The 144,179-nt window shown below is 44.2% G+C and overlaps 1 protein-coding gene and 1 pseudogene across 1 annotated transcript; one reads left to right on the top strand and one right to left on the bottom strand.

The window, feature by feature from the left end:
• Positions 1-34,223: 34,223 nt before the first annotated feature.
• LOC141074022 (uncharacterized) lies at positions 34,224-95,949 on the bottom strand (annotated as a pseudogene).
• Positions 74,022-78,133, top strand: LOC141074021 (uncharacterized). Its single transcript, XM_073561535.1, has one exon. It carries the CDS (start codon positions 74,244-74,246, stop codon positions 76,164-76,166), a length of 1,923 nt encoding a protein of 640 aa, XP_073417636.1. The 5' UTR covers positions 74,022-74,243; the 3' UTR covers positions 76,167-78,133.
• Positions 95,950-144,179: the final 48,230 nt, after the last annotated feature.

Raw genomic sequence — 144,179 nt, 5'->3', positions numbered from 1 at the left:
TTATTAGGTAAAGTATGAAAGAATTGCACCATTTTCCGATACCTGTCGCGTGTCCATTTTTCATGATTTTGGGCTGGGTTTGGGATTATTTTTTGTGTGCCAAGCTGATGATTTTAATGGAGACCATTTTGGTGCAGATACGATCTTTTGATCGCCCGTTATTGCATTTTAATGCAATGTTGCGGCGACCAAAAAAACATAATTCTGGTGTTTTGGCTTTTTCTCGTTACGCCATTTAGCGATCGGTTTAAATGTTTTTTTTATATTGATAGATCGGGCGATTCTGAACGCGGTGATACCAAATATGTATATGTTTTAGTTTCTTTCTATTGTTTTATTTTGAATGGGGCGAAAGGGCAGTGATTTAAACTTTTATATATTTTTTATATATTTTTAAAAACTTTTTTTACTTTTGGCATTGTGAAGACATACAGCATTGTATCTTAATTAACCAGATGACTATTTTTTAGCAAACGAAGAATAATAGAATGTTATCTGTATGTTGGCTTTAAAGTTAAGTGTAGATTTCTAGTTGGTCAAGAAAACAGACTTTTGTTTGTGTAAGTCGGTAATAAATGACTATTATTGTGCTTATCCTTGATCACTAGTGATGATTGCTGATTTGCTAATTATACATTGTGTTATGGAGCCAGTTTGTTGACTTCTAAAGCAGAGAGGGAAAAACTATGCAAATAGTTTAAATATTCAAGTAATGCTATAATAATCTCATCTCCATTCTTAAGGCCCTTTTACATTTAGCGATGCACCAGCGATCCAACCAGCGATCCGACCCGGTCAGGATCGCTGGTGCATCGCTAAATGATCGCTAGTGAGCTTTCATACAGAAAGATCTCACAGCGATGCAGCAGCGACGCAGCGCACGATACTTACCTTTCACACACAGCGATCCTGCGTCCTCCCGCCCGCCTCCACGCGTCGCTGGACGTCACAGCAGGAAGTCTCCGCAGGAAGCGCCCGACGAGAAATGGAGCCGGACATTCTCGCGCGATCAGCGATGGACAGCGGGGGAGCCGGTCGCTGGTAAGTATCACACATAGCGATATCGCTAGCAATATCGCTATAACGTCACAAAACCAGTGACGATTTAGCGATATTGCTAGCGATATTGCTTAGTGTAAAACCCCCTTTAGGGTCCCGTTACACTAAACAATGCACCAGCGATCCCGACAACGATACGACCTGCTCAGGATCCCTGGTGAGCTGTCAAACAGGCAGATCTCACCAGCGGTCAGGACAAACGAGGACGCTGGTATTCAAGGTAAACAGCGGGTAACTAAGCGCCGCGACACTAATGTGCGCCATCTTGGGTGCTGTGCGGGGACTGTTCTATGTGTTATCTGCCTGTTCTGTGGTAGAATAAAGCATTGCCCACACTGTGTTACCCTCACCCTGTGTTGCCTGAGTAGCGTTTTGCCCATATTAAAAGGAGAGCGGGAGTTCGGCGGGACGATCCCTGGTCCATGCGTTTTCAGCTAGTGGGCAGCGCTCATAGCATTCCAGCAGTGACAACCATAGACTTCTGCTGGAGGCCTCTCGTTGTCATGCCAACCCATTGGTGACCCGCGATCATGTGACAGGGTCACTGATGGGCGGGATTTCCGGCGCACTTGCTGACATGTGCCAGAAAAGATGTGGGCTCAGCGCTGGAGCCGACATCAAATGGGACAGTCCAACATCGGCATACATTTACCCCTGATGTCAGAAAGGGGTTAAAGGGGATTGTTTTCACAGAGACAGAAGTGGTGATCAATCATGTATACATACAGATAATTACAGAAATACACAGCTTCTAATGGTAAATAGTATAGAGTTACCACAAGAAATATAATTTGTGTAAACCAGGTGTAGATATAAAAATTCAGGCAAATGTCAAATGTAGCGCCATCTAGTGGCCATGTGCAAAAGTGCCATCATAGAGTAAAATGTATCCTAAGAGAGCGTCACTATCAAGGTGGAGATGAGATTAAAGGGAAGGTGCCGTGATTTTTGATAATTTATTATAAAAATGAAAATTATGTAAAAAGATGTTTTCATCTAAGCTTGACGCTGTTATGTTTATTTTTTTACTCTTTTAGTGCAGCCACTGGGTGCTGCCATTTTACCTTGCAGGTCTGTAATGGCTGCTGAACGACACTTTCCGTCATCAAATACGGCAGTCCCTGGGCATAGGAGACAGCGGTCGGACACCGAACCTATCTCTCACTCAATTCACAGCTGTAGTTATGGCCAGGCGCCATTTTATTAGACACCAGCGCTTATCCGCTGAGCTCCATTTACACTATCGCTAGCCCTATTATGCCGGATGCTGTACTGTTCACTTCCAGCATAACAGGTCTCGGATGGTCACACCACACCTACCGGAGGAGGTGCAGGAGATCAGGACAGGATACCGGAGAAGCTCCTGGAGACCTGATGAGCTGCTGCCTGATGGAGAACCGATGAACTGCTGCCTGATGGAGACCCAACGAACTGCTGCCTGCTGGAGACCCAACGAACTGCTGTCTGCTGTAGACTCGATGAGCTGCTGTCTGCTGTAGACCCGACGAACTGCTGTCTGCTGGAGACCCGACGCGCTGCTGCCTGCTGGAGACCCGACGAGCTGCTGTCTGCTGGAGACCCGACGCGCTGCTGCCTGATGGAGACCCGACGAGCTGCTGTCTTCTGGAAACCCAATGAACTGCTGTCTGCTGTAGACCCAATGAACTGCTGCCTGCTGGAGACCCGACGAACTGCTGCCTGCTGGAGACCCGACGCGCTGCTGCCTGCTGGAGACCCGACGCGCTGCTGCCTGCTGGAGACCCGACGAACTGCTGCCTGCTGGAGACCCGACGAGCTGCTGTCTGCTGGAGACCCAATGAACTGCTGTCTGCTGTAGACCCGATGAGCTGCTGTCTGCTGGAGACCCGACGCGCTGCTGCCTGCTGGAGACCCGACGAGCTGCTGTGTGCTGTAGACCCAATGAGCTGCTGAAGACAAGATGACCTGCCACATGCCATCCTGGATAACTTCGCCTCTGGACACCTCTGATTGGATGGCGTCACCGAAATGACACTGGATGGACTCGTTGCCATGGAGACCGGATGGGTCCACACCACGCGAGCGTTCAGCATCCCAGTGAAGCAGGATGTTCAGGATGAAAACCTGTTGGTAAGACCAAGATGAATAATGCTGCATAGAGCCATCTGGTAGCGATCAATCAGGTAAAGTGATAGTGAGGGGGGTCCGGAAACAGAACAATGCAGGTGAAAAGAGCCAAATGTGACCCCACCAAGTGACCAGTGAGAGTGCAACTGTGCAACGGGTAAGAAAAGAGAATAAACAGTGATATGGTAAAGATATAAAGAGAAAAGCAGCTTAATAACAGTGATGATAATAAAATATATGGGAAAGTATTTGTGGTGAAGTGTATACACTCATAAAAATATTTTCTTTAACCCCTTAGTGACAGAGCCATTTTGCAGCTTAATGACCAGGCCAATTTTTACAATTCTGGATCGCTTTAACGGATCCTGGTGATTCGGACATTGTTTTTTCGTGACATATTGTACTTTATCTTAGTGGTAAAATTTCTTCGATATGACTTGCGTTTATTTATAAAAAGAATGAAAATATGGCAAAAATTTTGAAAATTTTGCAATTTTCAAAATTTAAATTTTTATGCCCTTAAATCAGAGAGATATGTCACACAAATTTCTTATTAAATTACATTTCCCACATGTCTACTTTACATCAGCACAATTTTGGAAACAATTTTTTTTATTAGGAAGTTCTAAGGGTTAAAAGTTGACCAGCGATTTCTCATTTTTACAACAAAATTTGCAAAACCCTTTTTTTAAGGACCACCTCACATTTAAAGTCATTTTGAGGGGTGTATATGATAGAAAATACCCAAAAGTGACACCACTCTAAATACTGGACCCCTCAAGATGCTCAAAACCACATTCAAGAAGTTTATTAACCCTTTACGTGCTTCACAGGAACTGAAGCAATGTGGAAGGAAAAAAATAATTTAACTTTTTTTTACAAAAAATTTACTTCAGAACCAATTTTTTTTATTTTCACAAGTGTTAAAAGAGAAAATGAACCACAACGTTTGTTTTGTAATTTCTCATAAATGCGCCGATACCCCATATGTGGGGGTAAACCACTTTTTGGGCAGACGGCAGAGCTCGCAAGGGAATGAGCGCCGTTAGACTTTTTCAAAGCAGAATTTGCTGGAATTGAGATCGGACGCTATGTTGCGTTCGGAGAGCCCCTGATGTGCCTAAACAGTGGAAACCCCCAACAAGTGACCTCATTTTGGAAACTAGACCCCTTAAGGAACTTATCTAGATGTGTGATGAGCACTTTGAACCTCTAAGTGCTTCACAGAAGTTTATAACGTAGAGCCATGAAAATAAAAAATAATTTTTTTTCCACAAAAATTATATTTTCGCCCCCAAATTTTTATTTTTAAAAAGGTAACAGGAGAAATTAGACTCCCAAAGTTGTTGTCCAATTTGTTCTGAGTATGCCCATATCCCATATGTGGGGGTAAACCACTGTTTGGGCACACAGCAGAGCTCATAAGGGAAGGAGCATCGTTTGCCTTTTTCAGTGCAGAATTGGCTGGAATTGAGATTGGACGCTATGTCGCATTTGGAGAGCCTCTGATGTGCCTGAACAGTGGAAACCCCCCACAAGTGACACCATTTTGGAAACTAGACCCCTTAAGGAACTTATCCAGATGTGTGGTGAGCACTTTGAACCCGCATGTACCTCACAGAAGCTTATAACGCAGAGCAGTAAAAATAAAAAATCATTTTTTCCTCAAAAATGTTTTTTTAGCCCAATATTTTTTATTTTCCCAAGGGTAACAAGAGAAATTGGACCCCCAAAGTTTTTGTTCAATTTGTCCTGAGTACACCGATACCCCATATGTGAGGGGACCACTGTTTGGGCGCATGGGAGAGCACGGAAGGGAAGGAGCGCCATTTTGGAATGCAGACTTTGATGGAATGTTCTGCGAGCGTCATATTGCGTTGCAGAGCCCCTGATGTGCCTAAACAGTAGAAACCCCCACATGTGACCCCATTTTGGAAGCTAGATCCCCGAAGGAGCTTATCTAGATATGTGGTGAGCACTTTGAACCCCCAAGTGCTTCACAGAAGTTTATAATGTAGAGTGTTATGATGAGTCACCGAAGGAGGAAAAAACAAAATACCAGCTAAGTCCAGAAAAACCAGAGAGGTTGGCAGCTATCGGATAGCAGACCCCTGACCCTATCAACAACAACTAGCAGTAGCCGTGGGGGGTTCCTACGGTGCCCTAGACCCCTCGATCACAGCCGGAGAACTATATAGCCTAAAGAGAGAAAGGGGAAAAACTAAACTGCCCCAGAGCAGACCCCAAAGCAATAGGCAGCCCCCAACATATAATGACGGTGAAGCAAGATGAAAACACTAACACAGATAGAAAGATAGGTTGAGCAAATGATGGGGCCCAAGCTAACTACATAGGACAGGATAGGAAAGCTGCTGTCTGCTATCCGCAAAAACCCTATCAAAATGAGCCAACCGACTGATAGGAAAAACAGGACCTGAAGTCGCTAGGCTTCAAAAGACTATATCAGCACTCAGGTATATTCTGAAGACAGAGCAAAATATCAACAGATCAGAGACAAAAATGGAATTCAGCTCACCCCCGGCCAGGGATGGCAGAACTCCCAAAAAACAAGGCAAAACAAAAACAAAACTGAAGAGTACAAAGCAGAGCAGAAAAACTTAGCTTTGAGATGCAGGAATCAGACTGGTCTCCAAGAATCCAGCAGGAAAATCACCAGCCAGGAAGAAGGGCGTCGGCAGCCCTATATCCAGTCCTCAATTCCAGCCACCCAGTCATCATCTAGCTGCCCAGGTGTTTGGTAATCAGTCTTACTACCTTCCTTCACTAGAGGAGGGAGTTCATCAGACCTCAATGGTGAAGGGAAAAATGAACTCACAACAGTACCTCCCCCTTGAGGAGGGGTCACCGAACCCTCATCCATGCCACCAGGGCGATCCGGGTGAGCCCGATGAAAGGCACGCACCAATCTTTCGGCATGAATATCAGAGGCAGAGACCCAGGAATTATCCTCCTGACCATAACCCTTCCACTTAACCAAATACTGGAGTCTCCGTCTAGCCAGACGGGAATCCAGTATCTTCTCTACCTCATATTCCATGTTACCTTCAACCAATATAGGGTCAGGAGGTGCCACCACAGGAACTACTGGTTCAACAAATCTCTAAAACAAGGACTTATGAAACACATTATGAATTTTAAATGTGACAGGAAGAGCCAACCGAAAAGAGTCCGGATTAATAATCTCCAAAATCTTGTAAGGTCCAATAAATCTAGACTTAAACTTAGGAGAAGCCACCTTCATAGCGATAATTTTTGATGACAACCAAACCATATCACCCACCTTAAACCGGGGACCAACGGTCCTACGCCGGTTGGAAAACCGCTGGGCCTTTTCCTGGGAGAGAGACAACTTATCCACTACTTGGTCCCAGATCTGGTGCATTCTCTCCACTACAGTTTCAACACCTGGGCAGGCAGAAGGCTCCACCTGCCCTGAAGAAAATCGAGGGTGAAAACCAAAGTTACAAAAAAAAGGTGACATCAAAGTGGCAGAACTAGCTCTATTATTTAAAGCAAATTCGGCCAAGGGCAAAAATGAAACCCAATCATCCTGATCGGCAGAAATAAAACATCTCAAATACGACTCCAAAGTCTGGTTTGTTCTCTCCGTCTGCCCATTGGTCTGAGGGTGAAACGCAGAGGAGAAGGACAACTGAATTCCCAGCTTGGAACAGAAAGTCCTCCAAAATCTAGACACAAACTGAACTCCTCTGTCAGATACAATGTTCTCAGGAATCCCGTGCAAGCGAACCACCTGTTGCAAAAACAAGGGCACCAACTCAGAGGAAGATGGCAACTTAGGGAGTGGTACAAGATGGACCATCTTAGAGAATCTATCACAAATCACCCAAATAACAGTCATTCTCTGAGAGACAGGCATATCAGAGATAAAATCCATTGAAATATGGGTCCATGGCCTCCTGGGCACCGGCAAAGGCATCAACAAGCCACTAGAGCGAGAACAAGGTTTAGACTGGGAGCAAGTCCCACAGGACTGCACAAAATTCCTGACATCACGAGACAAGGCGGGCCACCAAAAAGATCGACTCACCAGATCTCTAGTACCAAAAATACCTGGATGACCAGCCAATGTAGAGCAATGAACTTCAGACATCACTCTCTTCCTCCACTGGTCAGGAACATACAACTTTCCACTGGGACAACGCTCAGGTTTTTCCTCCTGAAACTCTTCCAGAGCACGTCTCAAATCGGGCAAGATGGCAGAAAGAACTACCCCCTCGCCTAAGATGGTAGCAGGCTTAGTCACAACAGGAGAATCAGCAAGGAAACTCCTAGAGAGGGCGTCTGCCTTGACATTCTTAGTGCCCGGAAGAAAAGAGACCACAAAATCAAAACGTGTGAAAAACAAGGCCCACCTAGCCTGTCTAGGATTCAAGCGCTTGGCCGACTCCAGGTAAATCAAATTCTTGTGGTCAGTAAGGACCACGACTTGGTGTTTGGCTCCCTCCAACCAATGTCTCCACTCCTCAAATGCCTATTTCATGGCCAACAGTTCCCGATTCCCCACATCATAGTTACGTTCGGATGGGGAGAACTTTCGGGAAAAGAAAGCACAAGGATTCATTTTAGATGTCACAGGATCTTTTTGGGACAAAACAGCTCCTGCACCAATCTCAGAAGCGTCCACCTCCACCAGAAACAGGAGTGAGACATCAGGTTGCCGCAAAACCGGAGCAGAAGTGAATCTTCGCTTCAGCTCCTGAAAGGAAGAAACAGCCTCCAGAGACCAATTCAGCACATCAGCACCCTTCCTAGTCAAATCCGTCAATGGCTTGGCAATACCAGAAAAATTAGCTATAAATTTCCGATAAAAATTAGCAAAACCCAAAAACTTCTGGAGGGCCTTCAAAGAAGTGGGCTGAACCCAATCATAAATGGCCTGTACCTTGGCTGGGTCCATTTCAATAGTTGACGGAGACAAAATAAATCCCAAAAATGAAATCCTCCGTACCCCAAAAAGGCATTTCGATCCCTTGACATACAGGGAATTCTCCCTCAAAATCCGGAACACAGTCCGAACATGTTCCACATGAGAGTCCCAATTCTTGGAGAAGATCAAAATATCATCCAGTTAGATAATCAAAAATTTATCCAAAATGTCTCGGAATATATTGTTCATCAAGCACTGGAAGACAGAAGGGGCATTAGTGAGCCCAAAAGGCATCACCAGGTACTCAAAATGTCCCTCCGGAGTATTAAACGCCGTCTTCCATTCATCCTCATGCTTAATGCGAATAAGATTATATGCCCCCCTGAGGTCAAGCTTGGTAAACCAGCAAGCACCTTTAACTTTGGAGAATAGATCAGAAATCAGGGGCAACGGATACTGATATTTAACAGTAATTTTGTTGAGGGCACGATAGTCAATACAAGGCCTTAATGAACCATCCTTTTTAGCCACAAAAAAAAACCCCAGCACCTAAGGGTGAAGAGGATGGTCTAATATGACCCTTCTCCAATGCCTCCTTAATATAGGATCGCATAGCCTCGTGCTCGGGTACAGATAAATTGAAAAGTCGACCCTTGGGGAATTTACACCCCGGGTTCAGCTCAATAGCACAGTCATAACTCCTATGAGGAGGCAAAGACGCAGACTCACTCTCACTAAATACATCATAAAAGTCAGCCAAATAGTCAGGAACATCATGTGACTGGGGAGAGGTGGAGAAAACAGGAGCATCACTAAGGGCACACCGACAACCCCAACTCACCACAGACAAAGATTTCCAATCCAGAACTGGATTATGGATTTGCAACCAGGGAAACCCCAGAACAATGGTATCATGCAAATTATGCAACACCAAAAATCTGCAATTTTCTTGATGGTCTGGGGCGACCCGCATTACCACCTGGGTCCAAAACTGAGGTTTATTCTTCGCCAAAGGAGTAGCATCAATACCCCTCAAAGGGATAGGCGTCCGCAGAGGTGTCATAGGAAATCCACAACGTTTAGCAAAATCCAAGTCCATCAGGTTCAGAGCTGCTCTTGAATCCACAAAAGCCTTAGCGGAAAATGTGGATAAGGAGCAGATCAGAGTAATTGCCAGAAGAAACTTAGGTTGTACACCACCCACAGAAAACGTGTGTGCACGTTTCTCTCGTTTAGGGCAGACAGAAATAATATGCGAGGCATCTCCACAAAAAAAAACACAGCTTATTACACCTTCTGAACTCCTGACGTTGCGCCCTAGACAAAACTCTATCACATTGCATAGGTTCAGACATTTGTTCAACAGGGGGTAACATCTCTCGTGTAGTTTTGCGTTCACGTAAACGCCGATCCACCTGAATGGCTAATGACATAGAATCGTCAAGACCAGAGGGAACAGGAAATCCCACCATAGTATCTTTTACAGTTTCTGACAAACCCTTCCAAAAGAGGGCTGCCAAGGCACCATTATTCCAGGTAGTAAGGACCGCCCACTTTCGGAATTTTTGACAGTACAACTCTGCCGAATCCCGACCCTGGCTTAATGCCAACAGGGTCCTTTCAGCCTGATCAATAGCATTAGGTTCATCATACAACAACCCCAAGGCTTGAAAAAATGCGTTCACATTATTCAGAATAGGATCATCAGGTTTCAAAGAAAACGCCCAATCCTGGGGATCACCGCGCAGCAAACAGATGACAATTTTAACCTGCTGCGTGGAGTTCCCTGATGAGTTAGGCTTCAAGGCAAAAAATAATTTACAATTATTCTTGAAATTCAAGAATTTAGACCGATCCCCCAAAAATACATCAGGAGAAGGAATCTTTGGTTCAGCAGCATGTGAATGAGCAAGATAGGCGGAAATTCCCCGCACTTCAGCAGCGAGCTGCTCCACACGATCAGACAATTGCTTCATCTCCATTGAGAGAAAAATTCCCCCTATGGCCTCAGAGATATAGAGGAAAAAATATGCACACAAAAAAAATAAATTCTGACACTTTTTTTTTTTTTTTTTTACAATTCTCTCCTGCTATTGAGTACCCTAGGATCTGCGGTATGGCTGGTGATTCTGTTATGATGAGTCACCGAAGGAGGAAAAAACAAAATACCAGCTAAGTCCAGAAAAACCAGAGAGGTTGGCAGCTATCGGATAGCAGACCCCTGAACCTATCAACAACAACTAGCAGTAGCCGTGGGGGGTTCCTACGGTGCCCTAGACCCCTCGATCACAGCCGGAGAACTATATAGCCTAAAGACAGAATGGGGAAAAACTAAACTGCCCCAGAGCAGACCCCAAAGCAATAGGCAGCCCCCAACATATAATGACGGTGAAGCAAGATGAAAACACTAACACAGATAGAAAGATAGGTTGAGCAAATAATGGGGCCCAAGCTAACTACATAGGACAGGATAGGAAAGCTGCTGTCTGCCATCCGCAAAAACCCTATCAAAATGAGCCAACCGACTGATAGGAAAAACAGGACCTGAAGTCGCTAGGCTTCAAAAGACTATATCAGCACTCAGGTATATTCTGAAGACAGAGCAAAATATCAACAGATCAGAGACAAAAATGGAATTCAGCTCACCCCCGGCCAGGGATGGCAGAACTCCCAAAAAACAAGGCAAAACAAAAACAAAACTGAAGAGTACAAAGCAGAGCAGAAAAACTTAGCTTTGAGATGCAGGAATCAGACTGGTCTCCAAGAATCCAGCAGGAAAATCACCAGCCAGGAAGAAGGGCATCGGCAGCCTTATATCCAGTCCTCAATTCCAGCCACCCAGTCATCATCTAGCTGCCCAGGTGTTTGGTAATCAGTCTCACTACCTTCCTTCACTAGAGGAGGGAGTTCATCAGACCTCAATGGTGAAGGGAAAAATGAACTCACAACAGTAGAGCCATAAAAATAAAAAATCATATTTCTTTTCACAAAAATGATCTTTTCGCCCCCAATTTTTTATTTTCACAAGGGTAACAGGAGAAATTGGATGCCTGAAGTTGTTGTGCAGTTTGTCCTGAGTACACCGATACCCTATAGGTGGGGGTAAATCACTGTTTGGGCACACAGCAGAGCTCGGAAGTGAAGGAGCACTGTTTGACTTTTTAAATGCAGAATTGATTGGTATTGAGATCGGACGCCATGTCGCATTTGGAGAGCCCTGATGTGCTTAAACAGTGGAAACCCCCCCAATTCTAACTCCAACCCTAACCTCAACACACCCCTAACCCTAATCTCAATCCTAACCCTAACTTTAACCCTAATGGGAAAATGGAAATAAATAATTTTTTTTATTTTATTATTTTTCTCTAACTAAGGGGGTGATAACGGGGGGTTTGATTTACTATTTATACTGGGTTTTTATGTTTGGCAGCTGTCGCACGCTAAAAGACGATTTTAGTTTCAAAAGATAGTTTTTGCATCACCACATTGTGAGAGCGATAATTTTTCCATACTTTGGCCCACAGAGTCATGTGAGGTTTTGTTTTTTGCGGGACGAGTTGACGTTTTTATTGGTACCATTTTTGGGCAAATGACTTTTTTTATCACTTTTTATTTCGATTTTTATGAGGCAGAATAAACAAAAACCAGCAATTCATGAATTTCTTTGGGGGGAGCGTTTATACCATTCCGCGTGCGGCAAAATTGATAACGCAGCTTTATTCTTCGGGTCAGTATGATTACAGCGATACCTCATTCATATTTTCTTTATGTTTTGGCACTTTCTACAATAAAAACAATTTTATATAAAAATTATTATTTTTGCATTGCTTTATTTTGAGAGCTGTTATGAATCGGTCTGAGGAGGAAATAAAAAACAACACAAGCTAAGTCTCAGAAAACCAAAGAGGTTGGTAACTATACAGACTGCAGACCCCTGATCCTAACACGCAACTAGCAGCAGTCGTGGAGCGTTCCTACGGTGGTCCTAGACGCCTCGTCACAACCGGAGAGCTAAATAAGCCTAAAGCAGGAAAAGAGGAAAACTAACTGCCCCAGAGCAGACCCCAAAGGAAAGACAGCCCCCCACATGTATTGACGGTGAAACAAGATGAAAACACAAACAAAGGCAGGAAAATAGGCTGAGCAAACGATGGGGCCAAACTAACTAGAAAGGACAGGAAAGGAAAGCCACTGTCTGCAATCTGCCAAAAACCCTACCAAAAATAATGTCCAACACAACTGATAGCAAAATTAACCCTGAAGTCACTAGACTTCTCCCACTATATCAGCACTCAGAAATATTCTGAGACAGAGCAAAAAGAGGCCAATCTAATAAGGGACAAAAAAAAGGCAAATTGGCAAATACAGATAAATAAGAGTGGAAATTCAGCATAGCCCAGCCGGACTGGCTGACCACACAAAAAACTGAATTGACCAACAAGAGCAAGTGTGAACATTAGCAAAAACAAACTTAACTTGAGAAGACTGGAACAGAGCTGAGTCCAAGACCTGAGAAGCAGACTGAATCACCAGCACCAGGATAGGGCGTCGGCTGTCTTATATCCAGTCTGATACTCCAGAGATCCAATCGTTATCTTCCTCACCAGGTGGCAGATCACTACCAATTAAACCAACCTCACTACCTCCTGTCACCACCAGAGGGAGAACGGAAGGAGAACTCTCAACTGGTGGAGCAGAAAATGAGCTCATAGCAGAGAGCTATAACTTATATTTTTTCGCTGATGATGCTGTGTGGCGGCTCGTATTTTGGCGGGGAAAGATGATCTTTTCAGTGGTACTATGTTTATTTATATCCATCTTTTTGATCACGCGTTATTCCACCTTTTGTTCGGCGGTATGATAAAGCATTGTTTTTTTAGCCTTTTTTTAACTTTTTTATGGTGTTCACTAAAGGGGTTAACAAGTGGGATAGTGTTATAGGGCGGGTCGTTACGTACGCGGTGTACTTTTATTGTGTAGATTTTTTATTTAAATATTTATTGATTGATTGAATAAATATTGATTTTTTTATTATCTTTAATTATTTTTTAAAATATTTTTACAATTATTTAAAAAAAAATTTAAGTTAATTCTTACTTTTACACTTTTACGCACTATGGGACACTCATTTTGTGCAGGCTGATCACTTCTATAGCATGCAGATCTGCATATTCTAGAAGCGGTCAGCGCTACACAAAGTTGCACATTGACCTGAGAGACTTCTTGGTCATCACTGCGCATGACAGGAAGTCTCTCAATAGTGGAGACCCAGATGTCATTGTCACGACATCGGGTCTCCATGGCAGCGTTCGGGACCCAGCGTCATGCTGCCAGGTCTCCAATCCATAGGCAGAGGGGCTGTCACAGCTGACAGCTCTTCTGCCTGCTCCTGGAATGCTGTGATCATGTTTGATCGCAGTGTGCAGGGGGTTAAAGTGCCATGAGCGTCCATGACCGCTCCTGGCACTTAGTGCCGGGTGTTGGCTGTGATAATCAGCTGACACCCGGCCGCGATCAGCCCCCCCCGTGAGCGCGGCTGATCGCGTATGACGTACTATTCCGTCCATGGGAATTAAGTCCCAGGGCACATGGACAGAATAGTACGTCATATGGCAGAAAGGGGTTAAGATTAAATGTAATAGTTAGTGTTGAGCATTCCAATACCGCAAGTATCGGGTATCGGCCGATACTTGCTGTATCGGAATTCCGATACAGACTTCCGATATTTTTTCAATATCGGAAGTCGGCATCGGAATCGGAAGTTCAAAGTTGATTGACAGCCTGACGTCATCATGATGCGCGGTGTGTGCGCATCATGATGTGCCGTCATTTCGGGCCTTCCGGGGGTCTCTGCCAGCCTGCCGGGGGGCTGTGTGGACTGCCCGGGGTCTGTACCGGCCTGCCGGGGGGCTGTGCCGGCCTGACGGTGGTCTGTGCACCCTGTGGGGGTCTGTACCGGCCTGCCGGGGGGCTGTGCCGGCCTGCCGGGGGGCTGTGCTAATGTCCGGGGGTCTGTGCAAGCATCGTCCGATGGGACTATAAGTCCCATCTGGCGATGCCTGCTACCATGACAGTGATTGACACATTAGCCAATGATGGGACAGTAGTAGTCCCATCATCCGGCTAATGTGTTAAATGTTAAAAAAAAAAAAAAAAAAATACTACATACATACTACATACATACTACATGCATGCTACATACATACTACATGCTACATACATACTACATATATACTACATGCATGCTACATACATACTGCATGCTACATACATACTACATACATACCACATATATACTACATACATACTACATGCATGCTACATACATACTACATACATACTACATGCATGCTACATACATAACATATATACTACATGCATGCTACATACATACTACATGCTACATACATACTACATACATGCTACATACATACTACATACATGCTACATACATACTACATACATACTACATACATACTACATATATACTACATGCTACATACATACTACATACATACTACATGCTACATACATACTACATATATACTACATACATACTACATGCATGCTACATACATACTACATGCATGCTACATACATACTACATGCATGCTACATACATACTACATACATACTACATATATACTACATGCATGCTACATACATACTGCATGCTACATACATACTACATACATACCACATATATACTACATACATACTACATGCATACTACATACATACTACATGCATGCTACATACATAACACATATACTACATGCATGCTACATACATACTACATGCTACATACATACCACATACATACTACATACATACTACATGCATGCTACATACATACTACATGCTACATACATACTACATATATACTACATACATACTACATACATACTACATGCATGCTACATACATACTACATGCATGCTACATACATACTACATACATACTACATACATACTACATGCATGTTACATACATACTACATGCTACATACATACTACATATATACTACATGCATGCTACATACATACTACATGCTACATATATACTACATGCTACATACATACTACATGCATGCTACATACATACTACATACATACTACATGCTACATACATACCACATACATACTACATATATACTACATGCATGCTACATACATACTGCATGCTACATGCATGCTACATACATACTACATACATACTACATGCTACATACATACCACATATATACTACATACATACTACATACAATACATTCATACAATACATACATAGACATACAGTACATATAACATAGAGTAACATACTTACCAATACTTGTCACATTGTTCCCCGAAGCCATTGTCTTTTAAAGGAATAAATATTAACATAACAAACCACAAAAATACTCACCCACGATCCGAAGCAGTCCACGAGTGTGTCCCACGATGATCTTGGGTAGAGAACTGCAGCATTAGCTGATGCCGCCGTTCTCTACGGGCTGCAGGAATCCAATGACGGAAGGTAGGTATCCTTCCGCACTGTATTCCTCCGCCACTTAAAAAAAAAAAGTCCCTAGTCTCACTTTATGCCATTGCTGTGTGGGAATTTCCCACGCAGCAATGGCATAAAGTGAGACTAGGGACTTTTTTTTTTTTTAAGTGGCGGAGGAATACAGTGCGGAAGGATACCTACCTTCCGTCATTGGATTCCTGCAGCCCGTAGAGAACGGCGGCATCAGCTGATGCTGCAGTTCTCTACCCAAGATCGTCGTGGGACACACTCGTGGACTGCTTCGGATCGTGGGTGAGTATTTTTGTGGTTTGTTATGTTAATATTTATTCCTTTAAAAGACAATGGCTTCGGGGAACAATGTGACAAGTATTGGTAAGTATGTTACTCTATGTTATATGTACTGTATGTCTATGTATGTATTGTATGAATGTATTGTATGTAGTATGTATGTAGTATATATGTGGTATGTATGTAGCATGTAGTATGTATGTAGTATGTATGTAGCATGCATGTAGCATGCAGTATGTATGTAGCATGCATGTAGTATATATGTAGTATGTATGTGGTATGTATGTAGCATGTAGTATGTATGTAGCATGCATGTAGTATATATGTAGTATGTATGTGGTATGTATGTAGCATGTAGTATGTATGTAGCATGCATGTAGTATATATGTAGTATGTATGTAGCATGTAGTATGTATGTAGCATGCAGTATGTATGTAGCATGCATGTAGTATATATGTAGCATATATGTAGTATGTATGTAGCATGTAGTATATATGTAGTATGCATGTTGCATGCATGTAGTATATATGTAGTATGCATGTTGCATGCATGTAGTATATATGTAGTATGTATGTTGCATGTAGTATATATGTAGTATGAATGTAGCATGTATGTAGTATGAATGTAGCATGTATGTAGCATGTAATTTTTTTTTTTTTTTTTTTTTTTACATTCAACACATTAGCCGGATGATGGGACTACTACTGTCCCATCATTGGCTAATGTGTCAATCACTGTCATGGTAGCAGGCATCGCCCGATGGGACTTGTAGTCCCATCGGACGATGCCTGCACAGACCCCCGAAGCCTGCACAGCCCCCCGGCAGGCCGGCACAGCCCCCCGGCAGGCCGGCACAGCCCACCGGAGCCTGCACAGACCACCGGCAGGCCGGCACAGCCCCCCGGCAGGCCGGCACAGCCCACCGGAGCCTGCACAGCCCCCCGGCAGGCCGGAACAGCCCACCGGAGCCTGCACAGCCCCCCCGGCAGGCCGGCACAGCCCCCCGAAAGGCCCGTACAGACCCCAGAGAGGCTGTACAAGGGAAAAACAGGGTTTTTCTTATTCCGATACCGGAAGTCCCATAGACTTGAATGGGACTTCCGGTATCGGAATCGGCGATACCGATACTTTTTTTTAAGATCGGCCGATCCATTCCGATCCGATACTTTGAAGTATCGGACGGTATCGCTCAACTCTAGTAATAGTTTACAATATACATTGATAATTAGGATTAGAGATGAGCGAATATTTCAATGTTCGGATTACTATCGCCTATTTATTCAGTCTATGGGAGGCAAAAGCAAACGCATGCACAACACCTTCTAATGGCCTCAAAATCTGCCAAACAGGAACAGATATCAGGAAAGTGGCCTCAATTCACCCACAGTACACACTGTAGCATGGCACTGCAGCAATCAGCCCTGCATGAGGTATCGTCGTCTGGGCCAGCATTTACAAAAGATTTCCGAGGTCACCAAGGTGTTTGGCTATTCGGTTGGAACATATCTGATTGTATCTGATGGCTTGGCTACAGGCAATAGTTTTTCTTTGTTTTTGAAAACTTGCTGAAATTAATAATCAGGCCTAATACCTTATCTTCTCCCCTTGTAGGCTGTAGAACGACCTCATAGAGTGCCGACATGTCCTCTTCCTCCTGGGATTCCACCAAGACCTGCGCTGGCTAAAATTTTACACTACTGGGACAGAGGTATGATACTGCGACAGGCAACAGATCACTCAGATCTAACGATTAAGGGATCCAAAGTCTCCATCTTTCCAGATTATTCTATAGAAGTTTAGAAATAAAGAGCCACATTCTTTGATATCAAAAACATCTGAGAGATGAAATATGATGTTGAGTTAAGGGTGGTAGCTGGAGCTACTGTGCACGTTTTTCAAGATTCAAAAGAAGCCCTTCACTGCATGGATATTAATGAGTGTTATGACTTGGGTTGGAGTAGTGGTATTGCAACCACTAGGGGCACCACTGGCAGGTTGCGTAGTCAGGAATCACCCAGAGGACGGTACACGGGAGCAGCAGTATAGTTTGGGTGAGGCTCAATAATCACGCAAGGAAGGAAGTGCAATGCCAGATTTAAGTAGGGAGTTCAATTTAAGGGATTACAAAGTGGAAACAATCAGGAACAACACAGGTTCTAGTACCTTGGTTAGCAAGGAACTGTCCAACGAGCTGAATAGCTCAAAAGGAAAAGCTGCCACGTAATGCACAAGAGCTGTTGGGTTCGGATTCTGACAGTAGTCCACCTCCTTCCAAGATGTAGCTGGCTTCTTCAGATGTCTCCAATGAAAGGCTTTTGTAAGCATGGGTGCATAAACATTGTATCCTGGCTCCCATGAATTATCTTATGGTCTGTAACCCCTCCAGTACACCAAATATTGTAATCTTTCTCTAAGTCTTCTAGAGCTCAGAATTGTATCCACAAAGTATTCTTCACCATAAACCTTTTTGTGGTGGAGGAGGTGGTTGAGTTCTTCCAGGAAACAGGTTCTCACTGAATGGTTTGAGCAAAGACACATGGCTAGGAAGTCTAGGAAGACCTCTGGTGGTCGCAAACTTCTTCCATGTAAGGATTATGGAGGCCACTGTGCTCTTAGGAACCTTGAGTACTGAAAAAATTATTTTGTAACCTTGGCCAGATCTGTGCCTTTCCACAATTCTGTCTCTGAGCTCCTTGGATAGTTCATATGACCTCATGATTCTCATTTGGTCTGACATGCACTGTAAGTTGTGAGGTCTTATATAGACAGGTGTGCGCCTTTACAAATCAAGTCCTATCAGTTTAATTACACACAGCTGGACTCTAATGAAGGAGTAGAAACATCTGAAGGAGGATCACAAGGAAATGGACAGCATGGGACTTACATATGAGTGTCTGAGCAAAGGGTCTGAATACTTATTACCATGTGATATTTTGTTTTTTCTTTTTTAATAAATTTGCAAAAATGTCTACTTTTTTTTCAGTCAAGATGGGGTGCAGAGTGCACATTAATGAGAAAAAAATGAACAGATCCACAATACACCATTTCCCTACCTGGCAGCGGAGTTTGGAACCCGAGGGGAAAGCGTTCTGGTGCCTCCGCTCAATGTCCACTGACCCTGTCTGACCCTATAAGGAAATCCCTCACCAAGCCATCACTGTCACCTAAAAAGTGCTTAAGTGCTTTATCCAAGTGTTGAACCTACTGTAGATGTAATGTATTGATAACAAATATGTCTCCAGTGCTTGGGTATAGTATTTTACTCAAATGACCATATATTAATATATATTGTGTATATATTGTATCTTCAATACCTCTAGGGTGAGCACAAAACTATATGTATAGACCACCTCCCAAGAAAATACACTACAAATGAAATGTTAGAGTAGATCATGTCTCAATGACATATAATAGATTTGAATATATCCGGGGTATAATATCCCTTAATAAATCACCTCACAAGAGGATACACTCCCAATCACATGTTAAAGGTAGAGATGTCACAATGACACATAAGAAGTATTTTACATGTATAAGGTTCAGGATGTCTTAACCCTTAATAAATAATGTCTAAAAAAAGGTGCACCCCACATCCAATATTAGGGTGCTTTATGTCTCAATGACACATCAGAGATATTTCTTAGTTCTACCATTGAGTAGCTCTCACTGAGCCTTCAGGCAAGTTCAACAGCATGTATCAACATAGAGGTTATAACTTAGCTTCTAGATGCATGCATCCCATCCAGACGCGTTTCCTCCCTCTCTTGGATGGATACAGGGGTTCATCAGGGGATTTCAAAGGGTGATGGGCTCGAATCAGCTACCAATTACACTGACCTTTTAGAAGAATTTGTGCCAATGTGTGGACTCTATTATAATGGTGGCTCTCATTTTATAGACCCAAGTCTCCGCGAGACCGGATACCATGCACCGGTCACACCTTCTGGACCAGAAATACTGGTTCTTCCACGACCTGGAAGTAATGCACCAGTACATGCGTACTATGAGCCAGATGCGCTCGTACAATGAAACGCACTGAACTCCACTCGGGACCGGAAGGAGCCGCACACCAAATATAGACCCACATATACTTCAGCCTGGACCACTAGTGGTAATATGGTGGAGTGTATAATGCGTTCCACATCTAATGATATGGTGGAACGCATGTCACAAACTGGTCTCGGCCACACAGTATACTCAAATACCACAGCATTCTTGTATTATCACTTACACTACCGTTCAAAATTTTAGGATCACCCAGACAATTTTCTGTTTTCCATGAAAACTCATACTTTTATTAATTAAATGAATTGCCAAATGAATTTAAAATCTAGTCCAGACATTGACAAGGCACAAAAAAAAAGATTTTTATTTGAAATAATATTTTTCTCCTTCAAATTTTGCTTTCGTCAAAGAATGCCCCCTTTGCAGCAATTCCAGCATTGCAGACCTTTGGCATTCTAGCAGTTAATTTGCTGAGGTAATCTGGAGAAATTTCACCCCATGCTTCCAGAAGCCCCTCCCACAAGTTGGTTTGGCTTGATGGACACGTTTTGCGTACCATACGGTCAAGCTGCTCCCACAACAGCTCAATGGGGTTGAGATCTGGTGACTGTGCTGGCCGCTCCATTACAGATAGAATACCAGCTGCCTGCTTCTTCCTTAAATAATTCTTGCATAATTTGGAGGTGTGCTTTGGGACATTGTCCTGTTGTAGGATGAAATTAGCTGTTGTGGGAGCAGCTTGACCGTATGGTACGCAAAACGTGCCCATCAAGCCAAACCAACTTGTGGGAGGGGCTTCTGGAAGCATGGGGTGAAATTTCTCCAGATTACCTCAGCAAATTAACTGCTAGAATGCCAAAGGTCTGCAATGCTGGAATTGCTGCAAAGGGAGCATTCTTTGACGAAAGCAAAATTTGAAAGAGAAAATTATTATTTCATATAAAAATCTTTTTTTTTGTGCCTTGTCAATGTCTGGACTAGATTTTAAATTCATTTGGCAACTCATTTAATTAATAAAAGTATGAGTTTTCATGGAAAACAGAAAATTGTCTGGGTGACCCGAAAATTTTGGTGTGACATGCACTGTGAGCTGTGAGGTCTTATATAGACAGGTATGCGCCTTTACAAATCAAGTCCTATCAGTTTAATTACAAACCAGACGTTTGCAGCTAGAATAGTCAATTATCACATTAATAATGTATAGAGTGTATTTCTGAATCATTTAATGATGGCTTCATTGGAAAAAAACTGTGCTTTTCTTTCAAAAATTAGGACATTTCTACGTGATCCTAAACTTTTGAATAGTAGTATATGTGTTACCATTCTTTAGAGAGCTGAATTATATTGTGTTGTGTTCCTTTAGCATAATATTCTATATAACTTTTGTGATGTGTACTAATGTTCATGTACAGTTTAGGGAGAGGAAGGTCTGTTTCACACTTCCGTTTTTGGCCATCAGTCAAAATCCGCCGGTTTTGCAAAAAAATGGATCCGCCATTTTTTTGGGCGGATCCGTTTTTTTCCCCATTGACTTGCATTACTGGCAGATCTTGATGGATGGCCATCCGTTGGATCCGTTTTTTTGCAGATCCGTCAATTTTTTTGCATCCGCTGAGATGCCTGGACGGACCTTGCAATGTTTTTTTAACTGAAGGATCCGCATTTTTATACAGCGCATGCCTGGAGGAATGAAGTCAGGAGGAAATTTAACCCTGAGATCATTTCTCTCTCTCTCTCTTCTCTCCCCCCCCCCCCCGGGCAGCGGTTCCTTTACACTGTGTTCCAAATTATTATGCAAATTATATTTTTCTATGATTTTCTAAATAGTCGGTACAAATGACAGTCATTCTAATAAAAGTCATCACCGGTTAGAGTATACATCAAGTTTTATTGCAGAAACCTCCCAATGATAACAGTATAATCTCCAAAATGAATAAAAACTCAAATTGCAGTGTTCCAAATTATTAGGCACAGTAGAATTTCTAAACATTTGATATGTTTTAAAGAACTGAAAATGTTCATTTGTGGAATTTGCAGCATTAGGAGGTCACATTCACTGAACAAAATGGATATTTAACTCCAAAACATCCTAACAGGCCAAGTTACATGGTAACAGAGGAACCCTTCTGTGACATCACCTTCACAATTCTCCATCCATTGAACTTGGGAGTTTTTGGAGAGTTTCTGCTTGTATTTCTTTGCATGAAGTCAGAATAGCCTCCCAGAGCTGCTGTCTTGATGTGACCGGCCTCCCACCCTCATAGATCTTTTGCTTGATGATACTCCAAAGGTTCTCTACAGGGTTGAGGTCAGGGGAAGATGGTGGCCACACCATGAGTTTATCTCCTTTTATGCCTATAGCAGCCAATGACTCAGAGGTCTTCTTTGCAGCATGACATGGTGCAGGGTCATGCATGAAGAGGATTTTGCTCCTGAAGGCACATTTCTGCTTCTTATACCATGGAAGACAGCTGTCAGTCAGAAACTCTATATACTTTGCAGAGGTCATTTTCACACCTTCAGGAACCTTAAAGAGCCCTACCAGCTGTTTCCCCATGATTCCGGCCCAAAACATGACTCCTCCTCCTCCTTGCAGAAGTCGCAGCCTTGTTGGGACATAGTGGCCATCCACCAACAATCCATCTGGACCATCCAGGGTTGCTCGACACTCATCAGTAAACAAGACTGTATGAAAAATAGTCTTCATGTATGTCTGGACCCACTGCTACAATATCTGCTTGTGAACACTTTTTAGGGGTGGCCGAATAGTAGGTTTATGCACCACAGCAAGCCTTTGAAGGATCCTACACCATGAGGATCGAGGGACTCCAGAGGCACCAGCAGCTTTAAATATCTGTTTGCTGGTTTGTAATGGCTTTTTAGCAGCTGCTCTCTTAATCCAATAAACTTGCCTGGCAGAAACCTTCCTCATTCTGCCTTTATCAGCACAAACATGTCTGTGCTCAGAATCAACCACAAATCTCTTAACAGTACGATGGTCACGTTTAAATTTTTGGGAAATATCTAATGTTTTCATCTCTTGACCAAGGCATTGCACTATTTGATGCTTTTCAGCAGCAGAGAGATCCTTTTTCTTTCCTAAATTCCTTGAAACCTGTGCCCTGCTTAATAATGTGGAACATCATTCTTAAGTAGTTTTCCTTTAATTGGGCTCACCTGGTAAACTAATTATCACAGGAATTTGAGATTGATTTCAGTGATCCAAAGAGCCCTGATACACAATACCATCTATGAGTTTATTTGAAAAACAAAAAATTACATCTTTATGACACTTAAATTCAATTTGCATAATAATTTGGAACGCAGTGCAAAATTGGTCATTCGACGGATCCGTCAAAAAAATGGATCCGGTAGCATACGTTCACATCAGTTAGGAACGGATCTGCTTTTCCGCCTTTTTGGCGGATTTTAACTGACACAGAAAACTGAAGTGTGAAACAGGCCTAAGGTGCTTTCTTTTGGGGACATTAGAGAGGACACCTTAGTATACAGTTCTTATATACAAGGGTAAACTAAGGGAAAGGGACAAAGAACCAGCTGAGATTGTAGCAAGGGGACCTCTTGTTTCATGTAGAAGCACCAGATTAAGGGACATCTTGGTAAAAAATCGCATTGGGATGCATAGTGTGAATTGGTTACACACCGGCATAACGAAAGGAAACCATAAGTGTGGCCATTGCCCTTATTGCAAATTCCATTTAACGGATCAAATTATTCGCATGGGAGCTGTAAGCCATTCTGTTGCAGAGTTTATCTCATGTAAAACGAATGATGTCGTTTATGTAGTGCTCTGCCCGTGCAAATACTTTTATATAGGGAAGACCACACGGTCACTATATGTCCGTTTTAGGGAACATTATAAATCTATCATGTCGAATAAGGGTGTACCGAGATTGATTCATCATGTCAGAGAGGCACATGCAGGGGACCCGAATGTTCTGGCATTTGCGGGTTTGGAGAAAGTGGATTTGCCCCACAGGGGGGAGACCTACACTAACTTCTACTAAGACGTGAGGCTAGGTGGATTATGCAGACTAATGCAATGGGCCCCACAGGATTTAATGATAGGGTGGACATGTCCATTTTTCTGTAGCAAATTTTCCCTGATAATAGTCACTTATCGTTTGCGGTATCCTTAGTAATATTTTGCTTGTATAGATGGTAGATAATATTATAATCATGTGAAGATTATTTACAGGGAAGATTAAATATAATAATTAATATTAGGGCATGTATCCATAACTAAGAACATATATGATATATCATTGAGTATATTTTAGTCATCACATGTCTGTTCTTTAATTATTATCGCTATATTTAGATCGCATAATTTTTGTATAATTAGGTTACATGTTATTAATGTTTAATTTAATATCTAATTTGATTATCCATTCAGTGTGCAAGACAGTGATAAAGATTTATAGTAAAATAGTTTTGCAGATAAATGTATATATATGGAATCTGATGAACTACATTATAGTGTAAAAGATTTTTCCCTACACATTTATGTGAATTTCTGTGTGTTTTCACGTTCGTGACTTGGTTTTAATTGTTTTTAAATGTCTATGTATTTCATGTCATTATGGCAGCAGCTGCAGAAGGAGGAGCAATAAGGTGGCAAGGTATAATTTCCCACGTCACATTCTTCTACTCACTGACCCGTTGAAGTGCTAGTAGGCACGTCGTCAGATTTTGCTCACTCCTCCCTCCAGCCTCCTGGCCATGAAGTTTTCATGTAGATTGCTAAATAAAGCAGACTTTTTCACCTGGATCGGTGAGTGCTATGGTCTTCTTTTATTCCATGTGGATTTATATACTGTGTCTTCTGTTCCAGCACCCGAGATCACGGGGTTCAGCCTCTATCAGCAATATGGATATGACAGCTTTATATCGGCAGTAGTTTTGGCAGTGTTGTCTGGCTTTTTCCTTACATGTTGATGATATACAAGGGCAAGTGTAGTTCATTTGTGGACCACTAGATGGAGGCATACTAGTGTGCTCTGTTAGGTATAGTTGATAGGATGGTTATAGAGGGTGAAGTGTAGGAGGGGCTGCCGGGTGGTAAGACAGGAGTTTCTAGAAAGTTAGGTCAGACCCGGCCAGGGTGCCCAAGTGTCCACATGGGCTATAGACCCGGACAGCTCAGCAGCCACGTAATGTTAAAGCGCTGCAACCCACGTTATCCACAGCCACTGTGCATCATAGCAGTGGGCCAAAACAGGGAAGAAAAGATGTGGCGACTCATCACCTGGGCAGATGCCTTTTAGGGCAGGAATCGGTGGGTGGAGATAAGGGGAGGGGGAAAAATAGTAAATTAGTGATAGGGGTTTGTTATAAGTCTCCAAAAATGATGGAAGCAACAGAGAATATCCTCATAAAGCAAATAGATGAAGCAGCGACTCAAGGAGAAGTCATTATTATGGGGGACTTCAACTACCCTGAAATACAATGGGGAACAGAAACCTGCAGTTCCAGCAAAGGTGATAGGTGTCTGACAACTATGAGAGACAATTACCTTTCACAACTGGTTCAGGACCCAACAAGAGGGGGGGCACTGCTAGACCTAATATTAACCAACAGGCCAGACCGCAGATCAAATGTAAGGGTTGGGGGTCACTGGGGTAATAGTGATCACAAAATAATAAGTTTTCATGTTTCCTTTAGGCTGTGGGCACACGTAGCGTTTTAAAACGCTCACTAAAAACCGGACTCCTTCCCAGAAATCGCGTTTTTTTCCGCGCGATTTCACCGCGATTATGATCGCGATTTTGCCGCGATTTTCGTGTGCGATATTCAAGCACTTTCCAAGCGATTTGAAGCATCGCTTGGAAAGTGATTGACAGGTTGGTCACACTCGTCAAACATAGTGTTTGACAAGTGTGACCAGGTTTTTACTATTGAGGCCGCCTATTCGGCATCAATAGTAAAAGATAGGATGTTAAAATGCTAAAAAAAAATAAAAAAATCGGGGTATATTTACTTTCCGGCGTCCCGCGCTGCATTCCCGGGCCTCAGCGTTCCCAGTAATGCCTTGCGAGACCTGTGATGACGTAGTCTCGCATTGCTATAGCGATCTCACGAGACCGCTAGAGTCACGCGAGACTACATCAGTACAGGGCCTTGCCGCAAGGCATTACTGGGAACGCTGAGGTCGGGAATGCAGCGCGGGACATCGGAAGGTAAATATACCCCGATTTTTTTATTCTTTTTTTTACAGGGGTATGGTACCCAGGGCCTGGAGGACAGTTTCCTCTCCTCCACACCATGGGTACCAACCGCACATGAGATGCTTAACTTCCCGCATGGTGGGTATAGCCACATGCGGGAAGTAAGCGGTTCTCATGCATACCTATGGGTGCGGAATCGTGGCAATTCTTTGCGCTTCCGCACAAAAGAATGAGCATGCTGCGATTTTTTCCGCGATGCGATTCCGCCGCGGAAAAAAGCGCAGCATTAGCACAGCATGTGCGGAATGCCATAGGAATGCATGGGGGGCGTTCTTTACACGATTTTTAAACGTTTTCGCGCCGAAAATCACGGCAAAAACGCTTAAAAATCGCTACGTGGGCACATAGCCTTAATAAGATGTGTAGTAGAGGGGTTACAAGGACACTAAACTTCAGGAAGGCAAATTTCCAACGTATGAGAGATGATCTAAGTGCAATTAACTGGGACGATATCCTGAGACATAAAAATACACAAAGAAAATGGGAGACATTTATTAGCATCCTGAATAGGACCTGTGCACAATATATACCATATTATTATTATTATGCATTTATTCCATGGTGCTTTACATGTAAAAAGAGGAAATATAGACAAGTATAGCAAACATGTGCAAGACAAGGGACACACAAGTACATAAGGAGAGGGGACCCGCGAGGGCTCACAGTCTACAGGGATGGATGAGGATACAGTAGGAGAGGGTAGAGCAGGTCGTGCTGTGGTTCAGTAGACCGAGGATCATTGCAGGCTGTAGGCTTGTTGGAACAGGTAGGTCTTCAGGTTCTTCTTGAAGGTTTCTGTTGATGGTCAGAGTCTGATGTGTTGCGGCAGGGAGTTCCAGAGTATGGGGGAAGCACGGGAGAAGTCTTGTATGCGGTTGTGGGAAGAAGAGATAAGGGGTTAGTAGAGAAGGAGATCTTGAGATGATCGAAGGTTGCGTGCGGGTAGGTACCTAGAGACCATGTCACAGATGTATGGAGGAGACAGGTTGTGGATGGCTTTGTATGTCACGGTTAGGGTTTTGAATTGGAGCCTCTGGGCGATAGGAAGCCAGTGAAGGGCCTGGCATAGGGGGGAGGCTGGGGAATAGCGGGGAGACAGGTGGATTAGTCAGGCAGCAGAGTGTAGGATGGACAGGAGCGGAGACAGAGTGCTAGAGGGGAGGCCAGAGAGTAGGAGGTTGCAGTAGTTGAGGCAGGAGATGATAAGAGCATGCACTAGTGTTTTTGTGGTTGAGGAATGAGCGGATCTGGGAAATATTTTTGAGTTTGAGGCGGCAGGAGGAGGCGAGGGCTGGGATATGTGGCTTGAAAGAGAGTGCAGAGTCGAGGATCACCCCAAGGCACCGAGCGTACGGGACTGGGGAAAGAGAGCAGTCTTTGACATTGATGGATAGGTCTGGTGGAGGGGTTGAGCGAGATGGGGGAAAGATGATGAATTCTGTTTTGTCCATGTTCAGTTTGAGAAAGCGAGCAGAGAAGGCTGAGAGAGCAGACAGACATTGTGGGATTTCATTCAATAAGGAGGCGACGTTGGGTCCAGATAGGTAGATCTGCGTGTCATCGGCATAGAGGTGATACTGCAAACCGTGGGATTCTATGATCTGTCCCAAGCCGAAGGTATACCATATGGGAATAAACATGCAAGAAATAGGAGGAGACCACTATGGCTAAATAGAGCTGTAGGGGGCGCAATAAGAGACAAAAATAAAGCATTTAGAGAATTAAAGCAAGTAGGTAATGATGAGGCATTAACTAAATACAGAAGATTAAATAAATTCTGTAATAAGCAAATCAAGACAGCAAAGATTGAGACAGAGCAACTCATTGCCAGAGAAAGTAAAAATAATCCCAAAATATTCCTTAACTACATAAATAGTAAGAAGCTAAAAAATGATAGTGTTGGTCCCCTTTAAAATAGTCTGGGTGAAATAGTGGATGAGGATGAGGAAAAAGTCAATATGCTAAATAACTTTTTCAACAGTATTTACTCAAGAAAATCCCATGACTGATAGCATGATCAAGGATAAAAATTCTCCATTAAATGTCACCTGCTTAACCCAGCAGGAAGTACGGCGGCGTCTAAAAATCAGTAAAATTGACAAATCCCCGTGCACGGATGGGATACACCCCCGAGTACTGCAGGAATTAAGCACAGTCATAGATAGACCATTATTTTTAATCTTTAAGGATTCCATAATAACAGGGTCTGTATCACAGGACTGGCGTATAGCAAATGTGGTGCCAATATTCAAAAAGGGGACAAAAACTGAACTTGGAAATTATAGGCCAGTGAGTTTAACCTCAACTGTGGGTAAAATCCTGGAGGGTTTTCTAAGAGATACTATACTGGAGTATCTGGAGAAGAATAACCTCATGACCCAATATCAACTTGGCTTTACAAGGGACCGTTCCTGTCAGACTAATCTGATAAGCTTTTATGAAGAGGTAAGTTCCGGACTGGACCAAGGGAATGCAGTGGACGTGGTGTACATGGACTTTTCAAAAGCTTTTGATACGGTGCCATACAAAAGGTTGATACATAAAATGAAAATATGTGTAGGTGGGTTAAGAGCTGGCTCAGGGATAGGAAACAAAGGGTGGTTATTAATGGAGCACACTCGGATTGGGTCACGGTTAGCAGTGGGGTACCACAGGGGTCAGTTTTGGGCCTGCTTCTTTTTAACTTATTTATTAATGACCTTGTAGGGGGCTTAGAGAGTAGAATTTCAATATTTGCAGATGACACTAAACTCTGCAGGGTAATCAATACAGAGGAGGATAATTTTATAGTACAGGAAGATTTATGTAAACTAGAAGCTTGGGCTGATAAATGGCAAATGAGCTTTAATGGGGATAAATGTAAGGTCATGCACTTGGGTAGAACGAATAAGATGTATAATTATGTGCTTAATTGTAAAACACTGGGCAAAACTGTCACTGAAAACGACCTGGGTGTATGGGTGGATGACAAACTCACATTTAGAGGCCAGTGTCAGGCAGCTACTGCAAAGGCTAATAAAATAATGGGATGCATTAAAAGAGGCATAGATGCTCATGAGGAGAACATAATTTTACCTCTATATAAGTCACTAGTGCGACCACACTTAGAATACTGTGTACAGCTCTGGTCTCCGGTGTATAAGAAAGACATAGCTGAACTGGAGCGGGTGCAGAGAAGAACGACCAAGGTTATTAGGGAACTAGGGGGTCTGCAATACCAAGACAGGTTATTACACTTGGGGTTATTTAGTTTGGAGAATCGAAGGCTTAGGGGTGATCTTACTACAATGTATAAATATATGCGGGGACAGTACAAAGACTTTTCTAATGATCTTTTTACTCTTAGACCTGTGACGGGGACAAGGGGGCATCCTGTGCGTCTGGAGGAAAGGTTTAAGCATACTCACAGACGCGGATTCTTTACTGTAAGAGCAGTGAGACTATGGAACTCTCTGCCATATGATGCTGTAATGAGTGATTCCCTACTAAAATTTAAGAAGGGACTGGATGCCTTTCTTGAAAAGTATAATATTACAGGGTATATACACTAATTTCCTTAATATTGTGTTGATCCAGGGATCTAGTCTGATTGCTGTATGTGGAGTCGGGAAGGAATTTTTTTCCCCAATGTGAAGCTTACTGTTTGCCACATGGGTTTTTTTTGCCTTCCTCTGGATCAACATGTTAGGGCAAGTTAGGATAGGATATGGGTTGAACTAGATGGACTTAAAGTCTTCCTTCAACCTTAATAACTATGTTACTATGTTACATGACTCGGTCGGTCAAAATATGGAAAAATTATAGCTCTCAAAATGTGGTGATGCAAAAACTATTTTTACAATAAAAAGCGTCTTTTAGCGTGCGACAGCTGCCAAACATAAAAACCCGGCATATATAGTAAATCAAACCCCCTTTTATCACCCCCTTAGTTAGGGAAAAATAATAAAATTAAAAATTTATTTATTTCTGTAATGTTATGTGAGATATTACTGTAAGATATGATGTTCTGGAACACTAGAATCTTCCCTTGCTCCACACAGATGAAAATCGGCCTGTCACAGCTAAGTGAAAGGAGTGTTAATTAAGCTGGAGTGGAGAGCATTTCTTTGTTTGAGACATGTGGCTGAATAAAATTATGAGAGATATTAAACTAAGCTAGCACGGGCTCCGGTCGCGGCAGAAAAATTATACAGACATTTCTGTGATCTGCGCAGACCCGGCTTCGCTACGGTGGATCTTGCAAAGTTCTAAAACCTCCCGAAACTGAGATATGGATTATTCCCAAATGGAGTATCCATATCATGGCATGCTTGGTGTTGTTTTACTGGATTCGATAAACTGAGAAAAATGAGACCATCAGTGAGTTTATACGAGCTTCCCTCATTAAGATATAGTTATTATAAGTTTTACAGCTGAATTGCAACTTGCAGAAAGGGGGGCTGAACTTCTCCAGACTGCCCCTTTTGTGATGTAACCGACCATAGGCTATAAGATATCCCTCCCTTAAAATTCTTCAGTTAAGCTGGAGTTTTCATGCTGCAAAGACCTGCAGATGTCTGGGGATGTGTGGCTGGCTGGCTGCCCCTCCCCCTAGCACATTGTTTGCCTAATACCAACTAAGCACATGTAAGTGTACTTTCTGCTATCATCCCTGTTATTTTATATTTGCCTTGTACATATTTAATGTCTCACCTTTGTAACAACTTTTTATCTATGTAATCACTGCCCTCTTTGGGGAATAAATCATAAAATTATCAGTCTGCCTTCATGCTTTAAGAAACGAACTATGTGCTTTTTTAGATCATCGCTACTAATTTGGGGTTTTGCTACAGACCCTCTTAATTAACTCTTTGATAATTCCCTTACTGCAGTAGTCTAATTGACTGTGCACACCAAGCAGCCCATCCGACGACTAATTATCCTAGGTGCAGTTCCCTGACTGACCTGAGGGTAAGGGGGCGCTGAAGAGCTGCGAGTTCCAAAGTGGAACTGAGAAAGTGGGATATCCATAAATCCCCACAGTTCTTGGAAGGTTGTTAGCGGTGGTGGGGCATCCAAAATAACCCCCCTGCGATAAATTGCTAGGGCAAGATTAGCTTGCTGTATATTTTTGTCACATGGTGCCAGTGGCGGGATAACTAAGATAAGCCCCCACTGTGCCTGTGATAGCCGTGTGCTGGTAGTGCGTCACATCCCTCCGCCTGCTGACATATTGGTGTCAGCGGTGGGATTGTCACATGTTGGTGGCAGCGGTGGGATCGTGACAATTTCCATTTTCCCGTTAGGGTTAAGGCTGAGATTAGGGTTAGGGGTGTGTTGGGGTTAGGGTTGGAGTTAGAATTGGGGGTTTCAACTGTTTAGGCACATCAGGTGCTCTCCAAACACAACATGGCGTCTGATCTCAATTCCAGCCAAAAAAGTCAAATGGCGCCGCTTACCCCCACATATGGGGTATCAGCGTACTCACGACAAATTGCACAATAACTTTTGGGGTCCTGTTACTTTTGGGAAAATAACAATTGGGGGTGAAAAGATCATTTTTGTGGAAAAAATATTATTTTTTAACTGCACGGCTGTACGTTATAAACTTATGTGAAGCCCTTGGGGGTTCAAAGTGCTCACCACATATCTAGATAAGTTCCTTGGGGGTGTCTAGTTTCCAAAATAGGGTCACTTGTGGGGAGTTTCCACTGTTTAGGCACATAAGGGGCTTTCCAAACTTGATATGGCATCCGATCTGAATTCCAGCCAATTTTGCAAAAAAAAAGTCAAACGGCGCTCCTTCCCTTCCGAGCTCTGCCATGAGCCAAAAGAGTGGTTCCCCCCACATATCAGGTATCGGCGTACTCAGGACAAATTTCAAAATAACTTTTCCAGTTGAATTTCTCCTGTTACCCTTGCTAAAATAAAAAAATTGAACCTGAAGTAATTTTTTTTGTGAAAAAAGTTAAATGTTCATTTTTTTTTAAATATTTAAAAAATTCCTGTGAAGCACCTGAAGGGTTAATAAATTTCTTGAATCTGGTTTTGAGCACCTTGAGGGGTGCAGTTTTTAGAATGGTGTCACTTTTAGGTATTTTCTATCATATAGACCCCTCAAAGTGACTTAAAATGTGATGTGGTCCGTAAAAATAAAATGGTGTTGCAAAAATGAGAAATCGCTGGTCATCTTTTAACCCTTATAACTTCCTAACAAAAAAAAATTTGGTTCCCAAATTGTGTTGATGTAAAGTAGACATGTGGGAAATATTACTTAAGTTTGTTGAGTGCTGTATCTCTGTGATTTAAGAGCATAAAAATTCAAAGTTGGAAAATTGCGAAATTTTCAAAATTTTCGCCAAATTTCTGTTTTTTTCACAAATAAACGCAAGTTATATGAATTAAATTTTACCACTAACATGAAGTACAATATGTCACGAGAAAACATTGTCAGAATCACTGGGATCAATGGAAGCTCCAGAATTATTACCTCATAAAGGGACAGTGGTCAGAATTGTAAAAATTGGCCCGGGCATTAACATGCAAACCACCCTTGGGAGTAAAGGGGTTAAAGCAAAAAATGTGGTCAATTCTGTACTTAGTATCCCTTATCCTGGTATATATGGTTGTCTCACCCCCATCCTGATACACAAGGCCCCCTCATCCCTATCCTGGTATGCATGGATCACTCATCCTTATCCTGGCAGGAATGATCGCCCTCATCCCTATATTAATATGCAGGGCCCCCATCTCGTCCTGGTATGCATGGCCCCATCCCATTTGCCCCCACCCCCATCCTGGTATGCATGGCACCATCAGAAAACTTTAAAAAAAAAAAAAAATTAAACTTACCTACCCGGCGCTCACACGCTGCGTCCTGCTCCAGTGTCAGCAACTGCTTTATGCTTGTAAGCAGCACATGGCAGGGACGCCATGCGTTGCTCACAAGCAGAGCACAACTGCTGGAGTACTTACCGGGACTGTTCATTGGAGACCGGGGTGACTATTCATTGCTCTTCAGTAGCGCGCAGTGTCAGCCATTGGCTTCCTGCTGCTGCTGGCGGTCACGTGTGCCGCTACTTAAGAGAAATATATATTCATTGGATTCATCATTCATTCATTCATTCATCAGGAGACTATTTAATACTGAAGTATATTCAAGCGGGACTAGACGAAGAAAACCCTAAAATCATGTTAACCAAAACAGTCAGAAAACTAGCCACATATTGGGCGACCCCAAACCTCAAACTATATACTGTGTAAGTTTATAAGCCCCTCCAGTGTCAGGAATAGATAGTATGTGACAATACAGTATATACCACTCAGGGAACACTTACCTTTCAGAGATAATTTCCATATTCATACTAAATAATGGCACAGATCTCCCAGACATTATGACTGCACATATCCCTAGTCTTTATACTGATATTGCACTCATTCCCTGACAGACCGCAGCATGGCCATTAGTTAGAAGCTGCTAATGATCTTTGGAGCAGGTAAGTTTTCCCTGAGTGGTACATATTGGGCCGTCTGAAGACTGAGTTTAGTCTAGGACAATTTGTCTGCACTACTAATTATCAGCTGTTACATTACCAAACTAGGGCAGTCCCTATAGGAGAAAACCCAAGAATTATACTGTATTGTCACATACTATCTATTCCTGACACTGGAGGGGCTTATAAACTTACACAGTATATAGTTTGAGGTCTGGGATCTGCCAATATGGGGCTAGTTTTCTGACTGTTTCGGATAACATGATACATTATTTTAATTTTTTTGTCTAGTCTCGCTTGAATATACTGTAGGTCAATATTAAATAGTCTTCTGATGAGTCGCCTTTGGTGAGGACGATGAAACCAGTAGAAATGAGAGGCTTGGACAGTGAGTCACCTCACTCTATGTATTCAACTGTGGGGTGCATGTTTTTTCTATTAGTCCCCTATTAACTAATCTTCAGGGGGTGAATTATGGGTATAGTTTTACATTTGGAATTAATAAAGTTAAGTTTTATCCTTTTGTCAGCAAACATGAAAAATGACAAGAGACAACCCATTTAAGAAGATTCAATTTTGGTTAAAACTATTCCAACACTATGAACATAAAAAAGGCTTCTCCCCTATGTGACGTCTCTGATGTTTATTAACAGCTGATTTCCAAGTAAAATATTTCCCACATTAAGAAAATGAAAATGGCTTCTCCTTTGTGTGACTGCTCTGATGTCTAACAAGAATCGCTTTCCGGTTAAAACATTTCTCACATTCTGAACAGGAAAAAAGGCTTCTGCCCTGTGTGCGTTCTTTGATGGCGATCAAGATCTATTTTCCATTTAAAACATTTCCCACATTCTTAAGATGAATATGGCTTCTCTGCTGTGTGAATTCTCTCATGTGTAACAAGACTTGAATTCTGAGTAAAATATTTCCCACATTCTGAACATCAAACAGGCTTCTCTCCTGTGTGAGTTCTTTGGTGCCTAACAAGATTCCCTTTATGGTTAAAACATTTCCCACATTCTGAACAGGAAAAAGGCTTCTCCCCTGTGTGAGTTCTTTGGTGCTTAACAAGATTGACTTTCAGTCTAAAATATTTTCCACATTCTGAACAGGAAAAAGGCTTCTCTCCTGTGTGAGTTCTTTGGTGCTGAACAAGATTGACTTTCAGTCTAAAATATTTTCCACATTCTGAACAGGAAAAAGGCTTCTCCCCTGTGTGAGTTCTCTGATGAGTAACAAGCAGTGATTTATGTGCAAAACATTTCCCACATTCTGAACATGAAAAAGGCTTCTCCCCTGTGTGAGTTCTCTGGTGATCAAGCAAATGTGATTTCTGGTTAAAACATTTCCCACAATCTGAACACGAAAAAGGCTTCTCCCCTGTGTGAGTTCTATGGTGATCAACCAAATATGATTTCCGGTTAAAACATTTCCCACATTCTGAACAGGAAAAAGGCTTCTCCCCTGTGTGAGTTCTCTGGTGACTAAAAAGATGACATTTCTGGTTAAAAGTTTTCCCACATTCTGAACACGAAAAAGGCTTCTCCCCTGTATGAGTTCTCTGGTGATTAACAAATTGTGATTTCCAGTTAAAACATTTCCCACATTCTGAACAGGAAAAAGGCTTCTCTCCTGTGTGGAATCTCTGGTGCTTAACACAATCTGATTTATTGTTAAAACATTTCCCACATTCTGAACAGGAAAAAGGCTTCTCCCCCGTGTGAATGCTCTGATGTCTAACAAGAATCGCTTTCTGGTTAAAACATTTCCCACATTCAGAGCATGAAAAAGGTTTCTCCCCTGTGTGAATTCTCTGGTGATTAACCAAATCTGATTTCCAGTTAAAACATTTCCCACATTCTGAACAGGAAAAAGGCTTCTCCCCCGTGTGAATGCTCTGATGTCTAACAAGAATCGCTTTCCGGCTAAAACATTTCCCACATTCCGAACATGAAAAAGGCTTCTCCCCTGTGTGAATTCTCTGGTGAGTAACAAAAAGAGATTTCTTGTTAAAACATTTCCCACATTCTGAACATGAAAATGACTTCTTTGCTTTAGGAGCAGTTTGTTTTTTAATGCCTCTTTTGTGACTTTGATTTTCCTTAGTAGTTGGTAATGAATCAAAAGATGGGACCTGTTTCATAGGACCAGATGACAGATCTTTGCTGTGAATGGATGATAATATATCTGGAGTAATATCAATCACTTCAGTTGAATCTTGTAGGATCTCAAGATTATCAGATTTAAAAATTGAAGATGTCAGCTGTCCCTCTGATCTCCTGGTACAGTCATCTGCTAAGGTAAAAAACAATTTTTTTAATAAAATATCCTTGAGTTTTATATTTTTGAACATTGCTACTTAAACTGTCCATAAAAATGGCAAGCTATGTAAAAAACCTTAATTATTTACCAAGACTATGACAGTCCACAGTCTAATAGAAAACCTTGTTGGATGAAACAGTAGTGTGTGGTATTCAACTGTTCATTCTGCCTCCCAAATATTGAATATAAAGAAGCCAATCAATGTTATGTAGGCGAAAGTAATACCAGTTCTCACTTCACAAAAACAAGTCCCCACTCAGGTCCATCATTTGTCAATGGAAAAACAGATAAGGCAGGTTAGGGTTAGTGCTATAGTTAGGGTTCATTTTAAAGATAGGGTTAGGTTTTTCTCAATTGTCTCCCCAATAATTTGGTCACGTCAGTTTTCTATTTCCAGAAAAAAAATAAAAATGAATAAAATGGCCGGTCAGTATTATAGAGCAGAGGAGGCTTATGCACTTTTATGCTCTGACAGTGAAGAAAGTGCAGTGTCAGATGGCGATGTGGATTTTGAGGGCTTTAGTAGCAGTGACAGTGATAGCTCAGAAATGAGCAGTGATTCTGGTCCATCCTCACACACAAGGACCAGTACAACAAGAAGGACAAATAGCGCTTCTGGAGAAATGTCTCCAACTCAGGGAACAATGCCCAGTACTAGCGCTGTCCCTAGTGCTCGTGAATTGGCGCACACCAATGTCCAAGGGGCTTCGCCTCTTGATGTAGCATTTCCCAGATGGGAGGCTTCGGATTCGGCTACTCCATTCATCCCTAATTTTAATGCCATTCCTGGTATAAATATGGAGGTGGAAAATTTTGCACCAATTAATTTTTTTTTTAATTTATGACAGATAGCTTGCTAGAGCATACTGTCCTACAAATTTATATGCATCCCAATTCATCAGCCAGAATCCACGATCCTATTATGCTAGGTCAAATTTATGGGACCAACTAATATCCTAGAAATGAAAACATTTTCAGGACTTACAGTACATTAGCTATGGGGCTTGTTAAAAAATGAGCATTCAGTCCTATTGGTCCAACCGCCCTGTTCAAGCCACCCCTATGTTTTCTGCCGTTCTTCCTAGGACCCATTATGAAAGCTTTTCGCATGTATGAGAGGAAAGATGGCCAACTAAACCCACGAAGACGCCCTACTTATCTGGGGACATCTGGAAAAATCGTTTGGGAGCTGATAACTCCATTTTTACAAAAAGGCTACAATGTATATGTTGACAACTACTACACCAGCATACCTCTATTTAAAAGTCTGGTTGAACATAACATAGGGGCTTGTGAGAGCATTCGCAAAAACCATCAGGGGTCTCCACAATCATTGGTCAGCAAAAAGTACCGAAAGGGGCAGTCAGGGGCTTTACACAATGGAGAGCTGCTTGTCCTTAAGTATAAGGATAAAAAAGATATTTTTATCCTGAGCTCGATCCACACAGATGCCACAAGGGCCACTGCAGACCAACAGGGATCCACTACTCCAAAACCTGTTTTTAGTCATTGACTACAACAAATATATGGGGTGTGGACGACCTTGCAGATCAGGTTCTACAGCCATACCAGGTATCAAGAGAATCATAGATCTGGTATAAAAAGTTAGTCATGTATTTGTTTCAGGTGGCCACATATAATTCTTTTGTGTTATACAAAAAAGCCGGAAATGCAGATACTTTCCTTGATTATTAAGAAAAGGTCACTGAAAATCTTGTTTTTGAAAATTTTGTCCCCGCCAATCCTTTAGAATGTGAAGATGTCAGAAGACTCACTGAGCGACATTTTATTGCACTCATCCCAGTAACTGAAACAAGAAAGAACCCCCAGAGAAGATGTCGTGTATGTTCCTAGAGAGGAATGAGGCATGATCCCCGCTATTATTACCCACAATGCCCATCACTGCCAGCCTTATGCCTCCATGACGGCTTTACAATCTTCCACACAGAACCACGTTTTTGAACTGTTTTGACATTCAAGCATTTGGTTTATTTAGTGATAGACACATTTGAGTAGAGCTGACTTAACAATTTCCGGGGGTAGGTGGGGGAAGGTCTCCAGAGACACAAGCTGGGCACAATATATTGGGCACTACAATGACATTTTTGCAATTTTTCTGTTGTTCTGGCACTTAGCGGCTCTCCAAAGTGCCACAACAGCAGAATCCCCCCTGAAGTGACTCCATTTTGGAAATGACACCCCTCTGCGAATTCATCTATGGGTGTAGTGACCATTTATCTATCTACCTATTTTCCAATGTAAAATCTGGGGTTAAAACAACATTTTAGTGGTAAAAATATAATTATTTTTTCTTCACTGCCCAATGGTATAATTTTTTATGGAACAGCTGTGATGTCAGTATGCTCACTGCACCATTAGAAGAATTCATTCAGGGAAGTATTTGGTAAAATGCAGTCACTTTTGGGGGCTTATGATGTTCTGGCACCTCAGGAGCTCTGACGATGTGACATGTCACCCACAAACAATTCCAGCAAAATATGCTCTCTAATATGGCGCTCCTTCCCTTGCGAGCTCTGCCATGCACCCAAACAGTGGTTTACCCCCACATATGGGGTGTCAGCATAGTCAGTACAAACTAAAATATATATTGAGCTAAAAAGATTTGGATAATTTTTTTTTTTTATTTCCACGGCTCTACGCTATAAACGTCTGTGAAGCACCTGTGGGTTCAAGGTGCTCAATACACATCTGGATAAGTTCCCTAAAGGGTCTAGTTTCGAAAATGGGGTCACTTGTTGGGGGTTTCCACTGTCTAGGTACATCAGGGGCTCTCCAAACACAAAATAGCAACCACTAATTATTCCAGCAAATTTTACATTCAAAAAGTCAAATGGCGCGCCTTCCCTTTCGAGCCCTGCCGTGTGCCCAAACAGTAGATTTCCCCAAATATGGGGTATTGGCATGCTCAGGAGAAGTTGCAAAACAAAATGTATCGTCCATTTTCTCCTGTTACACTTGCAAATGTAAAAAAAAAAACAGGTCTTAAGGAAAAATTTTGTGAAAGAAAAGTAAATGGTTATTTTTTCCTTCCACATTCCATTAATTCCTGTGAAGCACCGGAAGGGTTAATAAACTTCTTGAATGTGGTTTTGAGCCCCTTGAGGGGTGCAGTTTTTAGAATGGTGTCACTTTTGGGTATTTTCTGTCATATTGACCCCCAACCTCACTTCAAATGTGAGGTGGTCCCTAAAAAAAAGTGGTTTTGTAAATTTTGTTGTAAAAATGAGAAATCGCTGGTCAACTTTTAACCCTTATAACTTCCTAATGAAAAAAAAATTTGATATAGTTGATATAGAGGCTACTGCGCAGGCGCCGCCATCGCCGGTGACATTTTACTGGATGCAATTTTTCTTTTCTAAGCCTCACAATAGCCACAATATTATAGGCATTATCACCAATAATATCAATGCTATTATATGCATTATGTAATAATGGGGGGCAGGTCAGTGAGGGGTCAGCGACCTGTCATAAGCCAATACAGATGACTATGTAATCAGAGCACCACATAAAGCCCCGCCCACAGCCCCGCCCCAGAGCACGAGAATCTCATTAACTGGAAACTACAAATACAAATTACACAACAGTAAACCAGAGTTGCCCTCATTTATGGTGGACCATTGGAGCTACTATGGATCTTGAGCAGAAGATTAGAGAAAATAATATTGCTCCCCATTTCAGGAGAGATTGTGCAGTAATCTGAATTCCTTAGGACCAAAAACAATGTAATTGGTTGTAAGTTCTATAGAAAAGGGCTTTCACTGCCCAACGTCATTTGAACAGTTTTGGGTGGAGCAGAATGTTGTGGTCTAGAGGCAAAATGGTGATCATGGTAATACGGCCGGACTACACCACCGATAAAGCAGCCACAGCCGGTGACTGAGAGGAATCTGTGACTTCTCTGCATTCAGTGGTTACTACTCACCTGGGTAGTCATATGTGGGAATCTCCTCTTTACACCACTCATCACCCCTCACATATGTCTCTGTAGTATTAATATGGGTCAGATCTTCACCCTGAAACAAATATTGTAAAAGTCACCGACAGATGGAGAAGTCCCATCTATGATCAGCTCTAATCCTGCCATCTCCACCGCTCTCATTACACAAGTATAAAACATATAATACTGGAGGATAAAACAAGACTGAGCACAAGACCTTCACAGCCGTCTACACATCATAGGGGAGATCTCCTGACACCTTCTCTCCATCTACCTGATGATCCTGAGGAGCACTGGGATCTTCTTGGTTACAGTCCTGTGGAAGAAGAGGACGGGGACATCTCTCTGGTGTTGTCCTCTTACTGGATAGATCTGGAGGAAACACATACAGGGACTGAAATCATTCTCTACATACAGATAATTATAGGCCGTGTGTATTTAGTCCTGTCTATTACCTGGTGATGTGAGGGGCTGGGGAACCTCCATTATGACGTTCTTGTACAAATCTCTGTGTCCTTCTAAATACTCCCACTCCTCCATGGAGAAATAGACAGCGACATCCTGACACCTTATAGGAACCTGACACATACAATGATACCGTCATCCCCCCGATCCCTTCATAGTGTTACTGTATAATGTCCCAGCATTCCCAGCAGTGTCACCTCTCCAGTCAGCAGCTCAATCATCTTGTAGATGAGGTCTAGGATCTTCTGGTCATTGATGTCCTCATGGATCAGGGGGTGAGGTGGGGGCCCCGTGATTGGGCTCAGGGGTCTTCCCCATCCCTCAGACACAGGGTCCTGACAGCGATCACTAGAGGTCTTCTTCACCACTGTGTAATCCTGGTTATGGAGAGACACATTAATAAATCTCACTACAGACATTTCCAGAGTCCTCACCTCTCCAGTTCTGTCCATCTGTTATTCCCATAGATAAGAATGATGTAATGTGACGACATCAGAATCTCTCACCTCTCCAGTGAGATGGAAGAGGATCTCTTGGGTGAGGTGTAACATCCTCTCCGCCATCTTGTCTCTGTCCATATCCATCCTTGATGGGTAAATCAGGAAAATTCTCTTCTGTAGAAGATCTTCACTGAGAGGATCCGATATTGTAGAGACCTGAATGAGAAGAAGATGATCCGCTGTAACATCATAAGAATCCTGTGTAATAATACAATTACTGGAGATAATAAGGGAAACATATGAGGAGATTTATTATCTTACAGGGTTTAGTTTTCTTCCCTGACATCTACTAATAAAACCTATATATTTAGGCCACAGACAACAAGCAGTTTCCTCCTCGGAGTCGGCAGCTGAACACGTTCCTCATAGACTCATCTTCCATAACGCTAATTCTCGTCTCATTACCGACACTGGAATCGGCATTAGCAATACTGCAGGAGATATTCATTACACGCGACATGAGAAATAACTCCTTCATGATGGGGACGACATCTTCATCTTCTACTGCGGCTCTAGAGACAGGTTTGACCAGAGTCGGTCACTGCCTCCATCCCCACCGGCCGTCTATATGAAGGTTTCGCGTCTTCCCCGCACTGGAATCTTCTCTCACGTTAGATCTCAGCTCTGAGTCACACACAGAAGTTTGAGGCTTTTAGAAAAGATTTTTTGTTTCCACAAACACAACGGACAAAAATGATCTGATCCCAAAGTCTCCATGTACAGTGATTTATGGGGATTATTTCTGGACTTAGGCTTTCCTATATTACATGAAAAACTCCAGAAAAAGCCGATATTAAAATGTTTCTAAAGAAAATTGGCTCCAACAATTCTTGTAAGAAGAAAAAAAGAGCAAAAAGCAGAAGACACATTGTATAATTTTTAACATGTTAAACATTTATTAAAAAGAAATGATTCTTTTTGGGCCCCAGAACATAGATGTACACCGCAGGGACGGCACAGATGAGGCTTCAACAAAAACCCTGAAAAGCAAACATGACATCTAAGAAGGTGTGACAGAGTTTGGCTGAATGCCCCCCGCCTTCAAGTACTCGATAGTATGGGGCGGCCTAGTTACTGCGATACTTACATGCCTAATAATGGGGTCTGGGCTGCAATGTATGAAGGTCTATTAGGCCGGGCCAGAGGCAGCATCCAATAAGTTACCTTATAACGCCCCCATACACAGTAGACTAAAGTTCCATGAAAGCTCTGATTTCGGGGGGTTTGGCCGACCATATAATGTATTTGGGGGCCTCCCGACAGATGATGTCAGGGCAGAGAAGGATCCGGCATCCTGAATTTCAGAGGATAATCCGTTTGCTCTTCCTGTAGATAATCCTCCTCTAGAGGAGTCTGGAGGCGACTCTCTCATACAGACCAGAGGAAAGCTGGAATATTTGTGTGTATGGGGGAGTCGGGAGAGATCGCCGTCTGCCAAATGACCGTTCAGCCAACTCTGATCTCATGTGTATGGGGCCGTTAGTATTACACTGACAGGCAGTGATGATACACGGCACTACAGTAGTACAGGGCATCACCGGAGCCATCAGAGGCTTGTATGTTGTATGATCGCACTGATCAGAGGGGTTTAAAAAAGGTTTAAAGTGAAAAAAAATATCACAGTTTCAGCAACAAGAAATATCCATCACTATATGGAAAGCAGAGTCACTGCACAATGTTAGTTACGTCACGTCCATAACTACTTTATTATACTCTATTATCCTGTACACAGTGGAGTAGATAGAAATCACAGATCCCACAGCAATAGCTGGAATTGGACCCTCCAATGTAAAGAAAAAAAAATCTCTCTATCTATATACACTGTTCAAAAAAATAAAGGGAACACTTAAACAACAGAATATAACTCCAAGTAAATCAAACTTCTGTGAAATCAAACTGTCCACTTAGGAAGCAACACTGATTGACAATCAATTTCACATGCTATTGTGTAAATGGAATAGACAACAGATGGAAATTATTGGCAATTATCAAGACACCCTCAATAAAGGAGTGGTTCTGCAGGTGGGGACCACAGACCACATCTCAGTACCAATGCTTTCTGGCTGATGTTTTGGTCACTTTTGAATGTTGGTTGTGCTTTCATACTCGTAGTAAAATGAGACGGACTCTAAAACCGACACAAGTGGCTGAGGTAGTGCAGCTCATCCAGGATGGCACATCAATGCGAGCTGTGGCAAGAAGGTTTGCTGTGTCTGTCAGCGCAGTGTCCAGAGGCTGGAGGCGCTACCAGGAGACAGGCCAGTACACCAGGAGATGTGGAGAGGGCCGTATGAGGGCAACAACCCAGCAGCAGGACCACTACCTCCACCTTTGTGCAAGGAGGAACAGGAGGAGCACTGCCAGAGCCCTGCAAAATGATCTTCAGCAGGCCACAAATGTTCATGTGTCTGACTCTGCACAAACGGTTAGAAACTGACTCCATTAGGATGGTGTGAGTGCCCAACATCCACAGATGGGGGTTGTGCTCACAGCCCAACACCGTACAGGGCACTTGGCATTTGCCAGAGAACACCAGGATTGGCAAATTTGCCACTGGTGCCCTGTGCTCTTCACAGATAAAAGCAGGTTCACACTGAGCACATGTGACAGATGTGACAGAGTCTGGAGACGCCGTGGAGAGCGATCTGCTGCTTGCAACATCCTTTAGCATGACCGGTTTGGCAGTGGTCAGTAATGGTGTGGGGTGGCATTTCTTTGGAGGATCACACGATGTTGGGCTTTGAGCACAACCCCCATGCAGACAAAATTGTGCCTGTTATGATTGGGTAACCAAGGAGGAAAACAAAACCAAGCTAAGTCACAGAAAACCAGAGAGGTTGGTATCTAAGTGGATTGCAGACCCCTGATCCTAACCACACAACTAGAAGTAGCCGCGGAACGTACCTACGATGATTCTAGATGCCTCGTCACAGCCGGAGGACTAATTAAGCCTAAAGCAAGACAAGGGGAAATCTAAACTGCCCCAGAGCAGACCCCAAAGGAATAGACAGCCCCCACACATGTATTGATGGTGAGACAAGATGAAAGCACAAACACAGGTAGGAAAATAGACTGAGCAAACGATGGGGCCAAAACTAACTAGACAGGACAGGAAAGGAAAGATACTGTCTGCAATCACGCCAAAAAAAACATGCAAAAATGTCCAACACTTCTGATAGCAAAAAACCTTGAAGTCATTAGACTTCTCCCACTATATCAGCATATTCTGAGAACAGAGCAAAAAAAAGGCCAATCTAATAAGGTACAAAAAGCAAACTGGCACATGCAGTGACATAGGAATGGAAATTCAGCACAGCCCCAGCCGGGGCTGGCTAACCACACAAAAACTGAATAGATCAAACCAAATCAAGTGTGAACAATAGCAGAGAACACTTAGCTTGAGAAAGCAGGAACTGAACTGGAAACCAGAACCTCAGGAGGCAGGAAAAAATCACCAGCATGGGAAGAGGGAATCGGCTGTCTTAAATCCAGTCTGAGACTCCAGATGTCCAATCCTCATCCTCATTATCAGGTGGCAGGTCTCTGTTAATTAGATCAGCTTCATTACCTCCTGCCACTAGCAGAGGGAGCCCAGAAAGAGAACTCACGACTCCTCTGTCAACACAACCAGCTCCTTCACCAGAAACCAGAGGCAGACCAGAAAATAAGTTCACAACATGTGCCTTTACCAGTAGATAAATTCCCAGTGGGGTGCAATTTCCAAAATGCAATAATTTAAGTGGGGAATTCAGCTCTTTTTGCACTTAAGGGATCTGTACATGGAGTCTACAAACTACAGTGGGGAAAATAAGGATTTGTTACGCTGCCAATTTTGGGGTAAAGTCACATTTTTGTGAGGAAAAAAGTAAAATTGTCATTTTTTCCTTCCACATTGCTTAAATTCCTCTCACACTGTCCGAATTCAGATATTGTCCTGTCAGAAAGGAGAATACAGGGAGAGAAAGGGTTAATAGGACTCACAGGAGGAACCGGCCCAGAAAGCAGAAGGTCCAGGAGTGTCTGCCACATATATGACTGCTCTATGCGCACAGGACCTGTGATGAGGTCACAGGAGGGGAGGAGTCAGGGGTCACATGATCAGGGGCCTCAGTGTGTGCAGGACTCAGTGTGCTGGAGCGCTCCCGATAATCAGCTGCATGTGTCGCGCTGTGTGATAGTCACAGCACCTGCATGGAGGGCGACACATGCAGCTGATTATCGGGAGCGCTCCAGGGATCCGGGGTCCCGATGCAGCTATTCGGTAAGTGATATTAGCCAATAACAACTTCTCCGACGATATTCGCTCATCTCTAGTAATAACAGCTCAAAGGAATTCACCAAACTTTTCATTAAGTTTAATAGAAAGACCCTATTAAATATTGAGCACCAGCGGGATGAAGCATTGACAGCGGCATGTAAAAGTGTGAGCGCCCCTGGTCAAAATGACTGTTATTGTGAGCAGTAGTAAGATGAAGATGAAATGATCTCTAAAAGGCCGAACCTCTAAGATGACACATGGCCTTTGCATTTTAGGCAAAAATACTAATAAAAAATACATATATAGACTATTTTACACTTTCATAATTGCTAAAAAGGAAAAAGGGGCGATGCAAAACTTTGGGCACCCTTGGAGATTTGTGTACTGAGATAATTTTGACCAAGATTTCACACCTTAATTAGCTTGTTAGGGTTATGGTGAGATCACATGGTGACCAGGAGCTACAGTCTGAGGAAAGGGCTAAAAAGCCTTCACTAGACCCCTATACAGCTGTATAATGAGGCCCAGGCTTTATAGTGGAGGGACAGGAGTGAGGGCCTGTTCCCAGGAGCTACAGACTGAGGAAAGGGCTAAAAAGCCTTCACTAGACCCCTGTACAGCTGTATAATGAGGCCCAGGCTTTATAGTGAAGGGACAGAAGTGAGGGTCTGTGCCCAGGAGCTACAGTCTGAGGAAAGGGCTAAAAAGCCTTCACTAGACTCCTGTACAGCTGTATAATGAGGCCCAGGCTGTATAGTGAAGGGACAGGAGTGAGGGCCTGTTCCCAGGAGCTACAGTCTGAGGAAAGGGCTAAAAAGCCTTCACTAGACTCCTGTACAGCTGTATAATGAGGCCCAGGCTTTATAGTGAAGGGACAGGAGTGAGGTCCTGTGCCCAGGAGCTACAGTCTGAGGAAAGGGCTAAAAAGCCTTCACTAGACCCCTGTACAGCTGTATAATGAGGCCCAGGCTTTATAGTGAAGGGACAGGAGTGAGGGTCTGTTCCCAGGAGCTACAGTCTGAGGAAAGGGCTAAAAAGCCTTCACTAGACCCCTGTACAGCTGTATAATGAGGGCCAGGCTTTATAGTGAAGGGACAGGAGTGAGGGCCTGTTCCCAGGAGCTACAGTCTGAGGAAAGGGCTAAAAAGTCTTCACTAGACCCCTGTACAGCTGTGTAATGAGGCCCAGGCTTTATAGTGAAGGGACAGGAGTGAGGGTCTGTTCCCAGGAGCTACAGTCTGAGGAAAGGGCTAAAAAGCCTTCACTAGACTCCTGTACAGCTGTATAATGAGGCCCAGGCTTTATAGTGAAGGGACAGGAGTGAGGGCCTGTTCCCAGGAGCTACAGTCTGAGGAAAGGGCTAAAAAGTCTTCACTAGACCCCTGTACAGCTATATAATGAGGCCCAGGCGTTATAGTGGAGGGACAGGAGTGAGGGCCTGATCTCAGGAGCTACAGTCTGAGGAAAGGGCTAAAAAGCCTTCACTAGACCCATGTACAGCTGTATAATGAGGCCCAGGCTTTATAGTGAAGGGACAGGAGTGAGGGCCTGTTCCCAGGAGCTACAGTCTGAGGAAAGGGCTAAAAAGCCTTCACTAGACCCCTGTACAGCTGTATAATGAGGCCCAGGCTTTATAGTGAAGGGACAGGAGTGAGGGCCTGTTCCCAGGAGCTACAGACTGAGGAAAGGGCTAAAAAGTCTTCACTAGACCCCTGTACAGCTGTATAATGAGGCCCAGGCGTTATAGTGGAGGGACAGGAGTGAGGGCCTGATCCCAGGAGCTACAGTCTGAGGAAAGGGCTAAAAAGCCTTCACTAGACCCCTGTACAGCTGTATAATGAGGCCCAGGCTTTATAGTGAAGGGACAGGAGTGAGGGCCTGTTCCCAGGAGCTACAGTCTGAGGAAAGGGCTAAAAAGCCTTCACTAGACCCCTGTACAGCTGTATAATGAGGCCCAGGCTTTATAGTGAAGGGACAGGAGTGAGGGCCTGTTCCCAGGAGCTACAGTCTGAGGAAAGGGCTAAAAAGCCTTCACTAGACCCCTGTACAGCTGTATAATGAGGCCCATGCTTTATAGTGAAGGGACAGAAGTGAGGGCCTGTTCTCAGGAGCTACAGTCTGAGGATAGGGCTAAAAAGCCTTCACTAGACCCCTGTACAGCTGTATAATGATGCCCAGGCTTTATAGTGAAGGGACAGGAGTGAGGGCCTGTTCCCAGGAGCTACAGTCTGAGGAAAGGGCTAAAAAGCCTTCACTAGACCCCTGCACAGCTGTATAATGAGGCCCAGGCTTTATAGTGAAGGGACAGGAGTGAGGGCCTGTTCCCAGGAGCTACAGTCTGAGGAAAGGGCTAAAAAGCCTTCACTAGACCCCTGTACAGCTGTATAATGAGGCCCAGGCTTTATAGTGAAGGGACAGGAGTGAGGGCCTGTTCCCAGGAGCTACAGTCTGAGGAAAGGGCTAAAAAGCCTTCACTAGACCCCTGTACAGCTGTATAATGAGGCCCAGGCTTTATAGTGAAGGGACAGGAGTGAGGGCCTGTTCCCAGGAGCTACAGTCTGAGGAAAGGGCTAAAAAGCCTTCACTAGACCCCTGTACAGCTGTATAATGAGGCCCAGGCTTTATAGTGAAGGGACAGGAGTGAGGGTCTGTTCCCAGGAGCTACAGTCTGAGGAAAGGGCTAAAAAGCCTTCACTAGACCCCTGTACAGCTGTATAATGAGGCCCAGGCTTTATAGTGAAGGGACAGGAGTGAGGGTCTGTTCCCAGGAGCTACAGTCTGAGGAAAGGGCGAAAAAGCCTTCACTAGACCCCTGTACAGCTGTATAATGAGGCCCAGGCTTTATAGTGAAGGGACAGGAGGGAGAAAAGTGGGGAAAGGAGCCAGAAGAGCCGGACTGCCCATCACTAACCTGCAGAGCCGCACTCCACATATATGGCTGCTCTGTGCACAGGACCTGTGATGAGGTCACAGGAGGGGAGGAGTCAGGGGTCACATGATCTCCGGAGTGAAGAGGCTCCATGGAGGCTTCTCCTCAGTCAGTGACATTCCCGCCATTATTCGCCCCTCACTACTGGCACAATTACCCCGCGCCGCCTTCTCTACACAGTGTTATGTGTGGAATATAACGTGTGATTTCTCTGGAGGGAAATAGACCCCACACATGAGGGAATTCTCACCGGTTACCGGCCGTCTACTATATGGCGGCATATGATTGTGCTATCGACTCCACACCAGGAGCTAAAATGCCCAAATCTCGGTTATTTCCCCCCTTCCAGAGTCCGGCTGAGGCCGGGGTCACACTTGGGAGAAACTCGCCCGAGTCTCGCTCCTCAGTGCCCTTGTGGATTAGCCTCTGTAGGGGAAACGACACCGGCTGTCAGGGACAGGGGGCCCCAACATAAATCCAATATTCGCTGTAAGAAAACCCAACCTGATGCCGCCATTCGGGGTAACCAATGCTCCGGCAGTCTGTGACAATGTCAGTAATTATATTTTTCTCACTGATTGGTAGATTTGTGGTAATTTTCCTGGATGATATAGTGAGTTACTCCCGTCCTCTGGAGGAGCATGCTGAGCACGTCAGACAGGGTCTCCAGGTTCTACGTGACAACTATTTATTTGGTAACCTGGAGAAATGACAATTTGTGGTCCAGCAGGTCCAATTCTCAGGACATTTGTCTTCTGCATTGGGGTCTCAGATGGACCCCGTTACGGTCCCAGCAGTCCCTTCATTGGTTTTTCCAAGTAACCTGAAAGTGTTACAGAGATTTCTTGTAGTCGAGATACTGAGGAACAAACAAGTGAAAAATAGGGTCTTACCTGATAACCAGATCTAATGAGAGTAGGGGAGTATTACACTCACCTGATGGAGTGGCGCCTTTACACCATGCTCAATGCATAAATCAGCTGCTGCAGGACCCGGGGCCAAAGACCGAGCAGAAGAGCTGATCCGGGTATAATGTGTCTGTACCTGCGCTGCTGATGGAGACGATCGGAGATGGAGATTTTCACTAAAAACGTTTATTTAAACAAGTTTTCAAAGTCAACGCGTTTCACAGTCACGCAGGACGTCTTCCTCAGGACGAAACCTGAGAGCGGATAAACATGTCAAGCCTGGAACGTTTTATATGCAGTCTTTATAATAATAATAATAATCTTTTTATTTATATAGCGCCAACATATTCCGCAGCGCTTTACAGTTTGCACACATTATCATCGCTGTCCCCGATGGGGCTCACAATCTAAATTCCCTATCAGTATGTCTTTGGAATAAAAAACGCCAACAAAGCACAAAATGTCAAAGTTCATGAGAAAGTCCGTCACACACAGATAAATTATAGATCATGAGAAAACAGAACACACTTACATACAATAATTACATTATAAAGTGCCTATGAATGAAGTGAGGTCACCTAAAAGAATGAATAAAGATATACTGTATCTTCTGACTATAAGCCGCACCGGACCATAAGACGCACCCCAAATATTCAGAAGGAAAATAGGGAAAAAGGTAATGTGTGAAATGGGGGTCTGTCCCACAGTCTGAATTCAGTAAACCCGGGGGGGATCGGCAGCGCTGGTGGAGCCGGGTCACAGGAGGTGTTCGGGGATCCGGCGATGATCTGACCTATCCCAGGCTGGTGCAGCAGGAGCCTCTGTAACATCTGTAATCTCACTGAGGCCATTTGGAGTAATGGGGTTTAGTTTATAAATCCAGAAGATTTCTTTCCGATGTAGTTGTCCAATGCGATTCTGACCCTGTGGGGGAATCTCCTCTGTGGGGAATATTCTCAGTTGTGTGGAATCTTTCTTGTGTTTGATGGTGCAGTGACGTGAAAGCCCATGTTGGAGAAAACCCTATGGAGTATTGGGACGGTGTGAGTTCAGCCTTTTGTGGAGGGGTTGGGTCGTCCTTCCCACATATAATTTCTGGTATGAGCATATAATCACGTGTGTAACATAACTGGTGGAACATGACATGGGAGTTTTGATCGGGAAAACTTCACCAGTAGAAATAAAGGTGAATTCAGAGAGACCATGGCAGATCGAGTCACAACAGAGGCAAGTTTTCAGATTGCATGTAATGAGTTTATTCGGGAGACAGGCGATTTTTTAGCAAATCTTCCGTCTTCTCTTTTATGTTTCTTGGTGCTAGGACATTTTTCAATGATGGAGGTCTTCAAAATGTCAAAAAGGGATTGCTGGGTAATGTTTTTCCCACTCCAGCTGTCTGACATGCTCATGATGCTCCTGCAGAGGACGTGAGTAACTCAATATATCATCAGGTAAACTACCGCAAATCTACCCATCGGGGAGAAAAAAAATGAGATTTTCAAAGACTGCCGGAGCATTGTTTAATCTGAATGGCATCACCAAATTTTCATTATGCCCCTCCGGTGTATTGAATGCGGCCTTCCATTCATCACCATTGTGTATACGTATAAGAGTAATCATAAGGAATTGAAAGAATTGTCACCCAGATCCTTCTTACAATTTTATTCCATGGTGAAACGAGACATCAAACCATATTAGAGTGCGGCGTGCAGGTAGCAGGGAGCTATACAGATGGGAGAGCCTGACGGACTACGGCCGTTTCGCACTTGCTTAGCGCTTCTACCGGTCCATGCTTGTCAGGGGGTTACACCACTTCCTCTTAACAAGGGTTAGGGAATGGTTAACTGAGAATTGCAAAACATTTACAGTGAGTACAGTGAAATGATTAATATAAAAAATGTAAAGAAATATATCATAGATCACAGCCACACAGACATATTCAATGTATCACTGAGGCCAAGGGGAACTTGTGCACCGCAATCCACAATCCATGCTGCTTCTCTTGTTAGTAGTAATCTATTCTGGTCACCGCCTTGTACAGGATAATCAGCGGGCTCAATTCCTGCAGATCTCAGCACATTGGGGTCCGCATTATGGACCTCTCTTATATCATTAATGTCACAGATGCTTTTCCTGTGTAACTGAATGGAAATGTTCTCTGAGCCTGATGTGCCGCGGTCTAATAGTCTGGGCAATATAATAATTGTCCTGGGCAGTATATGACATAAAGCACTTGCTCTGTGCGGCCCGTGATTAGTTTATCTACCGTCATCGCCCCGATCCTCAGATTTCTCCTGTAAGATGGAGATGACAGAAGGAGCGATCCCCACAATGGAAATGGCCTCTTGGACGTCTTCCATTTGATCAGGTGACTTTATTGTTCTTCTCCTGGAATCTTTCCTGTAGCGATAAGTCATCTAAGTCACCGCTTCTTCTAGAAGCAATCGAGGGTTGTTCTTTGCTGCTACGGCTAAATCTTTATCTCCTCACAAATGCCAATTCCTGTTTATCGCTGATTTTATTACATTCATATTGGGATTAGGTGTAAAAGTAACAATAAACCTTTTATTATCTCGTCCTTCTTTCTGCTCTTCCTCCTGGATCCTGTAACTAGACCCACATGGGTTCCTCCATCGCTCTAGCACAGTGTAATAATGTTGGCGGATAACCTCTGTGTAATAAGTCGTCTGTCAGGTCATTCGCTTGTTGTAGGAAACCTTCTTCTCTACTATTCATTGTTCTCAGCCTCAGATACCGGCTGTATGGTCGGCCTCTGTTAGTATGTTCCAGGTGCGCATTATTAGAATGGAGGGACATATTGGTGGCTGCAGGTTTTTATAGGTGCTGGTTATTATTCTACCATCCTCTATTTTATTATTCACATCTAAGAAATCTAAGTTATTCTGTCCAAATTGTGAATAAATCTCATATTAACCTTATTCTCCTCGATCAAAGGGAAGAGTTTCTCTGCTACTTTTAAACAATCGTCTCTTTTCTATCTGAAATCTCAAAAAAGTTCTTAGTTGTTCTGGAACACCCTCTCAGGGCTGTGCGGTTACTCGGTGCCGGGCCAGCGTCTACCCGGTCAATGGCCCTGAGTGTCCATGTAAGGCCCTGTGCACACAGTGCAGATTCGGTGCAGTTCTGCAGCAGATTTGGCCCTGCAGAACTGCACGTGATGTACAGTACCATTTAAGGCTATGTAAAGCCAAAAACGCTCTGCACATGCTGCAGGTTTTTCCGTGCAGATTTGGTGCGGAATAAGGCTAAGTGCAATGAGTGTAACAAGCTGCCACGAGAGGTGGTGAGTTCTCCTTCAATGGAAGTCTTCAGAGGCTGGACAGACATCTGACTGGGATGATTTAGTGAATCCTGCTTTGAGCAGGGGGTTGGACCAGATGGCCCAGGAGGTCCCTTCCAACTCTACGATTCTATGATTCTATGCACACGTACTTTTTTGCCCTGCAGATTTTTCCGCGCAGAATTGAAGAAATCCGCAGGTCAAATGACCTGCACTTTTCCTGCGGATTTCTTCCTTTTTTATTGTGGTTTTTGTGCGGTTTTCCTCTGCGGATTTGGAGAATGGAGCAGGTGGAAAACCGCACAAAAGAAGTGACATGCTGCATATTTTGAACCACAAGAAAACCGCGCGGAAAAATCCACAGCGTCTGCACAGTGTTTTTTTCAATTGATTTACATTGTACTGTACATCACACTGCGGATCCGCTGGATATCTGCATCGTGTGCACAGGGCCTAAAAGAAGCAGCATGTCGCTTCTTTTGTGCGGTTTTACTGCAGTTTTTCACCTGCTCCATTATAGAAATCTGCACTAAAGCTGCAGGTAAAACGCAGGTCATTTTACCTGCAGATTTAGCAAAATCTGCGCAGAAAATTCTACAGCAGAATCTGCACCGTGTGCACATAGCCTAAAAATAAGAAGTGACAACCAGCACAGCAGAGTCCTGCACACACTGAGGCCCCTGATCATGTGACTCCTGACTCCTCCCCTCCTGTGACCTCATCACAGGTCCTGTGCGCACAGAGCAGCTGTAGAAATCTCCGGCCTCGGGGGTCTCACCAGACTTCGCTCTTTTCTTGCAGGGGCCGCAGTGGATTTCATCCTGGATCCATAGAGCTGAATAGAGGAGCGATGTTCCTTCACTCTGATGGGAATTGATGGTGACGTTTGTCCAACGTCCACGTTACCGAGTAAATCCCCCCAGTACTGCAGCCGGTAAAGACCCCGATATCCACAGGTGTCCCCTCTAATTGGGGGAAAGGGATAGAAAAGCCTCTTATCCCGAGGGGAAACCCTATACATGGAGACATCGGCCTCAGATCTCTCCTGTCCTGTTCTTCCAGAGAAGCCTCAAACTTCTGTGTGTGACTCGGAGCTGAGATCTAACGGGAGAGAAGATTCCAGTGCGGGGAAGACGGGAAACCTTCATATAGACGGCCGGCGGGGATGGAGGCAGTGACCGACTCTGGCCAAATCTGTCTCTAGAGCCGCAGTAGAAGATGAAGATGTCGTCCTCATCATGAAGGAGTTATTTCTCATGTCGCGTGTAATGAATATCTCCTGCAGTATTGCTAATGCCGATTCCAGTGTCGGTAATGAGACGAGAATTAGCGTTATGGAAGATGAGTCTATGAGGAACGTGTTCAGCTGCCGACTCCGAGGAGGAAACTGCTTGTTGTCTGTGGCCTAAATATATAGGTTTTATTAGTAGATGTCAGGGAAGAAAACTAAACCCTGTAAGATAATAAATCTCCTCCTATGTTTCCCTTATTATCTCCAGTAATTGTATTATTACACAGGATTCTTATGATGTTACATCGGATCATCTTCTCATTCAGGTCTCTACAATATCGGATCCTCTCAGTGAAGATCTTCTGCAAAAGAGAATTTTCCTGATTTACCCATCAAGGATGGATATGGACAGAGACAAGATGGCGGAGAGGATGTTACACCTCACCCTAGAGATCCTCTTCCGTCTCACTGGAGAGGTGAGAGATTCTGATGACGTCACATTACATCATTCTTATCTATGGGAATAACAGATGGACAGAACTGGAGAGGTGAGGACTCTGGAAATGTCTGTAGTGAGATTTATTAATGTGTCTCTCCATAACCAGGATTACACAGTGGTGAAGAAGACCTCTAGTGATCACTGTCAGGACCCTGTGTCTGAGGGATGGGGAAGACCCCTGAGCCCAATCACGGGGCCTCCACCTCACCCCCTGATCCATGAGGACATCAATGACCAGAAGATCCTAGAACTCATCTACAAGATGATTGAGCTGCTGACTGGAGAGGTGACACTGCTGGGAATGCTGGGACATTATACATTAACACTATGAAGGGATCGGGGGATGACGGTATCATTGTATGTGTCAGGTTCCTATAAGGTGTCAGGGTGTCGCTGTTTATCTCTCTATGGAGGAGTGGGAGTATTTAGAAGCACACAAAGATCTGTACAAGAACGTCATAATGGAGGTTCCCGAGCCCCTCACATCACCAGGTAATAGACAGGACTAAATACACACGGCCTATAATTATCTGTATGTAGAGAATGAATTCAGTCCCTGTATGTGTTTCCTCCAGATCTATCCAGTAAGAGGACAACACCAGAGAGATGTCCCCGTCCTCTTCTTCCACAGGACTGTAACCAAGAAGATCCCAATGTTCCTCAGGATCATCAGGTAGATGGAGAGAAGGTGTCAGGAGATCTCCCCTATGATGTGTAGACGGCTGTGAAGGTCTTGTGCTCAGTCTTTTATCCACCAGTATTACTGTATATACTCATGGCTATCTGCCACGTCCTCTGTCTGTGACGTTCAGGCAGAAGAGGGCACGACGCACACTAACCACGTCACCGCGCCCTCTGCTATCTGAATGTCACTGACAGAGGACACATCAGACAGCAGCGATGGAGTGAGGGGACAGTTGAATATAGCCTATACTTTACCCGTCCTGGCGCCGTCTCTGCAGCTCTGTTCTCCCACTGTCTCCCTTCCTGCCTTCAGCGGTCACATGGTACCGCTCATTACACTCATGAATATGCGCATATTCATGAGTTTAATGAGCGGTACTATGTGACCGCCGAAGGAAGGAAGGGAGTCTGTGGGACAAGCAGGGGGCTGCAGAGACGGCGCCAGGACGGGTAAGTATGACCTGGCACCCCTCCGACCCCCTGGCGTATATGACTCGAATATAAGCCGAGAGGGGACTTTCAGTCCCAAAAAATGGGCTGAAAATCTCGGCTTATATTCGAGTATATACGGTATATGTTTTATACTTGTGTGATGAGAACGGTGGAGATGGCAGGATTAGAGCTGATCATAGATGGGACTTCTCCATCTGTCGGTGACTTTTACAATATTTGTTTCAGGGTGAAGATCTGACCCATATTAATACTACAGAGACATATGTGAGAGATGATGAGTGGTGTAAAGAGGAGATTCCCACATATGACTACCCAGGTGAGTAGTAACCACTGAATGCAGAGAAGTCACAGATTCCTCTCAGTCACCGGCTGTGGCTGCTTTATCGGTGGTGTAGTCCGGCCGTATTACCATGATCACCATTTTGCCTCTAGACCACAACATTCTCCTCCACCCAAAACTGTTCAAATGACTTTGGGCATTGAAAGCCCTTTTCTATAGAACTTATAACCTGGAGGATCCACCTACCCCCTGGGATCAGGAGACGCTGACCGTTACCTGCCCAGATCTGTAGTCTACAAAGCCAAATGACAGCGTATGTAGAATGTGCTGACAAGATAGAAAATCACTTGGAGAAAAATCTTATGCTGGGCCTGTAAGAGAAAGCAGAGGGTAATGATGCTGTTGGCTTCCTAGATCCCTGAGATCTTATCGGATGAATCTTCTCTCCCTTCTGTGCTGCTGAATGTCTCATGGTCCCTAAAAGACCAGGTCCTTACAAGTCTTTCTGGTCAAACTTTGCTTTTATGAGCGACAACTCCAAGGGTATGTGCACACGTTGCAGATTTACCTGCAGAATTTTTTGCACAGAATCTGCATCTGTTGCCAGAAAACGCAGGTAAAAATCCGCACGTTTTTTATGTGGATTTGTATGCGTTTTTGTAAGCTAAATAAAGATATGTTAATTAACAAAAAAAAAAAAAAAGATTTGTGATGTCATTTCTGGTCCAACCTCCTCTTTTACATTTGTCCAACCCACACTCCATTACACACACAGATAAATATGGGATAGATGGATATATCTATAGATAGACTGATATATCCATATCTATGGATGGATCCAACTATGGATGGATCCATCTATGGATCCATGGATGGATTTATGATGGATAGATGGATGTATCTATGATGGATAGATGGATGGATCCATCCATGGATGGATATATGATGGATAGATGGATCCATCCAATAAGACGCCTATCCATTATAGATAGATCCATCCATCCAATAAAATGCCTAACCATTATTGATCTTATAGTAAGAAAGGGTTAAAAAACACACATAAGATTAAAGTATTTTAATGAAATAAAACATGACAGTTTTTCATAATTTTTATTGTACGCCTAAATCCATTCAAAGCCATCGATCACCTGCAAAAAAATAAAAAAACAAACCAACAATATACTCCCTGTCCCATGTAATCCCATTAATAACGAATATCCCACGACGATCTCCCCTATAGAGCTGTCACATCAGCAGATATGACCGCTCTATAGGCCTCCGATGACACACTGACAGGCGAAAGCCCTCCAGCAGTGTGTCATTGGAGATAAGCCTCGCATTTTACGGCACTACAGCGTGAGAAAATTCTCACGCTGTAGTGCCGCAAATTGACAGGTGAACTCCAGTGACCTGTCGGCGGCGAAGTGATACAATACAGAGGATTATCTCTGTCATTGTATCACTGGATCCCCTGGAGAGCAGTCGCATCAGCTGATGTGGCAGCTCTCCATGGGAGATCGTCGTGGGATAATCATATTAATTGGATTACGTTGCACACAGGGAGTATAGTGTTTATTATTTTAATATTTTTTCAGGTGAGCGAGGGCTTCGGGGATTAGGTGTAGATGGGGAGTATGAACTGTATATGTGTGTTTTTTTTATTTTTTTTTTTACATTCAACACATTAGCCGGATGATGGGACTACTACTGTCCCATCATTGGCTAATGTTTCACTCACTGTCACTGTTGCAGGCATCGACCGATGGGACTTGTAGTCCCATCGGACGATGCCTGCATGCACACACACATGCAGACCCCCCGCACACCCCCGGCAGACACGCACACAGTCACCGCCCACACACTTCCCTGTTCCCGATCAGCAGCGTTTCATCCGCAGCAATACTGCAGATCTTTTTTAGACCTGCGGTTTTGCTGCGGAAATGCCTGACTCAATGCAAGTCAATGGGTGCAGAAACACTGCAGATCTGCATAAAGAATTGACATGCTGCAGAAAATAAAACGCTGCAAATCCGTGCGTTTTTTTCGCAGCATGTGCACAGTGTTTTTGGATTTGATGCAATTCTGCGCGTTCAAAAACGCTGCAGAAATGCATCAAAAACTGCAACGTCTGCACGTACCCTAAATGTGCAGTGAGGCCAAGTGTGAATTTCTGTACAATAACAGCAGAGTTTCCCTTTATCCTGACTTTTCAGTTTGTATTAAAACTACTGTATTTTTTTGGACTATAAGACGCACTGTTTTCCTTCAAAAATATGGAGTAAAATGGGGGGGTGTCTTATAGTCCGGATGTACCGGCTCCGGTTGTAGAGGGGAGGTGGGCGAACGGCATCGGCGGAGCAGCGGGTCACATGAGGCTGGAGCCGGTGGCTGCGGCTAACTCCTGTTCCCGTTGCTAAAGAGAAATTAATATTCACTGCATTCTACGCCTATGGGTTTGGAGGGCAATGAATATTCATTTCTCTTTAATAATAGTATCTTGATATGATTAGCCCCCAACTCCGGTCCTGGTATGCAGGGCCCCATCCTTATAATTGGCCCACACCCCCATCCACATCCCTATCCTGGTATGCATGGCCCCTTCAGAAAACATTAAAAAAACAAACCATTACACTTACTTACCCCGTGCTCCCTCGCAGCGTCCTGCTCCGGTGCCAGCAACTGCTATATGCTTGTAAGCAGCACATGGCAGGGACATCATGTGCTGCTCACAAGCAGAGCACAGCTGCCAGGCCTGTGCACGCAAAAGGCACTGAGTATTCTTTGCTCTTCAGTAGCGCACAGTGTCAGCCACCGGCTTCCTGCTGCTACCGGTGGTCATGTGTGCCGCTACTTAAGAGAAATGAATATTCATGAATACTCACTGTTCTCAGCGATGCTTACAAGCATAAAGCATATAGCTATTGTTTTCTGATGGAGTCATGTATACCAGGATAGGAATGGGGGTGGGGGCCACTTATAAGGATGAGTCCCTGTATACCATAATGAGTTGGGGCCCTGCGTACCAGGACGAGATGGGGCCCTGCATACCAGGACGAGATGGGGGCCCTACATACCAGGATGAGATGGTGCCCTGCATACCAGGATGAGACGGTGCCCTGCATACCAGGATGAAATGGGGACCCTGCATACCCGGATAGGGATGGGGCCATACATAAGAGGATAGGAATGAGGTGCCATGCATACTAGGATAGGGATGGGACCATGCTTACTAGGTGCCATGTGTATCAGGTTGGGGATGAGGGGGCCATATATACCAGGATAGGGGATATTAAATACAGAATTGGCCACATTTTTTGCTTCAATTTTTTTTCCTAATTTCCAATAAAACCTTAGGTGTGTGTTATAGTCCACAAAATATAGTAATTTCAAGGAGGATTGTAATAAACTACAGGAAAAACATAATAATGATAATATTAAAATAATTGTTATTGAATTATAATAACTGGATTAATGTGCAGCTGGATCAAACTGGAGCACGTGTGGAAAATATATGAAAAATGTATTACAGTAAATAAAGCCACAATATTCACAATAGAATAGAAAAACCCTAATACACACTGTCAGCATAAAAGCAGATTATATAAACGGCCCCTAGTTCGGTTTTTGTCCCCTTTTTGAATATTGGCCCCACATTTGCTATACGCCAGTCCTGTGGTACAGGCCCTGTCATTATGGAATCTTTAAAGATTAGGAATAGTGGTCTATCTATGACTGTGCTTAATTCCTGCTGTCCTCGGGGGTGTATCCCATCCGGGCCCGGGGACTTGTACATTTTAGTGATGTTTAGACGCCGCCGTACTTCCTGCTGGGTTAAGCAGGTGACATTTAATGGAGAATCTGTATCACCTAGATAACCAGCCAGGGTCCCATGTACCGGACACTTATTACAGGTCCATTGTAGTCAGCGTCGGACTGGCCCACCGGGGAGCCGGAGGATTCTCCGGTGGGCCCTGGCATCTGGTGGGCCCTGGCACCTGCTGGCATACAGGGCCAGCAGTTGCCTAGGGCCCCCGCTGCTCCAGGGGCCCCCAGCCAGTGGTGTGTCGCACACCATGCAGCTGCTATGGGGGCCCCTGCCAGCGGAGCAGCAGCGGGTGTCAGGAGGCAGGAGCCCCTGTCCCCGCTGCTAAAGAGAAATGAATATTCACTGCGGAGCATATCATTTCAGGTCTCCACCCCCAGAGGCCCCGCCCCCAGCCCAGTAAGCCGCTCTGCATCAGGGCCGGCGCCGCCCTCAGTCCTCTCTGCTCCTGGCTCACAGCCAGTGGGCGATGACGTCACTACATCGCGCACCCGCTGTGTGTCTGGCAGAGGGGGCAGCTCCTGACACTGAAGCCGGGATCAGCGTGGGAGCAGGAGGAGAGGTGAGTATTGTGGTTTGTTTGTTTTTTATATCTCTCTCACTCTCTCTATCTGTCTCTCTCTATCTATCTATCTATCTATCTATATATCTCTCTCTCTATCTCTCTTATATCTATCTTTCTATCTCTATCTATTATCTATATCTATCTATCTCTATCTATTATCTATATCTATCTATCTCTATCTATTATCTATATCTATCTCTATCTATTATCTATATCTATCTCTATCTTTCGCTCTATCTTTATATCTATCTTTCTATCTCTACATCTATCTCTATATCTATCTATCTATCTTACTCTATCTATCTCTATATCTATTATCTCTATATTTATTATCTATCTAGCTACCATCTATATCTATCTATCTTTATCTATATATATCTCTATCTAATATCTATATCTATCTATCTATCTCTATACCTATCTATCTATTTATTTATCCGTTATCTATCTCTATATCTTTTCTCTGTATCTATCTATCTCTATATCTATATCTCTCGCTCTATCTCTATATCTCTCTATAGCTATCTATCTATATATCTATCTATCTCTATATCTATCTCTCTGTATATCTATCTATCGCTCTATCTCTATACCTTTCTATCTCTATATCTATATATCTATCTATCTTTATCTATTTATCTCTATATCTTTTCTCTGTATCTATCTCTCTCTATATCTATATCTATCTATCTCTGTATATATCTATTATCTCTATATCTATATCTATTTCTCTCTATATCTCTCTCTATATCTATCTATCTATTTATCTCTATCTCTATATCTATCTCTCTGTATATCTATCTTTCTATCTCTATATCTATCTCTATCTATCTATCTTTCTCTATCTATCTATCTATTTATCTCTATCTATTATCTCTATCTATCTATCGCTCTATCTCTATATCTATCTCTATCTATCTATCTATCTCTATCTATATCTATCTATCGCTCTATCTCTATATCTATCTTTCTATCTCTACATCTATCTCTATATCTATCTTGCTATCTATCTCTATATCTATCTATATTTATCTATTATGTCTATCTATCTAGCTATCTCTATTATCTATATCTACCTATCTCTATATCTTTCTATCTTACTCTATCTCTATATCTATCTGTTATCTCTATATTTATTATCTATCTTTATCTATCTCTATCTATTATTATCTGTATCTATATCTATCTCTCTATCTATTTATCGATCTCTGTATCTATCTCTCTCTATATCTATCTCTCTGTCTATCTACCGCTCTCTCTATCTCTATCTATCTTTATATCTATATTTATCTATCTCTATATCTATCTATTATCTCTATATCTATCTACCTATCTATCTCTATATCTATCTCTATATCTCTCTCTCTATAGCTATCTATATATTATCTCTATATCTATCTATCTATCTATCTATATAGTATCTCTATATCTATCTATCTCTATATCTATCTATCTCTATATCTGTCTATCTATCTATCTCTATATCCATATCTATCTCTATATCTATCTCTATATCTATCTTTCTATCTAACACTATATCTCTGTATCTATCTCTATATCTCATTATCTATCTATCTCTATCTCTCTCTCTTTATCTATCTATCTATTGATCTATCCATCTATCTCTATATCTATCTCTATATCTATCTATTATCTCTATTATCTATATCTATCTATCCATCTATCTATCTAGCTATCTCTATCTATCTCTATATCTCTCTCTATATCTGTCTATCTTTCTAACTCTATATCTATCTGTCTCTATACATATCTCTATATCTAGCTATTATCTCTATATCTATCTCTATATCTATCTCTATATCTATCTATCTATCTATCTATCTATCTCTTATCTCTATATCTATCTATCTCTATATATATCTCTATATCTATTTTTATTTATAGCCATCTATCTATATATATTTATCTCTATATCTATCTATATATGTCTATATTATTATTATTATTATTATTATTATTATTATATCTGTATATCTCTATCTATTATCTATCTCTATCTATTATGTATCTCTATCTATATATCTATCTCTATATCTATCTATCTATCCATTATCTATTTTCTATCTATCTCTATATCTATCTACCTATCGATCTATCTATCTATATTTCTTTCTATATCTATCTTTATATCTATCTCTATCTATCTCTATGAATCTTTCTATCTATATCTATCCATTATCTACTTTCTATCCATTATCTACTATCTATCTCTATATCTATCTATTTCTACATCTATCTTTCTATCTATATCTATCTAACTCTATATCTATATATCTATATAGCATTATACCCTATGAGGGGCAGCGTTATACCCTATGAGGAGGCAGCATTATACCCTATGAGGAGGCAGCATTATACCCTATGAGGAGGGCAGCATTATACCCTATGAGGGGGTGCATTATACCCTATGAGGGGGTGCATTATTCCCTATGAGGGGGGCAGTATTATACCCTATGAGGAGGGCAGCATTATACCCTATGAGGAGGCAGTATTATACCCTATGAGGGGGGCAGTATTATACCCTATGAGGAGGGCAGTATTATACCCTATGAGGAGGCAGTATTATACCCTATGAGGAGGCAGTATTATACCCTATGAGGGGGGCAGTATTATACCCTATGAGGGGGCAGCATTATACCCTATGAGGAGGCAGCATTATACCCTATGAGGGGGGCAGTATTATACCCTATGAGGGGGCAGCATTATACCCTATGAGGGGGTGCATTATACCCTATGAGGGGGTGCATTATTCCCTATGAGGGGGGCAGTATTATACCCTATGAGGGGGGCAGTATTATATTCTATGAGGGGGTGCATTATACCCTATGAGGGGGTGCATTATACCCTATCATTATACCCTATGAGGGGGGCAGTATTATATTCTATGAGATGGCTGCATTATATTCTATTAGATGGCTTCATTATACTATGTGAGGGGGCTGCTTTATATTCTATGAGGGGGCTACCCCAACTCCTGCTACATAATTAAGACATGTACAACCTTATATTATACCCGGATATTAGCGTGTTTTACCGCATAATTGGTGGTCTGGTATTTAACTCTATGCAGCTACATAGTGGGCCCCAAGAATGATTTTCTCTGGTGGGCCCAAGGTGTTCCAGTCCGACGCTGATTGTAGTTAAGGCCTTGTCTCACATAACAAGATCGTTAGCGAGATCGCTGGAACATCACAGATTTTGTGACGCCACAGCGATCTCCCTACGTGTGACACATAGCGGCGACCGCCCCCCCGCCTGATATTGCTGATCGTGCTCAAACATCCTGGACCATTTTTCGTTGTCGGCGTCCCACTGGCCAGCATACATCGCTGTGTTTGACGCCGACGAGCGACCTTGTTGGCGACGCAGAACTCGGACGCAGGCTGGAATCGTTTAGAATAGTTGGTGTGTGACAAGGGCCCAACGACCGCCAAGGTCGCTATACGGATCGCCGGATCGTTGCTGCGTCGCTGAATAGATCTGCCTCTTTGACAGCTTACTAACGACCATGTAGCGACGCACCAGTGATCCTTACCAGGTCGTATCGTTCTCGGGATCGCTGGAGCGTCGCTAACTGTAACAGTACCCTTACAGTGCCTTGCGAAAGTATTTGGCCCCCTGGAACTTTTCAAGCTTTCCCCACATACTGTACACGCACAATATAATATAATATATATACATATATTATATACATACACACACATATGTATACATATATACATACATATATATACTTATATCTACATGCACGCACAATATATACACACACACTTTTGGTCTGTACTGTATCATGCTTCAAACATAAAGATACCAAATGTAAATTTCTGGTGAAGAATCAACAAGTGGGACACAATTGTGAAGTTGAACGAAATTTATTGGTTTATTTTTAATTCCTACTGAATAGACTGTCAGCTGCTTTTTTCTTGCCATAATACAAATTCTAACAGTCTATTCAGTAGGACTATCAGCTGTGCATCCACCAGACTTCTGCACAACACAACTGATGGTCCCAACCCCATTTATAAGGCAAGAAATCCCACTTATTAAACCTGACAGGGCACACCTGTGAAGTGAAAACCATTTCCGGTGACTACCTCTTGAAGCTCATCAAGAGAATGTCAAGAGTGTGCAAAGCAGAAATCAAAGCAAAAGGTGGCTACTGGGAAGAACCTAGAACATAAGACATACAGTATTTTCAGTTGTTTCACACTTTTTTGTTACTTATAAAATTCCACATGTTAATTCATAGTTTTGATAGTTTTGATGCCTTCAGAGTGAATCTACAATTTTCATAGTCATGAAAATAAAGAAAACTCTTTGAATGAGAAGGTGTGTCCAAACTTTTGGTCTGTACTGTGTGTGTATGTATATATATATATTATGCATAATCTGAGTGTATAGCCCTGCCCACTCCTCATAGCCACATTCACTATAATATCCCACATCGTCCCATCAGTCAGAGCCACCGGACTACTACCCCTAATATCCCATATCATCCCGTCAGCCAGAGCCACCGGACTACTACCACTAATATCCCACATCATCCCATAATCCCGAGCCACCGGACTACTACCCCTAATATCCCATATCATCCCGTCAGCCAGAACCACCGGACTACTACCCCTAATATCCCACATCATCTCGTCAGCCAGAGCCACCGGACTACTACCCCTAATATCCCACATCATCCCGTCAGCCAGAGCCACCGGACTACTACCACTAATATCCCACATCATCCCATCAGCCAGAGCCACTGGACTACTACCCCTAATTTCCCACATCATCCCATCAGCCAGAGCCACCGGACTACTACCCCTAATATCCCACATCATCCCGTCAGCCAGAGCCACCGGACTACTACCCCTAATATCTCACATCATCCCGTCACCCAGAGCCACCGGACTACTACCCCTAATATCCCACATCATCCCGTCAGCCAGAGCCACCGGACTACTACCCCTAATATCCCACATCATCCCGTCAGCCAGAGCCACCGGACTACTACCCCTAATATCCCACATCATCCCGTCAGCCAGAGCCACCGGACTACTACCCCTAATATCCCACATCATCCCGTCAGCCAGAGCCACCGGACTACTACCCCTAATATCCCACATCATCCCATCAGCCAGAGCCACCGGACTACTACCCCTAATATCCCACATCATCCCGTCAGCCAGAGCCACCGGACAACTACCCCTAATATCCCACATCATCCCGTCAGCCAGAGCCACCGGACTACTACCCCTAATATCCCACATCATCCCATCAGCCAGAGCCACCGGACTACTACCCCTAATATCCCACATTATCCCATCAGCCAGAGCCACCGGACTACTACCACTAATATCCCACATCATCCCATCAGCCAGAGCCACCGGACTACTACCACTAATATCCCACATCATCCCGTCAGCCAGAGCCACCGGACTACTACCCCTAATATCCCACATCATCCCGTCAGCCAGAGCCACCGGACTACTACCCCTAATATCCCACATCATCCCATCAGCCAGAGCCACCGGACTACTACCACTAATATCCCACATCATCCCGTCAGCCAGAGCCACCGGACTACTACCCCTAATATCCCACATCATCCCGTCACAGCCACCGGACTACTACCCCTAATATCCCACATCATCCCGTCAGCCAGAGCCACCGGACTACTACCCCTAATATCCCACATCATCCCATAATCCCGAGCCACCGGACTACTACCACTAATATCCCACATCATCCTGTCAGCCAGAGCCACCGGACTACTACCCCTAATATCCCACATCATCCCATCAGCCAGAGCCACCGCACTACTACCCCTAATATCCCACATCATCCCGTCAGCCAGAGCCACCGGACTACTCCCCCTAATATCCCACATCATCCCATCAGCCAGAGCCACCGGACTACTCCCCCTAATATCCCACATCATCCCATCAGCCAGAGCCACCGGACTACTACCCCTAATATCCCACATCATCCCATCAGTCAGAGCCACCGGACTACTACCCCTAATATCCCACATCATCCCATAATCCCGAGCCACCGGACTACTACCACTAATATCCCACATCATCCCGTCAGCCAGAGCCACCGGACTACTACCCCTAATATCCCACATCATCCCATCAGCCAGAGCCACCGCACTACTACCCCTAATATCCCACATCATCCCGTCAGCCAGAGCCACCGGACTACTCCCCCTAATATCCCACATCATCCCATCAGCCAGAGCCACCGGACTACTACCCCTAATATCCCACATCATCCCATCAGTCAGAGCCACCAGACTACTACCCCTGATATCCCACATCATCCAGTCAGCCAGAGCCACCGGACTACTACCCCTAATATCCCACATCATCCCATCAGCCAGAGCCACCGGACTACTACCCCTAATATCCCACATCATCCCATCAGTCAGAGCCACCAGACTACTACCCCTGATATCCCACATCATCCAGTCAGCCAGAGCCACCGGACTACTACCCCTAATATCCCATATCATCCAGTCAGCCAGAGCCACCGGACTACTACCCCTAATTTTACCCTTCGCCATGACAGCACCCACTGGAGAGAGGGATCCACCCCATAGGAACAGGAAACCTACAGAAAATAAAAGGGGAGGTCTGCCTCTCCTCCTCAGTTGGTTTCCTGTTCCTACGGCATCCACAGGAAGAATCTCCTACAAGAACACATACCTGGGCCAATGCATGCCGCCTGTGCGAGGTCTGTGGGAAAGGCAGGGGCTGTGGTCCAGATGCAGTGTTGGAGGAGTTTCCATTTGACGGCTCCCTCCTCATCTAGTGGATGGCACGATGGCTGGGTCTGGGGAGGGCCGCCCGGTCTCACTCGGGAGACGCGCCGTCGGCTGCATGAAGCCGGGGATGGAGCTGGGCTTCACGGGCCCCGACCAGCATAGCAGTTGCGTGGGGGGCAGCATTCCGGTAAGGCCTGCATCCTGGATGCAGCCCGGTGCATGAAGCCGAGCTGGCACATACGCCGACTGACACAGATTCTTCTGCCCCGGAAGTGAAAGTTGGACTTCCGGGGCACACAGGCTGAGGTACAGGTGGTAGGGGAAGTGCTGGTGGCGCATGCGCGATACACCGCAGCCGCTGACCCGGAACTGGATGGGGGGACTTCTGGGTCATGGAAAAGAAAGGAAAAAATAAAAGGGATGTGTATTATGTTCTATAAAAGCCCCCATGCCGACTACCCCCGCCACCGCATTGAACTATACCGGCATCATAGATGCCGGTACAGTTCATAGCAATGATGGATGATCATTCCCTGCTGTGCCTCTGACACTTCATTGCGCACTCACTGTGTGCCAGGCAGAGCAGGATACCGGAGCAGTGCGGGCACGAGGAGTTGAGTGTTTTGGTTTTTTTAAATGTAACAGTGACTGTGGGGCCATTCTCGGGGGGGAGGGAGAGCTGGTGCATACCATGGGGCAGTGCTGTATACCATTTGATGCTGTGTACCATTTGGTGCTGTATACCATGGTGTTGTGCTGTATACCATATGGGACTGTGCTGTATACCAGTGGGGGGCTGTGCTGTATACCAATGTGGGGCTGTGCTATATACCATGGTGCTGTGCTGTATACCATCTGGGGCTGTGCTGTATACCATGTGGTGCAGTGCTGTATACCATGTGGGGCTGTACTATATACCATGTGGGGTTGTGCCATATACCATGTGGTGCTGTGCTATATACCACTTGGGGCTGTGTTATATACTTTGTGGGGCTGTGTTATATACTTTGTGGCTGTGCTATATATTATGTGACTGTGTTATATACCATGATGGGTACATTATACATTATATCCTATGGGGGAGGCTGTGTTATATAATATAGGGGGATACATTATATTCTATGGGGAGGTGGGCTGTATTCTATTCTATTCGGGGATACATTATATTCTATGGGGGGCTGTATTATATTATATTCTATTGGGGTGATCGCATCATACTCTGAGTGGGCTACATTATACTATATGAGGAGGCTACATTGTATTCTATGGGGGGCTGCATTATAGTCTATGTGGGGCTAGATTATATTGTATGGGGGCTCTATTATATTTTTTGAGGGGCTACATTATATTCTATTGGGGCTGTATTATACTATATGAGGAGGGCTACATTGTATTCTATGGAGGGGCTACATTATACTATATTAGGGGCTGCCATATATTCTATGGAGCGGCTGCATTATACTATATTAGGGGGCTATATTATATTCTATGGGGAGTTACATTATATTCTTTGGGGTGGCTACATTATGCTCTAAGGGGTGGCTGCATTAAACTGTAAGAGTGGGGCTGCATTTTATTCTATGGGGGTTACATTATATTGTATGGCGGGGCTGCATTATACTCTTTGGGGTGGCTGCATTATGCTCTATGGGGTGGCTGCATTATGCTCTATGGTGTGGCTGCATTATACTGTATCAAGGACTATGGGGAATACATTATACTATATGAAGAACTATGGGGTGCATTATACTATGGGAAGTGAATTGTACTACATGGATGACTATGGCGGTGTATTATACTATATGGAGGACTATGGGGAGTATATTATACTATATGGAGGACTGTAGGGGGTGTATTATACTATATGGAGGACTATGGGGTACATTATATTATATGGAGGACTATGGGGTGTAAACTGTAGATGTGCTGCTGATAACATGATACTGTATGGGGACAGATTGATCCATTAGGGATTGTTCTGTCCCCATCATTCTTTCTCAGACGGTGGAAAGAGGCCGGGAAACAAGTGTTGAACAACTTCAATATTGTCGATCACACTCATTTAGCAGCCTTAACTCAGCACATGTAAATACAATCGAACTACTTCTGTGTGATGTGCAATATGTTAGCATTTGGGGCCCCATTTTAAACTTTGCCTAGGGTCCCACTTTGCCTAAAACCGGCCCTGCTCAAACACATGACATGATGCAGCATTACCGATCACAATCTCTGCCAGTGCCTCCAATATAAGATACACACACACCGCGCTCTTATATGGCCTAATATGTCGTATGAGGCCTGTATACCGACCGTACAGACCACACTATCATCCTCCTGTATGCCGTATATAGGCAGAGAGTGCAGTCTGTACAATATCTAAGATGGCGACAGTCTGTATGTCTTATAGGGGGCCTAATAGGAGACGACAGTCTGTATGTCTCATAGGAGGCCGATAGTCTGTATGTCTTATAAGGGGCCTAATAGGAGGCCGACAGTCTCTATGTCTTATAGGAGTCCGACAGTCTGTATGTCTCCTAGGAGGCCTAATAAGAGGCCAACAGCCTGTATGTCATATACGAGGTCAATATTCCGTACATACCGCAATATCGGCATCCTATTTACTGTACATACCACACTTATGGAAAGTATCTATTATAGGAGACTGAGTCTGTATGTGATATAGGATGCCAAGAGTACAGTCTGTATGATATATAGGAGGCTGAGAGTGCGTTCTGTATGATATATAGGAGGCTGAGAGTGCGGTCTGTACAATAGAAAGGAGGCTGAGTGCGGTCTGTACGATATATAGGAGGCTGAGAGTGCAGTCTGTTCGATATATAGGAGGCTGAGAGTGCGGTCTGTTCGATATATAGGAGGCTGAGAGTGCAGTCTGTATGATATATTGGAGGCTGAGAGTGCGGTCTGTATGATATATTGGAGGCTGAGAGTGCGGTCTGTTCGATATATAGGAAGCTGAGAGTGCGGTCTGTACGATATATAGGAGGCTGAGAGTGCGGTCTGTACGATAGAAAGGAGGCTGAGTGCGGTCTGTACGATATATAGGAGGCTGAGAGTGCGGTCTGTACGATATATAGGAGGCTGAGAGTGCGGTCTGTACGATATATAGGAGGCTGAGAGTGCGGTCTGTACGATATATAGGAGGCTGAGAGTGCGGTCTGTACGATATATAGGAGGCTGAGAGTGCGGTCTGTACGATATATAGGAGGCTGAGAGTGCGGTCTGTACGATATATGGGAGGCTGAGAGTGCGGTCTGTACGATATATGGGAGGCTGAGAGTGCGGTCTGTATGATATATAGGAGGCTGAGAGTGCGGTCTGTACAATAGAAAGGAGGCTGAGTGCGGTCTGTACGATATATTGGAGGCTGAGAGTGCGGTCTGTACGATATATAGGAGGCTGAGAGTGCGGTCTGTACGATATATTGGAGGCTGAGAGTGCGGTCTGTACAATATATAGGAGGCTGAGAGTGCGGCCTGTACGATATATTGGAGGCTGAGAGTGCGGTCTGTACGATATATTGGAGGCTGAGAGTGCGGTCTTTACGATATATTGGAGGCTGAGAGTGCGGTCTGTACGATATATTGGAGGCTGAGAGTGCGGTCTGTACGATATATTGGAGGCTGAGAGTGCGGTCTGTACGATATATTGGAGGCTGAGAGTGCGGTCTGTACGATATATTGGAGGCTGAGAGTGCGGTCTGTATGATATATTGGAGGCTGAGAGTGCGGTCTGTATGATATATTGGAGGCTGAGGGTGCGGTCTTTACGATATATAGGAGGCTGAGAGTGCGGTCTGTATGATATATTGGAGGCTGAGAGTGCGGTCTGTACGATATATTGGAGGCTGAGAGTGTGGTCTGTACGATATATTGGAGGCTGAGAGTGCGGTCTGTACGATATATTGGAGGCTGAGAGTGCGGTCTGTACGATATATTGGAGGCTGAGAGTGCGGTCTGTACGATATATTGGAGGCTGAGAGTGCGGTCTGTATGATATATTGGAGGCTGAGAGTGCGGTCTGTACGATATATTGGAGGCTGAGAGTGCGGTCTGTACGATATATTGGAGGCTGAGAGTGCGGTCTGTACGATATATTGGAGGCTGAGAGTGCGGTCTGTACGATATATAGGAGGCTGAGAGTGCGGTCTGTACGATATATTGGAGGCTGAGAGTGCGGTCTGTATGATATATTGGAGGCTGAGGGTGCGGTCTTTACGATATATAGGAGGCTGAGAGTGCGGTCTGTATGATATATTGGAGGCTGAGAGTGCGGTCTGTACGATATATTGGAGGCTGAGAATGCGGTCTGTACGATATATTGGAGGCTGAGAGTGCGGTCTGTACGATATATTGGAGGCTGAGAGTGCGGTCTGTATGATATATTGGAGGCTGAGAGTGCGGTCTGTATGATATATTGGAGGCTGAGGGTGCGGTCTTTACGATATATAGGAGGCTGAGAGTGCGGTCTGTATGATATATTGGAGGCTGAGAGTGCGGTCTGTACGATATATTGGAGGCTGAGAGTGCGGTCTGTACGATATATTGGAGGCTGAGAGTGCGGTCTGTACGATATATTGGAGGCTGAGAGTGCGGTCTGTATGATATATTGGAGGCTGAGAGTGCGGTCTGTACGATATATAGGAGGCTGAGAGTGCGGTCTGTATGATATATTGGAGGCTGAGGGTGCGGTCTTTACGATATATAGGAGGCTGAGAGTGCGGTCTGTATGATATATTGGAGGCTGAGAGAGCGGTCTGTTCGATATATAGGAGGCTGAGAGTGCGGTCTGTATGATATATAGGAGGCTGAGAGTGCGGTCTGTACGATATATTGGAGGCTGAGGGTGCGGTCTTTACGATATATAGGAGGCTGAGAGTGCGGTCTGTATGATATATTGGAGGCTGAGAGTGCGGTCTGTTCGATATATAGGAGGCTGAGAGTGCGGTCTGTACGATATATAGGAGGCTGAGAGTGCGGTCTGTATGATATATTGGAGGCTGAGAGTGCGGTCTGTACGATATATAGGAGGCTGAGAGTGCGGTCTGTACGATATATTGGAGGCTGAGAGTGCGGTCTGTACGATATATTGGAGGCTGAGAGTGCGGTCTGTACGATATATTGGAGGCTGAGAGTGCGGTCTGTATGATATATTGGAGGCTGAGAGTGCGGTCTGTATGATATATTGGAGGCTGAGGGTGCGGTCTTTACGATATATAGGAGGCTGAGAGTGCGGTCTGTATGATATATTGGAGGCTGAGAGTGCGGTCTGTACGATATATTGGAGGCTGAGAGTGCGGTCTGTACGATATATTGGAGGCTGAGAGTGCGGTCTGTACGATATATTGGAGGCTGAGAGTGCGGTCTGTACGATATATTGGAGGCTGAGAGTGCGGTCTGTACGATATATAGGAGGCTGAGAGTGCGGTCTGTATGATATATTGGAGGCTGAGGGTGCGGTCTTTACGATATATAGGAGGCTGAGAGTGCGGTCTGTATGATATATTGGAGGCTGAGAGTGCGGTCTGTTCGATATATAGGAGGCTGAGAGTGTGGTCTGTATGATATATTGGAGGCTGAGGGTGCGGTCTTTACGATATATAGGAGGCTGAGAGTGTGGTCTGTACGATATATAGGAGGCTGAGAGTGTGGTCTGTATGATATATTGGAGGCTGAGGGTGCGGTCTTTACGATATATAGGAGGCTGAGAGTGCGGTCTGTACGATATATTGGAGGCTGAGAGTGCGGTCTGTACGATATATTGGAGGCTGAGAGTGCGGTCTGTACGATATATAGGAGGCTGAGAGTGCGGTCTGTATGATATATTGGAGGCTGAGGGTGCGGTCTTTACGATATATAGGAGGCTGAGAGTTCGGTCTGTACGATATATTGGAGGCTGAGGGTGCGGTCTTTACGATATATAGGAGGCTGAGAGTGCGGTCTGTATGATATATTGGAGGCTGAGAGTGCGGTCTGTACGATATATTGGAGGCTGAGAGTGCGGTCTGTACGATATATTGGAGGCTGAGAGTGCGGTCTGTACGATATATTGGAGGCTGAGAGTGCGGTCTGTATGATATATTGGAGGCTGAGAGTGCGGTCTGTATGATATATTGGAGGCTGAGGGTGCGGTCTTTACGATATATAGGAGGCTGAGAGTGCGGTCTGTATGATATATTGGAGGCTGAGAGTGCGGTCTGTACGATATATTGGAGGCTGAGAGTGCGGTCTGTACGATATATTGGAGGCTGAGAGTGCGGTCTGTACGATATATTGGAGGCTGAGAGTGCGGTCTGTACGATATATTGGAGGCTGAGAGTGCGGTCTGTACGATATATAGGAGGCTGAGAGTGCGGTCTGTATGATATATTGGAGGCTGAGGGTGCGGTCTTTACGATATATAGGAGGCTGAGAGTGCGGTCTGTATGATATATTGGAGGCTGAGAGTGCGGTCTGTTCGATATATAGGAGGCTGAGAGTGTGGTCTGTATGATATATTGGAGGCTGAGGGTGCGGTCTTTACGATATATAGGAGGCTGAGAGTGCGGTCTGTACGATATATAGGAGGCTGAGAGTGTGGTCTGTATGATATATTGGAGGCTGAGGGTGCGGTCTTTACGATATATTGGAGGCTGAGAGTGCGGTCTGTATGATATATTGGAGGCTGAGAGTGCGGTCTGTACGATATATTGGAGGCTGAGAGTGCGGTCTGTACGATATATAGGAGGCTGAGAGTGCGGTCTGTATGATATATTGGAGGCTGAGGGTGCGGTCTTTACGATATATAGGAGGCTGAGAGTGCGGTCTGTATGATATATAGGAGGCTGAGAGTGCGGTCTGTTCGATATATAGGAGGCTGAGAGTGTGGTCTGTATGATATATTGGAGGCTGAGGGTGCGGTCTTTACGATATATAGGAGGCTGAGAGTGCGGTCTGTACGATATATAGGAGGCTGAGAGTGTGGTCTGTATGATATATTGGAGGCTGAGAGTGTGGTCTGTATGATATATTGGAGGCTGAGGGTGCGGTCTGTACGATATATAGGAGGCTGAGAGTGCGGTCTGTACGATATATTGGAGGCTGAGAGTGCGGTCTGTACGATATATTGGAGGCTGAGAGTGCGGTCTGTACGATATATAGGAGGCTGAGAGTGCGGTCTGTATGATATATTGGAGGCTGAGGGTGCGGTCTTTACGATATATAGGAGGCTGAGAGTGCGGTCTGTACGATATATAGGAGGCTGAGAGTGCGGTCTGTATGATATATTGGAGGCTGAGAGTGTGGTCTGTATGATATATTGGAGGCTGAGGGTGCGGTCTTTATGATATATAGGAGGCTGAGAGTGCGGTCTGTATGATATATAGGAGGCTGAGAGTGTGGTCTGTATGATATATTGGAGGCTGAGAGTGCGGTCTGTACGATATATTGGAGGCTGAGAGCGTTCTCTTTTGCACACTGTACAGCTTGCAAAAAGGCACACGTTTTAGTGGGAGAGGCCAAAAAATGAACACGTAATAAAACTGTTTATGGTAGCCATAGGGTGGGCCCTAGGCATCCCAGTCCGACCCTGTTCATCCAACAAGATTTTCTATTAGACTGTGAACTGTCCTTGTCTTGGTAAATAAAGTTTATTACAAAGCTTGCCATTTTTATGGACAGTTTAAGTAGAAATGTTCAAATATATAAAACTCAAGGATATTTTATTAAAAAATAATTGTTTTTTTATCTTAGCAGATGACTATAACAGGAGATCAGAGGGACAGCTGACATCTTCAACTTTTAAATCTGATGATCTTGAGATCATACGAGATAGAACTGAAGTGATTGCTGTTACTCCAGATATATCATTATCCATTCACAGCAAAGATTTCTCATCTGATCCTTTGAAACAGGTCCCATCTTCTGATTCATTAATGACTACTAAGGAAAATCAAAGTCACAAAAGAGGCAATAAAAAGCCAACTGCTCCTAAAGCAAAGAAGTCATATTCATGTTCAGAATGTGGGAAGTATTTTACATGGAAATCACATTTTGTTACTCACCAGAGAACTCACGCAGGAGCGAAACCTTTTTCCTGTTCAGAAGCTGGGAAATATTTTGCACAGAAATCAAATTTAATTAACTACCAGAGAGCTCGTCCAGGGGAGAAGCCTTTTTCATGTTCAGAATGTGGGAAATGTTTTACAAAGAAATCAACATTTGTTACCTACCAGAGAACTCACACAGGGGAGAAGCCTTTTTCCTGTTCAGAATGTGGGAAATGTTTTGCAAAGAAATCAACTTTTGTTACCCACCAGAGAACTCATACAGGGGAGAAGCCTTTTCCCTGTTCAGAATGTGGGAAATATTTTGCACAGAAATCAACTTTTGTTACCCACCAGAGAACTCACACAGGGGAGAAACCTTTTTCATGTTCAGAATGTGGAAAATGTTTTGCACATAAATCACAGTTTGTTACCCACCAAAGAAATCACACAGGGGAGAAGCCTTTTTCCTGTTCAGAATGTGGGAAATGTTTTGCACAGAAATCACAATTTGTTACCCACAGGAGAACTCACACAGGGGAGAAGCCTTTTTCATGTTCAGAATGTGGGAAATGTTTTAACAATAAATCAGATTGTGTTAATCACCAGAGAATCCACACAGGGGAGAAGCCTTTTTCTTGTTCAGAATGTGGGAAATGTTTTGCACGTAAATCACATTTTGTTATCCACCAAAGAACTCACACAGGGGAGAAGCCTTTTTCATGTTCAGAATGTGGGAAATGTTTTAACAATAAATCAGGCTGTGTTAAGCACCAGAGAACTCACACAGGGGAGAAGCCTTTTTTATGTTCAGAATGTGGGAAATGTTTTAAATGGAAAATAGATTTTGATCGCCATCAGAGAACTCACACAGAGGAGAAGCCTTTTTCCTGTTCAGAATGTGGGAAATATTTTAACCGGAAATCAGATTTGGTTAATCACCAAAGAACTCACACAGGGGAGAAGCCTTTTTCCTGTTCAGAATGTGGCAAATCTTTTAACTACAAAGGGAATCTTGATGAACACCAAAGAACCCACACAGGAGAGAAGCCTTTTTCATGTTCAGAATGTGGGAAACGTTTTACTCAGAAACCAAATCTTGTTAAACATCAGAGAATTCACACAGCAGAGAAGCCATATTCATGTTCAGAATGTGGGAAATATTATAAATGGAAAATAAGTCTTGATAGCCATCAAAGAACCCACACGGGGGAGGAGCCTTTTTCCTGTTCAGAATGTGGGAAATGTTTTACTCATAATTCAAGTCTTGTTAAACATCAGATAATTCACACAGCAGAGAAGCCATATTCATGTTCAGTATGTGGGAAAGACTTTAAATGGAAAATAAGTCTTGATCGCCATCAGAGAATTCACACAGGGGAGAAGCCTTTTTCCTGTTCAGAATGTGGGAAATATTTTAACAATAAATCAGATTGTGTTAAGCACCAGAGAATTCACACAGGGGAGAAGCCTTTTTCATGTTCAGAATGTGGCAAATGTTTTAACAATAAATCAAATTGTGTTAAGCACCAGAGAACTCACACAGAGGAGAAGCCTTTTTCCTGTTAATGTGGGAAATATTTTAACCACAAAGCGCTCCTTGATCGCCATCAGAGCAGGCACACAGAAGTGAAGCCTTTTTCATTTTCTTAATGTTGGAAATATTTTACTTGGAAATCATCTGTTAATAAACATCAGAGTCGTCACATAGGGGAGAAGACTTTTTTATATTCATAGTGTCGGAGTAGTTTTAACCCAAACTGAATCTTCTTAAATGGGTTGTCTCTTGTCATTCCTCATGTTTGCTGACATAAAACTAAACTTTATTAATTCCAAATGTAAAACTATACCCATAATTCACCCTCTGAAGGTTAGTCAGAAGGTGACTAATAGAAAAAAACATATACCCCACAGTTCAATATATCGGGTGAGGTGACGTATAAACACTCACTCTCCAAGCCTCTCATTTCTATGGGCTTCATCGTCCTCACCAAAGGCGACTCATCAGGAGACTATTTAATATTGACCTATATTCAAGCGAGACTAGACAAAAAAAACTAAAATCATGTATCATGTTATCCGAAACAGTCAGAAAACTAGCCCCATATTGGCAGATCCCAGACCTCAAACTATTTACTTCGGAAGCTTATAAGCCACTCCAGTGTCAGGAATAGATAGTATGATTTTGAATTTACCAAATGGCGGCAATGAAACAAAGAGTGAAAAATTTAAAGGGGTCTGAATACTTTCCATAGCCACTGTAAAAATAACTCCTCTTTATTAGGTAAAGTATAAAAGAATTGCAACATTTTCCGATACCCGTCGCGTCTCCATTTTTTATGATCTCGCATTGGGTGAGGGCTTATTTTTTACTTGCCGAGCTGATGTTTTTAATGGAGACCATTTTGATGCAGATACGATCTTGTGATCGGCCGTTATTGCATTTTAATGCAACGTTGCGGCAACCAAAAAAAGTAATTCTGGCGTTTTGACCTTTTTTCTCGTTACGCCATTTAGCGATCGGGTTAATTCTTTTTTATAGTGATAGATCGGGCGATTCTGAACGCGGCTATAACAAGTATGTGTATGTTTGATTTTTTTATTGCTGTATTTTGAAAGAGGGGTGATTTGAACTTTTATATTTTTTTAACATTTTTAAAAACTTTTTTTTACTTTTGGCATTGTGAAGACTTACAGCATTGTATCTTAATTAACCAGATGAATATTTTTTAGCAAACGAAGAATAATAGAATGTTATCTGTATGTTGGCTTTAAATGTAAGTGTTGATTTCTGGTTGGTCAAGAAAACAGATTTTTGTTTGTGTCAGCCGGTAATATTGACATCTATACATCCAAAGGACAAGAGACAGGACAGCAGCCACAACATCATCACAAGGGACACGGATCTATCATTCTATAGGAAACAACCTAGGGGTTTTCAGCCTCGGTTGGAAGAATACAGATCTGCTCCATTGACCATCGCTGAACCATGGATACGTTTGGAGACAGGTTGTGATCCTCGGATCAACTGGCCTTGTACCTTGTATGGACTGTCAATTTCCTATGCTTGTCATTACCCCCTGTGTGTGTGTGCCACAGGTGGAGTTGCGACCCTGGAAGATCTGTAGTCACAGCTGCTATTATCCTGGCGGGTCAGTGGAGGGTGAGACTCTGTTGTGTTCCCCATCTTGGGTATTTTTCTGGGACTGTTCTATGTGTTAGCATACAAAGAGATAAACTGCACGGCAGGGAAATCACGGCCGCCACATGTGCTCGGTGCGATACTGCTCAGTGAGCCATGATGAGCTCATGTAACTGGACACTTCGGGTGCACACCAAGTAAAGAAAGTGTGGACCCGCAGAAGCGCAAAATGGCCGTCGTCACTCGCATACTCCATCTCCCTGAGGACACGCTGTGAACTGCTTGATCAATAAAGAACAGACTTTTTACACTGGTGAGTGCCACCTCATCTTTTCTTCGTGTTCTATGTGTTATCTGCCTGTTCTGTGGTACAATAAAGCATGGCCACACTGTGTTACCCTCACCCTGTGTTGTCTGAGTAGCGTTTTGCCCATGTTAAAAGGAGAGCGGGAGATCGGCGGGATGATCCCTGGTCCGTGCGGTTTTGGCTAGTGAGTGGAGTTCATAGCATTCCGGCAGTGACAAGCATAGAGGTCTGCTGGAGACTTCTGGTTCTCATGCCAACCCATCGGTGACCCATGATCCTGTGACGGGGTCACCGATGGGCGGGATTTCCGGTGCACTTGCTGGAAGTGCGCATTAAATGCCGCTGTCAGAGGTTGTTCGGGGCAAATGGCAGCTGTTCAAAATAGCTGACGTGCCGGAAAAGATGTCGGCTCACCGCCGGAGCCCACATCAAAGGGAGGAAGTATATTTACACCCGGTGTCGGAAAGGGGTTAAAGGGGATTGTTTTTACAGAGCCAGAAGTGGTAATCAATCATGTATACATACAAATAATTACAGAAATACACAGCTTCTAATGATAAATAGTATAGAGTTACCACAAGAAAATATAATTTGTGTAAACCATGTGTAGATATAAAAATTCAGGCAAATGTCAAATGTTGTAGCTCCATCTAGTGGCCATGTGCAAAAGTGCCATCAGAGTAAAATGTTGGCGTGACACCTAATAGTGGTTGGGACATACCCCTGATGGCTTATTGGTGCAAACCGAGCGACCTGGGGCAAATGCCAATCAGAGGTCACAGGGAGCGAGTATACCCCACGTGGGTACATGCATCTGTGACGCCCCCGGGTGGTGTGTCACGTGCGGGATCCAGGAAACAGCGTCACACGCCATCCCGGGTAACTCCGCCTCCAGGCACCTCTGATTGGATGGTGTCACACCGAAGAGGAGTGACCGGAATGACACTGGATGGACTCGTCGCCATGGAGACCGGACTAGGCCACACCACGCGAGAGTTCAGCATCCCCAGTGAAGCAGGAGGTTCAGGATGAAAACCTGTTGGTAAGACCAAGATGAATAATGCTGCATAGAGCCATCTGGTAGTGATCAATCAGGTAAAGTGATAGTGAGGGGGGTCTGGAAACAAAACTGCATGTGAAAAGTGCCAAATGTGACCCCACCAAGTGACCAGTGAGAGTGCAACTGTGCAACGGGTAAGAAAAGAGAATAAACAGTGATATGGTAAAGATATAAAGAGAAAAGCAGCTTAATAACAGTGATGATAATAAAATCTATGGGAAGTGTTTGTGGTGAAGTGTATACACTCCTAGAAATGTTTCCTCTACAATATAGAGATATAAATGATCAGTATTAGGACGTGTAACAAAGAGGAATCTGTTATTATATAGAGAGAATGTAACGAGCAATAAATGACGGGAATAATCGGGAATGAAATTGTTATTAATAATATAATGAGATCCCAGCACCTGACACTTCCCGGGATATATGGGCTTATATTAGAATCCCAATTACCAACTGGAAAGATAACAACAAAGGGAAAAGGGCGGAACAAAAAACAAGCCCCAAACACCTCATAACCCACAATGTAAGGGCAGAAAAATACCGGAAAATATAAGTTTCTATTCACACTGCAATATTAGTCACATGTGATCTGTGTCTCTTCCAGAAGAAAAGTCATCACAGTGTCATTCCCCATAATAACCGTATAGAGGAGGAAATGATCGCGGAGAGAGAGTCCATTGTTAGAATAGTGGGGAGACACAGATGGGATCCTGTTGTGAGTTCATTTTTCCCTTCACCAGTGAGGTCTGATGAACTCCCTCTTCTGGCGAAGGAAGATAGTGAGGCTGATTACCAAACAGCTGAGCAGGTAGATGATGACTGGGTCACAGGAACTGATGACTGGATATAAGGCAGCCGACGCCCTGCTGCCTTGCCGGTGATTTTCCTGCTGGATTCTTGGAGACCAGTCTGATTTCTGCTTCTCAAAGTGAAGTTTTGCTCTGCCTTTTGTACACTTTAGTTCTGGTTTTGTTTGCCTTGTTTTTTTTTGGAGTTCAGCCATCCCCGGCCGGGGGTGAGCTGAATTCCATTTTTTCTCTGATCTGTTGATCTCTGGCTCTGTCTTCAGAATATACCTGAGTGCTGATATAGTCTTTTGAAGCCTAGCGACTTCAGGGCCTGTTTCTCCTATCAGACGGTTGGGACATTTTTTGGATAGGGTTTTTTGCGGATTGCAGACAGCAGCTTTTCTATCCTGTCCTATTTAGTTAGCTTGGGCCCCATCATTTGCTCATCCTATCTTTCTATCTGTGTTAGTGTTTTTCATCTTGCTTCACCGTCATTATATGTTGGGGGCTGCCTATTGCTTTGGGGTCTGCTCTGGGGCAGTTTAGATTTCCCCTTTCTTTCTTTAGGCCTATTTAGTTCTCCGGCTGTGATCGAGGGGTCTAGGGCACCGTAGGAACCCCCCACGGCTACTGCTAGTTGTTGTGGATAGGATCAGGGGTCTGCAATCTGATAACTGCCAACTTCTCTGGTTTTCTGGACTTAGCTATTATTTTTGTTTTTTCCTCCTTCGGTGACTCATCCATAACAGAATCACCGGCCATACCGCAGATCCTAGGGTACTCAATAGCAGGAAAGAATTGTAAAAAAAAAAAAAAAAGAAGGTGTCAGAATTTCTTTGTGTATATTTTTTCCTCTATATCTCTGAGGCCGTAGGGGGAATTTTTTTTCTCTCAATGGAGAGGAAGCAATTGTCTGATCATGTGGAGCAGCTTGCTGCGGAAGTGCGGGGAATTTCCGCCTATCTTACTCATTCACATGCTGCTGAACCAAAGATCCCTACTCCTGATGTGTTTTTTGGGGATCGGTCTACATTTTTGAATTTCAAGAATAATTGCAAATTATTTTTTTGCCTTGAAGCCTAACTCGTCGGGGAGCTCCGCGCAGCGGGTTAAAATTGTCATCTCTTTGCTGTGCGGCAATCCCCAGGATTGGGCGTTTTCTTTGAAACCTGATGATCCTATTCTAAATAATGTGGATGCATTTTTTCAAGCCTTGGGGTTGTTGTATGATGAACCTAATGCTATTGATCAAGCTGAGAAAGCCCTGTTGGCAGTGAGCCAGGGTCAGGATTCTGCAGAGTTATACTGTCAAAAATTCCGAAAGTGGGCAGTCCTTACTACCTGGAATGATGGTGCCTTGGCAGCTCTCTTTCGGAAGGGTTTGTCAGAAACCGTAAAAGATACTATGGTGGGATTTCCTGTTCCCTCTGGTCTTGACGATTCTATGTCATTAGCCATTCAGGTTGATCGGCGTTTGCGTGAACGCAAGACCGCACGAGAGGTTTTGCCACATGTTGAACAAATGTCTGAACCTATGCAATGTGATAGAGTTTTGTCCAGGGCGCAACGTCAGGAGTTCAGAAGGCATAATAAGCTGTGTTTTTTTTGTGGAGATGCCTCGCATATTATGTCTGTCTGCCCTAAATGAGAGAAACGTTGTGCTCACACGTTTTCTGTGGGTGGTGTTCAACCTAAGTTTCTTCTAGCAATTACTCTGATCTGCTCCCTGTCCACATTTTCCGCCAAGGCTTTTGTGGATTCGGGAGCAGCTCTGAACCTGATGGACTTGGATTTTACTAAACGTTGTGGATTTCCTATGATGCCTTTGCGGACGCCTATCCCTTTGAGGGGTATTGATGCGACTCCTTTGGCAAAAAATAAACCTCAGTTTTGGACCCAGGTGGTAATGCGGGTCGCCCCAGACCATCAAGAAAATTGCAGATTTTTGGTGTTGCATAATTTGCATGATACCATTGTTCTGGGGTTTCCCTGGTTGCAAATCCATAATCCAGTTTTGGATTGGAAATCTGTGTCTGTGGTGAGTTGGGGTTGTCGGTGTGCCCTTAGCGATGCTCCTGTTTTCTCCACCTCTCCCCAGTCGCATGATGTTCCTGACTATTTGGCTGACTTTTATGATGAATTTAGTGAGAATGAGTCTGCGTCTTTGCCTCCTCATAGGAGTTATGACTGTGCAATTGAGCTGAGCCCGGGGTGTAAATTTCCCAAGGGTCGTCTTTTCAATTTATCTGTACCCGAGCACGAGGCTATGCGATCCTATATTAAGGAGTCGTTGGAGAAGGGTCATATTAGACTATCCTCTTCACCTTTAGGTGCTGATTTTTTTTTCGTGGCTAAAAAAGATGGTTCATTAAGGCCTTGTATTGACTATCGTGCCCTCAACAAAATTTGTTAAATATCAGTATCCGTTACCCCTGATTTCTGATCTATTCTCCAGAGGTAAAGGTGCTTGCTGGTTTACCAAGCTTGACCTCTGGGGGGCGTATAATCTTATTCGCATTAAGCATGGGGATGAATGGAAGACGGCGTGTAATACTCCGGAGGGACATTTTGAGTACCTGGTGATGCCTTTTGGGCTCACTAATGCCCCTTCTGTCTTCCAATCCTTCATGAACGATATTTTCCGAGACTTTGTGGATAAATTTTTGATTATCTATTTGGATGATATTTTGATCTTTTCCAAGGATTGGGACTCCCATGTGGAACATGTTCGGACTGTGTTCCGGATTTTGAGGGAGAATTCCCTGTACTTCAAGGGATCGAAATGCCTTTTTGGGGTACAGAGGATTTCATTTTTGGGATTCATTTTGTCTCCGTCAACTATTGAAATGGACCCGGCCAAGGTACAGGCCATTTATGATTGGGTTCAGCCCACTTCTTTGAAGGCCCTTCAGAAGTTTTTGGGTTTTGCTAATTTTTATCGGAAATTTATAGCTAATTTTTCTAGTATTGCCAGGCCATTGACTGATTTGACTAAGAAGGGAGCTGATGTGCTGAATTGGTCTCCGGAGGCTGTTTCTTCCTTTCAGGAGCTGAAGCGAAGATTCACTTCTGCTCCGGTTCTGCGGCAACCTGATGTCTCACTCCCGTTTCAGGTAGAGGTGGGCGCCTCTGAGATTGGTTCAGGAGCTGTTTTGTCCCAAAAAGATCCTGTGACATCTAAAATGAATCCCTGTGCTTTCTTTTCCCGAAAGTTCTCCCCATCCGAACGTAACTATGATGTGGGGAATCGGGAACTGTTGGCCATGAAATGGGCATTTGAGGAGTGGAGACATTGGTTGGAGGGAGCTAAACACCAGGTCGTGGTCCTTACTGACCACAAGAATTTGATTTACCTAGAGTCGGCCAAACGCTTGAATCCTAGACAGGCTAGGTGGGCCTTGTTTTTCACACGTTTTGATTTTGTGGTCTCTTTTCTTCCTGGCACTAAGAATGTCAAGGCAGACGCCCTCTCTAGGAGTTTCTTTGCTGATTCTCCTGTTGTGACCAAGCCTGCTACCATCTTAGGTGAGGGGGTAGTTCTTTCTGCCATCTCGCCCGATTTGAGACGTGCTCTGGAAGAGTTTCAGGAGGACAAACCTGAGCATTGTCCCAGTGGAAAGCTGTATGTTCCTGACCAGTGGAGGAAGAGAGTGATGTCTGAAGTTCATTGCTCTGCATTGGCTGGTCATCCAGGTATTTTTGGTACTAGAGATCTGGTGAGTCGGTCTTTTTGGTGGCCCGCCTTGTCTCGTGATGTCAGGAATTTTGTGCAGTCCTGTGGGACTTGCTCCCGGTCTAAACCTTGTTCTCGCTCTAGTGGGTTGTTGATGCCTTTGCCGGTGCCCAAGAGGCCATGGACCCATATTTCAATGGATTTTATCTCTGATATGCCTGTCTCTCAGAGAATGACCGTTATTTGGGTGATTTGTGATAGATTCTCTAAGATGGTCCATCTTGTACCACTCCCTAAGTTGCCATCTTCCTCTGAGTTGGTGCCCTTGTTTTTGCAACAGGTAGTTCGCTTGCACGGGATTCCTGAGAACATTGTGTCTGACAGAGGAGTTCAGTTTGTGTCTAGATTTTGGAGGACTTTCTGTTCCAAGCTGGGAATTCAGTTGTCCTTCTCCTCTACGTTTCACCCTCAGACCAACGGGCAGACGGAGAGAACAAACCAGACTTTGGAGTCGTATTTGAGATGTTTTATTTCCGCTGATCAGGATGATTGGGTTTCATTTTTGCCCTTGGCCAAATTTGCTTTAAATAATAGAGCTAGTTCTGCCACTTTGTTGTCACCTTTTTTTTGTAACTTTGGGTTTCATCCTCGATTTTCTTCAGGGCAGGTGGAGCCTTCTGCCTGCCCAGGTGTTGAGACTGTGGTGGAGAGAATGCACCAGATCTAGGACCAAGTGGTAGATAAATTGTCTCTCTCCCAGGAAAAGGCCCAGCGGTTTTCCAACCGACATAGGACCATTGGTCCCCAGTTTAAGGTGGGTGATATGGTTTGGTTGTCATCAAAAAATATCGCTATGAAGGTGGCTTCTCCTAAGTTTAAGCTTAGATTTATTGGACCTTACAAGATTTTGGAGATTATTAATCCGGTCTCTTTTCGGTTGGCTCTTCCTGTTACGTTTAAGATTCATAATGTGTTCCATAAGTCCTTGTTGAAGAGGTTTGTTGGTTTGGGGTGGCACCTCCTGACCCTGTATTGGTTGAAGGTAACATGGAGTATGAGGTAGAGAAGATACTGGATTCCTGTCTGGCTAGACGGAGACTCCAGTATTTGGTTAAGTGGAAGGGTTATGGTCAGGAGGATAATTACTGGGTCTCTGGCTCTGATATTCATGCCGAAAGATTGGTGCGTGCCTTTCATCGGGCTCACCCGGATCACCCTGGTGGCATGGATGAGGGTTCGGTGACCCTTCCACAAGGGGGAGGTACTTTTGTGAGTTCATTTTTCCCTTCACCATTGAGGTCTGATGAACTCCCTCCTCTGGTGAAGGAAGGTAGTGAGACTGATTACCAAACACCTGGGCAGCTAGATGATAACTGGGTGGCTGGAATTGAGGACTGGATATAAGGCTGCCGACGCCCTTCTTCCTGGCTGGTGATTTTCCTGCTGGATTCTTGGAGACCAGTCTGATTTCTGCGTCTTAAAGCTAAGTTTTTCTGCTCTGCTTTGTACTCTTCAGTTTTGTTTTTGTTTTGCCTTGTTTTTTGGGAGTTCTGCCATCCCCGGCTGGGGGTGAGGTGAATTCCATTTTTGTCTCTGATCTTTTGATCTTTTGCTTTGTCTTCAGAATATACCTGAGTACTGGTAGAGTCTTTTGAAGCCTAGCGACTTCATGGCCTGTTTTTCCTATCAGTCGGTTGGCTCATTTTGATAGGGTTTTTGCGGATGGCAGACAGCAGCTTTCCTATCCTGTCCTATGTAGTTAGCTTGGGCCCCATCATTTGCTCAACCTATCTTTCTATCTGTGTTAGTGTTTTCATCTTGCTTCACCGTCATATGTTGGGGGCTGCCTATTGCTTTGGGGGCTGCTCTGGGGCAGTTTAGTTTTTCCCCTTTCTGTCTTTAGGCTATGTAGCTCTCCGGCTGTGATCGAGGGGTCTAGGGCACCGTAGGAACCCCCCACGGCTACTGCTAGTTGTTGTGGATAGGTTCAGGGGTCTGCAATCCGATAGCTGCCAACCTCTCTGGTTTTTCTGGACTTAGCTGGTATTTTGTTTTTTCCTCCTTCGGTGACTCATCATAACACCCACCTCCACCTTGCTGGCGTCTGAGTCGGAGAGGAGCTCTCTGGCTTTACTGATCCAGCCTCGGGCCCATCCATCTGGCCCATCAAGATTCACTCTCATTTTATCAGTCCATAAAACCTTAGAAAAATCAGTCTTTACATATTCCTTGGCCTAGTCTTGACGTTTTATCTTATGTTTCTTGTTCAAAGGCTGGTTGTTTTTCAGCCTTCCTTACCTTGGCCATGTCCCTGAGTATGGCACACCTTGAGCTTTTTGATACTCCAGCAACGTTGCAGCTCTGAAATATGGCAAAACTGGTGGCAAATGGCAACTTGGCAGCTTTACGCTTGATTTTCCTCAATTCATGGGCAGTTATTTTGAGCCTTTTTTTATCAACACGTTTCTTGCGACCCTGTTGGCTATTTGCCATGAAACGCTTGATTGTTCGGTGATCACGCTTCAAAAGTTTGGCAATTTCAAGACTGCTGCATCCCTCTGCAAGACATCTTACAATTTTTGACTTTCATAGTCCGTCAAATCTCTCTTCTGACCCATTTTGCCAAAGGAAAGGAAGTTGCCTAATAATTAAGCACACCTTATCTAGGGTGTTGATGTCATTAGATCACACCCCTCATTACAGAGATGCAATCACCTGATTTACATAATTGACAGTTGGCTTTCAAGCCTATACAGCTTGGTGTAGGACAACATGTATAAAAAGGATGATGTAATCAAAATACTCATTTGCCTAATAATTCTGCACACAGTGTATATGGGGCCCATCATATACTAGAGCATCATATGGGGTTCATTATTTATGGGGAATCACATGGAGCCCATTATATGAAGCATTACATATGGGGACCAGTATATTTGGAGCATTATATGGGGCTCATCATACACTGGAGCATTATAAATGGGGCCCAATATACACTGGAGCATCATATGGGGCCCATTATATATGGAGCATTATATAGGCCCATCATACACTGGAGCATCATCCATGGGGACCATCATACACTGGAGCATTATAAATGGGGCCTATCATACACTGGAGCATCATATAGGGGGCCCATTATACACGGGAGCATTGTAAATGGGGCCCATCATACACTGGAGCATCATATACGGGGCCCATTATACACTGGAGCATCATATGGGGCCCATTTTATATGGAGCATTATACAGTATAGGCCCATCATACACTGGAGCATCATCCATGGGGGTCCAGCATATACTGAAGCATTATGTGGAGCTCATCATATACTGTATGGAACATTATATGGGATAAATTATTTATGGAGCAATATATGGGGATCATTATTCTGTATAGTGCACTATGTGGTGGCAATAATACTGTATGGTGGAATATACTGTCCAGTTTTTGAGATATTGTAGAATTTAAAATAGATACCACTCATGTAATGTAAGAAGTGAACTATTTGTCATTGTACTATACCTATATTTCTCTGCCGTATCGGAGCATCATGAATTGTGGTATGTGTTAAAGGGGCCCACTGGGACTTTTTGGCCTGGGGCCCACGAAAACCTGGAGCCAGCCCTGCCCCCCCACAACTTTAGCCAAATAACCCCCAGTTTTTTTTTAAACACAAACTTTATTTCAAATTTTCATAAACAATGCACCGTTTCATATATTAAAACGTATTTCCAATAAACAGACAATAACTTAGCCTATCCTCCTCCCATCCAACCCTCCCTTAAGCTAACCCTAGTCATCATACATTTTCGGTAACCCCCCCTCGCAACTTCGCACACACTATATGCCTAGACCACTTGGAAAACACAGATTACAATCACCACCTCTGTGATATAGCACCACGTGTTTTATCCCCCCGTCCCAACCCGGACCTTACACCTCACCTTCATTAATCACCTTCAATTTCCCCAAAGTGCCATGGATATCTTCCAATATATACCATTCTGTATACTTAAAGGGAGTTACTATTTTCCTTATTTCCTCTTCACCGCACTGTTGTACTATGAAATTCCTCCATTTTTTGAAAAATTTACCCGTCAGGCCCTCCTTATTCCTTTCCGCCTCCAGCTGTTCGATTCTGAGTAATGATTTAATCTGCCTCAACGCCTCTTCCTCTGACGGCACACTTCCTTCAAGCCATTTGGACAATAAAGCCCTTTTGCCTATGATAGCCACTCCATGGAACAATTTTGGTAATTTGGGCCTCTGGTCCCCCCCTCCTGCTATTATTTGCCCCTTGTTCCTATAATGGAAGATCCACAGCAATGGATCCAGTTCGACTTCCACACTCCCCACTTTTTGTATAAATGTTTGCAATCTTTTCCAGAATTTCTGGCTCTCTGGGCATTGCCAGATCCCATGAAACAGGTCCGTTTTTGACCATTTACATTTGGGACATTGGATCACTCTGTTTATCTGTTGTGTATTTGGGATGTTAAAACCATAGATTGCTCTATGCATCAACCGAAATTGTGTATCCCTCCACCCTTCATTAATCACCTCCTTCCTCATCGTCATCCACCCCTGCAATATCTTGTCCCCTACTTCGACGTCCTCTAATTGTCTTGCCCATGCTCTCCAGATTTGTTCTGGGCATATTGGAATCAAAACCTCCCTCATAGCTTTATATAAAGCTGAAATAGTGTTCTCATGTCGATCTTTCATAATAATTCGGTCCATGTCATTCGTCACCTGTTCCATACTAACATCCCTCAATTGTAACATTAACCCTTTTTCTATCTGTTTGTATTGAAGGATTTGGAATGTGGATAGCCCATATTTTGTCACGATTTCCTGGTATGTCAGCCATCTATTTTCCGTTTCATGTAATAGATCCGTCACCCCTTCTATCCCCTTATTCCTCCATTCTGAAAATAATTTATTGTCCCTTCCCGCTGGGAAATCTGGGAATTTCCATATATTGAGATGTTTGGAGATTCTCCAGGACAAACCGAATTTTTTCCTCACTGCTTTCCAAGCCATCACCGTATCTCTACATACCAGTGAGTGTTTGATTTTCTTCGGTATGTTAGCCAATGACGTGTGAAGTAATGCCCCTAAATTCCAGGGTTTACAAAACTCACTCTCTAAACGTATGTCTGAGTGCCCGTTTGTCTTCCTTAACCAGTCTATGGCGTGTCTCATCAGGCATGCCAAGTTATACCCTCTAATATTTGGCATTTTGATGCCTCCTTTTTCCAAAGATTGCATTAATTTTTCCGTTTTGATTCTTGGTCTTTTCCCCCTCCACAAGAATGTCGAGAATGCTTTATTCAGTCTATTTATGTCTGTATGCTTCAATAACATGGGGATTGTCTGCATTGGGTAGAGTAACTTTGGAAAACTCATCATCTTCAAAAGATGATTTCTACCTAGCAATGATAGCTGTAGCCCTTCCCACATCCTTAGTTCCCGTTCTATTTTCTTTATCAAAGGTTTGTAGTTCAATTCGTATATCGACGCTGTTGTACGTCCCATCTGTATTCCCAAATATTTAAGGTGAGACCGTGCTATCGGTATCCCAGAGATGCCATCTCTTGTTCCATCGGCAACCATCAATTGCATCTTTTGCTCACACAGAAACAAAATTTCACACTTTGCTCTGTTCAATTTAAAGCCTGATAAGCCCCCAAACTCCTCTATCTGTTTTATCACTTTTGGGAGATCCCTCTGAGGGTTGTTCATAAATAGTATGATATCATCCGCAAATAGGGCTGAACACAATTGTTCCTTCCCGACCCTAATACCTTCGAAACAATCTCCTTCATTTAACAGTCTAGACAATGTCTCAATGGCCAGATTAAACAGGAGGGGTGACAGTGGACATCCCTGTCTAGTCCCCTTGCTCAATGGGAAAGATCTTGACAGGAACCCGGGCGTCGCCACCCTCGCCTGAGGATTCGCATACAATACCCCTATGAATGTACGAAAGGCTCCCCTTATCCCCATGTTATCTAGTACCGTCTCCAGCCATGTCCACCCCACGCTATCAAACGCTTTTTCAGCATCAAGTGTGACCATGGCTGGACACTCCTCCTTTCAAAGATCCCTATGTCTAATGGCATCCATTACCAGCATAGCCCTCCGCACATTCGTCACCGCTGCCCTCCCCTTAACGAACCCCGATTGTGCCGGTGATATTAAATTTGGTAGTATCTCCGCCAATCTATTGGCCATCAATTTGGCCAAGATTTTGAGATCTTGGTTTATTAATGAGATTGGCCTATAGTTTGCTGGGTTGTCTAGATTTCTGTCCCCCTTGGGTATCAATTTTATGTACGCAGTGTTAAGGTGTCCCGAAATTCCACCTCCTCTCATTATTTTGTTATACATTCTAGTCAGGATCGGTGCTACCTGCTCTCTCATTACTTTATAAAATTCCCCATTAAACCCGTCAGGTCCCGGTGCCTTGTGTACGTTCAGATCTCCTATTGCCGTCTGTACTTCTTCTAATGTTATTTCTGCATTCAATCTAGACAGCTCTTCCGTATTAATTTGCGTGAGTTTTATGTTTTTCAACCAGTCATTTTCCCTGCCAACCGTCTCTTCCCCCTTACTATATAATTTTGCATAGTAATCCCCCAGAATCTCAGTAATCTCTTGTGGGCTTGTCGATTTGCTCCAGTCAGGTCTAGTCATGTTAGTTATCAAAGTCATTGGTCGTCGACCTTTTGCCAGATTGGCCAATAGTCTCCCTGCCTTATTGCCAAATTTGTGTAAATCAACTTCCTGTTGTGATCGTATCAGATCCTCCCTTTTCCCCGCCCAAGATTGAAATTCCTGTCTTGCTGCTTTCCACTCCTCTTTTGCCTCTTGTGTCTTGTTTTCTAGATACCATGTGTACTTCTCTCTGAGGGCCTCACTTGCAGCCTGGTATTGTTTGTGGGTATGTTTCCTAAGTTTAGCTACATGTCCCATCAATCTTCCCCTTAATACTGTTTTTGCTGCTTCCCAAAACAACATTATATCCGCCTCATGTTCACTATTGGTTCTGCTATAGTCTTCCCACCATTCGTTCAGTGTTTTGGCAAATTCCTTGTCTCTAAGTAGAAACGACGGAAACCTCCACAAGTAGTCCGTCCCCCTCAGTGTTGTATCAGTGATTTCTAGAAGCACAGGGCTGTGTCCGATATCACCATATCTCCAATAGCCACATCCCTTACCTTATGCATCAGAAATTGGTCTACCAAAATGTAATCAATCCTGGACCACGCTTCGTGTGGATGCGAGTAGTGAGAATATTCCCGGTCATTTGGGTGAAGCATTCTCCAACTATCTTTTAAATTTGTGTCCTCCAAAAGCTTGACCATTAATCCTTTTACCTCCCTGATTGGTCTGCCGTCGTCTCTACTATATCTCTTATCTTCCCCCCTTGAAACCACTGCATTTAAGTCCCCTCCGACTATCCGTTTGAGTTCTGTGTCTTTTCCCAATTCAGTAGTGATAAAGTTAAAAAATGAAGTTTGTTCATTGTTAGGGGCGTATATGTTATATATATATCAAACTCTCCCTGTGGACTGGTAAGCTTAATGTGAATATACCTCCCTTCTTCATCATTGATCTGAGACACTATCGTGTGATTAAAATTTTTGTTAATTAGAATCATCACCCCTGCCTTTCGTCCCAGGGAGCCTGACCCAACTACTTTTCCCACCCATAGTTTCTGCATACGGAAGAAATCCCCCTGGGGTAGGTGTGTCTCCTGTAGTAATGCTATATCGACTTTCAGTCTTTTGAGTTGCCTCAATATCATCATGCGTTTATGTGGTGACTTCAGTCCTTTCACATTCCATGTCACTATTCTAACCATTGTCCCAATTTCTCAAGTATTTCACGTCGACATGTGGTCTTTCATATGTGTGGTGTTGTGACCCCTCCAAGCGTTCGGTGCGCCTATAACGTTGCTTTCCCTGAACCCATCTGCTCATCCTAAATCTATTATCAACTAACAACCCCTCAACTGTCCCCCCCTTTACAGTCAATCGTCTCTTCACTTCCATTTTTTCTGTGATGCTCCTGGCTCCGCAACTCCCTCTCAGCTCACTGATTAGTAATTACCCATAGCCTATCCCCCATTCTTCTGCTCCCCACTATATCAAGGCAAGGCCTTCTTGGTCAATAATCTTGTCAACATACAATACCCCTTCCCTCCTTTCCCATACACCTTGTTTGGTGCCTCTGAACCCAATCTCCCTCTCCTTCCTAACGATATGGTCCTCCCAGCACCCAATAGAGAGATTTGGAAGAGAATCCCGGACCCCCATGAACGCCAAAGCTCCTCTACCCCCCAGAGTATGCAGGATCCCAGGATCCATAGAGACCAAAGAGGAGGGGAGAATCAAAGAGAAGATGTAAGAAAAGGAAAAAAAAAATGTCCACCTCTACTTTCCGTCATTCCCCCCCCCATAGGTCCCCCAGTTCGGTCCAAAATGATATATCTTCTCCTTAGAGTCTCTCTCAAGGCGCTCCCCTGCCCCGGTCTCCAGATTTGCGTGGCGGCGATCTTCTTTCCTTGGGATTCCTCATATGGAGCTCCTTCCCCTCCTCTCTCCTCTCCCTCCATTCGTTCCGGCCCTCTTCTCGAACCTCCTCCTCACTTTCCCCGCATCGACCACCCCTCCTCCCCGAAGATTCTCTTGTCTGGTCACTTTCCTCCGCCTCCTCCATCCATCTCCCCGCCTCTTTCAAGTCCTTTGTCACAAAAAAGGATCCATCTTGTCTTGTCACTCTCAGTAGGGCAGGGTAGAGCAACTGGAACTTTATACTTTTGCGGTACAGTGTAGTGCAGATCTTGCTGAAGGTCTTCCTTTTCCGGGTGACCTCTGCCGAATAGTCTCCAAATATCAATACTTTATGTCCTTGTAAAAACAATGGGATCCTCCTTCCTCTAAATGCTGGCAGCAACTCTTCTTTGTCCTTATATTCCAGGTATTTTATTATGACTTGGTGCGGTCTGGCTGTTCCAGTCGCCCCCGCATTGTCTTCCTTCCCGCTCGTTCTCCACATGCCTGGATTCTCTCTTACAGGTCCCACTCTGTGCACTCTTTCCACTCTGCAATTATGTGTCAGACCCAGCACCTTGGGGAGCTCTATTTCACAAATGTTATCCAATTGTCGCATGCTTATAGATTCCGGCAGCCCCACCAGCCTTAAATTGCTTCTCCTGGATCGGTTTTCCAAATCCTCCAGTTTGTCTTTTATAGCCTGGGAGCCCTCCGACATCTCCTTCAACTGCTCCTTTAATGTTATCACCTCGTCCTCTGCAGCTGATATTCTTTGTTCCGCCTCTGCCATCCTGGTTCCCTGCTGTGTGACCTGTTCTTTAATGGAGGATAGCGCAGCCCCCACCATAGCCTCCAGGGACTCTTTTATCCTGTCTGCCAGGTGCGTTGCCACTGCCCCAGCCAAACGGTCATAGTCTATCTGCATGTGTTATCTGGCTGCGCTGCTGGGCTGCCGACTTTTCGTTCTGCCTCTCCCCTTCCTCCTCCACCAGGCTCTGCTCACCTTCCTGCAGACCGCTGTATCCCGCGTCTGCCGCCATTTTATGGTCCCATGCTGTGTGGTCTCCCTCTGCAGCTCCTTGCTTTAAGTGCTTGCCGCCACTCCGGAGAAGGTACCGCTCCATATACCGATATCTCCTGCTCCCTGCCTCTCGCTTTCCACTGTCTCTCGCGGCCGTGGGGTGTTCTGTGTCGGTCTTTGTAGCTGAGGATTGCACGGAGCTCTGTCTCCTGCGTCCTCACATCAGAGCGCCGGAACCGGAAGTCCAACCCCCAGTTTTTAATGGGTAACTATTATTATAAAGTAAATTAAAGTTGACAAGCTTAAGTAATAAGAATTGATGGCGTTGGTATTGCAATGGGCATTTTAGTTGTGTTTACAGTCCTCCACTCCCAGCCGACTTTTCTTCCCCATTGACTTGCACTGGGTTTCGTGTTTCAGTCGGACCTTCGACTTTTCCCGATATTCGGCCGATTTCGTTCGACTCGACTTTTGAGAAAGTCGGGTGACCCGAAAAAAGGTTATGTCGCTCATCTCTACTCCCAAGACCTCCTTCTCTCCTCCACACTTATTCGCTCCTCACCCAACCGCCTCCAAAACTTCTCCCGAATTGTCCCCATCCTCTGGAATTCTTTGCCCCAACACGTCCAGCTATCAACCACACTCGGATCCTTCAGACGGAACCTGAAAACCCATCTCTTCAGGAAAGCCTACAGCCTGCAATGATCCCCGCTGCCCCCTCACCACTACTGAAGCTACCACCTCACCATCACTGGAGCTGCTGCAACCCCCCCAACCTACTGTCGCCTTCCCCATCCTGTAGAATGTAAGCCCGAAAGGGCAGGGTCCTCTCCCCTCTATATCAGTCTGTGATTGTTTGTTTACTGTAAGTGATATCTGTAATTTGTATGTAACCTCTTCTCATGTACAGCACCATGGAATCAATGGTGCTATATAAATAAATACTAATAATAAAAATAATAATATTGCACTCATTTCTTGACAGACCGCAGCACGGCCATTAGTTAGAAGCTGCTAATGATCTTTGGAGCAGGTAAGTTTTCCCTGAGTGGTACATATTGGGCCGTCTGAAGACTGAGTTTAGTCTAGGACAATTTGTCTGCACTACTAATTAACAGCAGTTCCAATACCAAACTAAGGCAGTCCCTATAGGAGAAAACACAAGAATTATACTGTATTGTCACATACTATCTATTCCTGACACTGGAGGGGCTTATAAACTTACCAAGTATATAGTTTGAGGTCTGGGATCTGCCAATATGTGGCTAGTTTTCTGGCTGTTTCGGATAACATGATACGTGATTTTAGGGTTTTCTTCATCTAGTCCCGCTTGAATATAAGTCAATATTAAATAGTCTCCTGATGAGTCGCCTTTGGTGAGGATGAAACCCGTAGAAAAGAGAGGCTTGGAGAGTGAGTGTGCATATGTCACCTCACCCTATATACTGAGATGTGGGATATTTGTTTTTTCTATTAGTAACCTTCTGACTAACCTTCAGGGGGTGAATTATGGGTATAGATTTACATTTGGAAGTAATAAAGTTTAATTTTATCCTTTTGTCAGCAAACATGAGGAATAACAAGAGATAATCCCTTTAAGAAGATCCAGGTTTGGTTAAAGCGATTCCAACATTCTGAACAAAAAAGGGTTCTCCCATATGTGACATCGCTGATGTTTATTAACAGTTGATTTCCAAGTAAAATATTTACCACATTAAGAAAATAAAAAAGGCTTCTCCCCTGTGTGACTGCTCTGATGGCGATCAAGAAGCGCTTTCTGGCTAAAACATTTCCCACATTCTGAACATGAAAAAGGCTTCTCCCCTGTGTGAGTTCTCTGGTGTCTAACAAGATTCCCTTTATGGATAAAACATTTCCCACATTCTGAACATGAAAAAGGCTTCTCCCCTGTGTGAGTCCTCTGGTGCCTAACCAATGTTGAGTTACGATTAAAACATTTCAAACATTCTAAACATGAAAAAGGCTTCTCCCCTGTGTGAATTCTCTGGTGAACAACAAGGTCTGATTTCTGTTTAAAACATTTCCTACATTCTGAACATGAAAAAGGCTTCTCCCCTGTGTGAATTCTCTGGTGACTATCAAGCTCTGATTTCTGTTTAAAACATTTCCTACATTCTGAACATGAAAAAGGCTTTTCCCCTGTGTGAATTCTCTGGTGAACAACAAGGTCTGATTTCTGATTAAAATATTTCTCACACTCTGAACAGGAAAAAGGCTTCTCCCCTGTGTGAGTCCCCTGGTGCCTAACCAATTTTGAGTTACGATTAAAACATTTCCCACATTCTGAACAGGAAAAAGGCTTCTCCCCTGTGTGAATTCTCTGGTGGTATACAAAATGTGATTTAGATGTAAAATATTTCCCACATTCTGAACAGGAAAATGACTGATTTGCGTTAGGAGCAGTTTGTTTTTTAATGCCTCTTTTGTGACTTTGGTTTTCCTTAGTAGTCAGTAATGAATCAGAAGATGGGACCTGTTTCATAGGATCAGATGACAGATCTTTGCTGTGAATGGATGATGATATATCTGGAGTAATAGCAATCACTTCATTTGTATCTTGTAGGATATTAAGATCATCAGATTTAAAAACTGAAGATGTCAGCTGTCCCTCTGATCTCCTGGTACAGTCATCTGCTAACATAATAAAATAGTACTTTTTAATAAAATATCCTTGAGTTTTATATTTTTGAACATTTCTACTTCACTTGATATTTTTATGGACAGTTTATGTAACAAAAACTTAAATTTACAAAACAATGACAGTTCACAGTCTAATAGAAAACCTTGTTGGATGAGCCAGTAGTGTGTGGTGTTCAACTGTTGGTTCATTCTGCCTCCCAAATATCGAATAAAAAGAAACCAATCAATGTTATGTAGGCGAAAATAATACCAATTCTCATCTCACAAAAAACAAGTCCCCACTCAGGTCCATCATCTGTCAATGGAAAAACAGAGGTTCCCACACTATTAGTGGCTCAAAGGCTGTTGAAAAGCAACAAGGTTTCCATAAACCAATCCAGCAAAATCCGCTCTCACTTCGGAGTCTTGCAGTGTGCGCAAACAACATTTAGGATCCCTGTATTTAGCAATATTATAGTGAGGAGAATCCACTTAATTTGCGGTGTCTCCTGGAGCACAATCTGGGCACTATGTGCTGGGTAATAAAATGGCAAATGTGTAATTTTCACTCTCCAACATCCACTGCGTGTTAATTTCCGGAAAGTGGCTGTGGAGTCACAATATTCACTCCTCCTAAGGATTATAACCCTCAGTGAATTAATTTATAAAATGGAATCACTTTATGGGGATTTCTACTATTCTGGTTTCTGTCATTTAGTTATATTAGGGCTTCTGCATATGGTGTGTCCAATCTCATCTGGGATCTGTTCCTGCTGTCCAGCTGGAGTAATCTGCTCCCTACTTCAGCCAATTGGAAAGTACCACACCCTACTAAAGTGCAAGGCACATGGCCGGAATCTGCCAGATACAGCGCTGTTCTCCTCTGGTTCAGTCCTCTGTGCTCAGCTTGCGGCTTGTGTATTTGTTTCCTGTTGTGACAGTGGCCCGTTTACTGACTACTCTTGTGTCTTCTGATTCTGTATTCTGTCCTTCTGGTTCTGACCCAGCTACCTGACTATTCTTACCATCTAACACCACAGAATAGCAGGTAACACCATGGTCCAAGCCTAGGGGTCCCAGTGTAAGTCCAGATCCTTGTAATTGTGTTAAAGGGCGATGAGCAAGGCAATCCTTGGGATATGGAGAGTAGAGAAGATAGAGCCAAGCATGTTCATGGGGGACATCTTTTGAGCTGCCAGGTGACCATGAACAGAGCTCCCAATACATTGTGTCTGTAAACTATTCCAGCTAGATCTGCATTCAAATAGCTAAATATATATAACAAAAATGGGGCGCACCAACTGTACCAATCACAAATATATAAATGAAGGTTTAGGTGCAGCAACAGTGGAATAATAAACATGAGAAGAGAAGAAAAAGAACCACTGCAAATAGCGCACACTGAACCAGTACAAAAACAATGTTTTATTGATGCAGCAATACAATTAAAAACATAATAAAAACATATGAAGCATCCCACAATATATAACAGTGAAGTATGGCATATCACACTTATAGATTATGCTGTAATAACCTGTATATCAACCATGTGGTCCAACCTCACTGCAATAAATCACAACAACCACCCCATAAACCTGCTCATGGAGACCAAGGGCCCTAATATTGCACAATCACTGCATGAAATAATTCCATTCATGTGTCCCTAAATATTCACTGGTTAGGGCACACAGGCCATAATAAGCCAACAGCAATATGGCCAATGCCCACAATCCAATATTCAATTGTACCACACAAAAATTACTCCAGAGCAACCAATGATAAGGTCGCAGTGAAAATACAGCTATAACCGAGTGGGTGCTACACCCAGGATCATACCCCACGCGTATCGCCGCAACCCATGCGGCTTCATCAGGGGAGCTAAATAGCTAAATGGCGCTCCTTCCCTTCTGAAGACTTCCATGTGCCCAGACATTAGTGTACAATTGTATGTAGGGTATAGTGCGAAGCTGGAAAATAATTTGTAAGATTCATTTGTTTTCTATTATCCTTTGTGAAGAATTCCAAACTTATCACCACATAAAGTGACACACGTCAGATATTAATAATGGGGCCTGATTAGGAACTACTGAAATGATCAACCTCAACAGTCTTCATCAGTAATAAATGAGCAGCTAGTGGTGAAACCTCTCTGGGGTAATTATATGGGGCTCGGTGACGTCACAATCTATACTATCGTAAGGTCCAATATTTCTGTCAGATGAGTTTCAAGAAGAAATATTCGGCATTTAAAGAGAACTGTGTATAAGGCCGGGTTCACACGTCCTGATATTTCCGGTACCGGAGATGTCCATGTGTGTAATACTTGTGGTACATGTGTGACAACTGTGTGCAGCATCAGTACCACATGGACGGCCGGCAGGGAAGAAGCGCTACAGTAAGCGCTGTTCACCGGCGGCAGGTGCTGAAGACGCTCTCATCATTCTCCTCTGCTCTGTCGGCAGGGAGAATGATGAGAGTTATATTAAAGTCAGAATGATGACAGCAGGTGGCGGCTTTTGGGACTATTACTCCCATCAACCTACACCTGCTGCTAAGAACAGTGACAGCAGGAGCGGATGATGGGAGTATTCCTCACATTTAAAAAACTGCATGGGGTCCCCCCATTTTTGACAACAAACCTTGCTAAAGCTGACAACTGGGGGATGGTATTCTCAGGCTTGTTAGGGGCCAGCCTAAAAATAACAGCCCGCAGCTGCCCAGAAAAGGCACATCTATTGGAAGAATGTCTCAAGTGGGGTACCACAGGGCTCTGTCCTGGGCCCTGTATTGTTCAACATCTTTATCAACGATTTAGATGAAGGAATTGAGGGTAAACTGATTAAATTTGCTGATGACACAAAGCTAGGAGGGATAGCTAATACTAGAGAAGAGAGAGAGAGGATTCAAAAAGATTTAAATAAACTGGAGAAGTGGGCAGTAACTAACAGAATGGTTTTTAACAGGGAGAAATGCAAAGTACTACATCTGGGCAATAAAAATGAAAAAAGCATATATAGAATGGGAGGAATAGGGCTAAGTGACAGCACATGTGAAAAAGACTTGGGTATACTAATAGATCACAGACTGAATATGAGTCAACAGTGTGATGCAGCAGCAAAAAAGGCAAATGCAGTTCTAGGATGTATTAACAGAAGTATACAGTCTAGATCACGTGAAGTCATTATTTCCCTCTACTCCTCTTTGGTCAGACCTCATCTGGAATATTGTGTCCAGTTTTGGGCACCACATTTTAAAAAAGACATCAACAAACTGGAGCAAGTTCAGAAAAGAGCGACCAGAATGGTGACCGGTCTGCAAACCCTGTCTTATGAGGAAAGGTTGCAGGATTTGGGAATGTTTAGTTTGCAAAAGAGAAGACTGAGAGGAGACTTAATAGCTGTCTACAAATATCTAAAGGGCTGTCACATTGTAGAAGGATCAACTTTATTCTCATTTGCACAAGGAAAGACTAGAAGCAATGGGATGAAACTGAATGGGAGGAGACACAGATTAGATATTAGAAAAAACTTTTTGACAGTTAGAGTGATCAATGAGTGGAACAGGCTGCCACGAGAAGTGGTGAGTTCTCCTTCAATGGAAGTCTTCAAACAGAGGCTGGACAGACATCTGACTGGGATGATTTAGCGAATCCTGCTTTGAGCAGGGGGTTGGACCAGATGGCCCAGGAGGTCCCTTCCAACTCTACGATTCTATGATTCTATGATTAGATGCGCCAAATCTGGTGCTTTGCTCGGCTCTTCCCACTTTCCCTGTAGTGGTGGCAAGTGGAGTTCATATTTGTGGGGTTGATGTCACCCTTGTATTGTCTGGTGACATCAAGTCCACGGCTTAGTAATGGAGAGGTGTCTATAAGACACCTATCCATTATTAATACTATAGTTATATGGTAAAGACACAGCCAGAATAAAGTCTTATATTAGAAATAAAACAAAACACAGTTTTCATTTTTTATTTAACAATAACACAGAGAATTAGCTTGAACTGTGCTGACCTCATCACTGGCTAATTCCCACAGTCCTGAGGTCACTGCTGTTCAGCCTGGCTGGAAACCTCGATGATGTCACTGCTGGTCAATGATGTTGCGCTTGCAGCAGCTCATTCACCAGTGGTTCTCTGCCTGCATGGTCGCATCGTGGCACCGTCCAGGTTGAAAACGAATTATCCCCCAGACATGGATTACGGCGTGGGACAGAGCGACAGACAGATATGGTATAGTGTTGTTTTATTTTATTATTATTACAGGAGTACGAGGTCTTCGGTGGAAATAGGCGTTAGGTGAGTGTAACTGTGTTTGTTATTTTTAAATAAAAAGGAAAACTGTTTAGTTTTATTTCTAATAAAAGGCTTTATTCTGGCTGAGTCTTTATTTTCCGTGTAACCAGGGCCGGACTGGGAGTGAAATTCAGCCCTGGCATTTGTAAGACCACAGGCCCACGTCTTGTACCCTCTGTAATCCTCCTCTCTAGATCGTCTAATACAGGTCAGCGGCCTACAATCACAACGTTTAGTGTTGTGACCTGCAGAGCTGACAGCCACTGAATTATGGCCACTTTAGATGAGCCGATAATCATGAAATGTGGGATTGTAAGAGCCCGGCTTCCTGATTATCGGCTCATTTCAATAGGTCAGTAATCACCTGATGGAAGGAAAAATGATTATTAGTCACGGCTTAACAATCCAGGTTCTTGGTGGCACATTGCTCGGGGTAAACAGGACATGCGCTCCTGAGAACAGGACAGTCTACGTGCACAGAACATATTACCAGTCGCTGTGTGCACAGAGAAGTGCGTCCTCCTGTGTGAACAGGCCGTAGAGGACACTGACTGACGTGTATATGGCTGGTCGGTGGTCGTGGACATGCTGGAGCACAGGAATGACAGGAAAGTCTCAGTCAGACAGCCGTTTCTCACGTCCATGTTCTCTCTGTGGTTTTCATTAGTTCTCTTCCATTATAGTCTATGGTGCTGCTCACAGGCTCATGTTTTTGCAGACTGTGTCTCCCCAATAAAAATCAGAGACATTTTCGTTTTTTATTGTTGTCACAGACACAATCCCCTCCACAAGTCTCTGAACCTGCGCCGATCACAGGCCCCACATAGATCGCCCCAGTGCACTCTGCGCGGATTAACACTGTAATGTATAGGAGAAGATTTTCATTCATTTAGTTTTTCATACGTGAAAATCACTAAAGTTCCCGTCTGGGGGCCGCACCCATCACCGGCCCATGTGTAGTGACTCATTAACCAGTTTATCGCTGCCTTGCCTTCCTTATAGAAGCGGCAGAGACTGGACAGATGGTTTTCATGCTGGGATGCCTGTATTTTGTGGCTGCAGAACCAAGGTAAGGGGATGTGCACACATCTTTGTCAGGCGGATTGAAGAAGCGCCACAAACCTGCCGCTAAACATGAACTTAGTGCACGGCAATGGAAAACCACATTGCTGTACCCGCTCCGTCTGTTACGTCTTTTATCTGCTTCAGTGCTTGGAAACTGAGGCCATTAATACAAGTAGCACATTCTGTCACCTGCAACTATAATAGAAACTATCGAGAAAAGACGCCGGTGGCACAAAAGACATGGCGCCTTCAGGTAAAAGACCGGAGACACTTTCCTGAAGCAGCTCTGCCCCCTGAAACAAAGCTGTGTGCACATACCCTAGATACAAACACTAGGCTACAGCACCCTGCAAACACTGAGTACAAGAATCATTCTAAGGCCGGGGTCACACTAGGGTGTGTGATGTGAGAAACAACACCCAGCACTGCCACCGGCACTCGGACCGGAGCGTGCGGCTACATGGATTTCTAAGGGCCAATGCAGACGGCCATATATATCCTCTGATCTGAGAGAATCGGCCAATTATACTGTACAGCTGACACTTGGATCAGGATCTGACCCGAGTGTCAGCACAGTGTGGTCCGATTGTCTAGGATGAGAGATTCAGAGAACACTGAGGAAAAGATGGAGAACAAACTCTTCTCCATTGTGTCATCGGAGTGCAGTCCAATGTTTTCCACGCACTCATTGTATTGCATTACTGAGCGTGATCGGAATATCATACGTTAACAATATATAACATATAACGTATGTTCCAACCCCATGGATAGAGACAAACACCTCGGTCGCCTCAGAAAGACCTTTTTGAGTCAGGGCTACCATCCAAGAACAATAGAAAACCAAATTACAAGAGCCACCAGAATGTCAAGGAATCACCTGCCACATTACAAAGCTAAAGATGTAAATAACCGGGAGCCTCTAGTGGTCACCTACAACCCAAATCTGGAGGTGCTAAGGGGAGCGGCACGGAAATTACAACCTTTACTACAAAACGATGCCCGATTACAATCCATGTTTCCAGACCCCCCACTACTGTGTTTTAGGCAGCCCCCTAATCTAAGAAGCATCATTGTCAGAAGCTCCCTGTCCTCTCCAACAGCTGCAGGGACCTTTCCTTGCAACCAGAAAAAATGTAAAACCTGTCCATTTATAATGACCACGGACAAGCTAAAGATCCCAACTCACATCAGGACTACAAGATCCCAGGTACTCTCAGCTGCATCACATCTAATGGGGTGTACTTAATTATTTGTACTAAATGTCCATCTGGGGGGTCTGTATGTGGGGAGACTGGGCAAACACTGAGAACAAGGATGAATTCTCATTGCCACACAATAAGAGAAAAAAGAAGGGATCTACCTGTGGCAAAACATTTTTGTATCCCCGGTCATAGCATGATGGACCTTAAATTACTTGTATTAAAAGGTAACTTCAACTCTCAGAGAGACAGGAGGGTCTGGGAGTATAAATTTATGACAACTTTTGACACACTCAGTGCAGGAATGAATGTGTCGCTTGGATTTATGTCTTTTTACATCAATTAAGGAATTTGCTCTTCAGACCTTCTGTGGTCATCACACAACACAGAACCAGACCCCAATCAGAGGGCAATAAAACCTTCACACTCCTAATCTATAAACTGTTCCAATATTTATGACAATTCTGCTAAATGTTACTTGTCTTATCTGTTGCGTTATTTTTGTGCTGTTTTGTGTATAAATATGTGATTTTTCAGATGTTGCATTAGTCTAGCCTGATGAAGAGACCTGAGGAGTCTCGAAAGCTTGCAATGTGCTACCACCTTTTCAGTTAGCCATTAAAAGGTATCAACCACTGAGGACTCTCAATTCTAAATATTCTTTTATCTACTGGCTAACACGGTACAAAGATATATATCATTCCTGTATCAAAGTCATTTGAACAGTTTTGGGTGGAGGAGAATGTTGTGATCTAGAGGCAAAATGGTGATCATGGTAATACGGCCGGACTACACCACCGATAAAGCAGCCACAGCCGGTGACTGAGAGGAATCTGTGACTTCTCTGCATTCAGTGGTTACTACTCACCTGGGTAGTCATATGTGGGAATCTCCTCTTTACACCACTCATCATCTCTCACATATGTCTCTGTAGTATTAATATGGGTCAGATCTTCACCCTGAAACAAATATTGTAAAAGTCACCGACAGATGGAGAAGTCCCATCTATGATCAGCTCTAATCCTGCCATCTCCAACGTTCTCATTACACAAGTATAAAACATATAATACTGGTGGATAAAACAAGACTGAGCACAAGACCTTCACAGCCGTCTACACATCATAGGGGAGATCTCCTGACACCTTCTCTCCATCTACCTGATGATCCTGAGGAGCACTGGGATCTTCTTGGTTACAGTCCTGTGGAGGAAGAGGACGGGGACATCTCTCTGGTGTTGTCCTCTTACTGGATAGATCTGGAGGAAACACATACAGGGACTGAATTCATTCTCTACATACAGATAATTATAGGCCGTGTGTATTTAGTCCTGTCTATTACCTGGTGATGTGAGGGGCTGGGGAACCTCCATTATGACGTTCTTGTACAGATCTCTGTGTCCTTCTAAATACTCCCACTCCTCCATGGAGAAATAGACAGCGACATCCTGACACCTTATAGGAACCTGACACATACAATGATACCGTCATCCCCCCGATCCCTTCATAGTGTTACTGTATAATGTCCCAGCATTCCCAGCAGTGTCACCTCTCCAGTCAGCAGCTCAATCATCTTGTAGGTGAGTTCTAGGATCTTCTGGTCATTGATGTCCTCATGGATCAGGGGGTGAGGTGGAGGCCCCGTGATTGGGCTCAGGGGTCTTCCCCATCCCTCAGACACAGGGTCCTGACAGCGATCACTAGAGGTCTTCTTCACCACTGTGTAATCCTGGTTATGGAGAGACACATTAATAAATCTCACTCTAGACATTTCCAGAGTCCTCACCTCTCCAGTTCTGTCCATCTGTTATTCCCATAGATAAGAATGATGTAATGTGACGTCATCAGAATCTCTCACCTCTCCAGTGAGACGGAAGAGGATCTCTAGGGTGAGGTGTAACATCCTCTCCGCCATCTTGTCTCTGTCCATATCCATCCTTGATGGGGAAATCAGGAAAATTCTCTTCTGTAGAAGATCTTCACTGAGAGGATCCGATATTGTAGAGACCTGAATGAGAAGAAGATAATCCGATGTAACATAAGAATCCTGTGTAATAATACAATTACTGGAGATAATAAGGGAAACATATGAGGAGATTTATTATCTTACAGGGTTTAGTTTTCTCCCCTGACATCTACTAATAAAACCTATATATTTAGGCCACAGACAACAAGCAGTTTCCTCCTCGGAGTCGGCAGCTGAACACGTTCCTCATAGACTCATCTTCCATAACGCTAATTCTCGTCTCATTACCGACACTGGAATCGGCATTAGCAATACTGCAGGAGATATTCATTACACGCGACATGAGAAATAACTCCTTCATGGTGAGGACGACATCTTCATCTTCTACTGCGGCTCTAGAGACAGATGTGGCCAGAGTCGGTCACTGCCTCCATCCCCACCGGCCGTCTATATGAAGGTTTCCCGTCTTCCCCGCACTGGAATCTTCTCTCACGTTAGATCTCAGCTCTGAGTCACACACAGAAGTTTGAGGCTTTTCTGGAAGAACAGGACAGGAGAGATCTGAGGCCGATGTCTCCATGTGCAGGGTTTCCCCTCGGGATAAGAGGCTTTTCTATCCCTTTCCCCCAATTAGAGGGGACACCTGTGGATATCGGGGACTTTACCGGCTGCAGTCCTGGGGGGATTTACTCGGTAACGTGGACGTTGGACAAACGTCACCATCAATTACCATCAGAGTGAAGGAACATCGCTCCTCTATTCAGCTCTATGGATCCAGGATGAAATCCACTGCGGCCCCTGCAAGAAAAGAGCGAAGTCTGGTGAGACCCCCCGAGGCCTGAGATTTCTAGAGCTGCTCTGTGCACACAGGACCTGTGATGAGGTCACAGGAGAGGCGGAGTCAGGGGTCACATGATCAGGGGCCTCAGTGTGGGCAGGACTCTGCTGTGCTGGTTGTCATGGTGCTGGATGAGGGGAAGTTTATGTGTGGGGTCAGGAGGGGTTTACAGGGTAGATGTAGCAGGGCCGCGTGTGTACGAGGTGTACGGAGCGGAGCCGTGTGTGTACGAGGTGTACGGAGCGGAGCCGCGTGTGTACGAGGTGTACGGAGCGGAGCCGTATGTGTACGAGGTGTACGGAGCGGAGCCGTGTGTGTACGAGGTGTACGGAGCGGAGCCGTGTGTGTACGAGGTGTACGAGGTGTACGGAGCGGAGCCGTGTGTGTACAAGGTGTACGGAGCGGAGCCGTGTGTGTACGAGGTGTATGGAGCGGAGCCGAGTGTGTACAAGGTGTACGGAGCAGAGCCGAGTGTGTACGAGGTGTACGGAGCGGAGCCGTGTGTGTACGAGGTGTACGGAGCGGAGCCGCGTGTGTACGAGGTGTACGGAGCGGAGCCGTATGTGTACGAGGTGTACGGAGCGGAGCCGTGTGTGTACGAGGTGTACGGAGCGGAGCCGTGTGTGTACGAGGTGTACGAGGTGTACGGAGCGGAGCCGTGTGTGTACAAGGTGTACGGAGCGGAGCCGTGTGTGTACGAGGTGTATGGAGCGGAGCCGAGTGTGTACAAGGTGTACGGAGCAGAGCCGAGTGTGTACGAGGTGTACGGAGCGGAGCCCTGTGTGTACGAGGTGTATGGAGCGGAGCCGTGTGTGTACGAGATGTACGGAGCGGAGCCGTGTGTGTACGAGGTGTACGGAGCAGAGCCGTGTGTGTACGAGGTGTACGGAGTGGAGCCGTGTGTACGAGGTATACGGAGCAGAGCCGAGTGTGTACGAGGTGTATGGAGCAGAGCCGTGTGTGTATGAGGTGTACGGAGCGGAGCCCTGTGTGTACGAGGTGTACGGAGCGGAGCCGTGTGTGTACAAGGTGTACGGAGCGGAGCGGCGTGTGTTCGAGGTGTACGGAGCGGAGCCGAGTGTGTACGAGGTGTACGGAGCGGAGCTAAGTGTGTACGAGGTGTACGGAGCGGAGCCGTGTGTGTACGAGGTGTACGGAGCGGAGCCCTGTGTGTACGAGGTGTACGGAGCGGAGCCCTGTGTGTACGAGGTGTACGGAGCGGAGCCGTGTGTGTACGAGGTGTACGGAGCGGAGCCCTGTGTGTACGAGGTGTACGGAGCAGAGCCGTGTCTGTACGAGGTGTACGGAGCGGAGCCGTGTGTATACGAGGTGTACGGAGCGGAGCTAAGTGTGTACGAGGTGTACGGAGCGGAGCCGTGTGTGTACGAGGTGTACGGAGCGGAGCCCTGTGTGTACGAGGTGTACAGAGCGGAGCCCTGTGTGTACGAGGTGTACGGAGCGGAGCCCTGTGTGTACGATGTGTACGGAGCGGAGCCCTGTGTGTATGAGGTGTACGGAGCAGAGCCCTGTGTGTGAGGTGTACGGAGCGGAGCCCTGTGTGTACGAGGTGTACGGAGCGGAGCCAAGTGTGTACGAGGTGTACGGAGCGGAGCCGCGTGTGTACGAGGTGTACGGAGCGGAACCGTGTGTGTACGGGGTGTGCGGAGCGGAGCTGCCTGTATACGAGGTGTACGGAGCCGAGCCACGTGTGTACGAGGTGTACGGAGCGGAGCCGTGTGTGTACGAGGTGTACGGAGCAGAGCCGTGTGTGTACGAGGTGTACGGAGCGGAGCCGTGTGTGTACGAGGTGTGCGGAGCCGTGTGTGTACGGGGTGTGCGGAGCGGAGCTGCCTGTATACGAGGTGTACGGAGCGGAGCCGTGTGTGTACGGGGTGTGCGGAGTGGAGCTGCCTGTATATGAGGTGTACGGAGCCGAGCCGCGTGTGTACAAGGTGTACGGAGCGGAGCCATGTGTGTACGAGGTGTACGGAGCGGAGCCCTGTGTGTACGGGGTGTGCGGAGCGGAGATGCCTGTATACGAGGTGTACGGAGTGGAGCCGCGTGTACGGAGCGGAGCCATGTGTGTACGACCCCCACTTTCAGAATGGGAACTCTCACCCTGTCTTCTACCAGTGGTACTCCCAAGGTATAACATCTATTAAGCACTTAGTCCACCCCGAGGAATGACGGATATGCTAAAAAGGAAGAAAAAAATGTTTATAAAATGGAAAGAGGGAGGCATATCTAAAGAAGAATATAATGCTGTCTGCAGAACCTGCAGGGCACAAATCAGCTAAAGCTGAAAATGAATTGAGGCTTGCAAGAGATGTCAAAAGCAATAATAAAGGATTTTGGGGATATGTCAAAAGTAAAAGAAAAGTCAAAGATGCTATAGGATTTTTACAGGATGAAAATTATGAAATGGTAAGACAGGATGTTGAGAAGGCTGAACTTTTAAATTCCTATTTTGCATCTGTTTTCTCTCAGAAAGGAAATGTAACATCAACTGTTATTCACTGTCCTATTAAGGGAATAGAAGAATCCAGGATATCTATAAACAGAAAGATAGTGAGGAAACACTTAGCTAACCTAAATGAATTCAAGTCTCCAGGTCCAGATGAATTACACCCCAGAGTACTGAAGGAGATAGCAGAAGAAATTTTTGAACCCCTCTCCATAATCTTTGAAAATTCTTGGAGAACAGGAGAAGTGCCAGAAGACTGGAGAAGAGCAAATGTTGTTCCTATCTTCAAAAAGGGGAAGAAGGTGGACCCAAGCAACTATAGGCCTGTGAGTCTGACTTCTATACCAGGAAAGATCTTTGAACAAATTATTAAACAACATGTATGTCAATACCTGGATAAGAATGAAGTGATTAAACAGAGTCAGCATGGGTTTGTAACTAATAAGTCATGTCAGACTAACTTAATTTCCTTCTATGACGGTATCACTGATTGGGTGGATCAAGGAAATGCTGTAGATATAGTATATCTTGACTTCAGCAAAGCATTTGACAAAGTCTCTCATACAATCCTTATTGAAAAAATGACTAAGTATGGAATGGACAAGGCAACTGTTAGGTGGATTCATAACTGGCTTAGTGATCGAACCCAAAGAGTGGTCGTAAATGGCTGCACATCCAGTTGGAAGAATGTCTCAAGTGGGGTACCACAGGGCTCTGTCCTGGGCCCTGTATTGTTCAACGTCTTTATCAATGATTTAGATGAAGGAATTGAGGGTAAACTGATTAAATTTGCTGATGACACAAAGCTAGGAGGGATAGCTAATACTAGAGAAGAGAGAGAGAGGATTCAAAAAGATTTAAATAAACTGGAGAAGTGGGCAGCAACTAACACAATGGTTTTTAACAGGGAGAAATGCAAAGTACTACATCTGGGCAATAAAAATGAAAAAAGCATATATAGAATGGGAGGAATAGGGCTAAGTGACAGCACATGTGAAAAAGACTTGGGTATACTAATAGATCACAGACTGAATATGAGTCAACAGTGTGATGCAGCAGCAAAAAAGGCAAATGCAATTCTAGGATGTATTAACAGAAGCATACAGTCTAGATCACGTGAAGTCATTATTTCCCTCTATTCCTCTTTGGTCAGACCTCATCTGGAATACTGTGTCCAGTTTTGGGCACCACATTTTAAAAAAGACATCAACAAACTGGAGCAAGTTCAGAAAAGAGCGACCAGAATGGTGACCGGTCTGCAAACCCTGTCTTATGAGGAAAGGTTGCAGGATTTGGGAATGTTTAGTTTGCAAAAGAGAAGACTGAGAGGAGACTTAATAGCTGTCTACAAATATCTAAAGGGCTGTCACATTGTAGAAGGATCAACTTTATTCTCATTTGCACAAGGAAAGACTAGAAGCAATGGGAGGAAACTGAATGGGAGGAGACACAGATTAGATATTAGAAAAAACTTTTTGACAGTTAGAGTGATCAATGAGTGGAACAGGCTGCCACAAGAAGTGGTGAGTTCTCCTTCAATGGAAGTATTCAAACAGAGGCTGGACAGACATCTGACTGGGATGATTTAGCGAATCCTGCTTTGAGCAGGGGGTTGGACCAGATGGCCCAGGAGGTCCCTTCCAACTCTACGATTCTATGATTCAATAGAGGAGCTGAAATGTAAATATCCCACTGCCATATTCCCTCCCTTCCAATACTTGCAAGGTAAAAGCTATGTAACAAAAGTGTTAGCACATCTTTCTGACTATGAATGGAGACCATCCGTGCTTAGATGGCTCACGAAATCTAATTCTCCATCTGGCCAAATAGCCACTAATTACAAATTCATCCATGCAGCTCTGGATTATGAACAATTCCAATTTCCAGTAACAAAATGGCAGACTGAAGACCCCATCATGTCCTGCGACACTATTCTGAAAGCTCTAGACCCAGCCTACAAATTCCTCCTTCCAGCCCGTTTCCCAGAAATGAGATTGAAAATCTGTCACGGCTCTTACCTGACTCCACAAAAGGTCATAGAATGGGGTTGTGCACAACTTCTAAATGTTTTATATACCATTCCCCAGAAGCCAACCTGTTTCATTGCTTGTGGGCATGCCCCGTCATTAGACTATTTTGGGAAAGAGTACGGCAATACACCGCCACACATCTGACAAACTTTGCTCCTGATGAACCCTTATGGGCCATATTTGGATACCTAAAACCAGATAATTACACCTGTTCTCCAGGGGCCCGTAAACTTCTGCATTGGGTGGCGGCTGCCAGTACTAAGGCCATTTTACAGACATGGATCCACGACCATGCCCCTCCTTTCAATAAAACGAAAAAAGTGGTTTGGTACCATGTTAGCCAGTAGAAAAAAATATATAAAGTGCTCTCAGTGAGAGAAACAACATAAGAATCTTGTGGGTATGATACCTTTTAATGGCTAACAAATAATAGTGAATGTTGTTACAAAGCAAGCTTTCGGGACTGCTTATGTCCCTTCATCAGCCTGAAAGCTTGCTTTGTAACAACATTCACTATTATTTGTTAGCCATTAAAAGGTATCATACCCACAAGATTCCTATTTTGTTTCTCTCACTGAGAGCACTTTATATATTATTTTCCTCCTTTCAATATCTTTCTAGAGAAGCTGTCGTTCTTGCTTCAAATGGACTGGGTTGAGGCCTCTACATAAAGAGGGAAGGGTGCAGGCCTTTTTCAAAACTTGGGAAAGCTTCATCTGTCCTCAGCCACAACGCATCCACAGCAATATTAAGATCTGTTCTCAGCCGACAGTCTGGTACCAGGAGCAACTACTACTGGGGGAGACACCTGTCCACTGATGTCTCTGGGTGAACCGCTGCGGATAGACACTTCGGGGTGTTTGGGGTGTACTTTGGTGTCAGTGGGTCCTGAACTTAAGGTTAGACAGGTGCTGGATGTCTGATGGGTAAACATTATGCTTGTGTTTGACATGCCCCCCCGCTTCCTTCTCCCTTTTTTCCCTTCCCCGGTTTTTCAGGTTTGTCTTGATCTATTGTTCTGTGTACCGATGCGATCTCTAATGAGGAGGTTTTGTTACATATGCCTCAAACATTATCTGCATGGATATATGTAGGAACATTTTTTTTCAATAAAAACAAAGTTAAAAAGACACAGCTGGATCCCAATGAAGGAGTAGAACCATCTCAAGGAGGATCACAGGGAAATGGACAGCATGGGACTTACATACGAGTGTCTGAGCAAAGGGTCTGAATACTTATGACCATGTGATATTTCAGTTTTTCTTTTTTAATAAATTAGCAAAAATTTCTACATTTCAGTCAAGATGAGGTGCAGAGTGTACATTAATGAGAAAAAAATGAACTTTTCTGAATTTACCAAATGGCTGCAATGAAACAAAGAGTGAAAAATGTAAAGGGGTCTAAATACTTTCCGTACCACTATATATGTAGGGCGTATTTAGGTCATTGAGTGTAAACCGGCAGTGAGCGGGGCCGCCATATCGCAATGTTAGGGTGCCAAACTCGGCGGAAAGGCGGGCTGAGTGATAGGCTGTAATATGGCTAGATAACTTCTCCTCTCTGTACCTCTGATATGATAAGCCCCCTTTATAAAGTATTAGAATCGCTGTAAATAGGAGGGTCTCATTTTTAGCTATTTTTTCATCTTCCCACTCTTCCATTATCATGGCTCTAATGTGTTTGTTAGCTGGAAAGACTCTGTTTCTCTGGGTTCACAGCCCCTAAACATTTCATCCTGTATTGAGTGAGCCATTTGTGCTTCCTCAGTTTTCATTGTACTCGTTCTGTATCGTCGGATGAGAAATAATCTTTATTCCTTTCCTCTGGGAGAACCTGAGGCATTTCCTCTCCACCCTCCAGATATTGGTACCGATCATAAGAACCTTCATCTTTCTCTGATGATACTTCCGTTTCCCACCTGGCTCTCTTATGACGGGACATGACCTGTACTGTCTGAGGGAGAACTGGACTGGAAACTGTGCTTAGCGCGTCTTCCCTAATTATAGACCTCATGTCAGCCATGAATGAGGTCTGCTCCTTCTTTGGGATCTTTGTAATACATTCAGCACACAGCCGTTTCTTATGTGTCACAAGTAACTTAGCCAAGACACCTAACTATTTTGGCACAAAGGGTAATAAAAGGGATTTTTTCCTTGTAACTGTATAGCTTGCCCCAATATGGAGAGGAGATTGACATTTAGCTTGAGTAAATAAACCAATATATTTGGTTGAAGATCATTAGATCTACTGATCTTCAACCAAATATATTAGTCCACCTGACCTAATATAAGTGTTCTTTAATCTGTAACTGATGTAAGAACGAAACGTTTTGTTTACTACGATTGTGGACATTAAATTATTGTTTGATCACTTAAATTGGGTGCTCAGCCCATGAACTGGGGTGAACCCTGACATCACCGCACGAACACTACCAACGCCGGCCAAAAATTGCTGAGCAGTGGAGTGAATAAGCCGGAAGTTATTGAGCGGCCCCGGAAGTAGATATGGTTGGGATACAGGGAGATGGGACGACGCGTCGCTGGACCAGTAAGTATAATTATAATGTTTATTATTAATTTTATTCTTTGTTTTACAGCCCTCCCCATCCCATATCTATAAAGTCCAAGCTCGGGGTTCGGACACAAGTTCACGTCATCTCCGGCCCCGAGATCAAACTTTACAAAAAAACTCAGGAGAACCCACCGATATCGGTCATCAGGGGGTACGCCCATCACTACTGGTCACAATTAGAAACTAAATGGATCCGGCAATTAAATCCCTTACATCCCAATGGTGTAAATGAAGTTCTCAGCTTCTCCCCTTTCCTATAGGGGGTTTGGTGGAATTCGTTCTCTACACTCTTTATTACATAAAACAGTTTTCTCTGATCTCAATGTGTCTTATTTGTTTTTATCTCCCCATAATACAACGGTCACAAGATCGCCGATCTGCACTTTACTCTCCGATGGTGACGATCCTCTAGACATCCGGACAGTCAGGAGCATTGGATCCCATCTGTGTCTCCCCACTATTCTAACAATGGACGCTCTCTCCGCGATCATTTACTCCTCTATACGGTTATTACGGGGAATGACGCTGTGATGACTTCTCTTCTGGGAGAGACACACATCACATGTGACTAATATTGCAGTGTGAATAGAAACTTATATTTTGCTGTATTTTTCTGCCCTTACATTGTGGGTTATGAGGTGTTCGGTGCTTGGTTTTTTGTTCCGCCCTTTTTCCTTTGTTTTTATCTTTCCAGTTGGGTAATTGGGATTCTAATATAAGCCCATATATACCGGGAAGTGTCAGGTTCTGGGATTTCATTATATTTAATAACAATTTCATTCCCGATTATTCCCGTCATTTATTGCTCATTACCAGAGTTGAGCGAAACGGGTTGAAAAATTTCAAAAGTCGCCGACTTTTGGTAAAGTCGGGTTTCATGAAACGAAACCCAACCCTAGGGTGAGGTCGGCCACGAGCTCGGCGACTTTAGCACCAAAGTTGCGTTTCAAAAGTTTGTTTTCCGCCCTTTTTCAGCCAATCAGGATCCACGGACACTGTGGGCAACGTGATGACATAGGCAGGGGTCACCACCATCTTTGAGAAGGGCATGCAAGTGATTGGCTTGCTTTGGGGGGCGTCACAGGGGGTATAAAAGGGCGTTCATGCCGACCGCCATGTTACTCATGCTGATCTCAGAATAGGGAGAGCTGCTGCTGCTGATTCTGTAGGGAGAGCGTTAGGCAGGGAAGAAGACACCAAAAACTGCTTCTGCAGCTAGCGATTTTGCCTGTACAACACACGAGTCACTGTGTGTGCAGTGCAAGTGGAGGCTATATTTTGCTGGATCAGCTGTGTTAGTTGTTAGGCTGCCTTATAAGGCTTCCAGATAGCTGCATTGCTGTTTTCCCACTGCTCTGCAAACTGCATTTTTAAAAGCAATCCAATTTTTTTTTTGTCCTGGTGAGGTACTGAGCGTGCATTTTTTCACACCATACAGCAGTGTACGCTCCTCACACAGTACCGTGTAACGGCTGTTATCACGGCCACAGTGAAGCTATCTGTGTGTGACTCTGTAAGGATAAGTCAAGGACATGTTCCGTTCTTACAGACCTCCACCTTCTAGTTTTGTCTGGTTTTCAAACAGTTAAGTATATTTGCTGTTTGATCACATTCAAAACTATAGAGAGACAGCGTGTGTCGGTCCGTATACCTAAAAAACACAGAGCTTGACAATTTTACGGACACCGGACAGCGGTGTACGTGCACGCTCCTCTCTCAGTACCGTGTAACGGCTGTTATCACGGCCACAGTGAAGCTATCTGTGTGTGACTCTGTAAGGATAAGTGGAGGACTTGTTCCGTTCTTACAGACCTACACTCTAGGGAGATTCCTATTCTGCCCAATTCTATATACACCTTGTAGTTTGTCATACACTAGCCAATTTCTGCCTGTGACATAGCGGTGTGATATTCACTGGGCCTCACACAATCCAACAGTGTCCACAAGTGTGTTCAGAAATTCTGCATCTCCCCTGTCCTATAGTGACATTTTTCACACCTGCGACATTGAGCCTGTGACAGCGGTGTGATATTCACTGGGCCACACACAATCCAACAGTGTCCACAAGTGTGTTCAGAAATTCTAAATCTCCCCTGTCCTATAGTGACATTTTTCACACCTGCGACATTGAGACTGTGACATAGCGGTGTGATATTCACTGGGCCTCACACAATCCAACAGTGTCCACAAGTGTGTTCAGAAATTCTACATCTCCCCTGTCCTATAGTGACATTTTTCACACCTACGACATTGAGCCTGTGACATAGCGGTGTGATATTCACTGGGCCTCACACAATCCAACAGTGTCCACAAGTGTGTTCAGAAATTCTACATCTCCCCTGTCCTATAGTGACATTTTTCACACCAGCGACATTGAGACTGTGACATAGCGGTGTGATATTCACTGGGCCTCACACAATCCAACAGTGTCCACAAGTGTGTTCAGAAATTCTACATCTCCCCTATCTTATAGTGAAATTTTTCACACCTGCGACATTGAGCCTGTGACATAGCGGTGTGATATTCACTGGGCCTCACACAATCCAACAGTGTCCACAAGTGTGTTCAGAAATTCTACATCTCCCCTGTCCTATAGTAACATTTTTCACACCTGCGACATTGAGACTGTGACATAGCGGTGTGATATTCACTGGGCCCCACACAATCCAACAGTGTCCACAAGTGTGTTCAGAAATTCTACATCTCCCCTGTCCTATAGTGACATTTTTCACACCTGCGACATTGAGCCTGTGACATAGCGGTGTGATATTCACTGGGCCTCACACAATCCAACAGTGTCCACAAGTGTGTTCAGAAATTCTACATCTCCCCTGTCCTATAGTAACATTTTTCACACCTGCGACATTGAGACTGTGACATAGCGGTGTGATATTCACTGGGCCTCACACAATCCAACAGTGTCCACAAGTGTGTTCAGAAATCTACATCTCCCCTGTCCTATAGTGACATTTTTCACACCTGCGACATTGAGCCTGTGACATAGCGGTGTGATATTCACTGGGCCTCACACAATCCAACAGTGTCCACAAGTGTGTTCAGAAATTCTACATCTCCCCTGTCCTATAGTGACATTTTTCACACCTACGACATTGAGCCTGTGACATAGCGGTGTGATATTCACTGGGCCTCACACAATCCAACAGTGTCCACAAGTGTGTTCAGAAATTCTACATCTCCTCTGTCCTATAGTGACATTTTTCACACCTACGACATTGAGCCTGTGACATAGCAGTGTGATATTCACTGGGCCTCACACAATCCAACAGTGTCCACAAGTGTGTTCAGAAATTCTACATCTCCCCTGTCCTATAGTGACATTTTTCACACCTGCGACATTGAGACTGTGACATAGCGGTGTGATATTCACTGGGCCTCACACAATCCAACAGTGTCCACAAGTGTGTTCAGAAATTCTACATCTCCCCTGTCCTATATACACCTTGTACCTTGTTTTACATTACTATATAGTTTGTGGGATTTTGTGTACATTTTTACCAAAAATGAGGAAGGCTGGTGGAAGAGGCCGTGGAATTGGGCGGGGGTTGCCAGCTGGTAATGATGGTGTTGGTGGTGGATCTGATGGTAGTGGCAAAAGCAAAATAGGACCGAATGCAGGAGGTGTTGAGCCTGCATCATCGTCTGGCTCCACAAGGCCTTGAAGGCTTAGTTTTCTAGGAGTTGGCAAACCGCTTTTAAAGCCAGAGCTTCAGGAAAAAGTTTTGGCTTACATTGCTGACTCAGCCTCCAGCTCTATCGCCTCCTCTTCTGCAGTTGTAAAAAATAAAAGCACTGAGTCGTCATTGGAGGCTCATGTTCATGAACCACACCTTTCCTTGTGTCCTTCACCCCAACCAAGATTGAAGGATGACGCAGGCCATACAACTGATTACTCCATGGAGCTGTTTTCACATACCATGCCTGGGTTATCAAGTGAAATGGTGAATTACCCAGGCCAAGATAAATCTGACATGGAGTGCACTGATGCACAGCCACTGATAGATTATTCTGCTGGTACATTCACTCAGAGCACTACATTGTCCTCGCAGTGTAATGAGCCAGATTCTGACCCTGATGAGTCCCAGGTGCCCCTTCCCGCATACTATACCACCATACACGGTGACACAGAGGAAGGTTCACATGACATTGAAGAGGAGGTGATGGATGACCCAGTTGTTGACCCAGATTGGCATCCATTGGGGGAAGAGGGTGCTGCTTCCAATAGCTCAGATGAGGAGGAGGAGCATCCACAGCAGACATCGACATCGCAACAGCTGTTATCTGGCAGGCCCGGAGCACTCCAAAGACAGGTTCCAAAAATCAAAAGAGTTGCTTTACAGCTTGTCCAGACGGTCAAAATAGCACAGCGTGCCAGGCCGCAAAATGTCTTCCAAAGTAGGAAGAGTGCAGTGTGGCACTTTTTTGAACAAAATCCTCATGATCAGGCCAAGGTTATCTGTAAGAAGTGCGCAAAGACCTTTAGCCGAGGGAAAAATCTGAAAAATTTGAATACAAGTTGCATGCTTAGACATTTAACCAGCATGCACTTGCAAGCGTGGACACAACACCAAACCTCAAGTACCACATGTGCAACTGATCACAAAGAAGGTAGTCAGCAACGCTACATTGTTTCCCCCACTGTAAGCCCACCGGTTAGCACAGCAGGAAATGTTGAGGTGTCGTTGCAAGGCCAAAGCAGTCAGGGAATCCCACTGTTATATCAACGAAAGACTGAATCTAGGCCATCAGAAAGAACACCAACTCCATCACCATCATCAACCCTCTCTCAGCCGCCCTGTCCACCGCTAGTTCCACCATATGCAGTTCTCAAGTCCAGCTCACCCTCCCAGAGACTATGAGTAGGTCAAGAAAGTACTCAGTCTCTCATCCGCGTACACTGGGTTTGAACGCCCACATTGCCAAACTAATCTCGTTAGAGATGATGCCCTATCGGTTGGTGGAAAGCGCAGCTTTCCGCGAACTCATGGCCTATGCAGTACCACGCTATGACCTACCCAGTCGCCACTTCTTCTCTCGCAAAGCCATCCCAGCCCTCCACCATCATGTGAAAGACCGCATTGTCCATGTACTCAAGCAGTCAGTGAGTGGAAAGGTGCACCTCACAACAGATGCATGGTCCAGTCGGCATGGCCAGGGCCGTTACGTGTCCATCACTGCGCACTGGGTTAATGTGGTGGATGCAGGGTCCACAGGGGACAGTGGTGGTGGGACAGTGCTGCCTAGCCCACGGTATAGGAAACAGTTGGCTGTAGGCGTTCAACCCTCCTCCTCCTCCTCCAGAAGCGAAAGCTCGTCCACAGAGCGCAGTCATTCGAGCACTCCATCTGCAGCTGCCACTGTTGTACATGAGGTGTCCCCCTATCGAGCAGCTAGTGGAAAGCGTCAGCAGGCTGTGTTGCAGATGATGTGTTTGGGCGACAGACACACCGCGGAGGTGCTGGCCGAGTATTTTCAGCGACAAACTGAGTCATGGCTGGGCAGTATACATCTTGAGGCAGGCAAGGTAGTTAGTGATAACGGCCGTAATTTTGTGGCAGCCATAGCCCTTTCAAAACTCAGCCACATACTTTGCTTGGCTCACACCTTGAACCTGGTGGTGCAGTGCTTTCTCAACAATTATCCGGAGTTAACAGCCCTGCTCCAGAAGGTGCGAAGACTGTGCGCGCACATCCGCCGGTCGCCTGTACACTCAATTCGTATGCAGAAGCTGCAGCGATTGCTCCACCTTCTCAACCACCGCCTCATTATCGACATTGCAACAAGGTGGAACTCCACCCTGCACATGGTTGAGCGGCTGTGCGAACAGAGGCAGGCCATAATGCATTTGTGGGAGGATACACGGCCAGGCACTTTGAGAGCAGACATGGAGTTGAGAGGTGTGCAGTGGTCGAAGCTGAAAGACCTCTGTAAAGTCCTTCAGTGTTTTGAGGAATGCACACGTCTGGTAAGCGCAGACGACGCCATCCTAAGCATGAGCATCCCACTTATGTGTCTGCTCATGCAAACTTTGACGCACCTTAAGGAGCAGGCGTCTGCAGCCAATGTTGACGAAGAGGAAGAGGAGGAGGGAATCCTTGATGACATTCAGCCATTGTCTGCTCAGGGACCTCTACTGGACGAGGTGGAGGAAGAAGAGGAGGAGGAGGATGATGATGGGATGATTACTTAGGGGAGGAGGATGCATCTCATGGGGAAAGTGAAAATGTTGGCGTGGCAAGGTCTGGTACAGGGTTTGTGCGTGACTGGAGGGATGTGGATTTGCCAGAAAGTGCTCCACTAACCAGCATTCGCAGTGCATCATTGACATTGGCCCACATGTCAGATTATGCCTTGCAGATCCTAAAAAGGGACCCCCGCATTGCCAAAATGATGAACGATGACGACTACTGGTTGGCCAGCATCCTGGATCCACGCTATAAAGGCAAATTACAAAACATCATGCCACAGGACAACCTTGACCTAATATTGGCTAATAAACAAGCAACTCTGGTAAACCGGTTGGTTGAGGCATTCCCAGCACACAGCAGTGGTGATGGTTCTCACACGAGCCGTACGGGCCGGGGGCAGCTTGGCAGAGGTGTTCGTGGTGCACACAGCAGAAGTGATGTTGGAGACAGGGGTTTCATGACAATGTTGTGGACTGATTTTTCAAGTACCGCTCACACAACTGGTAATACTGCATCGATGGAAAGTGACAGGAGACAGCAGTTGTCAACTATGGTTACAAACTACTTTTCCTCCCATATCGATGTTCTCCCGCACAGGTCATTCCCCTATTGGGCCGCTAAACTGGACACCTGGCCTGAATTGGCACAATATGCCTTACAGGAGCACACTTGCCCAGCTGCAAGTGTATCGGAAAGAGTCTTCAGTGCAGCTGGATCAATCCTAACAGAAAAAAGGACCCGTCTGTCAACCCAAAATGTGGATGATCTAACCTTCATTAAAATGAACCATGCATGGGTTTCCAAGGATTTTGTCCCACCTTCCCTTGATGACACATAGGTTGCCAGAAAAATGGCTTGCTTTGGTCCTCCTCCTATTCCGCGAACTTGACCTATTTCGCCTTTTGCAGCAGCTGAATGTCCCACATCAACATATGCCACTTTGTAAACCGCCCTAACTGGGCTGCCCCCCGCCATGGCTGGGGTCACCACCTAGCGCACGAAACCGTGCGAGTGCCGTTGCCCTGGACAGGTGGGTAGGCCGACTCTTGGGCGTGGGCACTGGCACAGGGTCCCTCATAGTGCAATCAAGTGTCTCTGACGGTGGTGGTGCACACCCGCCGTCAGACACACCGCCGTACTATGAGGGGCCCAGTGCCAGTAGCGACGCCCACAAGTGTGCCCCCCTTGCTTGGGCAGGGCCCCAGCATTTGCAATGTTTACCTCTCCCTGCTCCTCCGCTGTGTAGTCTGGGCTGTCAAGTCCTTCACTGGGACTGCCACTACAAATTGATTGAACTGAAAGATGATGGTTAAGATGTAGCTATGCCCTGTCTTGCTGGCCGGGCTCTAGCTCCAGATGATCAGTGGCTTCCATTTCTTATGGACGTCGACTCACAATTACATGCATTGGTGGTTTATCATCAGCTTTCACAGTTTTCCTACTCACAAACGTGTGACATTCCGGCGCACATTTCAAAATGTGCCCTCTCATGCCACTCAAATAAAATCGCCTATGGCCTGTGGCTTCTGTCTTTTGCACTCCAAAGTTACGTGACAGATCATGATAGCCAGTGAGCACCATGTTTACATCGCTCCCTGTGATAAAAATTTGATTGAGATGAGTAACAGTGATGGAATCAACGGAAGTGCGATACAGCAAGACTTTATTCACAAAAAAATGTTTTCACTGTCTCAACACACAAATTAATTGAGGGTCAGCATCGCCTATGAGAATTGTGATGGAAGTTTTTCCCGTGAATAGTAATTCCTAGATTTCTGCAATCACTAGCCTTTAGGTCAGTAATTGTATGCATCTCATTTCCTATTGCGGAGAGGCTGGACTGTATTACTGAGACAGAAATATATATGAAGATTTAAAAATAACACCAAAAGTATATAGTTGTGTATGCCTCAGATGCATTTCCTTTTTTCCACTTTTTAGATTGCTGTGTAATCCATACTGAGAACACGGAGATTTTACATGTTTAAACTATGCTATATATACCTGCTATCCAGTGATAAAGTACCCTTTCTCAACTTTGTACAATCTGGTCAAATCCATACTGGGCCTGAGAACATCTGAGTCTGCCTCCTGATCTATAGACATATATTTTTAATGTGTAAGCTAGGCTACATATATACGTATTATCCGGTGAAACTGTACCCTTTATCAACTTTCTACAATGTTGTTGAATCCATACTGGGCCTGAGAACGGCTGCCGAGCTGTTAAGCAAGCTACAGCACCTGTGGTTTGGACACGTAATTTTTTCAGGAATGACGGTTAGGCCTAACTCCGGAATTGCGGTTGACCTGAACTTACTGGGAAATCATTGTTCGCGGGGAATAATCTGAATCCCAGATCCCCATCACTAACGGAGTTCAGCAGGTTATCTGCACCTGTAAGCGACAAAAGCTGGTCCTTTCAGTGTAGCGTGCATGCAGCCCTGGACATGTACGGGAATGCTAGACCTGTTATTGCTCGATCTCACGTGCCAGAGCCTCGCTTATCCCTCTAGTAAGCTTGACGCGTACTGCGGGGGCATGCCGGAGTCTCGGTTGTTAACGGAATAAAGCTGAGAAATCGCTAGCACAACTACAAACACACATACCACACCACACACAGAATCGACAAAGCTTTCAAAGTGTGCATCTTTTCTTTAGGTGGCATGGTTGTGGTTTCCCGGGTGGAGTCCAATTAAGCCACAGGCTCCACACCTGGTGGTGCCCTTTTGGACATTCCTTTAAGGTTCAGCTTTGCAATCATACTGCCCCCGGAAACCAAAAACTTTGCCTTCATGGACGCTGTTTGGAGGTTCGTGGGAATAACGCCGCCCGATCAGCAGTCGGCATATGGGTCGCCCTCCCAGGGCTGTGGGGTACTCGGTACCGGGCCGGTGTCAGTGTGATGTGTCACAGCAGCGGTGACCCGGACGGTGGCCCTGGGCGCCCATGTAAATGGTGTGGTATAATGGTAAAGAGTTCATATAGATAGTTTGACGCCACCTGTGGTGTTCGGCAACATAGATGTTAGGCCGACGCTGCATGCAGATCCTCTGGGACTGATGGTGTTGTGCAGCAAAGATGGTGAAGCTCCCCACAGGTGGAGCTGGAGTCCCAGGGAAGTGTAGATGTAGTGATGGGGGAAAGGCACAGGCGGTGTAGGTGCTGGTACCCAGATGTAGCGCTGCTGGAATAACTGTAGGACACCAGAGCGTGCAGTTCCAAAGCTTTACTCACAGTCTGCAAGTTACACAGATGCCTGCCTCCGTGCTGTGTCCTCCGGGTCAGGACCTCAGCCAACCTCCAGGACCAAAATGGAAAGCTCCCTTCCAACACTCCGCCAACATGTACCTTCCTGAACGTCTCCTTTCTAGCGCTTGTGGGGGAAGCACTCACAGGACCGTGGTTCACTGAAGCGCCTCCAGTCTAACAGATGTTCCTCAGACTTTACTTGTATGGCAGACAGCTGTAGCCTTTTCCTTCTGGCTCCCACACGTCAATGCTGGGGCCTCTGAGCCTTAGTTGGGTACAGAGCATTTATAGCTGCTACTTCTCCTGGTTTCTGCTGCAGGAACGTCAGTGTCCCTACAAACTCGGAGACCGGAATCGGGACCATGCGCTCCAGCTAGGAGTGAGCCTTAACTCTGCTCATCCTCCAGCTCCCCTTCTCACATCCATACACTTCCCCTTCCCTGCACAGAGTGTCCTAACTTACCTCCTCCCGACCACAGAGAGCAGCTCCTCAGCAGTCAGGTTCAGAGGTCTCCCTGCTAGCCTGGAGTGGGAAATGTGTTGTGTGTTGTTTCACTGCTAGAGAGATCCTTCGTTGCTCCCAAGCTTGACAACACACTCCCTAGGAGGAAGGTAATGCCACAGTGGCGACCGTACTCTTGGGGACGCCACAAGTGCACTGAGGCCCAGCCACTGCTGGATGATGCTGCTGGTACATTGAACCAGACCACTACATTCCCCTCGCACTCTACACTGCCAGAATCTGACCCAGAGGAAACTCAGGTTCCCCTTCCCACATACTATACCACCTTACACGGTGACAAAGAGGAAGGTGCAGATGAAAGTGCAGGTTCCTTGAGCAGGTGGGGGGGCATACTCATGGGCAATGGCACTGGCACAGGGCACCGCAAAGTGCGCAAAAGTGTCTCTGCCGGTGGGAGGGCCTAAACAGCCAAGTGCAGTGAGATGGAAGATGGGGACAACAAGGAGTTCAGAGTAGTGCAGGGATTCCCTAGCAAGGAGACTTATGTAATTGTTTTCAATGTTGGGACAGCAATTTTTGGGGAGCACTATACTCTGGTGAATGATCTATGGGGCCCACCATATACTGGAGCATTCCAAAGGTGGACATCAGACACTGGAGCAGCATTTACAGGGCCCATTATACACTAGAGCAGTAGAAATGGGGCCCATTATATATGGAGCATTATTTGGGCCCATAAGACAGTGGAGCTTCATCCATGGGGACCAACATATAATGTAGCATTATGTGGAGCTCATCATATACGGTTTGAAACATTATATGGGAATAATGATTCCGTATGGAGAAATATATGGGCCTCATTACTCTGTATAGCGCACTAAGCGCTGGCCATAATACTGTATGGAGTTATATACTGTCCGTTTTTGGAGGTATTGGAGAATTTAAAATGGATATCAGTCATGAGATGTAAGAAGTGAAGTATTTTTCATTGTACTATACTGCTATTTCTCTGCCGTCTCTGAGCATCATGAGTTGTGGTATGTGTTAAAGGGGCGCTCTTTGGCCCTGGGCCCACGAAAACCTGGAGCCAGCCCTCCCCCACCCACAACTGTAGCCAAATAACCCCCATTTTTCAGTGCGTAACTAGTATTATGAAGTTAATTAAGGTTGACAAGCTTAAGTAATAAGAATTGATGCTTTTGGCACTGTAGGTGTGTTTCCTGTCCTCCTCGCACTGCCAACTTTAATTCCCCATTGACTTACATTGGGTTTCGTGTTTCGGTCGGACCCCCGACTTTTCCCTATAGTCGGCCGATTTTGCTCGACCCGACTTTTGGAAAAGTCGGGTTTCATGAAACGAAACTCGACCCTAAAAAAACAAAAGTCGCTCAACTCTACTCATTACATTTTCTCTATAAAATAACAGATTCCTCTTTGTTACACGTCCTAATACTGATCACTTATATCTCTATATTGTAGAGGAAACATTTCTAGGAGTGTATACACTTCACCACAAACACTTCCCATAGATTTTATTATCCATCACTGTTATAAAGCTGCTTTTCTCTTTATATCTTTACCATATCACTGTTTATTCTCTTTTCTTACCCGTTGCACAGTTGCACTTTCACTGGTCACTTGGTGGGGTCACATTTGGCTCTTTTCACCTGCATTGTTTTGTTTCCGGACCCCCCTCACTATCACTTTACCTGACTGATCGCTACCAGATGGCTCTATGCAGCATTATTCTTCTTGGTCTTACCAACAGTTTTTCATCCTGATCCTCCTGCTTCACTGGGGAAGATGTGACTGTGGAACAGCCCCATTTCCTTTAGGAGCACCCCCACTTTACCCCAGAGCTACTCCCCTTGCCTGGATTAGTGCAGGACCTTGGTGTGTTGGAAACACTTATCCGTACCCTCTGATGAAGCTGACGTGGTGAAACGCCGGTAAGAGGGAATAGTGGTGAATCTGCCATCTTTCTCTGTACACTCCCAGCATGTCATCTGTAGGATCTGTAATCACCATCTCTTGTTAGGATGGTTCCTCCTTTACACTATATGGGCTGTGCTGTATTCCTGGGATATCCCATATAGCACTGGCTGCACTTTATATCTCCTATCTGTACTCCAGGGATGTAATGCGCTGTCAGCTCTTTATTCTCTCACTATTTATACCCTTTGCTCTGTGTCCTCTCATTATATAAGCTATTCATCTATAAGTGCACAGGATCTATTCCCCTTATACACTGATATCCAGTGATAGATCTACAATCCGGTTACATATATCTATGTATGGATTTATCTCACACTCAATAAATATGGTGCACTTATCTCATCTCCACCTTGATAGTGACGCTCTCTTAGATTACTTTCACACATCAGGTTTTCGGTGTCAGGCGCGTTCCGGCGTCGTGCCGGAGCGCCGGATCCGGCAAATGTTTTGTAAAACTGGATGCGACGGATCCATTTTTCTGCCGGATCCGTCTTGCGCTTGACAGCCAAAACCGGATCCGTCTCATCCGGTTCATCCGGTTTTCGATCCGTTTTTCGACGGATTACGCCGGATCCGGTTTTTAAAAACGCCCCTTGTGGCCTTCCGAACGAGATTGGCTACTGGAAAACTATATATAGCGTGTTCCTACAGCCCTTCTTTGACAGGTTGTAGAGGAGAAAGTGCAGGTTGGAGAGAAGAGCAAGTTACTGGCGAAGATGGATGTTGTGATTGGAAATATTTTGAAGAATTTGGCGGATTTTATAGCGGAGGTGAATCGTTTGAGGGTGATTGTTCTGGAGAAGGAGAGAGCGAGACAGCAGCGCATCAGGCATCGTAGACGACGTTTGTGGATCCACCCCATCACAGCCAAGAGAATGACGCGTGGGGTCTATTCTACACTCTGCATGGACCTTCGACGAAACCCGGAGAAATTTTTTGGATATGTTCGGATGAAAATGGAGAATTTTGATTACTTGGTGGAGCGCATTGCACACCTCATAAGAAAAGCGGACACCTATTGCCGCTTCTCTGTTTCACCCGCCGAGCGTCTGATGGTGACTTTAAGGTAAGCCACATTTATTGGATATGCTCGCATCAGAGCACACTTTCACTGCAATCTTGTTGGTGGTAGTTTGTATCTCCAAGTGTTATAGCTCAGTTTTGGTATGTAATGCTGTGATTTAAAACTAATTTATTGTTTTTTAATTCCCCACAGATTTCTTGCAACTGGAGAATCCCTTTCGTCACTGCATTTCCAGTACAGACTCGGGATTTCCACCATATCTGGAATTGTGAAGTACACATGCCGTGCACTGTGGGACTCCTTAGCTGAAGAGTTTTTACCAGAGCCCACAACAGAGAGGTGGATTGAAATTGCTGACAAGTTTCAACAGATATGTCAGTTTCCAAACTGCTTGGGCGCTGTGGACGGGAAACATATCCGCATTGTAAAGCCAGCTGGATCGGGATCGGAATATTTCAATTACAAGAAATATTTTTCAATTGTCCTCATGGCCATCGCTGACGCGGAATACAAATTTATTGCGGTTGATATTGGGCCTATGGCCGCTCCAATGACTCTCAAGTTTTCAAACTGTCTGCCATGGGGCGTAAACTGTATGGAAACACCTTCCAGTTCCCACCCCCTAGACCGCTGCCGCAAACATCTGGTCCACCTATGCCATTTGTCTGTGTAGGGGATGAAGCCTTCCAGCTGTCAGAACACCTTTTGAAACCGTACTCTAGCAGAGGATTGACAAGAACAAAACGCATTTTTAATTACCGCCTCACAAGAGCAAGAAGAATGGTTGAATGTACCTTTGGTATTCTGACAGCCAAATGGTGGGTCCTATTGACTGCGATCAACCTCAAGACAGAAACTGTGGACGAGGTGATCAAAGCGTGCGTGGTACTCCACAATTTTGTTATCTGCAAGGAACCCATTTCCATTGAGGACACCTCTGAAGAAACCACCTTGCAAGATTACCATGACATTACCACTAGAAGTTCTGTGACGGTTTCAGTAATGAGGGACAATTTTGCACTATACTTTATGTCACCTCAAGGCAGAGTACACTGGCAGGATGACAGAGTGTGAAAGATTTGTGCCCTTAACCAAACTTGTGTACCTTCTGTACCAACAGTATATACCTTTGCCAACCAAAGTTGGCTATCTTGTCATGGTCTCTATTTTTAGCTTTAGGCCACAGGTGTGTACCTGGTTGTGTTTTATGCAAAGTATTTCACCTTGTAACAAAAGTTGTGTACATTGTTAGGAAATCACCAACAATAAACACAACTTTTTAGGTGAAATACTTTGCTTCAAACACAACCAGGAACACAACTGTGGCAAAAAGCTAAAATTTACCCACAGTTATATACCTGGTTTTGAATACCTTTTTACCTTTTAAATACCCTGTATTTAACCTTTTTTTTAAACATATTTCACTGCAGAAAGAAATGACAGACAACCAGTGTAAACAATAATTTAACTTTTATTTAAAATATTTTTTTTTGTGTAAACTGTTTTTAAAGTTAAAAAAACTTTTTTAATAAAGGTTTGAAACCAAATGGGCATTTTTATTACAAAACACATCATAAATCTGTGTAGTGTGGGGTGGAAATACTGCTGGAGGGGCTGCGGGACACTTCGACAATGGGAGTGTGGAGAGAGGATTGGGATCGTGGTGGGGAAGGAACAGTTAGAGGTGATGGTGTGGAAAAAGCTACAGAATGGGTGGACATGTGGGAGGCAGAAGAGGTGGTGGGCGGTGGAGTGGAGGGTTGGGCAGGGACTGTAGGAGCAGATGATGTTGATGGAAAGTTGTATGGGGAAGGAGTTTGGTACGGGGAAGGAGTTTGGTACGGGGCAGGTTGCTGGAAGTGGGGAGATGTCTGGTACTGGGGAGGTTGCTGGTACTGGGGAGGTTGCTGGTACTGGGGAGGTGGATGGTATGTAATAGGAGGGGGAGGATGGAAAGTGGCTGGAGGGGGTGTAGATGTAATAGGAGGGGGAGGATGGAAAGTGGCTGGAGGGGGTGCAGATGTAATAGGAGGGGGAGGATGGAAAGTGGCTGGAGGGGGTGCAGGTGGAGGAACTACAGTGGTGGGAGGTGGAGGTTGGGAGGTAACCTGCTGTAGAGCACCGTGGCACGAATGCATTACATGCATCTGCTGGGTAGGAGATAGCGTTTCCATGCGCTCCACAACAGACCTGAAAAAGGTGTGGTTTGGCGAAGATCTTGCTTCTGAATGCATGGTTTGCAGAAGTGTCTTCACCTCCAGAATGCTGGAGTTGATCTGCTGAAAGCCTGCGGAGATTTGCTCTGACAAGACTTTGAGACAGTTCTGGAAAGATGCATTCAGATGCAAGAACTCTGGCGCATAAGTCTTTTCCTGACCCCTCTGCCGCTGCCGCCCAGTACCCGCAGGTGTACTAGAGGTGGCAGGGGCAGAAGGGTGGGGTAAAGGGAAAGCGATCTCCTCACCAGCAGCTTCATGTAATGTAGGCGGCCACGATGCTCCTGTGCTGGTGGATGGGACAGATGAGTCGAATGTGTGGGAAGGCTGGGAAGGTGCAGATGTACCGGGGAGGTCGAAGTGTCCCTCGATGCCGGTCTCCTCAGGGATCGCCTCAGAAGGGTCCAATAGTGCAGGCTCCCGAGTGCTGCTCACCGTGCTGTGGAATAAAGAGAAAAAAAAACAATCAAAATAGTGACATGGTATGGCCCTGGCTGAAAAAAAAAAGTTACATCTAAACATTTTTTTGTCACATGTGGTGTGTAATATTTACCTTCTGGTGACCATTGTTTCCCGGAGGAACGACAGGGCTCATGCGTACTTGTACTTGCTCCTGCGTCCTCCAGATCCACTCGGGGCCCGCATCTCTTTATTGAACTCCTTCTTGAAACGATCCCTCACAGACCGCCACCGATTCACAATTCTGTTCCCTGAAACGAGAAAGGACAAAGTGGTTAGTATACAACATCAGTGTTTCCCAAACTCCAGTCCTCATGGTCCCCAGGGGTCATGTTTTCAGGATTTCCATAGTAAATAGAAATCCTGAACACATGATCCGTGGGGACCACGAGGACTGGAGTTCGGGAAACACTGGTTTAAATCAAGCAAACGGTACTGTATATACTTACGCTCTTTAATCTGGGCCCGAACATCGAGGTCCTCCCAGCGGCCCACAAGGAGAGAACAGATTTCCTCCCAGAGTCGTCGGGTAACAATAAGGTCAGCATGGCGGCGGTCAGCCATATTCCAGAGCGGCTCCCTTTCTCTGACGAGATCGATGAGGTGGTCCACATCAATCCCTCCATCCTCACCGTCAGAGTCGGGAGCACGCTGTGAAGGCTGTTAAAGAAAAAGACAAAAATAACATAATTAGCCTCCACAAAAGAAATGAAATAAAAAGTGCAAAAAAAAAAAGCAAAAATATTTATACTTACACGCTGGTGACCGCCGCGTTGGTGTCGCCGACGACCCTGGGAGGCACTGCGAGGACCTCTTGGCCGAGCACCAGATTGGGAAGACTAGAGAAGAAAACAAAAAATGTTATGTCTTTGGATGTAGGCATTTGTTTGCTGTGTGTGGTCTGCAAAACATTGTTTTCTATGTGTTGTGTGTAGTGTGATGTTGTGTTTCTGCGTTTGATGCAAAAAACTTACCAATTGTGAGCCCACTCCAGGTGTCTGTCCACCCCTTCCTTCTTCTTCTGGGAGCTCCTCTTCATCTTGTGATTCCTGTTTTGAAATAAAAGGCAATGAATAGACATATATTACAGAGATGATGGATTTTGGAAATAAAAACTTACCGTCAAACGCTGACGATGCGAGGGAGGGCTCCCAGAAGATGATGTGCTGTCCTGTTGATGGCCAGACTCCATGGCTGTGGGTGGTGTTCCAGCTGCTGCCATTGCTGCTGCTGCTGCATCTCTTGGGCGGCTGGTGAATAAAGAGAAACAAAGGGCCAATGAATATCTTGATATTCAATAGCCCTAGTTTGGAGGAATGGGGGATTTGATAATTACCGTCTCTCATCTGCTGCTGGACTCCCCTCCCGTTGTTCAGCATGCTGCTCCATTTGGGGTGGTGCTGATGGTGCTGCTGCTGCAGATGTCTGCTGCCTTCTCCTGCTCCTGGTTCTTGGCATATTGGGTGTGGCTGAGGGTCCCACTGTCTTGCTTTTATATATGTCTTGTGGGCAGAGCTACTGAGCATGCTCAGACCAAAAAAACCAGATCCGGCGCATTGCGGCGCTCATAGGCTTTCATTGTGTGAAAAAGCCGGACGCGCCGGATCCGGCGTGTCCGGCTTTTTCGCCGGAGACAAAAAACGTTACAGTAGCCGTTTTTTCCAGACGCCGGATCGCGACACATTGCCGGATCCGGCGAAAACCGGATGAAACGCATGGCCATCCGGCTCTAATGCAAGTCAATGGGGGGGAAACCAGATCCGGCATTGCATTTCGCCGGATCCGGTTTTTGTCAAAAGCGCCGGATCGCGCCTGACGGCGAAAACCTGATGTGTGAAAGAGGCCTAAGTAGTTTCTAAAGCCCTAAGCTGCTGTCAAGTCCTGAACTATGCTCCCCCTGCCATCTTGTGGTCAAATCTAGGTATTGCACTCCTTTTCTATCTTCCCCAGCTGTTTCCCTTCTGTCATTACCATTATCCGTCTAGAGTGCACAAACAGTCCCTTCTTCCTTCAGTCAAGTCTGTCCGTCAACTCACCTTCCCCACACTCCCTACAAGACCAGGTCGAGTCTTTCTGGCCAAACTTCCCTTTTATGACCGACAACAGTAAATGTGCAGTGAGGCCAAGTGTGAATTTCTGTCCAATAACAGCAGAGTTTCCCTTTATCCTGACATTTCAGTTTGTATTAAAACCAACTAACTTCAAGGAGGATTGTGATAATCTCCAGGACAAACATTCCACCTGTGCCATGATAGATCTCTAAGCTGTGCGTGGCTGAGGGCTGTAATATACATTTATTCCCGCCTGCAGGAGATGTGTTGGCTCCAGCCCTGGTGTCATGGATTCTCTCCACGTCATACATTACATTATGTTTTCCATCCTAAAGAATTCAGATTACTGCACAATCTTACCTCAAATGAGGAGAACTAATAGTTTCTCTACTCTTTTGGTCAGGACTCACAGTAGCTCAAATAGTTCACCAGAAATGAGTGCAACTCTGGTTTAATGTTCTCCCCTCATATTTACGTTGTTGTTGGGGATGTAGAATAAGTTTTTACTCTGTGTTTTTCTACATCTTCATTCTGTATGATAGTTTGTGGTGGGATCGGCCTGTCTCACTTATGTAAGTCTGTAACTCCCTGATAGTCTTAACAAAAATCTCTCCATCGCCTCTTCCAAATGCCAAAGGGCTAAATTTAAAGGGAACCTGTCAGCAGGATTGTGCTCAGTAACCTACAGACACTGTCAGGTCAGTGCCGTTATACTGATTACAATGATACCTGGTGATGAAATCCGTCTTGTGGTTGTTATTTAATCTTTATTTGTAGTTTTCAGTTAATGAGATTCTCGTGCTCTGGGGCGGAGCTGTGGACGGGTCTGTGGGCGGGGCTTTATGTGGTGCTCTGATTATATATTCATTTGTATTGGCTAATGACAGGTCGCTGATCCCTCACTGACCTGCCCCCATTATTACATAATGCATATAATAGCATTGATATTATTGGTGATAATGCCTATAATATTGTGGCTATTGTGAGGCTTAGAAAAAAATTACATCCAGCAAATTGTCATCGGCGATGACGGCACCTGTCCAGTAGCATCTATCTCTTATCAGGTGCTTCTGTGGTGTCAGATGGCAAGAAGAACAGTCAGGTAGCTGGGTCAGAACCAGAAGGACAGAATACAGAATCAGAAGACACAAGAGTAGTCAGTAAACGGGCCACGGTCACAGCAGGAAACAAATACACAAGCCGCAAGCTGAGCACAGAGGACTGAACCAGAGGAGAACAGCGCTGTATCTGGCAGATTCCGGCCATGTGCTTTGCACTTTAGTAGGGTGTGGTACTTTCCAATTGGCTGAAGTAGGGAGCAGATTACTCCAGCTGGACAGCAGGAACAGATCCCAGATGAGATTGGACACACCATATGCAGAAGCCCTAATATAACTAAATGACAGAAAACCAGAATAGTAAAAATCCTCATAAAGTGATTCCATTTTACAAATTAATTCACTGAGGGTTATAATCCTTAGGAGGACTGAATATTGTGACTCCACAGCCACTTTCCGGAAATTAACACGCAGTGGATGTTGGAGAGTGAAAATTACACATTTGACATTTTCTTACCCAGCACATAGTGCTCAGATTGTGCTCCGGGAGACACACACCGCAAATTAAGTGGATTCTTCTCACTATAATATTGCTAAATACAGGGATCCTAAATGTTGTTTGCGCACACTGCAAGACTCCGAAGGGAGAGCGGATTTTGCTGGATTGGTTTATGGAAACCTTGTTGCTTTTCAACAGCCTTTGAGCCACTAATAGTGTGGGAACCTCTGTTTTTCCATTGACAGATGATGGACCTGAGTGGGGACTTGTTTTTTGTGAGATGAGAATTGGTATTATTTTCGCCTACATAACATTGATTGGTTTCTTTTTATTGGATATTTGGGAGGCAGAAAGAACCAACAGTTGAACACCACACACTACTGGTTCATCCAACAAGGTTTTCTATTAGACTGTGAACTGTCATTGTCTTGGTAAACAAGTAAAGTTTTTTTTACATAGCTTGCCATTTTTATGGACAGTTTAAATAGAAATGTTCAAAAATATAAAACTCAAGGATATTTTATTAAAAAATAATAATTATTTTTTATCTTAGCAGATGACTGTACCAGGAGATCAGAGGGACAGCTGACATCTTCAAATTTTAAATCTGATGATCTTGAGATCCTACAAGATACAACTGAAGTGATTGCTATTACTCCAGATATATCATCATCCATTCACAGCAAAGATCTGTCATCTGATCCTATGAAACAGGTCCCATCTTCTGATTCTTCTGATTCATTACCGACTACTAAGGAAAATCAAAGTCACAAAAGAGGCAATAAAAAACAAACTGCTCCTAAAGCAAAGAAGTCATTTTCATGTTCAGAATGCGGGAAATATTTTATCCAGAAATGTAATCTTGTTATACACCAAAGAACTCACACGGGGGAGAAGCCTTTTTCCTGTTCAGAATGTGGGAAATGTTTTAAATGGAAATCGTTTCTTGTTAGGCACCAGAGAACTCACACAGGGGAGAAGCCTTTTTCCTGTTCAGAATGTGGGAAATGTTTTAACCGGAAATCAGTTCTTGATAGCCACCAGAGAACTCACACAGAGGAGAAATCTTTTTCATGTCCAGAATGTGAGAAATGTTTTGCACAAAAATCACATTTTGTTAACCACCAGAGAACTCACACAGGGGAGAAGCCTTTTTCATGTTCAGAATGTGGGAAATGTTTTATCCAGAAAGGAAATCTTGCTAAACACCAAAGAACTCACACAGGTGAAATCTTGAAGCCTTTTTCATGTTTAAAATGTGGGAAATGTTTTAAACAGAAATCAGACCTTGTTATTCACCAGAGAATTCACACAGGAACAAAACCTTTTTCATGTTCAGAATGTGATAAATGTTTTGCACAGAAATCAAATTTTGTTACCCACCAGAGAACTCACACAGGGGAGAAGCCTTTTTCCTGTTCAGAATGTGGGAAATGTTTTAACCGGAAATTGATTCTGGTTAAGCACCAGAGAACCCACACAGGGGAGAAGCCTTTTTCTTGTTCAGAATGTGGGAAATGTTTCAAATGGAAATCGTTTCTTGTTAAGCACCAGAGAACTCACACAGGGGAGAAGCCTTTTTCCTGTTCAGAATGTGGGAAATGTTTTAACCGGAAATCGGTTCTTGATAGCCACCAGAGAACTCACACAGAGAAATCTTTTTCATGTCCAGAATGTCGGAAATGTTTTGCACATAAATCACATTTTGTTAACCATCAGAGAGTTCACACAGGGGAGAAGCCTTTTTCCTATTCAGAATGTGGGAAATGTTTTACCCGGAAATCAGTTCGCGATAGACACCAGAGAACCCACACTGGGGAGAAACCTTTTTCCTGTTCAGAATGTGGGAAATGTTTTAACCGGAAATCAGTTCTTGATAGCCACCAAAGAACCCACACAAGGGAGAAGCCTTTTCCATGTTCAAAATGTGGGAAATGTTTTAAATGGAAAAGTAATCTTGATAGGCACCAGAGATCCCACACAGGGGAGAAGCTTTTTTCTTGTTCAAAATGTGGGAAATATTTTAACCGGAAAGCGCTTCTTGATCACCATCAGAGCAGTCACACAGAGGAGAAGCCTTTTTCATTTTTTTAATGTGGGAAATATTTTACCTTGAAATCAACTGTTAATAAACATCAGAGACGTCACATAGGGGAGAAGTCTTTTTTATGTTTATAATGTTGGAGTAGTTTTAACCAAAATTGGATTTTCTTAAAAGGGTTGTCTCTTGTCATTCCTCATGTTTGCTGACAAAAGGATAAAACTAAACTTTATTAACTCAAAATATAAAACCATACTCATTATTCACCCCCTGAAGGTCAGTCAGAAGATGACTAATAGAAAAAACATATACCCCACATGTCAGTATATAGGGTGATTAAATAGCAATTTGTATAGCAATTTGGTTATGGACATTCTTAATGATGTTGATACTTATAGGAAAGTAACAAGTTACCCTACTAGTGTTTGTAAAAATGTATTGGAATCTTTTGTAATGGAGGGAGAAAATTTAGGGGTAATTAATAAAAAAAAACAAAACTTTTTGAATAAAGATTTTCCTGTCACTCTGGTGTTTTACGGTCTCCCGAAAATGCACAAAAAAATTTTTCCCCCTCCATTTCGTCCAATTATATCGAGTATAGGATCACTTAACGAAAGTTTAAGTGTTTGGATTGACAGACATCTACAAACCCTAGTTTCCTAGGGGAGGGAGGTGCCGGACAACGGTCGTTTCGCGATTACTCGCTTCTACGGGTCCAGGTGAGGGGATTAGCTAAAGGTGATTCCCTTTATAGGATCACAGACCTTACTAATTAACATACATAACAAGTTGTGAAACAAACATTTACAAAAAAATATATTGCTATACAATATACAGAGTGCAAGATACTAGTAAGGAATAAATCTTTCCATATCGATTTACAAGATAATCTATATTTTTACAATATCATAGGAAGATTATAATCTAAATAACTTTACATACAATTTTTTATATAACATTTTTTATAAAAATACTGATAGTCCCAAAGGACTAAATGACCGGATCGATCTATCAGTATTTTTATAAAAAATGTTATATAAAAAATTGTATGTAAAGTTATTTAGATTATTATCTTCCTATGATATTGTAAAAATATAGATTATCTTGTAAATCGATATGGAAAGATTTATTCCTTACTAGTATCTTGCACTCTGTATATTGTATAGCAGTATATTTTTCTGTAAATGTTTGTTTCACAACTTGTTATGTATGTTAATTAGTAAGGTCTGTGATCCTATATAGGGAATCACCTTTAGCTAATCCCCTCACCTGGACCCGTAGAAGAGAGTAATCGCGAAACGGCCGTTGTCCGGCACCTCCCTCCCCTAGCATTCCTCCACGTCCTGCATGTCCACACATTTGATGGAATTTATGTGAAATAAAGACTCACAGTTTTTCAGCTACATTGGTGAGTGCTGTATATTTCTTCTTTTTTCGCTTCACATTGAAATATTCATGTTTTTTCATGCAAGCACCTCCGTTTTTTGACTGAATCATATGCCGCAATACTTCAGATAAAGAGCTCGGTCTGGTAATGTGGTGATTTGTGTGCCCTAGTATGCCGTTCATCTGTTTGCTCTTTGCTGGGATCATTCAACTTGTGTAATTGAACTGAGCACAGGGTTTATTTCACTCACTTTTTATCCATACAATGGACACAGATGAAAATATGGAGCTTTCTGATATGAATGCGGTTGAACAGGGACTTTTAGCAGGACGAGAGGATGCAATCGTAAGGAAGAGCTGCATATTATCAGCACAAGATCACTTGAATTTAAAATACAATCATTAGCTGAGAAATCCGATCATTCTGGACTGTAAAATCATTGAAATCATACACTGAATGCAAGAGAGTCCCGAGAGGTTTACGTATCTTCAAGGAAATTTCACAATTTCAAGATGATCCCATTTTCCAAAAGAAATGGACTGATCTCCTTCACCAATGTTCTCTCAATTTATTACAATTGGTAGCAGAGAAAAATGAGCAGGAGTATGATCATCTGACTGAACAGTTGGAGAAAGCGAAATCAGAAATAAAGTCACGCTACACAGAAAACCAAAATACACATTTTTACAAAAAATTGGATAAAAAACTCGCATTACAACAAATCGATATTAACCCCTTCACCCCCAAGGGTGGTTTGCACGTTAATGACAGGGCCAATTTTTACAATTCTGACCACCCTACCTTTATGAGGTCATAACTCTGAAACGCTTCCATGGATCCCGGTGACTCTGACATTGTTTTCTCGTGACATATTGTACTTCATGTTAGTGGTAAAATTTCATTCATATACAGTGGGGAAAAAAAGTATTTAGTCAGTCAGCAATAGTGCAAGTTCCACCACTTAAAAAGATGAGAGGCGTCTGTAATTTACATCATAGGTAGACCTCAACTATGGGAGACAAACTGAGAAAAGAAAATCCAGAAAATCACATTGTCTGTTTTTTTTTCATTTTATTTGCATATTATGGTGGAAAATAAGTATTTGGTCAGAAACAAAATTTCATCTCAATACTTTGTGATATATCCTTTGTTGGCAATGACAGAGGTCAAACGTTTTCTGTAAGTCTTCACAAGGTTGCCACACACTGTTGTTGGTATGTTGACCCATTCGTCCATGCAGATCTCCTCTAGAGCAGTGATGTTTTTGGCTTTTCGCTTGGCAACACGGACTTTCAACTCCCTCCAAAGGTTTTCTATAGGGTTGAGATCTGGAGACTGGCTAGGCCACTCCAGGACCTTGAAATACTTCTTACGAAGCCACTCCTTCGTTGCCCTGGCGGTGTGCTTTGGATCATTGTCATGTTGAAAGACCCAGCCACGTTTCATCTTCAATGCCCTTGCTGATGGAAGGAGGTTTGCACTCAAAATCTCACGATACATGGCCCAATTCATTCTTTCATGTACCCGGATCAGTCGTCCTGGCCCCTTTGCAGAGAAACAGCCCCAAAGCATGATGTTTCCACCACCATGCTTTACAGTAGGTATGGTGTTTGATGGATGCAACTCAGTATTCTTTTTCCTCCAAACACGACAAGTTGTGTTTCTACCAAACAGTTCCAGTTTGGTTTCATCAGACCATAGGACATTCTCCCAAAACTCCTCTGGATCATCCAAATGCTCTCTAGCAAACTTCAGACGGGCCCGGACATGTACAGGCTTAAGCAGTGGGACACGTCTGGCACTGCAGGATCTGAGTCCATGGTGGCGTAGTGTGTTACTTATGGTAGGCCTTGTTACATTGGTCCCAGCTCTCTGCAGTTCATTCACTAGGTCCCCCCGCGTGGTTCTGGGATTTTTGCTCACCGTTCTTGTGATCATTCTGACCCCACGGGGTGGGATTTTGCGTGGAGCACCAGATCGAGGGAGATTATCAGTGGTCTTGTATGTCTTCCATTTTCTAATTATTGCTCCCACAGTTGATTTCTTCACTCCAAGCTGGTTGGCTATTGCAGATTCAGTCTTCCCAGCCTGGTGCAGGGCTACAATTTTGTTTCTGGTGTCCTTTGACAGCTCTTTGGTCTTCACCATAGTGGAGTTTGGAGTCAGACTGTTTGAGGGTGTGCACAGGTGTCTTTTTATACTGATAACAAGTTTAAACAGGTGCCATTACTACAGGTAATGAGTGGAGGAAAGAGGAGACTCTTAAAGAAGAAGTTACAGGTCTGTGAGAGCCAGAAATCATGATTGCTTGTTTCTGACCAAATACTTATTTTCCACCATAATATGCAAATAAAATGAAAAAAAAAAAACAGACAATGTGATTTTCTGGATTTTTTTTTTCTCAGTTTGTCTCCCATAGTTGAGGTCTACCTATGATGTAAATTACAGACGCCTCTCATCTTTTTAAGTGGTGGAACTTGCACTATTGCTGACTGACTAAATACTTTTTTTCCCCACTGTATATATTTTATGATATTTAGAAAACCATGTATCATTTCCTTTTACATGTCACAAACTTGCTACTGTGTTGATTTATCACTGAAAATCCCATTAAAGAAACATTTATGTTTGTGGGTGTAATGTAAAAAAGTTTTGAGGGTATGAAGATTTTATCCAGGCGTTGTATATTACAAAGTAAACACTCCTTGATATTAAAATTGCCATTTTGGGTATCAAATTAGGCAGAAAACCGGAGTCAGGCTATAATTTAAATCCACCCTCCCTCGTTTTATCTTAACCCCGTCACCCCTGGACAATTTTCCGATTTTGCCTTTGTTCCACAACTTTTTTATTTTTCCATCAGTATGGCTTTTTTTCTTTTAAATTCGTTTATTGAACCAAAGGCAGGGTATACAGTATGCAAACTGACAGCAATGACAATATCATGTAACACACATACATATCACAGAGGATCAATGTCAAACAGCGTGTGTACACCAACTGTGCATTGAATAAAACATACTGTCAATTGCCTTACATTAGTCTGTATTATTATTCAAATAATAAAGCCTGCCTACTTCTAAAACATTACTACTACTACAAAACAACTATTTGCAGCCTATGTCTATATGTTTAGCTCTTTATCATGCGATATCTCCGTCCTACAACCTGAGGTGAGAGGAGTTCCACCTCTCCCATATCTTCTCAAATTTACCCGGGCACCCTCTGTTTTGGTAAAGCGTACGCTCATATGGGATAATCGAGTTCACCAATTCTTTCCAGGCCCTAAGGGAGGAATCCGAACCCCCCATCCACCGCAGTGCCAACACCTTCCGTGCCATGAACAATGTCTCCCGTAAGAAAATCCCCGTATAGTGTCCCCATGTCTCATCATCCCACACCCCAAACAGACAAACCAATGGCTCAAGGGGAACAGGAATCTGTGCCAGGGAGGTTAATAATAACGTCACCTCTTTCCAGTAGTGTACTATAATCGGACATTGCCAAATCATGTGCACAAAATCTGCATCGGATGCATGGCATCTCAGACACTCCGAAGATTGGAAACGGCCCATCTTAAAAAGTCGAGTCGGATTCAAACATGATTGGTTTATGATATAAAGTTGTATCATTCTATTGTTAATTGACGGAGACACCTTAGTTGGTGACTCCAGAATTTCCTCCCACTCCTCTCCCTGAGTATCAGGGATGAGCCTTTCCCATTTCCCCCTAACCAAGCATACGGCAGATTCCGTCCCCACCGACAGCATGTGTGTGTACAGAGAGGAGATGAGACCCTGGGGACTCTGTGATTTGAGAATGCCTATCAAGGGTAGAGACGAAATAGCATTATTCATACTGACATGTCTCATGTGCGATTGAAAGGCTGATCTTATTTGCAAATATCGGAAGAATTGTGACCTCGGGACATTGCACTTAGCTTGTAATTGTTCAAAAGATAATAGTGTACCGCATTCATATAAGTATGGCTTTTATTTGGTGGGGACGAGTTATACTTTTGAATGACACCATTCCATGTGTGGTGAAATTGCAAAAATTTGCAATTCCACTTTTTTCTACTAATAGCAAAGAGACAACTGATGCCAATATGTATTTCTCAGACTAATAGAAAACACACAGCGTCTTATAGCACAGTACTAGCACAGATATGACTTATAGAGTACACACAATGGCTTTTAGCACAGTATTAGCACAGATATGGCTTACAGAGTACACACAGCAGCTTTTAGCACAGTACTAGCACAGATATGACTTACAGAGTACACACAGCAACTTATAGCACAGTACTAGCACAGATATAACTTATAGAGTACACACAATGGCTTTTAGCACAGTACTAGCACAGATATGGCTTACAGAGTACACACAGCAGCTTTTAGCACAGTACTAGCACAGATATGACTTACAGAGTACACACAGCAACTTATAGCACAGTACTAGCACAGATATGGCTTACACAGTACACACAGCAGCTTTTAGCACAGTACTAGCACAGATATGACTTACAGAGTACACACAGCAACTTATAGCACAGTACTTGCACAGATATGGCTTACAGAGTACACACAGCTTTGTGTTTGTAGAGTGCGCAGTTACAATCTGTCCCTCATTCCAGATGTGTCCTATCCCTACACTAACGAGAACATAATGCTGGTTATCGAAAACAGTGAGGACCCCTTGTCTTTTTTTCATATGGTGCTGTGATGGGGCTGGAAGTGTTCAGACAGAAAAAGCTTGTTGACTGGCTGCACTCCCAGACCCAAACAGTAACATGGACTTCCTTGAGAAGTCCTTGTTCGGGGTCCATGCCCACACTCTAGATGTCTGGTATGGATCCCGAACTTTAGCGTTCGGATTCGGCCATCTCTATGTACAACCCCTTCTATGCTGCTTTCTCTACCAATGAGAGAAAGGAGGCTGACAGCAGAGAAAGCCATCAGTGCTGAGTAGGATTTCTGACGGACTATAATTGTTGCAGATCAGTCAGCCAGATGAAGGGCTTACAGACAGAAGCAAAATGGTAGAATATTTCTAATGAAAAACAGTTTAAAAAGTTGCTTCACTTTGCATTTAGCAAGAAAATAATCTATAACCTTTAAGTTTTGCATCCACTAATTGTAAGATTTTTCAGCAAGAGTGATTAAACCCACCATAGAGCTTTCTGTCGAGTGTTCTTGGAAGGTTTGTTGTGCAACAATTGCATCTAACTAGAGTTGAGCGACTTTTGCTTTTTTAGGGTCGCGTTTCGTTTCGTGAAACCCGACTTTTCCAAAAGTCGGGTCGAGCAAGATCGTCCGATTATAGGGAAAAGTCGGGGTCGTCACGAAACACGAAACCCAATGTAAGTCAATGGGGAATAAAAGTCGGCAGTGAGAGGAGGACAGGAAACACACCTACAGTGCCCATTTGAATGCCAAAAGCATCAATTCTTCTTACTTAAGCTTGTCAACCTTAATTAACTTCATAATACAAGTTACGCACTGAAAAATGGGGGTTATTTGGCTAAAGTTGTGGGGGGGGAGGGCTGGCTGCAGGTTTTCATGTGCCCTGGGCGAAAGAGCGCCCCTTTAACACATACCACAACTCATCATGCTCCGATACGGCAGACAAATAGCGGTATAGTACAATGAAAAATACCTCACTTTTTACATCTCATGACGAGGCCCATCTATTTCTCCATACAAAATCATTGGTCCCATATAATGTTTGAAACAGTATATGATGAGCTCCACATAATGATACAGTATATGTTGGTCCCCATGGATGAAGCTCCACTGTCTTATGGGCCCAAATAATGCTCCAAACATAATGGGCCCCATTTCTAATGCTCTAGTGTATAATGGGCCCTGTAAATGCTGCTCCAGTGTCTGATGTCCACCTTTGGAATGTTCCAGTGTATGGTGGGCCCCATCTATCATTCTCCAGAGTATAGTGCTCCCCAAAAATTGCTGTCCCAACATAGAAAACAATCAAATAAGTATCCTCGCTAGGGAATCCCTGTACTTGTCTGGACAGGTGCTGTAGCTTGCTTAACAGCTCGCCAGCCGTTCTCACGCCCAGTATGGATTGCATGTGATTGCACAAAGGTTAGAAAGGGTACCGTATCCCTGGATAACATGTATGGATAGCGTACACATTCAAAATATATGTCTATACAGCATGAGGCAGGCTCAGACGGTGTTAGGCCCAGTATGGATTGCACGTCATTGCACAAAGGTTAGAAGGGGTACCGTATCCACGGATAACATGTATGGATAGCGTACACATTCAAAATATATGTCTATACAGCATGAGACAGGCTCAGACGGTGTTAGGCCCAGTATGGATTGCACGTCATTGCACAAAGGTTAGAAAGGGTACCGTATCCCTGGATAACATGTATGGATAGCGTACACATTCAAAATATATGTCTATACAGCATGAGGCAGGCTCAGACGGTGTTAGGCCCAGTATGGATTGCACGTCATTGCACAAAGGTTAGAAGGGGTACCGTATCCCCGGATAACATGTATGGATAGCGTACACATTCAAAATATATGTCTCAGGAGGCAGGCTCAGACGGTGTTAGGCCCAGTATGGATTGCACGTCATTGCACAAAGGTTAGAAAGGGTACCGTATCCCCGGATAACATGTATGGATAGCGTACACATTCAAAATATATGTCTATACAGCATGAGGCAGGCTCAGACGGTGTTAGGCCCAGTATGGATTGCACGTCATTGCACAAAGGTTAGAAGGGGTACCGTATCCACGGATAACATGTATGGATAGCGTACACATTCAAAATATATGTCTATACAGCATGAGGCAGGCTCAGACGGTGTTAGGCCCAGTATGGATTGCACGTCATTGCACAAAGGTTAGAAGGGGTACCGTATCCCCGGATAACATGTATGGATAGCGTACACATTCAAAATATATGTCTATACAGCATGAGGCAGGCTCAGACGGTGTTAGGCCCAGTATGGATTGCACGTCATTGCACAAAGGTTAGAAGGGGTACCGTATCCCCGGATAACATGTATGGATAGCGTACACATTCAAAATATATGTCTATACAGCATGAAGCAGGCTCAGACGGTGTTAGGCCCAGTATGGATTGCACGTCATTGCACAAAGGTTAGAAAGGGTACCGTATCCCTGGATAACATGTATGGATAGCGTACACATTCAAAATATATGTCTGTACAGCATGAGGCAGGCTCAGACGGTGTTAGGCCCAGTATGGATTGCACGTCATTGCACAAAAGTTAGAAAGGGTACCGTATCCCTGGATAACATGTATGGATAGCGTACACATTCAAAATATATGTCTATACAGCATGAGGCAGGCTCAGATGGTGTTAGGCCCAGTATGGATTGCACGTCATTGCACAAAGGTTAGAAGGGGTACCGTATCCCCGGGTAACATGTATGGATAGCGTATACATTCAAAATATATGTCTATACAGCATGAGGCAGGCTCAGACGGTGTTAGGCCCAGTATGGATTGCACGTCATTACACAAAGGTTAGAAAGGGTACCGTATCCCTGGATAACATGTATGGATAGCGTACACATTCAAAATATATGTCTATACAGCATGAGGCAGGCTCAGACGGTGTTAGGCCCAGTATGGATTGCACGTCATTGCACAAAGGTTAGAAAGGGTACCGCATCCCTGGATAACATGTATGGATAGCGTACACATTCAAAATATATGTCTATACAGCATGAGGCAGGCTCAGATGGTGTTAGGCCCAGTATGGATTGCACGTCATTGCACAAAGGTTAGAAGGGGTACCGTATCCCCGGATAACATGTATGGATAGCGTATACATTCAAAATATATGTCTATACAGCATGAGGCAGGCTCAGACGCTGTTAGGCCCAGTATGGATTGCACGTCATTGCACAAAGGTTAGAAGGGGTACTGTATCCACGGATAACATGTATGGATAGCGTACACATTCAAAATATATGTCTATACAGCATGAGGCAGGCTCAGACGGTGTTAGGCCCAGTATGGATTGCACGTCATTGCACAAAGGTTAGAAGGGGTACCGTATCCACGGATAACATGTATGGATAGCGTACACATTCAAAATATATGTCTATACAGCATGAGGCAGGCTCAGACGGTGTTAGGCCCAGTATGGATTGCACGTCATTGCACAAAGGTTAGAAGGGGTACCGTATCCCCGGATAACATGTATGGATAGCGTACACATTCAAAATATATGTCTATACAGCATGAGGCAGGCTCAGACGGTGTTAGGCCCAGTATGGATTGCACATCATTGCACAAAGGTTAGAAGGGGTACCGTATCCCTGGATAACATGTATGGATAGCGTACACATTCAAAATATATGTCTATACAGCATGAGGCAGGCTCAGACGGTGTTAGGCCCAGTATGGATTGCACGTCATTGCACAAAGGTTAGAAGGGGTACCGTATCCCCGGATAACATGTATGGATAGCATACACATTCAAAATATATGTCTATACAGCATGAGGCAGGCTCAGACGGTGTTAGGCCCAGTATGGATTGCACGTCATTGCACAAAGGTTAGAAGGGGTACCGTATCCCCGGATAACATGTATGGATAGCGTACACATTCAAAATATATGTCTATACAGCATGAGGCAGGCTCAGACGGTGTTAGGCCCAGTATGGATTGCACGTCATTGCACAAAGGTTAGAAGGGGTACCGTATCCCCGGATAACATGTATGGATAGCGTACACATTCAAAATATATGTCTATACAGCATGAGGCAGGCTCAGACGGTGTTAGGCCCAGTATGGATTGCACGTCATTGCATAAAGGTTAGAAAGGGTGCCGTATCCCCGGATAACATGTATGGATAGCGTACACATTCAAAATATATGTCTATACAGCATGAGGCAGGCTCAGACGGTGTTAGGCCCAGTATGGATTGCACGTCATTGCACAAAGGTTAGAAGGGGTACCGTATCCCCGGATAACATGTATGGATAGCGTACACATTCAAAATATATGTCTATACAGCATGAGGCAGGCTCAGACGGTGTTAGGCCCAGTATGGATTGCACGTCATTGCACAAAGGTTAGAAAGGGTACCGTATCCTTGGATAACATGTATGGATAGCGTACACATTCAAAATATATGTCTATACAGCATGAGGCAGGCTCAGACGGTGTTAGGCCCAGTATGGATTGCACGTCATTGCACAAAGGTTAGAAGGGGTACCGTATCCCCGGATAACATGTATGGATAGCGTACACATTCAAAATATATGTCTATACAGCATGAGGCAGGCTCAGAC

The sequence above is a fragment of the Dendrobates tinctorius genome, unplaced genomic scaffold (assembly GCF_039654945.1).
Source record: "Dendrobates tinctorius isolate UK_male_01 unplaced genomic scaffold, ASM3965494v1 ptg000322l, whole genome shotgun sequence".
In the NCBI taxonomy this organism is placed as follows: domain Eukaryota; kingdom Metazoa; phylum Chordata; class Amphibia; order Anura; family Dendrobatidae; genus Dendrobates; species Dendrobates tinctorius.
This window is presented reverse-complemented; position numbering and strand designations above follow the sequence as displayed.

Excerpts from the sequence above, each read along its gene's own strand:
- LOC141074021 (XM_073561535.1), top strand. The coding sequence starts at position 74,244 with ATGTTCAAATATATAAAACTCAAGGATATTTTATTAAAAAATAATTGT.